Consider the following 116927-nt stretch of genomic DNA (forward strand, 5'->3'; position numbering starts at 1 on the left):
TTTGACAATATGGCTACTGCTGTATGACCTGCAAGGATGTGGAACCATTCTCCATGTTTTCCTGAGTGCCATGCTTTCTTTTTTCATTTAGATGTGTGCCCTGGCATGCTTGAGCCAACATGATGTCTTTTGTGGTGTCAGTGGGATGCTTGTTTGTTCGTGGCATCACTGCTGGTTTATTGCCCGCAAATGCTAGCACATCATACAGCAAAGTACAACTTCACCCTATTGCCGCTTCACTTAAGGCCACCTGCAACAAAATTATGCTTTGGCTAAATTGGTTGTAAATGAGTACTAGTATGTATTAGTGTAATGAAGCAATTTTTGCAAAGGTGTGGGCCTGGTGATTGTCTAATTTTCTTAACAGCCTTTAAATGGCTCCTAAGCTGATGACACCTGCATATGATAGTTAGTGGACATAATGCAAATACCAGACGGTGGTCTCCGAGAATTTCAGCATGCTGCAGGTGCTGCCTTATCTCTGAGATCATATTGAGGACCTGTGGCATTTCTATGCTTTCTGGGTTCTGCATCATTTTAGGCGAGCGGCAATGGCATCGTTTTTTAGTTTGGTGGTCAAACAAGTTGATCTTTTGCAAGTTTTTAATGACATATCCACTAGCAGTACAAATGTAAAATTTGAACTAGATCTGGTTTTCTATCCGCAGTACCTGAAACTAGGCATTACATGGTACAAAATTTTGTTGCAGTCGACCTTTAAGAAGAGATAATGATATTGCAACCATTTCATTTTTTTCTCAACATTATTGAAACTTACTTCTGTGCTAAAATTTTTTGCATTGATTTCAAATACCTAATTTGTTTTGGTGTAGGTCAACTAGCTCCCAAGGTAACCTTTCACTTGAATTTTTTAAGGCCACCATGAGAAAGAAAGGCATCATAAAAAGCTATTTGGTAAGGATGGTTAGGTAGCCTAAAGGGTAACAACTGAAATGTTGGAAATGTTCTTGTTTTCATTGCACTAATGAACTATTTTATTACATTTTCTGTCACATGGTTGCCAGATTTTGATTTTTAAATTCAGGGGCCTGTAAAATCGTTAATAATGGTGAGGAAGTTATGCCTTCTAACACTTAATTTCTTACTCTTTAGGCTATCTAACCAGGTCTTAGAAACAATTTTCAGTTTTCTTCTTTTTTTTAACATTGTAAAACAGGGGTAGCAGTGCCTTGCAATTGGGGTATGTCAGAAAAAACCCTCTCCCATGTCTAAGTTATGGAGAGGAGGACATGCTGGACGATGAAGAGCACCGACAGAGTGGAGAGGGTGTCGGAACGCCACCGTTTGGTTGGAGGAGGAAGAATGACAAGGGTGGACAGGGCGTTGAAAGCAGCGTGTGCCGATTGGTTCGAAAGCCACACCAATGCTGTCCCAAGAAAGTTTGGTCCAATAAATGCTGCAGCAGTATAGCAATCAACGTGACTTAAGTGGTAGCCTAAATGACTCGTCATAAGTTTTCGACCAATGCCGTTGTGTGCTTGCATCCGAGACTTTCCAAGCAGTGGGCGGCATGTTTGGCACACTAACATAAAATTAGCATGTAGCTCTAAATATGGTCATGTAAGTACCATCTCATGCGCGTCTGGGAGTTCTGAAGTTGTAGGAGTGGGTTGGTTGCGTGTAGCCAAGCGATACAGTGCTTCCGCATATACTCAGCTCAGTATAACACAAGGTGCCCCGTCATTTTTGTTTCTATCATGACATCAAATAATGAAGTGAAATATTACTTATTTTTAAAACTGATTGACCTACACCAAAACTAATTACATATTTGAAACCAGCGAAAGAAAAAAAAAAACATAACAGGAATGCAGTGTTTTGTTAATATTGATGAACTAAAGCAAAGAAAGTGATTTCGATACTAGTGTCCCTCTTTAATATGGGCATTGTCTTTAGACTCCACTTGTTGCACTTGGAAGCACAATGTTCATTTGCTTTGTCCGCAGTGGTACATTTACATTATTGGGCTGGGCAAGCATTAGTTGATGGTCTAGTTGGTTCGACATACTAGGACAACAGCACAGGAAGGACACGAGCGTGGCGCAAGTTCTACGTTTCTATGTCCTTTGTCTTTCCTGCGCTTTTAACACTAGGCAAACTTTATACATGCACACCTCGGAGCGATAAGAGAGTTAATCGTATGCTCTGCGCTATTTTCTACAGAATGTTCAGGGACTGCTATTCCAAATGGCTTAGCAGTTTTAGATAGCTAACTGGAACGATGAGTCAAGCTTGTTTGCACAGGCTTTAGTACCAAATCCTTCTGAAAGCACTGAGACGGTAACGCTAGCTTTCATGCTATGACACAGCGTCTGCTAAGCGATCGAAATGGGTGTCTAGGTGTGTGTGGGTATTCGAGTACGAATGAAATTGTTTTTTGTTGCTTGATTTGTTATTGAGAATTCATTGGTCAAAATCATTAGATATTCGTTTCGGGCCGCATACTATAAAGGATGATAGTTACAGCATACAGGAAAATTGAACTTTGGCAAATCAGTTCTGCGGAAGCCTGCAAGGTGGAGAAAGGTTGATGAAAGAGAAAAATTGCCATCCACTCGACTGCAGCACGAAGCTATAAAAGAAACCTATACAGGTTTCTTGGACAGAAAGCTTGACAGTTGACGAAAAACTTTGTCCTGGTTGAGGGATCGAACCGGGGACCAATCAGTCACTCTACCATCCGAGCTAACCGGGAGGCTAGCAGATCGCTTCACAAGGGCGATTTAATTGACAGCTCAACTGTGCTGCCGTCGGGTTGATGACAGTTTTTCCCTTCTGAAATATAACTTTGCAAGGCTGTCACAAACTTCTACTATTAATCTAACCTTGCCAAATATTTCCAGTAACCACTTCTTTGAAGCACTACACTTGAAACTTCATTGCTGCACAGATGTACCAGTTTCTAAGTTAATGTGTGGATCATTATATTAACTTGGCATTGTGCCTTCAGTCATCTAATCAAGCATATTTCCTCATTAGTCTTCTGGCGGATTGTTTCCCTAATTTATCTGAAATATAGTTGTTCTCGTGATGGATTTCACCATATCTGCATGGTAAATAAGTTTTTTTTTCTCCATTTATATTTAGGGAAGATATTCGATTCCTTATTAAGTGTCAGGTTTTTCTTTAATATTCATGTTTCATTCTATTAGTAAGTTATGCCATTCAGGCACCCCATGCTATTTCCCCAACTCTGTTTAATTCAGCATGCATACCTAGACTGCTGAAGCATGTTCACAACGCACCTGTGAACTTCAGTTCTTGTGCCAGCCTTTTCAAACATATTTTTGTAATGTTATACAACATTGTTACATGTATTATGTGACTATCAGCCATGGCATTTTTGGCTGCAATCTAAGAACTGCTACCTTTTCAAATGAATGTGCCAAATAATAATAAAAAAAAAAGAAAGCTCAATTGCCTTGCAAAATACTGGCAAGCTGTGTAAACAGTCCTGCAAAGGAGAGCTGGAGAGGTCTTAAAGTTTCAAAAACAGCCATGCTCTTGACTTGGTTTGAATGTAGTAATACGAAATGGGGGCTCTAGTTATTTTACCCTCAACTATGTGCTGGCATTATGATGAGCATTTAATAAACATTGCCCTGTGTGAGTAGGCAGTTTTATGCAAGATAATGATGGCCATGCCAATGTTCACACTCCCTTTGTTGCTATAAAGGCAACCTCTCCTCCCTGATTGGTTCGTCATTTCGGTGATTTCATGCGTTAAGTGGACGAAAAAGAGTCCCAATTTGAATTTCATGTGTGTTCCAGCTTTTTACTATTTTTTTCCCGCCCCCACACATTGTTCTGCTTGTTAGTGCAAAAAATGTAGTTTACCGGTAGAGTAAAAGTTCTGGTTAACAATTCTCAGCTAAATTCTACTGCAACAGATGTTATGTAACAAGGGACAAAAGCAAGTAGCTATAAAACTATGTATTTCCTGTCAGTAATGCATGTGACAGTGTCACTAGGTCATGTCTCCTTTCACTGAAATGTTGACTTTCCCTATGAACTATGCATGAAAGTGTAAATGAGTAGGTGCAAATGTGAGTTATGCAGTAAAAAAGGACGTATGCCACAACTCTTGCAAGTAAATACAGCCATGTTCAAAACATAGCGGGCATCTTCCTTATGCAAGATTCTTGAGCTATTGCTGTAGTTTTGTACTACAGCAATAGCTCACAAACTCTAGTTCTGTAATGCAGCAATAGCTGAAGAACAGCTACAGCTATTGTAGTTCTGAACTAAGGACAGGGATAGGTGAAAGAAACTACAGCTATTGATGTCGTTTTTAGGCAAATTTGTGTTGCATTGTCAAAATGCTCTCCAACTTCTCATTTGCAAGGCTGTGCCAAGAGGTTAGCTTGAACAGTTCTATTGCCGAATTATGCATGCGCGGAGCTGCTACTAGCTTACCAGTTCAATGCAGGTGCACTGGTCACAATTTGAGGTACTGCACCAATGACAGCAGTTTGTACATTTGAGGAAGCCACAATGCGATGATGCGCACAGCTGTGCGTGTGTGTATGTGTGTACACTTCTGTTTATTGCTGTTGTCCTACAAAATGTTTCTCTGCTTTGATTCAGAATGTGGCTTTCATTGTTGAAGCAGTAGGTTCACCTGAACCTGCACTTGTTGGCTTGTGTCAATAAATGTTGTACAGGAAACACTCAGCCTCATTCATTACAAGATGATATAGTATGTATTCTGAGAGACTGTAACCCTATTATGTTGTAACGCTAAGCACTGGCCGATTCATGTTCTTTTGCCTTTATGGCTGCTTCGTGCTCTTCTCGAATCTTGGCCAGGTCCTGTTCAGTAAGGTGCTCTTTGGAAGGCTTACCACGACCGAAATAAATAATCGTGCCGCTGTGGGCATCCTTGTGTGCTGTGGTAAGTAACTTCGCTGTAAAAAGCAATGAGACAAAAGTAAACAGAAAGTGTTAGCCACGAAATATGATCATCAAGACATCACTGCAGTGCAAATGCACACGTTTGTTTGTATGGCTGTCATAAGTTGAAAAGCTTTAGCCTGAGAGCTCCTAGCTAAATGCATGGGAACGGAAAAATTGTTTTGCTTGGAATCCAATGCACAAATTTTGATGAGGTTAGTTGCATTTCAAAGAAAAAGTTCAAATCTAGTGACTGTAGGGAGGAATTTTTTTTTAGATTGTAATTTTTTTACAAAAATTATTAAAAATTTCGAAAAACAAGCGCAAGTTAAACTGTTGAACTTGGCTGTTAAAAAAAATGCGATATCACAATAGCAGACGAAATTGATGTACTGTACTTCTAATATATATATACACGCCAATAATTTGTGAGTAGGACATTTGCAAAATTCTTGTAAGGCATAACAATTTCATGCAAGCTATAAATGTACATATATCACACTTGTCTACAGATGCAGTTTGTAGAACTGCGTTATCTGCTTTTAGTGCGGAGTTCTGGATTTGTAACCTTTTTGCTTCATGGGTATTTTAAGCTTGCCGATTTTCAGCAATTTTCTTAAAACATTCTCAAAGCTCTAAATCAAAATTCTGCTCCTTACAGTCCACAGAATTTAACTTTCCTTCTTATGTGCAACAAATTTAATCTAAATCAGTGAAGCAGTTGTCTGATGAGACAATTGCTGCATTTTACATGCATTTAATCGGGAAATAATCGGAGTTGACATTTAGGTAAAGCTTCCTCTTAAAGGGACACTCAAGGAAAATTAAGTTGAGCTTAGATTGAAATATTAGGTCCCTGTAATAACGAATTCATCATTGGTAGTAAGCACAAAGCTTTTGCAAGTGAAAAATCTACGAAAATGAGAAATCAAAGTGGCGCCACCTGTTGTGGACTATGGTACCTCTCATGTGACGTCAGCACAGAGGGAGGTCATGCGGGGATTACGTCAACTCATCCATCAGACGGTTCAAATTGAGCAGCAGCAGAATTATCGGTGGTAATTGTTTACGCTACAAAGTGATATATCGGGACACAAAAAACGATTATATACTTGTAGACGCATCTATCAAACTAGCTCGACTTAATATTTTGCTTTAGTGTCCCGCAGTGCACACAAATGTGTCTTGCACAAGCATAAGTTATCTAATGATAGAGCATTAGTTGAGCTCCAGAGGCAATTTATTCCACTCTCTATTTTCTAATGAAAAGAAAGACTACCTAAAACAATCAACATTACAGTGACACTCCTTGAGTGGTTAGTAATAAGTTGGGGGCAATTTCTCGTTTACTAAAGTATGCAGAATGTTATGCACTAGTTGATTTTCTGTCGGGCAAGACTAGCGCAAGTTCTCAATTACAGCAATAGCTGAACAGCAACTCCAGCTATTGCAGTAGTTCAGAACGGTGACAGTGTAACAACAGCGATAGCTGCACAGGAACTACAGCTATTGTTGTAGTCGGAACTACAGCAACAAATAGAACAGCAGCTATTGCTGTAAAGAGCTATGATGTCAGCTGGATTACAGTGATAGCTGAGTAGCAGCTATTGTGTTAGTTTTGAATAAGCACAGTGACAGCTCAAAAACTATAGCTATCGCTGAAGTTTTTCGCGAAAGTTATGTTGGGTTTTGAAACACTTGATTAACTAAGTGATAATTGTGACTGCAGAAGTTTCCTAAAATTCGGATGCAGTTTAAGGGACAGCAGCGGTGCTTACGGTAGTCGATGGCTCCTTCTTCGTCTTTTGGTGCCCTGCGCTTGTAGATTATATACAGCATCAACGCAAAGCCCTGCCATGCTGAAAAAGCGTAAATAAAACTGAGGCGTCGTTTGACTTTCTCGTGGTCTGCATGCTCCAAAGAAGGAAACACCCGCCGCACGAAACGGTAGAATCTTTTACGCAAAAGCAGCATGCTTCTTTTGTTGTACGTTCAACAGGCTGTTCGTCCCCTGCAACACAAAATTTGTACACCAGAGTATTATATTCAGCCATGCAAGCTCTGTAAAGTGCAATCACCGTCAATCAGTTGATACGTTGTAGCTATCTTCTTTGCATCCAGCAGGCACTTGGCTATCGATCAATCAGCTATAACTATGACTACAACTTTGTTTGGAACTACAGCAATAGCTGAACAGCAACTACAGGTATCACGGTAGTTCCGAACAACTACAGTGGCAATTGAAGTGCAGTTTTGGGTAAAGCTATGTTGGGTTTTGAAAGGTTACTGACTGAAACCCCATCTATCTATCACCTAGCATAATGAAAGTAGCGCCATCTATTATTGACCTCTGTCATCACCCTTCCTGCGTGCTTTATAGCTGTGATCATGTGATAGCGAGTGTCATGTTGAATGTCTACACATACTATTTACTTGCTGATCAGTGCACAAGTCAACTCTCATTACCACACACGCCTAGAGAAATTGATCAATTCGATCGGCAGTTTTTCTATGGTGACCCTTACCTAAGCATAATGTGTTATAGGGACACTGAAGAGAGACACTGAACCAGTTTAGACTGATAAGGCATTCTTTCAAAATATTATTTTAGTTAATTTCATGGTTATAGGTTAATTATTAGAAATGAAAACAAAAGTCAGTTTCATTATTTTTTTTTTTCAATGGCGAAACCACAGTGCACGCACGTCACTGGAATGTCTCAGATATAAAAAGCATTTTTCGTATTGGGCCAGTCATGGCCCAATTAAATTTTTTGAAACCAATTTCAGTCTGCATGTGCTTCCTTTAAAACACATTGTAGTCTATCTTTGCCAATAGAATGTTAATTAGGCAAGAGCAAAATGCCATCAAAATACATGTCATGACGAGCTGGTGCAAGAACTTCCAGCTGTCTTTAGCTTGTCTTTTCTGGCTTAGCAAGCCTTCTTTGATGGAAAAAGTGCCTTTTTCAGCTTTTTAGGAGGGTAATTTAGTAATACAGCTCGAACTATATTTTTCTTTAGGTTTCCTTTAACCTCCCAAGACCCGAAGGTAGCTTAAGGGCATAATCATTTTGCAAGTCGATTTTTATTAGTGACTGGTGTGTTACAAACGTGAAGAACAAAGTTTTTGTTTAAATATGCTGGTTAGATGCCAGAAGCAAGACCTTCACATACGTGGACGAAATGACCATCTCCTCACGTTTCATATGGTAAGAATAGCTTTTTCTTTGCCTAAAACACAAAAAATCATGACATGACATTGTGTGGCGAGTTGCCGTGCTTGCGCTGCATCCGGGATATTTATCTCGTTTTGCGATACTTAAAACGCACATCGTGGTTGTTTTTCATCATCCGTGACGACATAATGGCTTATGTCAAATTACGAAATAGTGTCAATTTTCTCAGAACCTAGCGGCAAGAATATCACTAAACCACTTCCACATACTTCTGCTGGCATCTCAGTTCATATTCAGTATGAATACTTCACATATTCAGTATGAATACTTCACATAATCAATTCCCAGTTAACTTTGAAAAGCATTGAATTCAATGTGCTCAACGTGAACTGTAATCACTATCGGCAACATGGTGGCAACAACGGACAACACTAGTGTTCCTCACGAATGACATCAAGTGCATACCCAATACAGGCACTTGCTGGGGCTGAATAAATTGTTAAAGGGGCCCTCACCAGGTTTGGGCATATGTGTCTGCAAAATATCAAACCGCTGCATAACACAGACTCATCATCATGTGTAAACAGAATTTCCGGTGAGGCCTTGTGAAAAACCCCTTAAGGGTCGCTTTCAACAATGCAGAAATTTTTAATGACAAGTGAGACACATACTGAAACATCAAATTACTTAAAAATTGGCAAAACAAAAATGTGGATGCATATATATCACATGATGCAAGACATCACATACTCTATGTTAACTACAACGAAGCAACAACAAAACCCGTTTTCAAGCTCAAACTGCTCATCTCAGTTAGATAGCACTTGCAGTACCTTTTCTTTAGCTTGATTTCTTGATTTTTTTGTATCGCAGAGTACAAACAGGCCTTCCATAAGGGATTACTTTTTCCGCATTACAGCCAGTGATGGGCAATTCACCAGAGATGGCTTCAAGGTAGCTAGTGGCAACAAAAAATCCATCACATCACATCGTTTTATAGGCTCTGAGTCCATTGCAGCTTTGAGTAACACACAAAATCTCACAATTGCTCTGCAACTGAGCTATTCTAAATGCTGCCACAGTTGCGATAAATGCATGGTGAACACTCCAGGTTCCGTACCTTACACTATGTCTGTTGAGGTGACTAGAAAACAGAAATTTTTGGCTTTGTCTACAAGACACCGATATGCGAAGCATGCTTGACTGTACTTAGTTGTTAATAGTCGCTATAGATAGTAGTACTTGAAAGCAACTGACAACTGTTCTTTCAACATCTGACGACCAAGAACACTGCGATTATAACCACTAGCGGTCGCTCGCCTGAGAGAGACTACATTTTGCTGAAAGTCAAACGTGCGCCAGTTGGCCAGCAATTTTTGCGAGACACTTGACTGAAAATACAAAAAATACTTTGAAGTTGGCCCACATAACCACAAGAAATGCCATCGACGTCAAGGGCTTCACCACAGTCAACATTCTCGACGACGCATTCGAGAAAGACCTTTGCCGAATCGCTAACTGTCATCAGACTTCGGCACAGTTACATTCGCCCTTCGGGCTGCTACATGCTTTGGTCAGTACCTTGTCTAGCTTTCGCACAAACACGTCCACTTCTTCCTTTTGCAGGCCCAGGGCAGAGGCCGCCGTCAGGTAAGCAGACGGGTAGCAGTTGGAGTGCGAACCCCAATTCTGGAAAGTCCAGTCGCTCACTTTTTTGGGCTCGGTTCGGTCTGTGGGCACGGCCCTAGCACCAGAAACGAGACGGGTGAACAACATCGCCCCGATGCCCGTCACAGTGTCGGCGTCGGTAGCCGGAACGGTCATAGCCATGGAAATCCGGTTGCTGGGTGTGCGGAGCACTCTCTGACCATGCTTTTCAGCCACCTGGGCGAGGCTCTCCTGCAGGTATTTGAACATGTCGCGCCGCTCATCGCGCAGCCTCATGTAACCGGACAGGCCGAGCGAAAGCAAGGTGATGAACACGTCCATAGTGGGGGCGGCCGAGGCGCGACCTGGGTACGTCTGCGCGATGCCGTCCACGAGCTTCTTGTCGAAGCCCGCGATGACGCCGCCACCGACGGGAACCAGGAAGTTCTTATCCGTGCTCTGCACGAACACGTCGAGGCGACCGACGCGCGACGCCTGCTGGATGAGGTGCATGCACTTGGTGCACTGGACGCCGTACGCGTTGTTCACCAGGTGAGGCACGTCGAACTCGGCGCACAGCTGCGCCACCTGCTCGATGCTGTCCGGCGCGCGGGGCGCGAAGCACGACGTCGTCGTGAGGACGCACGCGATCGACTCCGGTCCGAGATCCCGGATCTTGGCGCGCATGGCCCCGACGTCCGTCTGTAACTCGTCGCCGACGTGCAGAAGCTCGATGACGACCGGCTCGAAGCCGGCGGTGAGGATCGACTTGAAGCACGACTTTTGGTCGATCCTGGACCACACGACGTAGCGCGCCTGCGGACGCTGCCTCCGGAAGGCGAGCATGCAGAGGGACAGGCACATGCCGGTCGCCATGGGAACGATGAAGCACGACTTGGCGGCGGCCACCCCGGCCGCCTGAAGCATGTGAAGCAGCATGGAGTTTGTCAGCTTGTTCATAAGGCTCGAGCCGGCCGCCTTCGGCTGCGTTTCGCAGATGTCGCCGGAGCGGCCGATGCCATGGCCCATGCGGTAGTGGCGGCGGCTGACCAGGGTCGACGCGATCCGAGCTTCGCGTTCGCCGACGCCGGAATTACCGAGGAAGTTGTTGCTGTCCATCATCGAGAGCTGGTGAAGCATGAGCTCAATGGTGGCGTCGTCCCAGCCGTCGTCGGGGATGCGACCCTGCTCGAGCAACTGCGATACCTTGGACTCGTGCACGCCGATGGCTTGTCCGGCCTGCACGACGTACGACGGCTTGACGTACTTCTTAGCCAAGGCTATGTTGCCCGGATTCATGGTGTGTCGTCAGGACGGAGCCAGAGCGTTCAAAAAAGTACGCAGAGAGAGGGAACGTATGTATTTCCTGCTCACGCTGTACTCCGGCTAGTCATTCATCAAACACCGCGTTAAATGCGGATAGACAGACGGAAAGGTTGCAAGTTTCGTATTCACTGCGCGATCGCCGTAAAAGCGGCTACGTAGACGACTAGCGGTCAAACGGACAAGCATTAAAATAATACAGCGAAAACCAACGGCACTCTTGGAAGCTCGTGGTTTCAACGTGCTCTTACCGTCGGCGATGTGGGACGTGTAGTTTACTTCCGTTCGCCTTCAACAGGCTGTCGTCGTCGAAGCCATAACTTCGATAGTTCTAGAATAAACAAAAAAGTCGGAATTCAGGAAGGATTTCTTGAATGAAATGAAATAATTAGCGGTCGAAAGCTCAGCTGTAGACGCATCCACCGCGTGAGGAAAGCAGTGTTGCCAACTACGTGTGCAATATTATCCCTAGATTGACACCCAAAAATTCTCTAGATTGCGAGAAAAATCCCTAAACTTGTTATGAAAGAAGCCGCGACTGACTACAGCGTCGCTAGTTCTGCTACTTTATTCTATGCTGCTACTGCGCACCATGGTTCTTTATTCTATGGTTGAGGTGTTCGCGTTGCGTTGGTTTTGGACTACGCCTAGTGCAAGAGCGATGCACGCCGCCGCGACTGCACACCATCGGATCGTTTCCCCGGGGCGACTGCGAGGTTTCAACGGGAGTTGATCGGCAACCCGTTCGGCGCCACGTGTGCCGTCTGTGACCGTGTTTGGTTCGCCGGAGACTCGGCCGCGATCGGCGGCGTGCGGGATGCCCAACAGCGTGAAATAGCCACGGGTTCGTTGCGGCAGTGCATCTCTTCCGAAGCCGTGGAGGACGAGCCGGTATGCGGGACGTGCCGCGAGGCATTGCTTAAAGGTGCGGTGCCTCGGTTTGCCACCGTCAACGGCTACGTGTACCCACCCATACCGAAGCTGAACGTGGTGAAGGAGCGACTAGTGGCTGTGAGTGTATGGCTCTTTATTCGCTCAATAATGATAATATATAAATTCACAGTAGCAGACCCACCATAGTCGCAGCTTAAGCTCGTATTAGCTCACAAGTTTCGGTGGCGTTGTGGTCACGTAAAAAAAGTAACCAGTTGATCTGGACAGAGCGGCGGGAGCGGCTGCGGGAAAGTGACAGCTGCGCCGGCGCCGAAGTCATCGCGCAACCAATCAGCTGTTTCGATTCCGCCGGGGAGGGAAAGGGCAGGAAAGGGTGTTTCGCGCGCTCTGCGCCTGCGCAGGCTTCGTTTCTGTTCAGTCTTCTATATTCTATGGTTCAGCATAGAGAAAGGAATTCAATTTCTTTCTCTATGGTTCAGTCTCGTAAGACGGATGGGACGGCCACGCGTTGTGCGTTCCCCCGAGGAACAAGCTGCCTTCGACGAGCGGCGGCGAGCATTCGCCCGTGAAAGGGCTCGCCGTCGGCGCGCCGATCCAGCCGTTAGAGCCGCCCTAGCCCAGGCAATCCGGCAGCGACGACAAACAGAACCAGAGTTCAGAGAGCGGAATGTCGAGGCAGTCCGACGGCGACGAGCGGCAGACCCCGAGCTCAGGGAACGGGAGGCCGCGGCGAAACGCCAGAGAAGAGTTGCCGATCCGGAGTTCAGGGAACGGGATATTCAAGCGAAACGGCAGCGACGAGCTAACGACCCTGAGTATCGGGCCAGGGAATTAGAGCGTCTTCAACGGCGTCGACTCGGTCTCCCACAAGGAGCAGGCATCTGTGCCGACAACGGTGGTGATGGCCAACCCTTCCCCTACCGGAAAATGGGGGTAAGCGAAGCTCGTCCAGCTGGGTGCACCTTGCGTTCCCTTGAGCGAATGTTTCCTTCCCAGATGCATACCTTTTGTGTATTCCAACGTATCCCCCTGCGACTATCAGAATGTAATATGCTACCGTCGCAACAAACTCGCCTCGGACACGGTTTCGTCGCCGCGCCGGCCACGCATTCTGTCAATTCTGTCAGAATAAAGAACCACCTTTGCAGCCAACTCGGCAAGAGACGAACGGAGCAAACAAAGTTGGTTCTTTATTCTGTGCCCGTAGTACCTAGGCGAAAACAAATCTCAAGGACCGAAAGTCCCCACATTTCTCTCGCAACCACTGCTCCTCCCTAGAGTTTGTATGGGTGTTCCAACGCCTCCTATAAAGAGCTTGGCTTCGTCAATTAAAGCTTATTTTTTAAAAGGTGGCGCTAAAGTGATGAACGCGACTAAAGCCTACAGTAGAGTGTACTAGAATATCTCTAGTACACTCTAGTCTACAGCTACGGTGGCTAGAAGTTCTAGCCACCATACTACAGCCATGTGTTCTGTGCACATGGCTCTTGTGCCAAGCACAAAACAGTGAAGTTGGTTCTTTATTCTATGCGAGATCTTGAGTGCATGTCTGAGGGTGTGAGTAATATGTGGTGTTCTGTGACTTCACCTGCGCCGCTGCTACTAGAGAACGCGTTCCCGTGTTCACGATTTCCCTCTGAACAATGAGCGACACAACCGGTGGAAGGGCTTCGTCTGTCGCTGCTGCTAAACGAGCTGCCCGAGCAGAGGCTCAGCGTCGCCGACGCCAGAATCCGGAGGTGCGCGCTGCCGAAGCCGAAGCTTACCGTCGCCGCCGCCGAGTGGACCCTGCCGTTCGCGCCGCCGAAGCAAAATCTAAGCGCCGCCGCCGAAAGGACCCTGCCGTTCGCGCCGCCGAAGCAGAAGCTAAGCGCCGCCGCCGAAAGGACCCTGCCGTTCGCGCCGCCGAAGCAGAAGCTAAGCGCCGCCGCCGAGAGGGCCTTGCCGTTCACGTCGCCTTAGAAGCTGACCATTGCCTCCGCCAAGAGGACCCAGGAGTGAGTGCCGCCGCAGCGGAAGCACCTAAAGAGCTGCGCTCAAGTTTCACATTAGGGGGTATCGTAATCGTCGGCGAATTTTAAAATTTATTGCTAGCGGGAACTAGTGACATCTAGCATCCCAAGCTGGCCAAAATGGCCAGAAACATGCAAAGGGGGGGAGAAAAGCCAAAGAAAGCTATCGGTTTAAAAGTAGTGGTAGGCAGGCTGAGAGGAACCAATGAACATAAACATGGCATGATTAATTTGGCCTTTTTCTGTGATCTGCTATCCTCCTGGTTAGCTCAGACAATAGGGCATCTGCCTTGGAAAAGCTTTGGTTCTGGTTGCATTCAGTAGACCAGGATGAATTTTTTTCACTGCTAAGAACCTTCTTGAGGAACGTGTACAGGCTTTATTTTCAACTCTGTGCTCCCTTGAATGGATTACATTTTTCCCTTTCGTGACCTTCCACCTTGTTGATTTCCGCAGAACTGACTGCCATACTTAGTGCCCCTGTAGTTCATGTTAATTTGGCCTTGCTGTACGATATGCTAGCCACCTAATTTGCTCAGATGGTAGAGTGACCGCTTAGGAAAGGCATTGGTGCCGGCTTTGATTCCCAGACCAAAGCGAACTTTTTTTCAATTGTGAAGATTTCTTTCCGTGGAAACTCATGCGGGGGTTTCCTTTGTAATTTATTGCTACTTCCGAGTAAATGACTCTTCCTTTTCATTGCACTCATTATATATCCATTTGCGCTAGGTCCCTTTAAAAAGTATATTTGGGAATATATTCTTTGAAAGGCATATTGCACTCATTTCAACATGTTAATCAGTTTCCAGAAAAGTTGTTCCAGGGGGCCGCTTTAATGTAATGACTCTTGCGGAGAGGAACGAGTCATTAGTATAGTAGCCGATATCATAGCAGAAGATGACTGGCTCTGCCAGCCACGCTGATGCCAGCACCATACAGTGGAGCAGAGAGCAACTAAGTAGGCAAGGCCACTAGTGGCATGGAGGGTGACAGTGTGTGTGATGTTGGCCAAGGGAATGCAAAAGCAGGTCAGTGGCTGAGAGAGTGGGCAGTGAGGGCAAGGCATGTCTGGTGAAGCTAGACAGAACAGCTTGGCAATGACTATTTGCTGTAAAATGGAGCCAGTGACCGGAGTTTTGTGTCTATGCAAGCTGCGGTCATAGCTGCTGCCCACACGAGATGCCTTGTTGGAACCAATGATCTCGACAACATGGTTCATGTGCCCTCGTCTTTTAGATTTATAAAACAGTTTGCTATTAACAAACCTGCCTCAGTATCCCTCTTAAGGGACACTAAAGGGAAAAATGATTTCTTCTGTATCAGTAGATTACCCTTCCACAATACCAAAAACACCACTCTTACTGAGAGGAGCCGCTTAGTAAGCCAGAAAGAAACGAAAAACACAGAGGCGAGTGGCAACGCCACCTTGAAGTTCCCGCCCTAGATCACCGTGACGTCATGGACTTTGACAGCGTCTTCTGGGTCCCAGTTAATTCTTTAGCGGTAAAGATTGATTACATTGTGTTCTAAAGAACCCCCAAGACTGAATGTGGCAAATTTCGCGAACTTTTACTGAGCCAACATGGCCCAAATACGAAAAATTACTTTAGAAGTCGTGATGTCACACTGAAGTGCTGACGTTGGGGTTCCCACGCGAAATTAAAGAAAAAATTTTACTTTGAGCTTCATTTTCTCTTCTAATAATTGACCTATTGCAGTGTAATTAATGACAGCAGAGTTTCCAAAGCATACTTTATCAGTTTAAGTTGATTTATTTTTCTTTAGTGTCCCTTTAATATACTTTTTTTGTTTGAGGCAGGCATCTTTGTAATTTGTTAGCTTGATCGCCAACCGAGAATGCTAACATTTGTTGAAGTGAGCTGCCCTTGAGACATCAATGGCAGTTCAGATTGGTCACGTTAATAAGCTGTGTTTACCTTATGTTTAGTTTCTCATTACCCACACTTCCTTCTTACTCATTCAGGACAGAAAAAAGGAACCTGCCTCTTCCTGCACTCATGGAAAATCAGCGAAACCTGTGCAGACTGAGGCCTCATGGCTGTTCAACAGCAGTGTGGATGTTGCAGTTGAGACACCGAGAAGCATTCACGTGTGCAAATCAACCCAGGCGTCACTTGTTGCTGTCAAGGTGCACAGGTGGACAGAAACCACAGATCTTGTTGAACGCAAGGACAGTGCAACTTACGTGCAAGAGTTTCCTGGTAAGTGCTCAAGTTTGTCTCAAGAGCCCTAAGGTGAATACACTCGAACCTCGGTACTACAAAACTGAAGCACGAGCTGAAATTACTTCATTATATCCATTACATTGTTACATCCATCATTGCCCTTTACTGCAATATACTGGTTGTTTCACGCAACCTGAGCCAATGATTACAAAAGGGGGTAAACCGCCGCTAGGTGAAACCAAGGACATATTGTTTGTCATCACTTGGCGCTCAGAGTATTTTTATATTTGCCTTAGTTAAGATGAGTTAGGAAAAGCCTTTAAAGGGGCCCTGAACCACTTTTTATCGAAGTGGAGAAATACATTTGAAGTGAAAATATGCTATCTGAGAAATACTTTGGCACAAAAAGTACTTCAATGCGTTAAACAGAAGCGGAGTTATTGGCACTCAAACATGGCCTCTGCTGTGCTCCCCTTCCTTTTTCAATGCCTTGCTCTGCGAAGGCTACGGCAGAGTGGGGTGTGACCTTCGAAATGTCACCGTAGTGCGCAGTTCAAATTTCACTTTCAATGTGAATGTAGATGCCACAACTTCCGATTTTGGCGCTTACGGTGCGCTAAAACGTAAGCCAAACGCAGTTGTCCTCAGCAAGCCACAGTGCACTTAGCCAGTAGACTCGTGGTGGCCGCAGCGACCAATGGCAGCTGCGTATGGGAATCGCTTTATTAAGAAATGGGGAGCGTTGTGTCAGTGAGCGCTCGCAGTCATTGGGTGCAATTTTTATATGTTTGTCTGTACATGTGTAACACCATGCTTGTTTAGTTGATAAGCGAATGTCTACTGCAATTAATGGGGCCAGTAAAGCCATGAACCTTTCTTAGTGTAATCATCTAATAAATTGCTATCGCTATCAGTACTTCGCCTGTCGAGCGAAACTGTGGCTGAAGTTTTTTTTGACAGATTCATTGAAATATCACATGCATTAGAAACTTGTACAAAACCACAATATGTGGTGTCCAAATGCCACCATTTATTCAATCAGGATTCCCACCTCCCCATCTCAAAGGCAGTCTCTCTTACCACACTCCAGGTGCTAGCATTCCTTGTGGGCACCAGAAGTTTGTCATCATTAGGCACCACCTATAATTGGTGTCCGAATTGCACTTCCAGTGAGTTCAGAGTAATGAAAACTGATCTCTGGGGCCGTGATTTCTGTTCTACTGTGGGCACCGAACCTTTGCAATTGCTTTAAGAATCGAATCCAGATTTACTGCAGTGGTAGAAGCAGTTGATGCTGAAGCTTTGAACAGCGACAAGTGATGCCTGGTCCCTTGTCACTAGGATGAAGTAAGTTTTCTTTTTCAGAAAGAAAACCAATTGCTATGTCACTCGTACCATAAAAATGTTGTGAGATATCGACCAAATTTATTGCATTTTTCATTTCTGGCCTTGAAAAATCGGGTGCACAATACTATTGAGGGCACATTAGAATCGAGTAAATACTGTGCCTTTCCTTGATTGTTGGTATTTTATTCCTACATGTCAACAGCTGTCCTTTCTAGGCATTACATTTCCCGCTAATATACAGATTTAGTTTAACAGTGTAACACTGGGGTTAAGGGAAATACAGCGTTACCGTTTCTGCAAACGAACTTTATGGGAAATGGATTTTAGCTTAGCGTTGTTTACGTCCTAGAAATGCTATTAAGTTACTTTAAAGGGCCCCTAAACCACCCAGAGGTCGAAATTTAGTTGTGGTGTTGCAGTTGTGCACGAGTCTACAACGAACACGTAGCCGCCAGAATTTTTCGAAATGGTGCCGTAATAGCGGAGTTACACGCGTTTGATGATCGAAAAACGGCCCTCGCTCGTTTCGCTCTTTCCTTCGCTACTCTCCTCGTCGGCTGGTCTCCCCTCCTCGCCGAGTGCTGCTCGAAATGACATGTGACATACGTCATTGCCAACGCGCTTCTCAAAACACTGCCTACTTCCGGTTAAGGCACGTACACGCTAGCCATGCTAGCGCCACATATACGGACAACAATATGGCCTCCAGTCTGCCGCGCGAGAGGTGTCCAAAGTAGACGACAGTTCGGCCGGCGCCCCGCCCGCTGCACGATCAACAGGCACGACCGCGAAGCTGCGTGCCTCTGCCACCGGCAACGAAAACATCGGCTGCAGCTGATTGCACGGCTACCGACGGGAGACGACCGGCTCGGCTGTGCTCGCATCGCAGCCGACGGCGCCGCTAATATCAGCGCATTTTTCTTCTGTGTGTACAATTATTGCGAAGAGCGATAACAACGATAATAAAATACTGCGGCTTGTGAGCGTCGGTAATTCATTTCGAAGCGCCGTCCGCTTTAGCTTTGAAGGGAACCGGAAAAGGCCTAGCGACGATATCGGCGCCGTCGAGCGATCAGCGGCGCTGAGGCTGCCGCACAAATGAGTCCCGGTCTCATCCTCTCTACGTACGCAAGGAAATCTCGCCGCTCGCGAGCCAAACCGCTGTCGAACGGCGGCCCGCGAATGGCAAACGGCGTGTGGCGAGTTAGCGTGCCGGTAACGTGGACGTGAACTCGGCGCTTCTCGGCTACCCGCTGTTGCTGCGGTGCCGGCGCGTGTTATGCGAAGCGTGCCAACACTGTCGCACTCTGTTCGCGCATCTAATCAGACCGCTAAACATGACTGTGTTGGAACATGAGCGATTTGGCACTTGCGTTGCGGGCTGTAATTACCGATGCGCAAGCGCACACAAGCAAGCAACACGGCGAGGACGAGCAGGGAGCGCGCGTACCTGCTAGCAGACAAACCGGAAGTCGTAGGTTCTTGTTCGACCAATGGATACAGTTTCCGCCGTTGACATCACCAGATTCCCCCTGCTGACATCATGACGACCGCTGGGGTTACCGGAAAGGCGAGGGGAGGAGGAAAGCATTGTTTTTTTGGTTTTGTGGCACGCCCGCGGCTCGTAGCGCTGCAGCGTTTGGCATGGTTGATCGTGACGGCATTCTGAACTCGATGCGCGTGTTTACTTGAAATGTTAAAAAAATATCTGAGGTGGTTTAGGGGCCCTTTAAAATTTCGCATGCATTGCGTGTGTGTGCGAGATTCAGCACAATGTAGGCTGGAAGCAGTGTAATTGTCATGTCGCTAACCATAGCTTCCTATATACTTTCCATGCCTGCATACGCGCAAGCCAGCAACTGCGCCTAGCTCTCGACCTCGCCTAGGTGACGCTGTCGTCCCAGAAGTTTCTCTTTTTAGGCCTCGAAGCGTTCCAAATGAGAAGCTATCTAGAAAACTGCAAGGTTATCTATAATGCTTTGTTGTTGAAGTGGTCTGACACTAAGCCAAAGCCATTTTACACACTCATTTGCTACGAATGAAGTTAATTGTACAACAGAAACCCCAAATTCAGCTCGAAGCGGGCGGCTGCAACTGCTGTCATGTTCATGCTATTTACATAATCCAGGTGTAGAAGGTAACATTACATTTTTTTAAATAGCATGTGTATGGCTAAATGTTATGGGTCTTTTAGGATTTTACAGATGCACATTTTGAGCTCACTATCCCTCTAAGCCCACTATAGGCTAAAGCAATTTAATGCTGACTTCTGGCTCATGACTGTTTCAAAAAAATGGGGCCCTTTATTGTTAAGATTGTTTTCATTTCCTATTCTTTTGACCTTAGTCATTAGCTTACAGAAAGCAATACCCCTACCCACCGCGGTGGCTCAGTCAGCTAAGGCATTGCGCTGCTGAGCATGAGATCGCAGGATTGAATCCCGGCCGCATTTCGATGGAGGCGAAATGCAAAAACGCCCGTGTGCTTGCGTTGTAGTGCACATTAAAGAACCTCAGGTGGTCAAAATTAATCCGAAGCCCTCCACTACGATGTGCCTCATTATCAGAACTGGTTTTGGCACGTAAAACCCCAGAAAGATGAAGAAGCATTACCCCTACCCATAGCAGGAATACCAGTTTCCTCATGACTATATGAAGAAACTACGGTCTTTCTTCATACAGCTCCGCACGTGCGTGGGATGCCAGGGCTTACCAACATGGATCAGAGCCCCGGAGTTGCCACGCTGTACAGCCATCAAGTAGATGCGGTAAGTGCTGCCAGGCAGCTTAATGGTCATCGCACATTTTTACTATTAACCTCTTGAGTCCCAAATATTGCTGTGGGACATAATTGCTTTTCAAGCCGATTTTTGTCTGTTCGTAGTCACGAACATGAAAGCATTTTTTTTCCTTAAATAGCATGTTTAGATGCCAAGACCTGGAGCTTCATGTATGCGGAAGAAGCAACCGTCTCCATGTTTGCTTTGATAAAAACTACATTTCATTGTCTAAACGCAGAGATGAAGATGGAACTGTGTGTAGTGCATGGCCATGTCGCTGCCGCATTCAGGATTCTCACGCAATCTCAAGGAATTTGGCACGTTCAAGGTTGCTTTCCACAATCTGTGACAATACAGAAGTCTAAATCAATTGAGTGTCAAATTTCTCGAAAGTGGACGACTATAATATGAGTAAACTGCTTCCGTACAGCTCCACATGCACCAGGCTTCATATCCAATATGAATATCTTGAGTGATCACGTCCAAGTTATTTTTGAAAAACAACATTGAAAGCAATGTGCAATATAGTGTACGAGGGTTATTTTTCATTTTCCACTGTCCGCGCTTGCGAAATGAGAACCATGGTGAAAATCCGATGACGCTGTTTACAAATTTGTTGCGCAGTGTCTCTAGTATGCCCATCGACCGCGTGAGGTCGCAGTGGAACCATGGAACGACGACCATTGTGCTACTCTGACATCAACATTTGCTGTCTGTCGCACTGACCAGCAATACATCTGCGCAAAAGCAACATCACAGTCCAGGTAGCATGTGCCAATTATGCTAGAATATTATATTGCAGACTGTTTGTACAGAAAGGCGTGATTAGAAAGGGTCAGGCGACGCACTACGGAAGCAGTAACTAATCTGACTGAACTCATCATCGACCACACTCAATTCTAAGGATGCCACCAGTGCCATATGATCTGGTCAGGTCTGACCTTAGTCGCAAGGTTTAAAAGAAAAGCTTTTTACACTAGGCGCACGTTCCCTCAGCTGTACTCGGTTACTGCAGCGCTTCCATGGCAGAGGTAGTAACTTGTGCCATCCCTGATTGAGGCGCGAAGACAACTTCCTCACAATGCCCTTGGCCCCCTCGACTGTCTCCACGGGGGCCATTTTTCTTGTAAGCATTTTTCTTCCGTTGCCGAGAGGCAAGCGTAGGCAGCATTGCTGGCTTCACTCGCTGTGTACAGTGAAAGCTCGTTAATTCGCACCTCATTAATTCGAACTTTCGGGTTAATTCGAACTGATGGTCATGGTCCGGCCACAATATATAGGCATCTATGGGTTAACCAACTCGTTAGTTCACGCGCGCATCGGCTCCTCTATCGATAATTCGAACTGCGCGCCGCTGCGTGGTGGTATTTTATACTGCCGCCGCAAGCTTTCAAGGCTCAACGATAGATGGCGCGAGCGCAGCGGCGTCACTGACAGCCTATGACAGTGTAATCCAAAAGGATTTGTGGGACATACTGGGCACTCTAGAGGTGGAAGATGGAGTAAGAAATCTTTTAAAAGATATCTATAAAAGTAACAGGGTGCTTATAAAATGGGAAAACAAGGTATCTGGGCCTATAGAGATACAGCAGGGGCTGTATCTCTATAGGCCCAACACCTCTGTTGTTCATGCTGTATTTACAAGGATTAGAGAAAAAATTAGAGAGGAGCAGACTTGGCTTCAACCTTTCCTATTTCAAGCAAGGAGAATGGATTAAACAGTCATTACCAGGACTGATGTATGCTGATGACATTGTACTTATGGCTGACAGCAAGGAAGACTTGCAGAGATTAATGGACATCTGTGGTAAAGAGGGAGATAGCTTAGGTTTGAAGTTTAGTAAAGAAAAATCAGCAGTCATGACTTCTAATGATAATCAGGGCAGCGAGCATAGGATACAGGAGGTTACGCTGGAGGTGGTGGATAAGTACAAATATCTTGGAGTGTGGATAAACAATGGGGCTGAGTACCTAACGGAACATGAAAAATATGTGACGGCTAAAGGTAGCAGAAATGCAGCTGTGATGAAAAATAGGGCGCTGTGGAATTACAATAGGTACGAAGTGGTGAGAGGGATTTGGAAAGGGGTGATGGTCCCTAGTTTGACTTTCGGCAATGCGGTCCTGTGCATGAGATCAGAGGTTCGAGCAAGGTTGGAAGTTAAGCAGCGAGGGGTAGGTAGACTGGCTCTGGGAGCACACGGAAATACACCAAATCAGAGGGTACAGGGTGACATGGGATGGACGTCATTCGAGGGCAGGGAAGCCAGCAGCAAGATAGAATTTGAGGAGCGATTGAGAGAAATGGCAGAAAAGCGGTGGGCAAGGAGAGTTTTCAGTTATTTGTACATGAGGAATGTTGATACAAAATGGAGGAAGCTGACCAGAAAACTGTCAATCAAATATTTGGACTGCAGGAGGGGTGCAAACCAGGAAACAGCGGTTAAGAAAAAGGTTAAGTAAACAGAGAGGGGTCTGTGGAAAACAGGGATGCAGACGAAATCAGCACTGGGAACATACCGAACTTTCAAGCAAGAAATTGCCAAAGAAATATCTACGATAATTCTAGGGGAAGCTCTTTGTTGTTTGAAGCCAGGACGGGAGTATTGCGGACTAAGATGTACCGAGTCAAGTACCAAGGTATAGACACGTTGTGCTGTGCATGTGGAGAAGAAGAGGAAACGGCTGAACACCTCATACTTTTCTGTAAAGGGCTTAACCCTACAGTGCAAGGCAACGGGGCTGATTTTTTCAAAGCATTGGGGTTTAGGGACAGTGAAGGCAAAATAGACTTTAAGCAGGTAGAAATAACCAAACAGAGGTTATCTGATTGGTGGATAAAATCAAGGCAGGGGTGAAATTTCACCCACCACAAAGTACAAAATATGTTAATAGTCATGGCTAGGTGGCGTATGCCACCACCCGGTTTAAAGGGTTCAGCCTCATCCATCCATCCACTGTCGTCATTGCGCTCGCTCTTCGCATCGTGTGGTGGTTTGTGCCGGACGTGTCTGCATAGTCTCCGTGTCCTTTGTGTGCGGCACATTCAGTCGCTAGGCCTCGTGTACGTCAGAGCTACGAAGTCGTTCGGTGCCGTGTCGCTACGATGTGACACTGCTCACGGCCTTGCATATGTTGGTGCGGGCCTGGGATCGGGTCACAGCAACAACTGTTGCCAATTGCTTCCGCCACAGTGGCTTTTGTGTGACCAATGAGGGCACAGCTTGCGAGCCCGACGAGCGCGAGGCCGTGGTCATTCCTGCCGGATTGCGGGATGCGCTGGAGGACGTGACCTTCGACGACTACGTCGATGCAGATCGCTCTGCAGCGGTCTGCGGCACAATCACCGACGATGATATCATCGCGCAGGTGACTGGTGGAGAAGAGCCCGTCGTCGATGTAGGTGCGGATGACAAAGAGGATGATGCACCCACGCGGCCCTCAGCTTTGGAACTAATGGAGGTTATGCGTGTCGCGCGTCTATTCTTCAGCTTCGAGGAAGACGCAGAGGATGCTTTCTGCCACGTTCGCGCGTTAGAAAACAAAGCTATGGCGATCGCATTCAAAGAAGAGAAACAGACAGTGATCACGGATTATTTTCGCAAGTAAATATTTTGAGTGATTTTCCAACAACCCGGTCTCAATTCCTGCTGTTTTTTCAATGAATTTCGTTAGTTCGAATATCGGTTTAATTCGAACTCATTGGGCGTCCCCGCGAAATTCAAATTAACGAGCTTTTACTGTATTTCGTTTGATTGCCGCAAATGTTTTGCCCTTATGTGTAACTTGTGGGGAATGCTTACAAGTTGCTAAATTATTTCATTGTCGTCTTGTCGAAAGATATGTTGCGGTAGTCCCCTTGTTTTTGTGTGTTCTTTAGTGTGGCACCTTACCCAATTGAACAGAGAAGTCAGAAAGGCTTGGCACCAGGTGACACTATTCATACTGTGAAAGATTGGACCCTGCTTTTATGACCAAGTAATTAGGCTAGGACAGAAGAAGGCAAACTGTGAGAAATGACGAGAAGACCACTTCTGGTATGACTGCTGCAGGAGTCACACGAGGTTCATAGGTACAAGCATTGGATTGAATGAACGTTCGTGCAGGCGTGAATGAAGCTTTGAGTGAAATTTTCTACAACTGCTTGGGCAACGTTTCTATTCGTTTTGTCCGCGAGATTCTGCTCTCCCTCAAAGTTTACCATCCTCTATATTTACAGCAATGTGACGGCACATTTGTGGATCGCTCCACTAGCCCTGCTGCTGTTCGAATACCGTATCACAGAAGGTGTATTGTGCGCTGGTGCACCAATACGTTGAAGACGTACCGAGGAAGATTATTCCGTATTCCTAAAGACCACAGGTGAGGGTGCAGTTTTTGTCCTGGCTTTCGTTTGTGCTAATTGTGTGTGCAGCCATATGTCGTTTTGTAGTGAGCCAACAGTGAATATTAGTATAATAAGGCTGATTTGAGAAGAGCAAGATGGTGCTATAATATTGTTTTGTCAACAAGCAGTGAATATGAAGCACGTGACACCAGATATTGCTTTACCTTCGCTTCGCTCACCGTTATTGAAAAAAGTGCATTTATGAGACTCAAGGTAGAAGTATACATAGCATATAACAGGAGATTGCTCATAATCACCGAAATATCTCTTTATAACCCATTTATACAGTTGAAATGCCTCGCATAGCAGTAACACCATTGTTTAGCTAGGCCTTTTACACATTTGTCACTACGAGATTTTTACTACACAACAACATCCTTACCATTCTTGTCCGACTTTTGTATTTATATTATAAATCATTGAATGTATCCATAGACTTGGCGCTCTTTGGTCAAAGATGCCCTTGCGCCATTAAAACCCACCAATCAATCAATCAGAAGTACTACAAATTGCACTGTGCCAAGATGGCAAAACGAGCTCACTCTTGCACAGTCCCTTCACTTTATCTCATTGGTACTTGTCATTTTCACTCACTGTTCCTGCAGGATGGAAGCTTTCCTAAGGTACATTGAAAGGCCACAGCTGATAGGGTTGCCAAAGGAAATAGTAAATAATTACCGACTCTGCTCAGCGCACTTCACGGAATCGGACTACGTGAACACGGCGAAAAACAAACTTATATGGTCGGCCGTGCCATCCGTAAAGGCTCCAGATAAGTCGAAAGGTAAGCGAGACAACATGGATGCACCTTTTACGGAGAGGCTAAGTGTACCTTAACTGACAGTGCACATTACTTTACTATTTGATCTGCATTGATGCATTTCGTCTGCATTATACATCACGTTCCTAATGCTGGTTTTTAACAGTAATGAGTTCCATTAACTGGAAGGAACATCTGTGATCACAGTGACAGCTGTAGATTTTTTGTCATTCACTGTATGGTGAACACTTCGCTTTTGAAGCTTCTTTGAAAGAATAACTATATTGCAATCTATGCAAACATGAATATAGCTTTCTCTGAATATTTTAATTTGCTTTCAGGCAGTGGAGTGAGTCATGAATATCCCGATTCACCTCTCTCAAGAGCATTTTGCATCATTAATGGCTGCAGTAAACTTGTTCATCCTCTCATGGTTGTAAAAGTGCATGAAATGTTCTAGTGCAGCCAGTACGAGAAAGCAATGGCCTTTGTGGGACTTTAACAGTCGACATTGACGACATAACCAGTCATGGGCCCTATATTAAATAGTCTCTGAAACGATTTTGAAAATTGTGTGCAAAAGTCAGTGGGGTAGTTCCTTGTGATCATTAAGAGACAAATTTAAGTGCTCTGTGTGAAAGCGTGCAATTTATTACAAGGCCTAAAAATGTGCGTCGTTACTGATCGCAGCGGCCCCGCTTCACTCACTTTTCAGCCGCTCCTTCCCATGCTGCGTAGCGAATATATATATTACTTCAAACAAATGGTCCACTTCCGCCTGAGAATGTGGATTGTCTGCTACAGGCGACAGGCGAGGGACTGGCGCCGAATACAGACAGACACATACCCACACTTACATAGACTCCAGAAAATATTTCCCAACAAACACAGCGACAGATGTCCATGGTGCGACTCCACCCCGACACTAGAACACATCACTTACCAATGCACGCAGCGTCCGGCAGACGCTGTCTCGCCGCTACTTAACAATTGGTCGTGGGAGGCGCGACTCTCTGAACTGGACTTCGGAAGCCAATTGGCGACCCTCGACCAGGCCCGGCGCACCGCAATAGCCAGTGGGGCCCTGGAAGAGGGGCTCCACCCACAGTAACCAAGCACAATCTTTATTTAAATAAAGTTGTTTCTCTCTCTCTCTCTCTCTGCTACAGCTGTGATGATGGCAGCCTATGGGGTGTGGAGGGGTTCTCAATGAAAATGGGTGCAGTGATGTCTTCTTTGGTGGCAGGAGCATGAATGGTACCAGCACTGTACCAGCGGAACCTCGATACGATTCTGCGCGATACATTTTTTTTTCTTTTCTTTTCCCGATAATATGATTTAGTTAGATAATACGTTGGATGATATGATTTTCGGATGACACATTTTATTTAGCAACGAGATTCCACTGTACGCTCGTCTTGCACAGCAGGTGTGTGCAAGGAGTAAACTGCAGCGACTGCATGCTGTCGAAGACGCGAGTGCCACACATCGGTGTCAACACCAACCTCTTTGGTCAATACAGCATTCACCCGCAGTTTTGAAAAGAAAGGCACCTTTAGTGGCAACCACAGATTCCGCATTTCTCAGAGAGCCAAGTTTATGTATAATTTGCCTAGAATAGTAGCAGAAAAATATCCTAACAAGCCGAGATCCGGAAGAAAAAGAGTTGCGAAGGCAATTGAACGTGCCCTACAATGTGGCAATATGACTGCCAGAAATAGAGCACTGCACGGGCTCGGGCTTACCCGAAAGCCTGGGCCCGGCCTGGCCCACGGGCTGGGTCGAGCCGGGTAGGGCAGGTTTTTTACGGGCTAGGGCTCGGGCATGGCATGTGTTTTTTGACCCAGGCCCGGGCAGGGCTCAGGTATTTTGACACGGGCCCGGGCCAGGCTTGGACTTTCTGGTGGTGTGCATGTAACGTGCAGCGAGTTATCCTCACGCATCTCGACTCTGAAAAACCTGTTGCCCCGGTGCAGCTGGAAGCTAGCAGTACTACTCCTGTGTACTTCCCTTTTCTTCTTCCATCGTATTTTGCGCTGTTTGAACAGAATGTAAAAGTCCAGAAAGACCGAAGTCGCCTCAACCCAAAAGGTGCCATTGTATTCCTTATGTAAACCAATGTAATTAATGCTTTCAGCGCGGTGTAAGTGCGTTCGCGACTTGCTGATTCTTCAAAGGCGAATTGGTAAAACGATGACTGGTAAGATAGATAATTCGTTACGCGGCTGAAATATGGCACTGCGTCCATCCATGATTGCACGCATATTCTCAACTGGCTGCCTAGCAGCAGCACATTACGCTGCACCATGGAGGAACGAGAAGCTTTCTTTCTCCATTTACTCCATCCATGCGCTGCGCTTCGGCTAGAGTGTACTAGAATGCGGTTGAGTCGGACGAGCGGCTAGGGCGGCGCATGCTTTGCAGTGAGGCGCTCGACGTGGAAAAATACTGTGGCGGCGCTGCGATAGAAGTGGATTGGGTTGCATGAAGGTCGCGCCATTGGAAACTGCTGGCGATGCTGCTCGGCAGGGTCATTCGTACTACTTTGCACGCTGGTATTTGCTTTCAGACTGCTCAAATGGTGTTCGTAATTGCATGTGACATGTATTTATGCCTTAAGAATAAATTTATTTCATTCTCTTTATTTTAATTTTTTTAATGCCGCTCGGTGGTCTTTTTCTGTCTCCGGCCAGTTTTGAGCCGGGCCGGCCCGGCTCGGGCCTAAGGTAAAGAGGTGGTGGGCCAGGCGGGTAATGCAGATTATTTCCGGGCCGGGCCCGGGTCTCGCCATAAAACTTTGGTCAGGCTCGGGTGGGCAGCCGAACGTAAAAACGGGCCTGGGCCGGGCCCGGGCTGAAAAAATCGTCCCGTGCAGTGCTAGCCAGAAAGCCGCTATTTTGAGTTGGACTTTAGTGCACTAATACCGTCTCTGCCTCCTATTATAAAAGTTTGGTTGCGATTCCTAATGCTTGTTGCTTTTTCTTATTTTTGCTTTCTTAATACGTTTTTTTTTTTTAATTGACGAATTAGCTATGACGAAATCTAACGAGCGTGATGCAGTAGACTTCCCATTTATTCAATTTTTCGGTTAATTCGATCCCAACCGAAAATCCCAGCCGGCGCTCATGCAGATTTATGGGCCCATACTTTCGTTATTTCAATCCTAAAATTGGGCTCCACTGGATAATTCAAGCTTGAAGAATGAGCATGCACGCGCCTGACCCCTATGGTGACCCCAATAGCGACTTCCTTTAGTGCAGTGTGTGTCTCCGCAGAGCTTTAGGGGACAGTGCATGTGTTGAACACACATCAAGTTCCCGTCGAAAATGCCGATTTTCGGCCAGCCCTAGGCAGATTTTCAAGCAATAACTGTAGCTCGCAATGTCTGATTACGGTATCTACAGGATTGTGACGCTTTTTTTTTTTCCACCGAGAAAGCTGGGCCGAAAATTGCCTGCACAGTGCAGTTGGATACGAAACATTCGTATGCTTTGCCGCACAATGCAAATGTACAGCAGCGCAGGTGACATTAACAAAACCGTGCGGCGAAGCTGACTTTAAGAAACCGGCCACCATTGTCAAACACTTAAAAAGTCTTCCTAAAGGCTTCACTTCCTAAAAGTCCTTCTTCCTAAAAAGTCTGCTGCGCGTTAGGTTTCTACTTTGTTCAGAAGCTTTAATGTAATTTCTATGTTATTCTTCTATTTTAGGCAAGACCGTAGAGGCTTGGGCTAGTCAATACATACTCGAAAGGGAAAACAGCACGAAAAAACACGACAAGAAGACAAGACAAGGGCTGTGTGTCCCCCTTCTTGTCTTCTTGTTTTTCCTTTCAACTACTTTAGGCACATACAAAGTGGGTGCACGTTTGATTCGGGAGTGTGTTAGGTTCTGGCAAATATTGCCAAATGAATCTGGCGTGTTTTGACATTTTTTATGCGTCTTGTTTATTCAGTCAATTTTGCCGGTCCCGTTGGGGTTGAATTAACGGAAGTCTACTTTATAGAGAGAATCGTAAATGTTTGTGCATGTTTACATGTTATCAGGCTATTATCAAGCCGAAATAGCATCGTAAACAGCTACTTTGTAGTTTTTTCATTAGATATATGCTTGCAGCAATGCAGTGAACCCCCGGAGGTATGTAGCACAAACCAGTGAACCTTGCACATTATGCTGCCACGTATCCATCTGCCGCGTGAAGTTCGTCCTGAAGGTTGTCTCCTTGTCGCCCAGGCTTAACGAGGAAAACTGCATAGGAAAGAGACGGAAACACTCGATTCCAATCAACCGGAAGCAGACGTTTGTTTCACTGCACGATTGAGGTGGGACATGGCGATGGCCACACGGTGTAAACGTTGGTGGGGCTATGCGGCTTGAGAGGGTAATGGTTTGAGCACTTGTACCTATTTTATAGCGTGCTGACACAACTCTTGTGAGAAAGCATTCCCTGAGTGATACCCTCTGTCTAGGCATGTGATAAAGGTTGTTGTAGGGACCCTTTAATTCAATCATTCACTTATCTAAGTACTGAACAAGAAAGGGGAAACCAAGGGGCCCAATTTTTGTTAGTTGCGACCATATGAAGCCAATGAAACAGTCAAGATCATTTGTTCTTTTAGTTGTAACGTAGAAATGATTAGGTAAAGGGAAATGAAAATTAACTAAAAAGCAACTTGCCGCTGGTAGGAACCGAACCCTTGTCATCTGCATTACGTGCGCGACACTGTACCATTGAGGTAGAGCAACGGCTGTTTCCACAGTCCACATTCTTGGATATTTGTGTACGTATACAAGATTTGACCCTGGGTGTCTTAGGCGAGTGCCACTCATGGCCATGGCTGTGAATGTAACATAAAACATAGTGTGGATGCAGTTAATGCTAGTGACCTGTGCTCTTATCATGGTAACTTATATGCATATTTTGCCCTCGTTACTGCCACTTGTCCTTGTTTGCTGCTGCTTAGTGCAACATTCATTAGAGTGAAACGTGAACTGAGTAACTAAGCTTCTATATAATTTTTTCCAGGTAAAGCTGCCAACCTGGGCACCTGCGCGAGCCGCCGCCTCAGCCAGGGCCAGTCTGGGCTATGAAGAGGTGAGCCCTTTGTTATAGCACATTACAGAGCATAAGTGTAGGTTCAGGACTTGTCTGTGTGAAGTGTTTTCATCAGGAGTTCAAATTTGTTTTACAGATCCCATCAAGTCATCCTGCTGCTTTAGTGAGGCCACTTCCTAGTCAACACAGGCAGGAGCTCCCGGCTCAGGGAGATGCAGTCAGTGATGTGGTATTCAACTACACGGCCACTCAGTTCACTCAACAGCAGCTGCTGCAGCCCAGATCAGTCCACAGCAACAACAAGCAATTAAGTCAGTTACCGTGGGCAGAGGGAGGTGCGAGGTGTGTTTTCATGCAGAATTCCTTTCACTGTTCGTTATTGCTAATTGCACACCAATGGAGGGGCAGTTTTCTACGCTTTAGGACGTGACGGAGCAGGGTGTTGAACGAGAATGTTTTCATACTTTGTTATATTTCGTTTTAAAGAGTTCAACTTTGTGGCTATTTAGGGAGTTCAAGATTTGCAGTGCTTAACAATTCATACTATACATGACCATGCAAACAGGATATTTTTTTTTTCTAATAGGAATCTCGCATAGCAGAAGGAAATTAAAACTGCTTCAGGATGCATTGAAGAAAACACAGGAATATGTAGCAGTGCAGAACACCGTATGGGATATGGGAATTGCAATCTTTCTGTACAGCTGATGGAATATTCACATAGGGCATTGCTTACATCTGATGCAACTTCTCAAATGAAACAGTTGCTCTTGAGAAATTGAAGGCATTTTCCAAGCAACTGTCACATGATCAGATTGATGTCAAGTTAGACATTATTAACTGCACTGTAATTCTTGTTTAAAAATAAGTTATAGGCATTCAGGCTTTTTGCCATGAATATCATGATGTAAAGAAAGTTCACTTTTACAAGCGGCACTGCCTTCGCAAAAGCAAGTGTAATGGCAAAATGATGACACCTTTTATGGTGCCGCACCACACACAACTACGTTTGCGCACATTTGAGTATGTTCACATGAATTATTAGACGCACCACACTACTGCGTACCATTTAAGTAACCTTCTAAAAGTTGTATATGATCTTACTTCTTGAAGCAACATTGCCCACAACACATAGCCATCATGGTTGATGATATCTCACCTCATTGTAAATGCTCTTGTTGTAAGCATAGCTAAACAGATTAAGCAGAACCATTTTATTGGGTAACTATTGCCTGACATAGTCCAACCTCGTAGCAAGTCACATCCAACATTTGTCGTATCCAATATTCATTATAAGCAGATATTGTTAGCTGCTATCGGGTAGAAAATTTTTAGATTTGCTTCATTACAGTAGCCGATAATTTATTATATTCGTGTTCGTTATATTGAGGTTTAACTCTACTATACATTTTCTTTTTCTGTTAGCGTTCACAGTGCAACTTGCTAGTCACTGGGGCATGCGGTAAGATCTGAAAGTATTTTTGCTGCTACAAAGTTCATTTTGCTTGCTACATAGAAGACATAGAAGGGGACCTGAAAATTTTGGATAGGGGGGCCAGTTGGTATTGCATTGTAGTAATGAAACTTAGAGTGCAGCAAAAGGCGAAGAATGGTACACACAACACAAGTGCTCACTCACAACTGAATTTTTCTGCATGCGTGCATTTTTTTTTTACTGCACATGCATGCAGTGAAAATCAGTTGTGAGTGAGCACTTGGGTTGTGTGTCTTTTTCTTCGTCTTTTGCTACTGCTCGGTGTTTCATTACTATAAACATTTTACACAGCAAGCAAGATTAACTATAACCAAACTTGGTGCAGCTATTTATCTTCCTGAAACGAGCTTGCGTCACTTTATAAAAATTCTCAGTTGTGTCAAGTTATCTGCTGAAAATAGAATATGTTCACGCTTTACCAATAGTGAAACATATTCCTAGTAATGTGCAAAGCCTGTAGCAGGGAAACTTTAGCTACTCGGTGAACATTCATAGTTGACAAAACTGCGCCAAAATGGACGAGAACAAGGAAAGGCAACGCTCGTGTGTGTACCTACCTTTCCTTAGCCTCATCTATTTTAGTGCTGTATTGTCAAGTATGGGAAAAGACAGGTGTTCTAATTTGTAACCGGTGTTGCTGAGTGTCAAAGGTATTCATTTGACATTGCTTCGTGTGGAACCTCACGAATACTTGAAAGAGTTTATATGTTCTTGCACTTTGCACCAGTTTTTTAACTGTTAGTAGTAGTATTCATGTTCACTGGAAATATTCTTTGTCAGCACAGGGCACTAAAATTTCTACTATATTTCAGGTATGATTCTAGTCCCCGTGAGTTTGACGGGAGCCAACCTTCAAGGGGTGCCACAGTGTCTTACAGCTGATGATTCCTTCTGCCAGAGGCAACTGCCCAGCACAAGTGGGAACCAGTGCCATTTTTTTTTGAAGAGGAAATCTCTCCTGTTGCCGCAGTGAAGTGAACGAGTGTCGCATACGTCTGCACATTTTGCTTGCAAGCATTTCGGAGATAAGATCCCTCGCCGCCCATGTGGAGGAGTGCCCGTGCTCGCAGCCATATCAGTGTCACTTGTGCTCTAGTCATTGCTCAGACTGGAACAGGACGCAGATCCATCTCAGGGAATCGGGAACAAAGTGCCCTTGCGAGCACACAATTGGCACAAGGACCTGGGAGGCGATGTGACGCATAAAGCGGCATGTGGCTGTCAAGCAGTTCATGTGCAGCGTCTTCAAATTATCCTTCACGAACAGGTACATTCTTGTTGCGCACGTTCGCCGGCGCCACCTGGTGCATAATTTATACAAAATTTATACATGTGTAGCTGGTGTCCAAAGTCGTACTTTATAAGAAAAGTCTGCGAATTCATGTTTGTCCAGGCGGCTGTACTCAATCGGCACTCTACTGTTGTTGTTCCTTGTCTATGCCACGCAATGTCACTGGGGCTGTCAGCTCTTGCACACTTGACACCATCTCCCCACACATTGTAGTTGCTTTTTTAAGACTTGCACTTTCTTCCAAAATCTTGACATGGTACAGGTTTTGCATGAGTGAGGCATATGGCTTTCTGCTGACTGTGCGCTGTGCCGTGACTCCTTGGCTTGTAAGACCACTCACGACTTCATTTGGAAATATGTAATTAATATTGTGTACGAATATTGTTGTTACTGAGATTCGTTTCTTTTGATACATGCGTTGGTGCAAGTGCCCTTGTGCGACATTCTTGCTTTGCCTTGATTTTTTTTTTACTTTTTCCAGGCCAACTACTCTTCTGTTACACATTCCTCTATTTCACTTAGGATCGGTTTGCTTTGTATCTTTATACATGTTGTTTTCCTACTGCTACCAAATTCTTAGTCCTGTCCCCCACAGTGTCCTTGTGCCATTTCCTGTGATAATATGTCAAACGTGTGCCTCAGAACCAACATCACTCATCAGGAGTGACATAATTTGCATTGCACAAACCTGAACCACAGAGCCCTAACAGTCTCTGTAGTATTCTGTTTCATACTTGACAGGCCATTCAGCGCGAGCTATGAGAATAGCGCCATTATGAGAAGTCTCACTTCGTGTTTCACACTGCACTTGTTCAGGATCTGCGACACTTTCTGTGAAGTAACTACTTCACTCACGTGTTACAAGTACAACTTGTAGTCTTGAGGTTATGTCAAGTCACATATGTGTTTTCTTTTGTGCTTCCAGCAGCCAATGCACTATGTTTTGGTCGCAAGCACAGGCTGTGCACTATGGCCACTGGTCCCACAAATGTGTCACTTCACTTGTTTGGTGATAAATAGGTCCAGCCAGGAGTGCCTTTCATGTTATAATTATGTAATATTTTGCTACATGAGATAGGTGACTTAATGCTACATTGAATTACACGATGCATACCTACATTATTCTTTCATGTGTGATGCATAATTTTTCATCGCCAGTGCAAGCCCTGAGAGAAGACTTTTGTAGTGTCGCTTATATATAGTATCTACGACCAGTTCACACCAACCAATGAGGCGCAGCTATAAAGGTGCTGCTGCCTTACATGAAACGTGCTGGGTTGTACAATAAATTGTGACTGGGTGACATAGAGCACTGTGTGATGTTTTGTCTCTATTAGTGACAGTGACTGCATGTGTGACATGTGACATTGTGATACACAGTGTGTGCCCACACAGATAGTCTTTGTCATTCTTTATTTTCTGTCTTCTTTCATGCCACATTTCCCATTCCCTTGTACTGGTAGCCAGCAGAAGATTCTGTGGCTAACCTCCATGTCTTTTCTTTTTTATCTCTCTCTCTCTTTGCATATCACTTTCTGACATATGATACATCATTACAAATACAAGACGCCAACATGGAGTCTTGGAGCCGGCAGTTGTTGTTTTAAGAGTGCAATCTGGAACATACACCACCCTCGTAAACATGCAAAATTGGGTAGCTGTGCATGATGAAAGAAATTTGTGCTAACTTTTTTCTTTTTCATCTTATTTTCTTCTGTTCCTTTTCTTTTTCGCTGGAACACTGCTGTTGTTGCATGGTCAGAGTATTTGCCAAATAAAGAATGAAAAGCAAAACACACTGATCCTGATTCAATTCGGAAGCGAAAGGCTTGGATAGTTTGGAATACATTTTTAGCCTTGCTTTTAGAACAAACACCATATACACTGCCCCTGCCACTTGGACAAAGCTTAAATGAGCTCCGAAAGAGCTTTTACATGTCCTCTGAAGCTCTGGCCAAAGCTTCGTGTCGTCCACCCAGTCAGCCTCTACGATATCTCCCGAAACAGAGGTTTCCAGAGCCACGCCAGGCATCATATACATCCATTGGAAACACGGAGGCAGCTGAGGCAAGCAATGGACGCGTCACCATGTGATCAAACATGGCAGCATCCACGGGATCGCCGCAAAAAAGGTCAATAGATTCTACTTTCCACTGAACACTTATGCCCGAAGATAGAGCTTCTTGATCGCACTTTTCAGGATTGTTATGATCCGTTGCCTGTTTTACTCAAAATAGAAATAGCGGCTTGTAGAGGAGTTATTCTTTACAGCTTACTTCGATGTGTGTATCAGTCATTTAAATACAATGAATGCAGGGCATGAAAAAAAATTAATGGCGAATATACCCGTGGTATTGCAGGTGATGAGCGCTAGCTAGTCCACATTTTAAGGCGAAAGCCTTAGTTACATCTCTGTTTCAAGGTCGTGTATTGAGGTATGGAGGAAGGAAAAAGACGGGAGGGACCATACCACAACGCAATTGAAGCCGAGTGGTGGCCCAACTTGGCCAAACAGGTGGTAAAAACATCAAAGCGTGAAGGATACGTAGAGCGCGTGGTAGGTTTTAGTACTGCCGGTAGATTTTTTTTAAAATACCCAATCAAAATTATTTTAAACCCTTCAAATAAACAAAAGTAAAACCAAAGGAAAAAGGTCTGTTTCCTTCCTCTATGTGAGCAGCTGTCGGCCGAGCGCGCCCCTAATAAAAACTACCGGTGACCAAACGTCCCGGCAAATCTTGATTCTCTGATTTCGACGCAAAAGGTCACGTGTTGGGCCACCGCTGCTGGCTACATACAGCGTTCGCTTGCCAAAGCTGGCTGCGTGACGTAATGCTCCCTCCTATATTTTTCCTTCCTGGGTGTATTGAGGTACAGAAAGTCACGTGACCTAAGCAATACCAGAAGCCAATGTCCAACAGTGTATAATAGATAATGATTAGCAAAGTTAATGACTGATTAATGATTGGATTAGAGTGCATTAAGGTGGATGAAGGAGGATTAGGGTCGATTAAGGTGTAATACGGAGAATTGTGGATTAGGGTCGATTAATGTGCATGAAAGAGGATTAAGGTTGATAACAGTGTATTTCATTTTATTTCCTCAAAGACCCCGTAGTAGGGGTGGGGTCTTTGAGGAAATAAGGGGTGGGGATACAACAAACGTGTTACAATGCTTTCAATTCGTTAGATAAAAAAGTTACATCTTGAACAAATTGTGATGAACAGGTGACCACAGCGACTTGATGAGGAAGGGCATTCCAGTCTTTAGATGCTCGGTAGAAAAACGGTATTAAGGAGGATTCGGGTGGATTAAGATCGAGTATGGTGGATTAAGGTGAATTACAGTAGGCTTTACAAGGCTTTTGCATTCGCATCTCTTAGGCGATACCTAAGGACACATGGGAATTTTTTTCAGTTCTTGAATTTGCTTTGAACTGGGCTGCCATGCACGCATGAGTGGGTGACGATTATTATTTGGTTTTATCACGGATTCAGACAATGTGCTGGAGGTGTTCACATGATCGCGCACCCTTGCTGTTGATGTCGACTTCTAGGCAGAGGCCGGGAATCTTCGCTTTAATAGTGAATGTGTTAAAATCACCTTCGGTTTTGTTCAGTGGATAAACTTTTTCGATAGATGTAACACGAGCCGAAGTCATTGCATCAATGCGCTTTGATTACGAGATTACGAAATTGAAATAATGATTATGGTTATGATGTAGCAATGCAGGGAATATTATGTAGGCAATAATGTTTAGCACTGCAGCATATTAGCCACTTGTAATTGTATAAAGTACGTTTTATTCATCCTGCCTGAGTGATATTAACTCGGCGCTAAATGTTCTAGCTGCATTTCACTGAATACCATCCTATTCAATCTAGAAACCACAGCGCAAAAGCTACTTTCACATTGAGACGAAGACATGGACGGCGATGCACTCGCGACTAATTCGTTTAAGGAGGCACGCTTCTTGCCTGTGCACATGCGCGCACAGGCAAGAAAAAAATGCCAAACACAGAAGGATGTGCCACAAGCAGGGCCGTAGCCAGGGGGGCTGTTTCCAGCAGGGCTCCCGCCACCCCACTGGGCAAAGAAACTTCTCAACAGCTGCACGGCATTTGCCAGACTGAGCAGATCTTTCCGTGCCCATGTCCTGCGGCGCTGGGTACATCGGCCGAACGGGCCCGCAAGGTTTACGAAGAATTCAGGCACGGGGACTTGTGTTTTAGGCTTCCGAACTTAAGGAGCCAGTGCAGACTTTGAAGCAAATGGACGCACCGCGCTGCTGACTTGTGGCACCTGACGAGATCACTACCGACCGTTTCACGCCATACGCCTGCTGTTCTTGAGTGTGCCTCAATAAAACGAATATTTCCACTCTTCGTCTTTTTTTAATTTTTGGCTCTGCGTAACGCCGTTTTATTTTTATTAATGAAATCTATCGAGACGAATCACCCGTATAAAAATAATGTACTATTAAGAAGATTCATCTCAAAACTAAAAATATAAAACCAATACCAAAATATAATTTGAAAAGTCACAATTTACATACTGTGATTTTTACCAAAAATAATTAGTTAAAAATAGGTGCTTTCCCCAAATAGTCAAGGCCTTCAGCAAGTGCCCCCCCCCCCGAAAATATATCCTGGATACAGGCCTGGCCACAAGCAATGCTAGATCAGACGCACAAAGCATCGTGTCATGTAGCAGAAAAAATGTCTAGAGTATAGAACTCGTCTCAACGCTCCTTTTGCGTCAGTGTGCCTCATTCATACGGCTTGAAGAATATGCCAACCTCCTCATAAACGTCGGCTTCAGCATTCTCGATGCTGTTATCCCCTACTTTTTTCAAAATTTTCTACACCACTGGGCGCAACTGGCCCAAAATCATGCGCCTCCATCGAATCCTGCGGCCCGTCCGTGGGAGCCAAGGCTGAAAAGCGTGCCGTGCCCAGTGCGCGCGAGTAGAATCGAGGAGGAAAACGCGGCGAGGAGGAGAGTGTCCCTACTTTGAAATTATCAAGGGGCTTTAAGTAGCGCAGGTGATCCGAAGCCCACGCCAGCGCTCTGTGCCTGCGCTGGCTGAATGCCTGGTCGCCGCCGGCACTCCGCTTTCCGCCTCCTGGTTGCGCTACACCCTCCTCTCCTGCTTTCCTCGCATCGTTCACTCGGTTACGCCGCCGCTCGCCGCAGGAGCGGGCTGCTTAAAAGCTGCGCTCTAAAGGGATAGTGATCCTCTGGCCCACATGCAGTGGGATCCGCCCACGCCCGGCTGTGAAAAGTCGGACCACGCAAGGGACATCCAAATCCGATCACTGTCCTCCCTTTATGGACATCCCTTACATGTTCGTGAGCGACAGACTGGGTACATTCATAGATGTTATGGTCGCAGCTATTTGACACATATAATGCCTTACACTGTCTGTCATGCCATATGCCCATACAGCAAGAACACGTATGCATTTCTTGTGCTCATTGTATGCGCATGCAGGAGTGCAGTGCTTTTCATATCTTTCTTGACCGTCCATCAGGCACAATTATTTAGCATTGAATTTATAGTGTTTTTGAGATTACTCGTTATAAAATAAGCAAAATACGATGTACACTAAATCTGCAAACTTAGATTACAGTTTGGATTGCAATTTTGAACAGACGGAAAACATGTCTTGGGGGAAACTGAAGGAAGCAGCTTCTAAGAGGTGAACGTCACGTGTGGTCCGAAAACAGTCGCATCTCGATAATTCGTACTACAAGGCGCCCGAAAATTTGTTCTAATTAAAAGGAAGCTCAGAAATTCGCAGGCGCAAGTTGGAATACGCTAGCGCAAGACAGGGGTAATTGGAGATCGCAGGGAGAGGCCTTCGTCCTGCAGTGGACATAAATATAGGCTGATGATATTGATGATGAAAAGGAAGCTCATCGGATGGAGGACTTGCGTGCACTGCTGTGCTAGGCGGCGCGCGAGTACGTTTCACGGCAGCACGCGCTGCTCTGCCGTGAAACCACACTTCTAGGCAAAATTTTCACTACCGTGAAGCCGTATATCAAGGTACAATTTGCACATAACTCACACCTAGACTTTACCGTAAAAATTGTAAAATTTTCGGTGCGCCAACATACGATACTTGCAACGGAAGGTGAGAGCAGCAGCCAGCACACTGCCAGGTCGCAGGCGCCGCCGCGCGAGTACGCGCGGCCCAGAGCACGGTCGGCGGCGCATGGTACGTATGGTCGAATTAACCGTCGCAAACGCTTACGCGTTTTAATTACCAGGCGTTTTAGCACATTGAAACGCATTCTGACAGCTCCACTGCGTCAATTAGAATAAACCAGACATTCGAATTAACAACATTCCACTGTAGTTCACATCCCTAGGACGAGTTTAGGAAAGTTATTTAAAATTAGACCTTCAGTACTGACGCAAGATTTCTCTCTGAGGTGCTGCAAGAATATTGTCATGTGATAGGTCTCTACGTACAGATAGTTTTCACTGGGGCCTGCCTTCATCACTCGCTGAGCACTTATTTTCCTGATAGTAACATCCATACGTTTTCGCTTCTTTTGTATTTGTCTGGCCACCTTATTCTAAAAGTGTTATTTCCCCTTTGTCTTGTCCTCTGTAGAGTCGCATTGTGAGCAGATGTGCCATCCGAACATCAACATTTCAATAATATTCCCCTCTCTCAAGTCTGCTTACACAGAAGAAAAAAGTTGTACACCCCCTTTGGGCCAAGCTTCAAACAATAATCGTCTATCCTGTGTGCCTCCGTTCTTGAACACTCTGTGCTCACCACTTCTCCCTGTCGACAATGCTATGTTCATACATGCTGGTATGTGCATGCCACTCGTGACTTGCAAATACTCGGCGTGCAGCACTGAGAAAAGCATGCAAGATAGACGACAATTCTTTGTGCTGATTGACATGTAGTGGCATCTGTCACCACCCCGTTTCGAAGGGGAGCCCAGTCATGACCATCAACACTAAAAGCGCTAAGCAGACAACTTAGCATATCACAAGCAGTTTTCTTGTCGGGCTGGTAAAGGCATTGTTCCTTACCTTACCAGAAGCGCTAGCCTGTCGCCTACTGTTGATGCGAGACTGCGCCGCGAGACGACACTTAAAGGACCAATAAATGGGTGCTCTAGTTGAGCAGTATTGGTCTTCTGAAATGCTAAAACTGCCACTCTTACTGTGAGAGGGGGCTTTGCAAGACAGACAAGACGCAAAAAACTACAGGTGCCACCGCCTTGAAGTTCCTGTACCACTTGGCTGCGACTTTATGGGTTTATTATGTCAACTCGGACTAGTTAACCCACTACTATTATGTCTAAATTAAGGAACCAAAGACGTCACATAGCCAGTTTCAATAGCTTTTTCTGCGCCAAAGCGCCCCAAACACAAAATGAATAAATCTGCGACGTCGCAGTGACATACCAGCCCCAATGATTCGGCATGAGATCGCAAGAACGTAAGTTTGGTCAACTTTCTACAGTAATAAAGATTTTCCTGTGAAAATGAAAATATGGCTGTGAATCTATACCAGTACAAACTGACGTAGTGTTTCTCTTTGCCAATCGTGCACTAGCTAAGGTACCTATGCCTTAACTTTAAAGCTGTACCGGAGTAACTAACCCTCTACGAGACACATGTTCATTCTAACCTAAGTATGCTTCGACCATCTGGGACCCTTCTCAGACTGCTTCAATACAACTCATTGAAAGTGTTTAAAATCGTGCTTCTTGTTTTATATTGTCTAATTATTCTCGTTACACCAGTGTTAAGTCTATGAAACTTAGTCTACCTGAACCCTCATCCCGTCGTAAATGTGCACGATTGTGTCTTGTAACACATCTAATAACTTATTATAACACGTCCGTCATACTTATCTCGTCATCACAACCTTAAAGTTGGTGTACAGTCTTATCAAAGTTCTGCAAGGATTCCTTTATTCCAAGAACAAGTCTGGATTGGAACCGCCTGCCTGCTTCCATAGCCACTATTCCGTACAATGCAAGTTTCAACGTAGCCGTAAACAACACTTTGTGTTAAAACTTTCATTGCTGCACATGTATGTCTTTCCCACTTATGTATACCACTCCTCTCTGTAATGTCTTTGGGCCTATAAGCATTCCAATGAATAAATAAATGGTATCCTTTCAAGCAGTTACAACGGTGTGGTGAAGATGTCAGCGGCAACAGGTGGCTTGATGCTATGATTAGCAGGCTGGATAAACGCAGGCTCCAGCCAATCAGCTTTCCAAGCATTGTAAACACATATGAAATAACCTTTAAATAACCACATTAGTGAGTTCGAAATAGCACTCATTTCTACAACTTAATATGCAAACGATTTCAGGTACATGTCAATGGTGTCGAGTTCGATTCCCCTTAGCAGATTATTTGTGCGATTTAAATGTGTGCTCTGCCCACAAATGCTTGTGCATGCAGTTTTTTTTTTTTGTTACATTCACGAGACGGTGCTGTAGTTGAAGTGCTGCAAAACAAAAATATACATAGACGAGGTGATCATTTTTAAGCTTACTGGAATTTTTAAATATTGCCTGAGGTAGAAAGCATATATACTTCTTGTCCTTGAGCTGGATTATTCAGAGAGCCAGACATCACTAGCACAAGAAACCGAAATAAGTTCAAGTAATTTTCAAAAATTCACTAATTAACTTTAGTTTACAGCACATCTTGTAATGTAAGAATTGTAGCCAGAGAGTTTACAAGGCGTCACTTCAAACGAGCTTCCAGAATGACACCAGTTTGGAGATATGCGCCATTGAAATCGCCGTAAAAATACACTGTTCCACTTAACAAAACAGCTGTTTTATGCATTGACGCACAAAAGTAACTGGAACGTCCATGTATTTCGTCCCACATTTTTGGGAAATATTGCCAAGTGTACTTGTTTATCTTTCACCGGTGACCGCTCTTCACCGGCTCACAAATGTTAACTGTTATCGCTTGGCGCAGGACACGCCTGCATGTATCGGAAGTTTTTCGAACGTTATCGATGCTTCTTTCTGTTGTCTGTTTTTACCGACGCTTATGTTATCTGATTGTATGACTGACGCGAATTGTCTAGAACTTTCTGGAAGACACGCGGGCACCAGGGAATAATCTGGAACATTCGACGACTCATGTATAAAAGCCGACGCGTTTCACCGCTGATCAGATTTTCGACGATCGCCGACTGTGTTCGCCGCTATCGTTTACCTTCGACTGCAACTTGCTTTTGTAGGCACAGGTTCGCCCAATAAAGTTCGTTTCGTCACTCACAGTTTTGCAACTGTTTTCTTCACCGTCACTACTACGTGACAATATCTTGAAACTTGGGTCATCCTGAAGATTCATTTCAAGTGGATACATCTTGCAAACTCACCGGCTACAATTTGTGAATTGGAATACGTTCCATAAAGTGAACAATAAACAAGTTAATTAGCAAATTTTATTGCGATAGCAATTATATGGATGCTCCAATTGGATTTCTGCCCTTGCCATGAGGTTCCGTATAAAGTCCATGGGCGATAAAATTGTTGCCGCGCGCCGTATCTGCGAGTGAAAGCGCACGAGGGACATGCGCTTTCACGGAGAGCAAACGCAACCTCTTCCGTCGCGCGAAAGGCTGTGGGGGGATACGATGGGAGGGGGAGGTCGTTTGTCGGCGGTCGGCGAAGTGCTGTGGCACCAAATGCGTATCTTACGACCGGGCGCAAGGGGAACTGGTGACTCAATCTTGCATGCCAAAGGAGGAAAGCGGGAAGGCAGCGCAAGAGGGAGGGGGTGCGGCTTCTACTCTGCCAGCAACTGCGTACTTGTACTTTGCGCGGCTGCGGGCGGTCGCGCGCACCGCATCTTGAAAGCGATCTGCACATGGCTCCTACCATTGTATGCACTGTGCCTCGCCGCTCAGTTTCCGTTGAAGCGATAGACCGAACCTTCGCTCACTGCTGCTGCCGCGCTTGCTCATGCCAGCGTTTTGACAGTGCTTGTCTGCAGTCATCGAGTGTGATCTATTCATGTTTGCTTGTGCATGCTAACACCATGCTTGTTAATTCAGTTAGTAAGCGAATGTGTCCAAGTTCATACAGCCGATAAAACTACTATCCTTACTGCGTATTGCTCTCTACTAATTTGCTATCGCAATGGGTGCTTTGCCTTTCGGGTTAATTAGTCCGATACGTTTCAATTTCTCCTGCTAGTAATGTCCACCTCTTTGAATAATCCAGCTCAAGGAGAAGAATTATGCTATCTGCCACAGGCGATTTTTTAAAAATCCGGAAAACTTAAAAATGAACACCTCGTATATTAAAGACACACCCATCTTAAGGCAGATGATCTTTGGTCAGGTAAGCATGTTCTGCTGCAGCGTAATTTTGAGCACAGCTTGGGGATAGCAGCTTGTACATTGCGGCATGTTTTTTTAACACGAAGTCTTGAGGTCAGCATTCTCTGATACTTACAGTGAATGCCTGCGCCGAGAGCATCATTTACTACAGTGTGAAGTGCTTAGGAAAAAAACTTCTAATTATTGATGGGCAGTAATAGACCTGTTGCATAATGCACCGCGCAGCCCACTATCTTCCTATACATGTCTTATGCTTGCCTGCATGGTAGCGATGGCAGCAGGAACCCAATGTGAGCACAGGGTTGTCAACATTGTGCACAGGGACTATTGCCAGCTAAACGCCGTACCACACACTTCAAAACCTCTGCTAAGGTACAAGGTCCACTTGGTCTAGCACTGTCGATCATTGTACAAGTCCACATCTTCTCACATTAATCTTTCCTGGTGCACTTACTTTCCCTCAGAAGTAAACCTCAGCAGCAGACTCACTTCTCTCTGGTTAAATCACCTCTAAAGCACGTTGGCAGGCTAGTTGGTTCGGATTCACGACTAAAAATGTACAGCGAGACTAAACAAAGTGTCATCTTCTTTCTCTTTCTTCGTATATAGTCGTGCTGCACATTGTAGTCATGAATGAACCGTTTCCTCAGCACTACGTATCTTGCCATTATGTTGGGAGGATTACCTTCACACTCTGCATAAAGAAACAAGTCTTCACAATTCAGCAGGCCAATTTCTAACCATGCAACAGCAGCAGTGTTCCAGGGAAAAGGAAAACAAGACAAAATGAAAAAGTTCGCACAAATTTATTTCATCGTGCACACCAATAAATGCTACCCAATTTTGCATGTTTATGAGGGTGATGTATATTCCAGATTGCACCCTTAAAATGACAACTGCCGACTCCACGACTAGGTGTTGGTGCCTCGTATTTGTAATGATCTGGTATCATACGTCAGAAAGTTATATGCGAAGAGAGAAAAATAAAAGTGAAAAGACAGGGAGTTTAGCCACATAACATCTTGCTGGCTACCGGTTACTAGGGAAGGCGAAATGTGGCATGGAAGATGAGAGAAAATAAAAAATGACATAAGACTATCTGTGTGGGCACACACTGTCAGTGTCACGAAGAGGGACAAAACATCACATAGCGCACTACGTCACCCAGTCTCAATTTGTTGTCCAACCCGGCACGTTTCATGTAATGCAGGAGCAACTTTAGAGCCGCTGTTTCACTTTCAGTACTGCTCCTCATGAGGTGGGCTGTGAACTGGCCGTACATTCTGTTTATATCAGGTGACATTACAAAAGTCTTCTCTCACTGCTTGCACTTGCGATCAAAGACATTGTGTAATCAATGTAGCATTAAGTCATCCCGTCTACTGCAGCAAAATATCACATAATTATAACATGGAAGGCACTCCTGGCTGGACCTATTTATCACCAAACAAGTGAAGTGACACATTTTTGTGACCAGTGGCCATAGTGCATTGGCTACTGGAAGCACAAAAGTACACACATACGTGACTTGACGTAACCTCAAGACTACAAGTTGTATTTGTAACATGTGAAGTAGTTACTTCATAGAAAGTGTTGCAGATCCTAAACAAGTGCAGTGTGAAACACATAAAGTGAGACTTCTATAATGGCACCACTCTCATAGCTCGTGTAGAATGGCCTGCGAAGTATGAAACTGAGTACTACAGAGACTGTTAGGGCTCTGTGGTTCGGGTTTGTGCAATGCAATTGATGTCACTCCTGATAAATGATGTTGGTTCTGCGGCACCCATTTGATAATTATTATCACAGGAAATGGCACAAGGACACTGTGGGGGACAGGACTAAGGATTTGGTAGCAGTAGGAAAACAACATGTATAAAGATACAAAGCAAACCGATCTTAAGTGAAATAGAGGAATGTGTAACAGAATAGTAGTAGGCCTGGAAAAAGTAAAAAAAAAATCATGGCAAAGCAAGAATGTCACACAAGGGCACTTGCACCAACGCATGTATCAAAAGAAACGAACCTCAGTAACAACAATATTGGTATGCAATATTAATTACATATTTCCAAATGAAGTCGTGAGTGGTCTTACATCCAAGGAGTCACGGTACAGCGCACAGTATCAGCAGAAAGCCATGTGCCTCACTCGTGCAAGAGCTGCACTATGTCAAGATTTTGGAAGAAAGTGCAAGTCTTAAAAAAGTAACGACAGTGTGTGGGCAGATGGTGTCAAGTGCGCAAGAGCAGACAGCCCCAGTGACATTGTGTGGCATAGAAGAGGAACAATAATGGTACAGCGCCGGTTGAGTCCAGCCACCTCGGTCCTCAGAGCCGTGACTCCCCCACAAGTGATAATTAGAAAATTACTGCAATTACAATGCATGTACATCTCGCTGCACAGTGCCAACAATACGCAATTACTATACCATACCAGACGGGCACATACTACATGGTTCTTCTTTCTGGGTTTTTACGTGCCAAAACCAGTTCTGATTATGAGGCACGCCGTAGTGGAGGGCTCCGGAATAATTTTGACCACCTGGGGTTCTTTAATGTGCACTACAACGCAAGCACACGGGCGTTTTGCATTTCGCCTCCATCGAAATGCGGCCGCGGCTGCCGGGATTCGATCCCGCCACTACATGGTGCTACCTGACTGAGCAACACCCTAAAATGCCGATTTACAGTCAACTCAAGACAATACAAACTAAATTTGGGCAGCTTGCTTGCAAAGGGAGGCTGGTCAAGGATCAACCTGAACCTCTGCTCAGTAAGGGCTTTTTGAGACAATTCTGAGTTTGCACAAATGCGTGTCAAATGAAAATCTTGAATCTGAAGTTAATGAAGACCCAGTTAGATTGGCTCCACTCATTCACAAACTCATGTGAGCACACTTGTACAGTGCTGTTTCTCAACAGTCATGATATCAGGTACATATGCCGCTAGAGTTTTGACTTGGCGTCAAATCTAGCCAAGCAGCCAAGCTGCTCACCACTTTTCTTATTAAGTATGACTTTGGACACCAGGCGCACTGCATATATTTTGCACCAGGTGGAGCTGGCGAACGTGCACAACAAGGTCGTACCCGTTCGTGAAGGATAATTTGAAAACACTGCACATGAACTGCTGGACAGCCACATCATCTCCCAGGTCCTTCTGCCTATTGTATGCTTGCAAAAAGAGCACTTCACTCCCGATTCCCTGAGATGGATCTGCGTTGTGCTTCAGTATGAGCAATGGCTAGAGCACAAGTGACACTGATATGGCTGTGAGCACGGGTACTTCTCCACATGGGCGGCGAGGGATCTTATCTCCAGAAATTCTTGCAAGCAAATGTCCAGACGTATGCGACACTCGTTCACTTCGCTGCGGCAACGGCAGAGTTTGCCTCTTCAAAAAAAATGGCACTGGTTCCCACTTGCGCTGGGCAGTTGCCTCTGGCAGAAGGATTCATCAGCTGTAAGACACTATGGTACCACTTGAAGGTTGGCTCCCGTCAAACTCACGGGGACTAGAATCATCCCTGAAATATAGTAGAAATTTAAGTTCCCTGTGCTGCCAAGGAATATTGCCAGTGAACATGAATAGTAGTGCTAACAGTGAAAAAATTGGCGCAAAGTGAAAGAACATATAAACTCATTCAAGTATTAGCGAGGTGCCACACTAAGCAATGTCAAATGGATACCTTTGACACTCAGCAACACTGGTTACAAATTGCAACAACTGGCCTTTCCCATACTTGACAATACAGCACTAAAATAGATGAGGCTGAAGAAAGGTTAGTGCACGCACGAGCGTTGCCTTTCCTTGTTCTCGCCCATTTTGGCACACTTTTGTCAAGTATTAATGTTCACTGACTAGCCCATGTTTCCCCGCTACAGGCCTTGCACATTACTAGGAATGTGTATCACTATTGCTAAACCTTGAACATAGTTCTATTTTCAGCAGACAATGTGACAACTGAGAATTTTTAAAAAGTGACGTGTGCTCGTTTCAGGAAGATAAATAGCAGCACCAAGTTTGGTTATGGTTAATCTTGCTTGCTGCGTAAAATGTTTATAGTAATGAAACTTCGAGCGCAGCAAAAGATGAAGAAAAAGACAAACAACACAAGTGCTCACTCACAACTCTGATTTTCACTGCATGCATGTGCAGCAAAAAATCGCATGCGTGCATTGAAAATTGGTTGTGAGTTAGTGCTCGTGTTGTGTGCCCCCTTCTTAGTCTTTTGCTGCACTGTATTGCATTATAGTTTCATTACTATAATGCAATACAAACTGGCCCACCTATCCAAAATGTTTAGGTTCCCTTCTATGTGGCAAGCAAAATGAACTTTGTAGCAGTGAAAATATTTTCAGATCTTACTGCATGCCCCAGTGACTAGCAAGTTGCACATGTACATGCTAACAGAAAAGGAAATGATATAATACAGTTAAACCTCAATACAACAAACACAAATACACTTAAACCTTGATATAATGAACTTCAATATAACGAAATTCTCAATATAACAAAGTATTGTTTTCATAACCTCTTGTCCGAAGAACACCATGTATTTAGAACCTCGCTATAACGAAGTGTGTTTGTATGCGATATCAATATAATGAAATTTACTGCTGTCGCCAAGGAATGCCGAGACAATAAATGGAAACTTTCACGGACGTAGATGGTCAAATGATTGAATTACAAATGGCTGCTTGCAACTGCACCTCTCAAATCGCGCGACAAGAGCGACCACCGAAGTGGAGCCGCATCATGTTCGATATAAAGTCCAAGCGCGATAAGATCCTATCGTGCCCCTCACACTACATGTGCTTTAGGTACAAGTGAAAGCATGTGAGGGTGTGACAAGAAAGATGGTGGCTTCACGATTGCCGCCTTCCCGTGCGAGCAAAGGGAAAAGGGGAGAGAAGCGAGGTCGTGGTAACGCGATCAAGCGTGCGCGAGGGGGCGGAGGTGACGGAGTGGGGGGTAAGTTGGCACACGTCTCGGCCGTGCCTGCGCATGGCTGTAAACGTGGCAAAGCACATACGCAGCCGTGCACCCTGCTTTAGAGGTTATCTGCCGCTGGGTGTGCCAACACGACGTGGTATCATGTAAGCTGTCTTCTCGCTCATTTAGTATTGGAGGTTGCTTAATCTCGAGTTTTGGTGACCCACTAGAGCGAGAGACAGACGAAGCACCCCGCTGCTGGCGTTTTTCATGAGAGCGTCGTCCCAGCACGGGGCGGCGCTACGAACCGCGGGGGCGGAGTGCATGCGAAAACCTGGCTGGCTTCGCTTAATTCGTACCGCCGATGTGAAGATATCGTCGACGTGGCATGAAACCGTATCATTCGTCGCCAACTCCCAAATTCATCAAAATGAATTGTTTTCTAATTCAAATTTGATTTTTGCGATTGCCCGACAATATAGAAAGTTTTGTGGCCCCTTTCTGTGTAAGAAAAATCGATCGGCAACTGTACTTATTTGCATAAATGGCAAAATTTCAATACAATGAAATTTCAATGTAACGAAGCTAATTGCCAGCTTTACCAACTTCATTATATCAAGGTTTAACTGTATAACGAATTATCCGATACTGTAATGAAGCAAATCTAAAGATTTTCTCCCCAATATCAGCAGCTAACGATGCCTGCTTTATAATGAATATTGGATATGACAAACGTAAGTTTGTGTTGGGTGTGACTTTGCTACGAGGTTGGACTATGTGAAGCAATACTTACACAACAAAATGGTTCTGCTTAATCAGCTAACAACAAGAGCAATTAAAATGAGGTGACATATCATCAACCATGACGGCTATGTTGTTGTAGACAATGTTGCCTCAAGAAGTAAGATCAACTACCACTTTTAGAAGGTTATTGAAATAGTACACAGTAGTGTGCGCCTAATCATTAATGTGAACAGACTATAAAGTGCGCAAAAGTACTTGTGTGGTGCGGCACCATAAAAGGTTTCATCATTCCGCCATTACACTTGCTTCTGCGAAGGCGGTGCCGCATGTAAAAGTGAACTTTCTTTACATCATGATATTGATGGAAAAAAGTGTGAATACCTATAACTTATTTTTAAACAAGAAGTACAGTGCAGTTAATAATGTCTCACTTACATCATCAATCTGTGATCATGTGACAGTTCCTTGCCAAATGCCTCCAATTTCCCAAGAGCAACTGTTGCAATTCAGAAGTTACACCACATATGTAAACAATGCCCCTTGTGAATACCCCATCAATTGTACAGAAAGATTTCAATTCCCATTACTCCTTCTGTGTTCTGCACTGCTACATATTCCTGTGTTTTCTTCCAATGCATCCTCAAGCAGTTTCAATTTCTTCCTGCTATGCGAGATTCCTATTAGAAAAAATATCCGGTTTGCGTGGTCATGTATAGTATGAATTGTTGAGCACTGCAAATCTTGAACTCCCTAAACTGCCACATAATTGAACTCTTTCAAAAGAAACAAAAAAAGTATGAAAACATTCTCGTTCAACACCCTGCTTCGTCACATCCTAAAGCGTAGAAGAACTGCCCCTCCATTGGTGTGCAATTTGCAATAACAAACAATGAAAGGAATTCTGCATGAAAACACACATCGCACCTTCCTCTCGCCACGGTAACTGACTTAACTGCTTGTTGCTGCTGCTGACTGAACTGGGCTGCAGCAGCTGCTGTTGAGTGAACCGAGTGGCCGTGTAGTTTAATGCCACATCTCTGACTGCATCTCCTTGGTGACCCTCAGCCGAGGGAGCTCTGCCTGTGTTGACTAGGAAGTGACCTCACTAAAGCAGCAGGAGGACTTGATCGAATCTGTAAAACAGGAATTTGAGCTCATGATGAAAACACTTCACACAGACAGGTCCTGAACCTACACTTATGTTCTGTAATGTGCTACAACAAAGGGCTCACCTCTTCATAGCCCAGACGGTCCTGGCTGAGGCGGTGGCTCCCGCAGGTGCCCAAGGTTGGCAGCTTCACCTGGAAAAAATTATACAGAAACATAGTTATTCAGTTCACATTTCACACTAATGAATGCTGCACTAAGCAACAGAAAACAAGGACAAGTAGCAGTAACAAGGGCAAAATATGCTTCTATGTCACCAGAATAAGAGCACAGGTCATCAGCATTAACTGTATCCACACTATGTTTTGCGATACATTCACCGCCACGGCCATGAGTCGTCCAGGGTCAAATCTTGTACTATGCGTACATAAACAACCAAGAATGTGGATGTGGAAACACCCAAGAATGTGGATTGCGAGCTACGGTTATTGCTTGAAAATCTCCCTGCGGTGGGCTGAAAATCGGCATTTTCGATAAGAAATTGATGTGTGTTCCAACACATTCACTGTCCCCTAATCTATGCGGAGACAGACACTGCACTAAAGGAGTCGCTATTGGGATCACCATAGGGGTCAGGCGCGTGCGTGCCCACTTTTCAAGTTCAAATTATCTGGCAACGAATCGAATCACTGAGGGAAGCAGCGCCACTGCGATCAGTAGCGATGCACATTTTTAAAACCTTGTAATAAATTACACGCTTTCACACAGAGAGCTTAAATTGGCCTCTTAATGACCAGAAGAAACTACCCTACTGACTTTTGCACACAGTTGTCAAAATCGTTTCAGAGTCCCGTTAATGTAGGGCCCACGCTGGGTTATGTCGTAAATGTCGACTGTTAAGGTCCCACACAGGTCATTGCTTTCTCGTACTGGTTGGACTAGAACATTTGATGCATTTTTACAACCATGAGAGAATGAACAAGTTTACTGCAGCCATTAGTGATGAAAAATGCTCTATACAGAGGTGAATGGGGTATTCATGGCTCACTCCAGTGCCTGAAAGCAAACTTAAATATTTAGAGAAAACGCTATATTCATGTCTGCACAGATTGCAATATAGTTATTCTTTCTAAGAAGCTTCAAAAGCGAAGTGTTCACCACACAGCGAATGACAAAAAATCTACAGCTGTTACTGTGATCACACATTTCCTTTCCGGTTAATGGAACAACACTGCTGCACAATAGCTATGCTCATTAAAGTTAAAACCAGCATTTGGAACATGATGTATAATGCAGACGAAATGCATCAATGCAGATTAAATAGTGAAGTAATGTGCACTGCCAGCTAAGGTTCACTTAGCCTCTCCATAAAAGGTTTATCCTTGTTGCTTCACTTACCTTTTGACTCATCTGGAGCCTTTACGGATGGCACGGCTGACCATATAAGTTTGGTTTTCCCCGGGTCCATGTAGTCCGATTCCGTGAAGTGCGCCGAGCAGAGTCGGTAATTATTTACTGTTTCCTTTGGCAACCCTATCAGCTGTGGCCTTTCAGCGTACCTTAGGAAAGCTTCCATCCTGCAGGAAAAGTGAGTGAAATGATAAGTACCAATGAGATAAAGTGAAGAGACCATATTGCAAGAGTGAGCTTGTTTTGCCGTATTGGCACAGTGCAATTTGTGGTACTTCTACCATAATTCTCATAAATGCGTTTTTAATGACGGTGAGTGAAGCGAAGGTAAAGCTACATGTCTGACGTTCTTTATCATCAAATATTCCCTGTTGGCTCACCACAAGACAACTACATACAGTTGCACACACGATTAGCACAAACGAAAGCCAGGACAAAACGTGCACGCTCACCTGTTGTCTTTAGGAACGCGGAATAATCTTCCTGGGTTCATCTTCAATCTACTGGTGCACCAGCGCACAATGCACTTTCTGTGATACGGCTCTCGAACAGCAGCAGGGCTAGTGGAGCGATCCACAAATGTGCGGTCACGTTGCTGTAAATATAGAGGATGGCACACTTAGTGGGAGAGGAGAATCTCTCAGACAAAATGAATAGAAATGTTACCCAAGCAATTGTAGAAAATTTCACTCTAAGCTTCATTCATGCCTGCATGAATGTTCATTCAATCCAAGGCTTGGAGCTATAAGCCACGCGTGACTCCTGCAGCAGTCATATAGGAAGCAGTCTTCTCGTTGTTTATCACGACAAGGCAATAACCTAGCAACTTGTAAGCACTCCCCACAAGTTACACAAGAGCGCGAAACATTTGAGGCAATCAAATGAAATACACAGTCAGCGAGGCCAGCAAGGCCTCGCTGACTGCTTGCCTCTCGGCAACGGAAGAAAAATACTTAAGAGAAAAACAACCCCTGCGGAGACAGTTGTGAGGGGGCCAAGGGTGTTGTGAGGAAGTTGTCTTTGCGCGTCTTTGAGGGATGGCACAAGTTATTACCTCCGTCATGAAGCGCTGGAGCAACCGAGTAAAGATAAGGGCACGTGCGCCTAGTGTAAAAGGGTTTCATTTTAAACCTTGCGACTAAGGTCAGACCTGACCAGATCATATGGCACTGGTGGCATCCTTATAACTGAGTGTGGTGGATGATAAGTTTAGTCAGATTACTTACTGCTTCCGTCGTGCGCTCGCCTGACCCTTCCTTTCTCTAGCTTTTCTGTAAAAATAGTCTGCAATATAATATTCTAGCATAATTGGCACATGTTACCTGGACTGTGATGCTGCTTTTATGCAGAAGCATTGCTGGTCAGCACAACAGACAGCAAATGTTGACGTCAGAGTAGCACAATGGTAGTACAATACGTATCGTCAGTGACACCTTTGTTGCTTCTGTGAAGAGACTGCATGTTTGGAGTGCTCGGTGGTCAGCACTTTATCCAACAACAAAAAGCAAGATGGTGAGGTGAGCTATACCATGTTTCATACGTAGCAGGCAACGGTGCTGAAGCTATACGACTGGTGCAGCCGCAGAAGGATCTCTGTGCCCATTTCTCAGCGCAGTTGTTTCTGATCTGTGACACTTTCTACGAGATAACTACTTCACATGCTACAACTACAACTTGTGGATGCAAGTTAACATCAAATGATATACCGGGTGCGCGAGGTATTTGAGAACGCAATGTTGGCTTCAGGCAGAAAGATTATCTCCAGCAAAAATACACATATTTTCACCAAACTTTGAGAAATACTTCTCTTACGGTTTATTTCTACAATTACTCAATGAATCCACCATCTGCAGCAATAACTGATTCAATTTGGCTTCGGAAACGGCTGCATGCACGGATCAGGTGGTCCTTAGAGATGTCAGCCATTGAGTCAGCAATGGTGGCCTCCAGCAAGTCGTTTGTATTATGTGGCTGTTTCTTGGCCTCTCTCGCTGCCCCAGACACAGTAATCAAGCGGATTTAAATCTGGAGAACTAGGTGGCCACAAGTTCGGAGTGACGTGGTCGAATAAGTTGTCAGCCAGCCACTCCTGGGTGACGCGGGCAGTGTGGTCAGCCACTAATGTTGCTGAAAGACATAAGGTCTTCCTTTGGAAACAGTCTCTATCCAGGGCTTTACAATGGTGGCAAGCACCTCCATTTACACGGCAGCATTAATGTGGAGTCCTTTGGCAAAAAAATGTGGCGGCGTCACGTCACCCTCGTTGCTGATGACGGCTAACACTATAACAGACGGCAAAAATTTTGTGTGCATCACTGTAGGCACCTCATCAGCACTTGCACAAAGCCCCCTGTCATTACAGGGCTTAACTTTTTGGTCTTGGTCAAAGTTCTTGTCATCTGAAAAAACCCAGAGCATTCCAGGCTTCTCAGGTCTCTTTAGCTTGCTTATCAGGTGTTTGGACCGGAGCAGACAATTATCTCAAGTTTTATCGGACATGAATTGCCCCCTCCTCATGACATAGGAATGGTACCTCTAGTCCTCATGCACAGCAAGCCTGACAGTCGACTCTGTGACTTGGAGCTCCTTTGCAATGGCCCGCAGTGACTTCCCTGGGTCGTCACTCACGATGACTTGCAGCTGCCGGAGAAAATCAGGGGTTCTGACGACGTCCGACCGCTGACTGTGCTTTTCCCTTTTCGCCGCAGATGTCACGTCATCGCCAGAACACATCAGTTCTATCCGCACCTTGTAAACAAAAGACTTCGCTACGTTCAGAAAGGTGGCAATTGCTTCTGCGAAGTTGCATGCAGTCGCTTCTGCGAAGAAACTGCATGTTTGGAGTGCTCGGTGGTCAGTGCTTTATCCAACAACAAAAAGCAAGATGGCGAGGTGAGCTATACTATGTTTCATAAGTGGCAGGCAATGGTGTGGAAGCTACTGGTGCGGCCATAGAGGGCTCATTGCGCCCATTTCTCAGTGCAGTTGCTTCTGATTTGTGAAGCTTTCAACGGAATAACTACTCCATACGCTACAACTTGTGGACACACGTCAACGTCAAATGACATATTTGTGTACCTTTGGACGTCCAGTATGTGGCGTACTATGTTTTGGTTGCGAGAGCAAGTGATGCACTGGGGCCACTGGTGAGTTCGCTCGTTTGGTGGTAAATAAGTTCAGATCTTCAACACCTTTCATGTAATGAATACGTTATGCAGTTGAACCCACTTATAACGATACCGGTTTTAACAATATATCGGTTATAACAATGAGAAGCTGCTGCACCGTCGACTTTTATATGTTTTCTATGGTGAAATAACCCGCTTACTACAATGCCCCCATGCCGCATTATCGGTTATAACGATGAAGTCTGGCTATTGGGTGTCCGTACCGAAAGGGAATGGAATGCAAACTCCTTGAAAAGAAAAAAAGAAATTTGAGTCATTGCACGCTGCCGTGTGCTGTTTTCCACCATTCTCTGCATCGCCAGCCTCGCGCTCCTCTCTCCCGTCACCCTTCTACCCCTCCGAACACGAATTGGCTGCACCCATAGCTCTAAGCCGTGCCACCCACTGAAACACGAATGGACTGTGCCAACTACGCTGGGCTGGCGAAGTGCCACGAATGTGCGATGCAATAGATCCAAAACGGCGTTAGCGTCCACCAAAACGATACGACGGAGTTCGCATTGCCGTAGTCATCAGTGAAAATAGTGTTGGAATCCAGCAACACCAGAACGCTTCGTGTCTTTAAAGCCTTTATCCTTGCGTCTATCGCCGCGCATAGCACCGCGTCGGCCGTGTGCCTTCATAATTGAGTAGTCGCCATCCGTGATCGCGTCAATAGCGACCGCGGTTTCATCCGCAGTTACAGCAAACGGTAGTTTCGTTTTTACTCACTGTGCGCGTCGGCCACGCGCCGCAAGGTCGCCATCCACGATCGCGTAGACAGCGCCGCGGTTGCGGCAGACAGTAGTTTCGTTTTTACTCGGTGCAAGGCTGTCGAGGATTAAGAGCACCGTCTACATCGTGATGGGCGGCGACCTGGCGACGCTGGATAAAAAATAATCGGGATGTGCGCGCGGTAGTGAAAAACGCGTCACAGATGAAGACGCGCACCGCGGCTGCGCTGTAGAAGAAGTCGCAAGGCCGTCGCCGCTGCAAGCGCTAATCAGTCACGAGATGACGAGAATTGCAGCTTCCGCATTGCGTTTGTGCAAAATAGAAACAAGATTCTCCTGATTCATTCAGTAAATAAAAGTGTGTTAACGTAGAAAGCATTTGTTTATTGTTTTCTTGATACCCTCGATAATTCGACATTCGGTTAATTAGGACATTTTTCCAGTCCCATGAAATCCAAATTAAGGAGGTTTTACTATAGCAGTGCCACTCTTGAATGCCTACAGCCGCGGCTTGTTACACGCGATCAGAGTGCGCTAGAAGCGGAGTTAAACGAGGCGACACAATCAGCAGCCTGATGGAAGAAGGTTGTGGGGAGAGGCACTGGCCTCCCCACCATAATAGGTTTCTCACAACAGCTCTGCCATCCCCTTATTTTGATTTTTTTCATGCAACCCAGTTATAACAATTATCGGTTATAACAATGGAATTTTCGTGGCACTTGAATATTGTTACAAGTGAGTTCGACTGTATTTTGCAATAAAGTAGGAGACATAATTTTATATCAAGTTAGATGACACGCACCTATACTCTTCTTTTAGATGTGAAGCACTATTTCTTGGTCGCAGGTGTGAGCAACGAGACAAATCTTTTAAGCCTTCGTAGCGTTGCCTTAATGTTTTATTTAAATTATGGGGACTTATATGCCAAAGCCACGATGTGATTATGAGGCACGTCGTAGTCAGAGGCTACGCATCTCTGCATTTAGGCAATAAATGTAGTTTTTATCATAGCAAACATGGAGATGGTTGCTTCTTTCGCATACATGAAGATCCAGCTCTTTGCACCTCACTATGCTAATTAAAGAAAAGAATGCTTTTACATTTGTGACATACCAGGAGACAATAAAAATCGGCTAGAAAAGCGATTATGTCCCATGGCAATATTCGGGACTCGTGAGGTTATTAGTACGAATGTGCGATGATCGTTAAGCTCCTGGCAGCACTTACCCCATCTACTTGACTGCTGTACAACGTGGCAACTCTGGGGCTCTGATCCATGTTGGTAAGCCTTGGCATTCCACGCACGTGCGGAGCTGCAAAATAAGTTATGTGCACCATGTATGCAAAGTTTCATTGAATAGCGTTCCTGGGACGTAAGCAACGCTATCACGCTAAGCTAAAATCCATTTCCCGTAAAGTTTGTTTGCAGAAACAGTATCGCTGTATTTTCCTTAACTTTGCTATTACACCATTAAACTAAAGCTGTCTATTAGCGGGAAATGTAATGCCTAGAAAGAACAGCTGTTGGCATGTAGGAATACAATACCAACAACCAAGGAAAGGCACAGTATTTACTTGATTTTAACGTGCCCTCAATGGTAATGTGCACCCAATTTTTAAAGGCCAGAAATGAAAAATGCAATTTGGTTGATCTCACTCAACATTTTTATGATATGAGTCCTTCTAAAAAGGAAAATTTACTTCATCTTTGTCACAGGGGACCGGGTATCACTCATCGCTGTTTGAAGCTTCAGCATCACTATGAACTGCTCCTACAGCTGCAGTAAGTCTGGATTTGATTCTTAAAGCCGTGACAAAGGTTCGGTGCCCACAGTAGAACAGAAATCACGGCCTCAGAGATCAGTTTTCATTACTCTGAAGTCTCTGGAAGTGTAATTAGGACACCAACTACAGGTGGGTCCAATGATGACAAACTTCTGGTACCCACAAGGGATGCTGGCACCTGGAGTGTGGTAAAACAAGCTGCCTTTGAGATTGAGCTGTCATCCAGATTGAATGAATGGTGGAATTAGGACACCACATATTGTGGTTTTGTACATGTTTATAATGCAAGCCATGTTTCACTGAATTTTTCTCAAAAAATTTAGTCGTAGTTTCACACGAAAGGCGAAGTACTGATAGCAATTTATTAGATGACTACACTAACGGTTCGTGGTTTTATTGGCCCTATAAATTGCAGTAGACATTCGCTTACCAACTAACCAAGCATGGTGTTAAACATGCACAGACAAACATGAAAACATTTTACCCAATGACTGCGACCACTCGCCGTCACAATGTTGCCATGGTAAGGAATACTTGCAGCGAGGAGCGTGCATGTTTGTCCGAAAGCAAACAATTTGTACTGAAGCTTAATGCACAGTATCTCTGAAACTTAAGAATATGCAACCTCCAGCACTAGGCACACGGGAAGACAGAGCTCATGAAGCCACCAGCCACCTCGGTTCACCTTTATCCCTGGCACCGGCTACAGATAACCTCCAACACAAAGCACGTGCGCCGTGGATGCATTCAACCGCGTGGAAGACAGCCATGCACTCTCTTCTCCTAGTGCGCATTCAATTACGTGACTTTGATCATTAGGCAGGCATCAAGCCACCATGCTTGTCGGCTCACCCTCGCATGCTTGCCCTTGCACCCACAGCATACTGCACACAGGCCACTTGTTCTTATCACACTTGGACTTGATATAGAACATCGTGGGAACTATGAAAATTTACCTAGAGTTTGCCATCTCAATAAAAGGTGTGCATTAGAATCAAGTAAATACGGTAAATGTAGATGGGAACAGCCCAGCTGGAGCAAAGTGATCAGGATAATAAATTCATACGTATAGACCATTAACAGAGGTTAGTTTTCAGAGCGCAAGAGAGATGGTGCTACTGACTCCAAGGTCATTCGATGCCTTCCGAGTGCTGCTGAATGCCTGAATCACCGCAAGAGAGGAATGGGCTTGTCGTGCTAACTATTGACTGTATAGAATAACATATATTGTGCATTTGAAGTAATGTCTGGCTTTGTACACCACAGTGTCTGCATGTCCCGAGTACCACGAAGGGGATACAGAAATTCACACATGAGTCACATTAAGAATGAACTAGGTATGAAAACTTTTCAGCAGCAAAGTAAATCTTTGCGATTATAATTTTTTCATTACATTTTTTATCATGAAACTGGCATTAATAAAAGTTTATACATGATGAGCCCATACTACATATCGCACAGAAATGATCATGCTAAAAAGGTTCGAGAAGTAAGGTGTTGCATGGATTTATTTGCGCATTATTTTTTCCTTTTATGATTCACAAGTGGAATCAGTTGGACGCTAGTGTTGTCAACGTTCCCGCAAATATGTTTTTCTCTTCCTTGCGAGATGTGCGCTTTAGTTGAATGTTCAAGTGAGAGCTGTGCCTGTCCGCTTCCTTATTTGGATTTTGGCTTTTGTTTTGACCCCCCCTACAATAATGCCCAACTGGGCGATGTAGGTTTCTAAACAAAATAAATAAATGGATATAACGAAGCAATTTCACCTCCTGCTTCAGCTTTGTAGTACCGAGCTTTGAGTGCATTCACCTTAGGACTCTTGGGACAAATTTGAGCACTTACCAGGAATCTCTTGCACATGAGTGTCACTGTCCTTGGATTCAACGAGGTCTCTGGTTTCTGTCCACCTGTGCACCTTGACAGCAACAAGTGACGCCTGGGTTGATTTGCACATGTCAATGCTCCTTGATGTCTCAACTGCAACATCCACACTGCTGTTGAACAGCCATGAGGCCTCAGTCTGCACAGGTTTCGTTGATTTTCCATGAGTGCAGCAAGAGGCAGGCTTCTTTTTTCTATCCTGAATGAGCAAAAGGGAAGTGTAAGTAAAGAGAAACTAAACAGAAGGTAAACAAAGCTTATTAATGTGATCAATTTGAACTGCCATTGATGTCTCAAGGGTAGCTGAGACATCAATGATGAATGCGCAACGGCATGCCCACGCTAGAAAAGAGGTCACCAATGTTGCTACTACCCTTTAAGAAAGTAAAATCTTCAAAAGCACTGGAACCATTGCAACTGACAATGGAACTATTCACAGTAAGACTTGTACGGAGGCCTGCAGGCTCACCTTTCATTAAGACATCCGCGAAACATTGCTATTGTCCACTTTTCCCATTAATAGAACGATTGTTGGAGCTCTACCAGTTTGAATACTGTAGTTCAATGTTCCTTGTTACTCCGAATGCCAATGTACATGCATACGAGTTCCTCATATGTCTGCAGGCCATAATGATGCACTTCCCATGTGAGAAGTACCCATTTGTCTTTTACGGGGTGAAAATGTAAAAGTACAGTTCCGTATTACAAAAGCATAAAAGACGTGTTCAAAAAGCAAACTCGGTAAACATCGGGCAGACTGTGAGATGATGTTACAGCTCCGTCAAGCTTCACAGCAATCTACACAAGCATTGCTGTAAAGGGTGTGGCAGAAATAGGGTTTTATAAAATCGAGCGACTGCATAGAGCGCGCTCTTGTGGTGTGCTACGTGAATGAAATCATTCGTCGCCTGCCTGCACAAACATTGGCATCTCGAGTGTATTTAGAGCACAGCTCCGTTGATCTTCACTGCACTCTATGCAAGCATTGCCGTTAAGCCCCTGGCAGAAATACGATGGCATGAAATCAAATGAATGCATAGATCGCGCTCCTGTAGTGTTCTACGTAAATAAAAGCATTCGTTGCCTGCCTGCACAAAGGTTTGCATCACGAGTTAATTTTGAGCAAACCATATTATCTGCAGTTCCGTCGACCTTCACAGCACTATACACAAGCATTGCTGTATAGTGCTGGTGGCAAACGTTCAGATACAAGCAGACAGACAGACAGACAGACACGGACAGACAGACAAGACGAGACCCTGTAAAGTTAATCAAGTACCCTAGGAATGCTAATCACATTAACCTCCTAAGACCCCTCGTACATTATATTACACATTGCTTTCAATTTCATTTTTCAAAAATAACTCGAAAGCGATTACTCAAAATATTCACATTGGATATGAAGCCCGGTGCATGTGGAGCTGTACGGACGCAGTTTACTCATACTCTTGTTGTCTGCTGTCGAGAAATTTGACACTCAATTGGTCTAGACTTCTGTATTGTCACGGACAGTGAAAAGCAACCTTGAAGTGTGCAAAATTCCTTGAGATTGCGTGAGAACCCTGGATGCAGCAGCAACATGGCCACATACTACACAATGAAATGTAGTTTTTAACATAGCAAACATGGAGATGGTTGCTTCTTTCACATACATGAAGATCCAGCTCTCTGCACCTAACTGTGCTATTTAAAGAAAAGAATGCTTTCACAGTTCGTGACATACCGGCAGACGAGAAAAATTGGCTTGAAGAGTGATTATGTCCCATGGCAGTATTCAGGACTCAAGAGGTTATTAAGTACGAATGTGCGATGATCGTTAAGGCTCCTGGCAGCACTTACCCCATCTACTTGATGGCTGTACAACGTGGAAACTCCGGGGCTCTGATCCAAGTTGGTAAGCCTTGGCATTCCACGCACGTGCGGAGCTGCATGAAGAAAGACCGTAGTTTCTTGTTCTAGTCATGAGGAAATTGGGGTTCCTGCTATGGGTAGGGGTAAATGGTTTGTGCAAGCTAATATTGACTGTATAGAATAACACATATATTGTGCATTTGAAGCAATGTGCGGCTTTGTACACCACAGTGTCTGCATGTCCCAAGTACCACGAAGGGGATACACAAATTCACATATGAGTCACATTAAGAATGAACTAGGTTGGAACACTTTTCAGCAGCGAAGAAAGTTTTTGCGATTAAAATTTTTTCGTTCCATTTTTTTTATGATGAAACTGGCATTAATAAAAGTTTACACATGATGAGCCCATACTACATATCGCACAGAAATGATCATGCTAAAAAAGGTTCGAGAAATAAGGTGTCGCACAGATGTATTTGCGCATTCTTTTTTTTCCTTTTACGATTCACGAGTGGAATCAGTTGAATGCAGGTGTTGTCGATGTTCCCGCAAATATGTTTTCTCTTCCTTGCGAGATGTGCACTTTAGTTGAATGTTCAAGTGACAACTATGCCTGTCTGCTTCCTTATTTTGATTATGGCTTTTGTTTTGAACCCCCTACAATAATGCCCAACTGGGCGATGTGGGTTTCTAAATAAATAAAGTAAACTAAATAGATATAACAAAGCAATTTCAGCTCCTGCTTCAGCTTTGTAGTACCGAGCTTTGAGTGTATTCACCTTGGGGCTCTTGGGACAAATTTGAGCACTTACCAGGAAACTCTTGCACGTAAGTTTCACTGTCCTTGCGTTCAACAAGATCTGTGGTTTCTGTCCACCTGTGCACCTTGACAGCAACAAGTGACGCCTGGGTTGATTTGCACACGTGAATGCTTCTCGGTGTCTCAACTGCAACATCCACACTGCTGTTGAACAGCCATGAGGCCTCAGTCTGCACAGGTTTCGTTGATTTTCCATGAGTGCAGGAAGAGGCAGGTTCCTTTTTTCTGTCCTGAATGAGTAAGAAGGAAGTGTGGGTAATGAGAAACTAAACATAAGGTAAACACAGCTTATTAACGTGACCAATCTGAACTGCCATTGATGTCTCAAGGGCAGCTCACCTCAACAAATGTTAGCATTCTCGGTTGGCGATCAAGCTAACAAATTACAAAGATGCCTGCCCCAAACAAAAAAAGTATATTAAAGGGACACTAAAGAAAAATAAATCAACTTAAACTGATAAAGTATGCTTCGGAAACTCTGCTGTCATTAATTACACTGCAATAGGTCAATTATTAGAAGAGAAAATGAAGCTCAAAGTTAAATTTTTTCTTTAATTTCGCGTGGGAACCTCAACGTCAGCACTTCAGTGTGACATCACGACTTCTAAAGTAATTTTTCTTATTTGGGCCATGTTGGCTCAGTAAAAGTTCGCGAAATTTGCCACATTCCGTCTTGGGGGTTCTTTAGAACACAATGTAGTCAATCTTTACCGCTAAAGAATTAACTGGGACCCAGAAGACGCTGTCAAAGTCCATGACGTCACGGTGATCTAGGGCGGGAACTTCAAGGTGGCATCGCCACTCGCCTCTGTGTTTTTCGTTTCTTTCTGGCTTACTAAGCGGCTCCTCTCAGTAAGAGTGGTGTTTTTGGTATTGTGGAAGGGTAATCTACTGATACAGAAGAAATCATTTTTCCCTTTAGTGTCCCTTAAGAGGGATACTGAGGCAGGTTTGTTAATAGCAAACTGTTTTATAAATCTAAAAGACGAGGGCACATGAACCATGTTGTCGAGATCATTGGTTCCAACAAGGCATCTCGTGTGGGCAGCAGCTATGACTCCAGCTTGCATAGACACAAAACTCCGGTCATTGGCTCCATTTTACAGCAAATAGTCATTGCCAAGCTGTTCTGTCTAGCTTCACCAGACATGCCTTGCCCTCACTGCCCACTCTCTCAGCCACTGACCTGCTTTTGCATTCCCTTGGCCACCATCACACACACTGTCACCCTCCTTGTCACTAATGGCCTTGCCTACTTAGTTGTTCTCTGCTCCACTGTATGGTGCTGGCATCAGCGTGGCTACCAGAGCTAGTCACATGTTCTGCTATGACATTCGGCTACTACTAAGTGACTTGTTCCTCTCCATAAGGGTGATTATCCTTAAAGCGGCCTCCTGGAACACCTTTTCTGGAAACTGAGTAACATGTTGAAATAAGCGCAATGCCTTTCAAAGAATATATATTCCCAAATTAACTATTTAAAAGCACCTAGTGCAAATGGAGATATAATGAGTGCAATGAAAAGGAGGAGTCATTTACTCGGAAGTAGCAATAAATTACAAAGGAAACCCGTATGGGTTTCACAGAAAGAAATCTTTACAATTGAAGAAAAGCTAGCCTTGGTCTGGGAATCAAACCCGGGACCAATGCCTTTCCAAGGCAGTCACTCAACCATTTCACCAAACTAGGAGGCTAGCATATCGTACAGCAAGGCCAAATTGACATGAACTACGGAGACACTAAATATGGCAATCAGTTCTGTGGAAATCAACAAGGTGGAGGGTCACAAAAGGGAAAATTGTAATCCATTTAAGGGAGCACAGAGTTGGAAATAAAGCCTGTACAGGTTTCTCAAGAAAGGTTCTTAGCAGTGAAAAAAATTCATCCTGGTCTAGTGAATGAAACCAGAACCAAAGCTTTTCCAAGGCAGAGGCCCTATTGTCTGAGCTAACCAGAAGGTTAGCAGATCACAGAGAAAGGCCAAATTAATCGTGCCATGTTTATGTTCATTGGTTCCTCTCAGCCTGCCTATCACTACTTTTAAACCGATAGCTTTCTTTGGCATTTCTCCCCCACTTTGCGGTTTGTATGTTTCTGGCAATTTTGGCCAACTTGGGATGCTAGATGTCACCAGTTGCTACTAGAAATAAATTTAAATATTCACTGACGATTACAATACTCCCTAATGTGAAATTTGAGCGCCGCTCTTTAGGTGTTTTATATGCTTCTGCTTCGGCGGCACTCTGTCCTGGGTCCTCTTGTTGGAAGCAATGGTAAGCTTCTACTTTGGCGACGGTGAATGGCAGGGCCCTCTTGACGGCGGCGCTTAGCTTCTGCTTTGGCGGCGCACACCTCTGGATTCTGGTGTCGGCAACGCTGAGCCTCTGCTCGGGCAGCTCGTTTAGCGCCAACAGCAGCCGAAGCCCTTCCACCAGTTGCGTCGCTCATTGTTCAGAGAGAAATCGTGAAAACGGGAACGCGTGGCTTGTGTGGAGCGCATTCTCTAGCGGCGGTGACGCAGGCAATGTCACAGAACACCTATGACCTTAGAGTACCATATATTAAGCTCAGACCTCAGAGGTGCACTCAGAGATAGTTCTCGTCGCGTCGCATTCATCACTTCAGCGCTACCTTTTTAAAAAAGAGAGAAGCGACCCTAATCGTTGACATTGGTGTACCCTGGTGTATTGTTTGGGTTGACGTTGTGTTTTCCTTGTGTGAACTTTGTGTTATTAAAGTGAAGTACGACACAGACACAGAGGATGCTGGTTAATTATTTGTTAATTCTTCGTTTAAGTACACTACATACTCACACACACTATAGTTCTTCTTGGTCAGGTTTGTTGATGTATTCAGCTAAGACATCATCGTAATCATCTTCACCGTCATCATATGAGGATCCCTGGATTATTCGCTGGACAATCCTTTGAATCTCCAGTTCTCTTCGAGACACGGAGACACGGAGGAGGTGTCGAGACACGGAGGAGGTGGAAGAGATGGATTCACATCGACGGACATTACAATTGCTTTGTGGTCTGTGAAATGGCAGGATATATATTTCCTGCCATTTCAGTCTGCTTCACTGCAGACTTAAGTTGTATCCGACTATAGTATCGCTGCCTCTGATTTTAGCTTTGATGTACACATTATAATACCGTTCTGAGCAGTGTAGGCAAAGGCAGAATGAGGAATTTGTTGATGTCTAGTCCGAAAACAACAAATGCTCAAGTGAATTTTCCAGCTTGGCTGATTGGTCACATTTATTGGTATAAACGTGGCACTCCAGCCCACTGCATCAGACCTAGATACATTTTTTTCCATGCATAAAACAATACTGCAGTGGTTTTATACGGTATATGGAAACGTGTTTACATTATATTTAGCAAATTCTAATTTTTCAATTTCGAGAAATCCAGCTACTGTGTTTTATTGCTTGGCATGGCAGCTGTTTATGCATGGCTTTACTGCCTTGGCATGGCAGCATTTTGTCTACTTCCACAAGGAGAGAGCTGACTTCCTCTGCAGATTTAATTAGCAGTCGTTGCACCGCCGTTCCCTGGACAGAAACATTTGCTCGCACATATGATCACAAGCTTCCAGGAGGATGACTTTAGTGAGCTTGATGCTGTTTACGTTTTTCACCCAAACGGAAAATGTGGCAGCCGTTATACCTCCCACTGAATGCCAGGCCCAGCGGCCGTAAGGCAGAACAGACGAGCTGAGGATCTCAGCAAGCGTAGGTGTGGAAAACTGAAAGTTGTGGTCACCATTTGCGCAGGCCTTATTAACATCTCCTTGCTGGTATCTCTCCTCATTCTCAGAACAGCTTGCTGTCTTAATCATCTGTGTGATCGCAGTCCCAAAGAATTCTTTGTTTTCCTTTTTTGAGTATCATTCTAGAGAGGTGGGTGGGAGCACCTGGCAGAATTGATGGCACTGCATCGTTGGCAAGTCGTGGATGCTCCCGTAGCATCACAACAACCTCTACGTGGAGCACACGGGTGAAATCGCGCTCAATGAGATGTTCTTGAAAGTGTCACTCGCACACAACTAATGTCAGCTGCAGTTGCTTGTCCGCTGGATGAAGGGCTAGATCCCATTTCCTAAAAAGGTCAGGGTGCTTTGGCACCGAAAACAAGGCTACGTTAGGAATCTTTCTCAGAGATTTAGAACCAGACTTGCAGTTCGGAGCGAAGCAGTAAGTGACCTTGGTGGTCTTCTTTGGTGGAACAATACCGCCGTTAATCTCGTCGGTCACTTTTCCGACCAGGAACATTACACATCTCTTAGGAACTTTCAAACAGTAAGAGAGACCCGGAGCTCTTTACCTTTCAAACTGACACTAACAGACGACATACAACTATTCCAAGACGGGCTTTTTTTTTGCATGCAATCTGCCACCTACAGCAGGCGATGTGGACTGCAGAACCGTTATACTGACCACAGCGCCAATTTTGCATCATGATGCGGAGAAGTGGCGAACTACGCTCCAGACGTGCCGGTCGACACACCTACCATCCAGCCACCGTAATTGAGCCGTTAATTCCGAATTGCCCGGTGGTGTTTTGATATGCAGCTGGGTGAAGCTGTAAATGTTGAATTCTCATGAAGGGAATTCGGGGAGAAACTAGCCGTTCGGATACTAGATTCAGTCTTGGCAAACAGGCAGGTTTCAGGGGATACACGTACCCGTTAGTGACAGAGTAGTTTGGTACCTTGTTTAGGCAGTACTTTTACCACCTTTAGGTGGTACCTTTTTCAGACCGGTGTGCGCCTGATTTCCGCACTGGGCTTTACGTTGCTCCTTCTCTTTCCCCTGCGCGGCTCGCTACGTGCATGCGTGCCGTGACGTCATCGTGGGAGCCAAAGGGGGAGGGGGAGTGCCGTGACGTCATCGTGTGACGCTAAGCTCAGCGCTACTGCGCACACCACTGGTCCGTCGCGTCGTTCTTGAACCAGATTCGGTCGCACACATCACAAACACTTACCAACGGGTTGTCGAGAAACTCCTTCTGCTGGTAGAGTTGCGTCGCAGCGACATACTGGACGCGTCGCAGCTCCGCTTGTTCCTCGCATTCCCTCCGCCGTGCGACGACCTCCGCTCCACGGGCTTGGCGACGAGCAGCAATCTCATTTTGTCGTTGTCTTTGCAGTTCTCGATTCTTTGCGAGCTGTAGACTTCGTTTTGCTGTTGGTTTCTGCCTTTGGCGTTCTTTCTTCGCGAGCTGTAAGCTGTGTTCTTTTGCAGCTTCTTCAGCTTTGCGAGCCTGCGCTTCTTGTTTGAGAACTTGCTGTTTTAGACGCTCTTTCTCCGTTACCTGACGTGCACGGTATGCAGCTTTTCTTTCAGCATTTGTAGCGAATTTACGAGGTCGTCCAACCGGACGCTTTTCTCGAGGGGTTTCGTTTTGTTGTTGCTTGCGTGGTCGACCACGGGGACGAGTAGTCTTGGTCTGAACTGCCGTGGCGTTTTTCCGTGGTCGACCACGTCCACGTTTCGGTTGTTGCGGCTGCTCCTCTGTGCATGCTGGAACTTGTTCGAAGTCGTCGCCGGAGTAGTTGACATCATCCATCCGTTGTTGTTGTTCAAGGTCGTCACCAGAGCAATCGTTGTTCAACACTACACAAGGCCCGGCGTCCTTGTCGTCTACTTCCGTGGCGAACGGAACAGGCGGGAAACCGAAGCCCCTTAGGAGGGATTGAAGCACCAAATTTTGAGGCTATAAAAAGCCTGCTGTTGTTCCTAGCTTTGTATGCAAGGACACTCAACATGAAGTGTTGAACACAGCAAACGTTTAAGATATATATATTTTTTTAATTCGCTTCCAAAGAGTGCCTAAATGCTCGCTCTCGCGATCGAGACCAATCGCTAGCGCGATTCGTAGTCGATGGAGGCCGATCATGGAGCATGATGCCGATTAGCCAGAGTTTCTCACTATAACAATACTATATATAGTGAAACGCAAGCACCTCTGCAGTTTCCGGTAGACGCTGCAGATTTGACGGCGCCACCACCACCATGCCGAAATGCAGGCAGCGGCACTGCTACGCTCCTGGATGTCGTACTGGTTATGCCGGTGTCAAAACTGCAACGAAACTGTCTTTGTTTAGCGTGCCTAAAGATGAAGAACGCAGGAAAGTCTGGGATAAAAATCTTCATCGAATGGACAAGCCCCTTGACGAGAACTGTTCCGTATGTGAGCTGCACTTCGAGGAGCGGTATATTCTCCGTGACTATGTGCATATCGTGGACGGCAGAGAGGTGAGGATTCCACGAGGTGTTCCGATGCTGAAGAGTGACGCAGTACCCACAATCCTTCCCAATATTCCTAAGTACGTGAGCATGAAGGTACCATCTAGACGTGAACCTACTAAACGAGAGGCATCCGCGGAAAGCGTAGCTACCAGCAAAAAGAAGAAACGTGATGAGGATAATCAGGACCCATGCACCAGCGCGGACTTGCCCGATGTGATCGAAGATATGTCGCCGAACCTTGACTGTGAAAACGTGCACAACTTAGTCACGCCATCAGAATATTGGTCCAAACATCGATTCCCATCCTTCGAAGGCGTTGTGTATGCGCTGTCCGAACTAGAACCCTCATCTGGCACTGTCACCTCTGAGAGGTCAGTGATTTTCTCTGTCAGCGAAGCTCGAGAAGCTTCATTCAAGACATTTCTGATGGGGAAAACGGTTGCCGAAGGAACTGTAAGGACGGTTTCAGAAGCGGAGAGAGCATTACATTGCGCTTCTGAACTTCTGAAATGCCCTGGTGCAATGTCTTCCACTGCAATGAAGACAGCAGACTTGACGGACGCCCTTCGAAGCCGAATTACCCTGGTTGGCGGTGCTTTCCACAGCAAGGAATGCACAGGGATTGCAGCAACAGAGGGTAAGCTTTAAGCGATCTACAAATTTTTGTATAGTGCCATCTTTTCGTTGTGACCAATACTATTTTCCTGTGAGAAAAAGGGGGCAGATATCATCGCATCTGCTAAGCAGTGGTATTAATAATACGTTTAGTTTGACAGTTGGATGTTAACACAGAATTGCCAATATTTTAACAATAATTTACCGACAATTCTCTCAAGAGTATAACGATTGTCAGCGAGCAGGATGCAAGGACGTGCTATTTTCTAGGCATTTTTTAAGTTATTCATTCATCCTTTATGCTGCCGCATTCAACATCAGTGTACATAGGTGAATAACAAAGATATCAATGCATAAGCATGCATTCTTTGGCGAGTACCCCAGCAAAATCTGTCCGCCTCATGATGCCTTATATTGGCAAAATAAATGCATAATTGGTCAAGTTAACACATGTAATCGTTATAATAGTGTAATAGTAAATGATAGGTAGCGTTAGAAAAAAAATGAAAGAATTTATAAAAACTGGTTGCATTGCCGCGTCAAGGTCGTAACAAAAAAGGAAAATAAAAAGTTAAGACAAGCAATCGTTATAATAGTGTAATAGTAGATGATCAGTAGTGATGGGTAGGCGTGCCTGAGTTAGCTAAATAAGTAAGCAAAACCGAAGTGGCAGCCGAGCCTAAGAATAATGCTTACGCATTAGTAGACAATTATCAGAATTTCTTTGCATTTTTTTATTTCACTTTATAATGTTCTTCAAACTTATTCTTGACCACTACCACTTCCTCTCATTTAATAATAAATCGTGTTCTTTCCCAGGGACACCATGCGTCTTGTGCCTGAACTTACAAAAGGCTTTGCTGTCCAGGGCGTCCAGGCAATCTCTGTTACAGTTACAACGGCGCCTTCGCAAACCATTCAGGCCATCTGCGCCGAAGCTGAGATTGTTGCTACAAAATCACAAACTGCGAATTTCCTGAGCTTGAAGGGCCTGAGCCTGAAATGCCAGAATTAAAGAGGAATTCTTGGCAGAAAAAATCACAGTGCTACCCCTAAACAACAAGAGGCTGTGCGTCACTGCATTGCGTCAGCGAAGAGAAAAGGCACCAAAGGCATGCGTTTTACTAGCGAGTGGATGCTAGAATGCATCTTAATGAAAATCAAAAGCCCAAAGCTTTACAGGCACCTGAGAATTAACAACATTCTTGTCCTTCCCAGCAACACCACTATAAAAAAATACACAAGTGCTTACAAAGGTGGATTTGGCTTCAACAAGAAAATGCTAGAAGCGTTGAAAGAAAAGACAAGCACAATGGACAATTTCAGGTGTCACAGGGGTCTTTTGTTTGAGGATATGAAGCTGTCGAAGCACCTTTCTGTTGAAACTGGAAACTGCGAGGCTTCGTAGACTTGGGTCCCTTTACTCCGCCCCAAGATGCCAGCCTGCCCTGTGACCGTGGCATGGTTGTTACCTGTGTCTTTGTGGATTTCGTGACATGTGACGGAGCCTCGTGGAACCGTCGAATGTGGACAATAATGAGCATTCAAGGAACTGCGAATAATGTCACGTGCAAGGTGAAGCATCCTGCAGATTCAAAAAGAAGCCTTCATTTTTTGTCGGACTTCCCACATCTCCTGGAATGCCTCCGCAACTCATTGCCGAAAGGCGGCTTCAACACACCAGACCGGCGGGTAAGATTTTCTTTTCTTCTCTACGCTTTGGTGAGTTCTGATACTGCTATGTTACGTAGGCCTATCATTATAGCGTCTGTTTTATTTCGCAGGTGCCCACATATTTTGTCCGTGAAGCTTACAACTACGACAAAGACTGAAAGCAGTGCCCGGGTCGACCACCAGCCATCTTGGACCAAATTCTTTTGAGAAGATGAGAGTGTCCCTTGCGTTTCAGTTGTTAGGCGATTACATCTTGCGTGGCCTCCATCATTACAAGATCTCATCGAGACAAGTTACAGAAAGGGGTCCCTGGATGGTACAGAGTCATTCTTCAGATATCAAAGAGAAACTTCGGTAAATGCATGCTGTCAGTGCTGTGAAAGAGAACTGCACCATGCAAGGACTCCAAAAAAAAAGGCAAAGACCTAAAAAGAGCATGCGTAACGAGATGGGTAGTTAAGCTATATTCAATTGTGCCTTCGGTGCGATATCCTCTTTTTTTTTGTGCTGTCATAATTTCTGTAATTATAACTTGAGTCACCTAATCCAGGAGCTATTATGACTGTGCTGTCACGGCTTTGCTCCTGGCGCCCAGCGTGGTGCTTTGCCTCAGTGCACACGTCTCACGTGTGCGCCTTCATTACTTGTCAAGACTAGGGTGCATTAGAATAGCCTTGGGCAATTAGTCGAGACGCAGAAGCTCCTATTTGTGGCTATTATACCTTATGATACTGCGACGCCCACATTATTTGCTATTGTTAGCACTCGCATTTCGTCTTTGTATTTGATCCTAGAACAAGCAGGAAAGGTCGTGCGCCTGTCTGTGCCAGTATGTAAAAGTAAAGCCATCATTGCACTGACTTGTCATCACTGCGTGATTTCAGTCCCTATTTTCTATAGAAAAACAAATCAGCAATAAAGCGTCCATAACGTATAATAGATCCATTAACTTCCTGTTGATAATTTATTCGATTCCATTTTCTTGTTAGCGTAGAATGATCAATCAACTGATCAAAGTGATGACATCCCGCTTCAAGGCTGAAGCATTGTGGCCCAATTCTACTGGCGTCGCTCAACTGTCACATCGGCCAGTGGTAACTGGTGGCGGCGGCGGATTCCTCAGCAAATCGACGGCTGCGGGGTTCAGAGTCACAGTGTGCTATCCTTGCTCGAATATTTCACAAAGGAACTCCAGTTCCGCTACTTCATGACAGCGCATTTAAGCCTAGATCCTATTGAGAACTTATTTGGCATTGTGCGTCAATCATCTGGTTGCAATGACCGCCCAACTCCAAAGCAGTTCTTAATAACAGTCGACTGCTTATGCTTTTACAGCTTAGCAAAACCAGTGACAGGAGCTAATGTTGCACCCACTGTACTGACGGCGCTCCTAGATACTAGTGCCGCCAGTTCATCCCACTCAAAAGATTTGCAAGCAACTCTTGATGAATATATTTCACAAGGAAACCTCGACGAGCTAGAAATAGCTGTGAGCCCGAAACCCAGTGCCTTTCCCGTCGAGCATTATAGTTTAGCAAAGAAAACCAGTGATGCACGCCTTGTTCATCGCGTATGGCAGGGTATGTCGCAAGAAAGTGCGTGAAAAAGTCAGGCTGTGACACGTGGTGAGCACTGCTGCTCGTACCATCGTCAGAAGGCGAAACACATCTGTTCTCAGAGTTTTCAGCGTCATGCGATAAGGGAGGATTGCTCTATCCCTCTAAGGAACTTTTTGAATTTGTAAACTATTTGGAGGACGTCTTCACGGGCTGCTTCAGTTCAAATCAGCTTCACGCAAACAGCAATTTGGGTGTGTTGTCACTCGTCAGGGTTAAGGAAAAGACTCTTGGTTGCACTGAGCATGCAGAAACAGTCAAAGCTAACAAAGTAAAATTATATGTTGTTACGCAGTTGCACTTTTTAATTAAAGGCGTCAACAGGTCGAAAGAGGAGTGGCGCAAAATGGCACAGCTTTTAAAAGTCAGAAGATGCACGTAATTTCTATGGCTTTAAAATTTCTTGCACATTTGTGTTTCAGTTTTTTCGGGGCGTGATGCAGTACATCAATAACACTTGCATATATATATATATATATATATATATATATATATATATATATATATATATACAGCACACACACATATGAGGTGTTCTTGCTTGCTATGAATATTATTTCTGCGAATGAGTTTCATGTGCAGTATTCATAAGTGTGTTTATTACTGCAAGCACATGCGCTTATTCCGGTCGGGAATTCTCACTTTTCAATTAGTGCATTTAGAATATTTCATATTTTTTCTCATACATATACGTCGTGAATATATATGTCAATGTACCCTTTGACTTAATTACCTAGAAGTGCATTGGTAATTCTTCACGCCACACAGTTAATAAACCCGGTTTATTTCACTCTAATAATGTTGTCTTCAATCATTGTCCCTGATCAATATTCCATCAACAAAAGAAGCGCGTAAAGTGACACGATATCAATAAAATTTTATTACGTAGCTTCATGTTGCAGATATGAGGCTTATTACTTGTTACATTTAGAATACAATGTTAAAAACAGCAGTTCACATGTCTAAAACTACATTTGGTGTCGGCCGACAAGAGTCATGGGCGCACCAAAGCAACTAAAACATTAAAAAAAATGTACCGCACAGACGATCTGCGAATAATGATAATAATAATCTTTATTTGCAGTAACTTGACATACTTGCATTCACGTCGCGATTAACGACAACAATATCACGTGTGGTGCAAATCCGCATTTTTCGGACAGAAATCCCTCTGATGGTGTGGGTGTGACGATAAGAACGTGTTGAATGCCAATCTCGATCTCAACGTGTCGAACTTGCCCATATATCATGAAGAACGGAGAGCACAGGTAAAGGGTAATAACATTAATGATAATTTCTGGTGTTTTACTTCCAAAAATCACAATATTGCTATGATCGAGAGACGCCGTATTGGAGGGCTCCGGTAATTTCGACCGCCTGGGGTTCTTTAACGTGCAGCTATCTATGTACACGGGTGTTTTATGCATTTCGCCTCCATCGAAATGTAAGCCGCCGTGGCCGGGGATCGAACCAGCCTTCTCGAGCTTAGCAATCTAACCTACCAAAGCCACTAAGCTACCAGCCACGGCGTGTAGGTAAAGGGGAAGCGAGAAATATACGGCGGCAAAAAAAAAACAAGACAAACCAAAATAAATGAAGCGCTAACAGTGCAACATTGTGTACGTACGCATCATTTCATAATTACGAGCGAACGTCAGAAAACGAACGTGATGCATTATATACGGATGTGCAACTCGATCGTCTTTCGCCTTGTGTTGCAAGAGCGCTAACACTAAGCGAATTTTAAGATGAAAGTAACTTTAGGAATATTTATTGCGTATGCTCGCTGGTGCGTACACAGCAAATATACTTACTGATAAATAATTACGCACTTGTAGTTACGTAATGAAAGAGGCAACATTCACCAGAACACTTTTCATGTTTTGCTGATTGAAGGTAACTATACTTTAGGGATATGTAGAATCAATAGCGATATTTGTAGTGCATCAAAGATTGTAATTTTCAAGACGATCTTCCACTAAATATAATGCAAGCACAAACATCATCACGTGCCATGAATGCTTGTTAGTTTACGTAAAAAAAAAAGCACACGTTAAGCAATATAACTATGATATCATGAGAAGTTACACGTTGGTATAATTTCAGAGAGGATTCGCGGATTATTAATACAAGCCTATTGCTGCAATAACTTTTGCATAATAAATTAGTAAATAGCTGGCCAGTAGTAGCTATCTATTCATTTCAATGTAGAAAAATATATATTTGTTCACCTTTTTTATGTTTGTTTACCTATTGGCTGGAATGGCATTTCTTTCGAATGTCTGAATTTGAAACAAGCTTCGCTCGCGGTGAAACTTAAGGTACATCGTACGCGAAGTTTCTATTGAAGAGATATAGCGTACAGCAAGAATGGTTCGTGTACGCTTTCTCTGAAGCGAAATAGGCCAACAATATTGCAGTGTTAGGGCCGTCTCTGCTCCCTCTTGTTTCCCTTACACCTTCTCATTGCGCTCTGTTCATAATAATAAATTGTCGAGGCTAAAAAAGTCACGAATAAATACATATGCATATGGCTCTAAACCACTGCTGACCGTGAGTGAAAAGCGCGTAGTGGTGAGCGAAGCGGTCACTGCACGCGCGTACGTATTTCACTTGACTTCGCGAGTAATTTACTTTATTCGTTACTCTTATTCTTGCAAGCATGGTGCTATTGCCCGCGTACCCATGCGAATACCGTATTTTACGTTCTTTCCTTGCGCGGGCTCATTTAGCGCGTTTCTACGCACGCACAGTTACCGCATTACCGTTCAAGAACTCTTCTAGCACCGGAGCTAGTCCGCGCTGATGAGTTTGACGCGTTAGTTTTTGCATTCTCTTGCTGCCCAAGCCACAGCACAAAGACAACGCTAAAAGATGGGTAAGCTCCATGCAGCAGCACACTGTTGATGTTAAATAGACTTTAAGTGCTTTGCGTGGAAACTGAACGCAAAAAACTACAGCGCGTAGCAGACGACCCTCGCTTCCCACGCGCTTCGCGAGCGCGAAAAGCCCACGGGTCCGCAGCAGCAGCAGCGGCGCGGCAGTTCACAGAAAAAGGCCCTCGCCGGAGCCGGCGCTTTGGACACTCCTATAGAGTCACTCTAATTTTAACGCAGACGAAGGATGGCACACCAACATGGCTGCACTTTCGGCATCAAAAACATGACGTTATACGGCCCAACAATGGCCCAACCGCTAGAACGACCGCCATTTTCACGCCATCGACCGGGTCGCAACCTCCATGGTCGCAGCATTGATGATAAGTGGTTCTTGAGGGAAAAGGGTCCCGCTGGCGTCCCTTCGCTGTGGTCGCCTCCTCCCCCAGCGCTCCTCTTCTCCTCTTCACCACGGCTGCTGCTAGCAGACCTGCCCTCCTGAGCCGCGGCTCTCACCCTCTCCTGGTCACGTGACCTCTCCGGCCTTGCCCATGGGCTCTGCTCCTGCGTGACGGCGGCCGTCATCGCCGGCGCACGCTGTAGAGAGCAGGTGTTGGCGCCGCGCTCTCTCTACACGATGGACGTCGCTCGGCGCGAGCGGCAGCGACGACGTCGAGCCAACGATGCTGAGCGGCAGCGGGAGCTGGCACGAGAAAGGCAGCGACGACGTCGAGCCAACGATCCCGAGCTTCGAGAGAGGGAGGCCGAGCAGAGGCGACAGCGGCGACGTCGAGCGGATCCCGAGGTTCGAGAGCGGGAGGCCGAAGCCAGGCGCCAGCGCAGGCATGCCGACCGCGAACTTCGAGGGCGGGAGCCCGAGCAGGTGCGTCGATCGGCGCAACAGAACGAACAGAGATCCGCTGTTCCGACAGATTCGTGGAATATAGCTGCATTTTACAGCGGAGCTGTTAAAGTCGAGCATGGTCCGTGCGCAGCGATGTTCGCAGCATAGCCAGGTCGGGAGAGGGGCAAGTGTATAGCGAGAGGGAAGAGGGAGGGAGGTGAGTGGAGAGGAGGACCGGCGGCACAGGTGGCGGGGCGGAGTTAAGCGGGAGTGGAGCCAATGCACAGCAGCGCCGAGCGCACGTGACATGAAGTGGATGGATGGATGGATGGATGCTATGAGCATCCCCTTTGAAACGGAGTAGTGGGTTGCGCCACCAAGCTCTTGTTAGTAACGACGTCAGCGCCCCCTAGTAAGAGGCGTGTTCTCACATCGGCGGGCCTCTTCAAGATATCTTTCTCCAAGTAGCGCAACCCTAGCAAAAATTCTAATAGAAATATTTTATTGGTTGGTTTCTATAGCTTTCATCTTATTGCATTATGAAACAATAGACCTGATACCCTAATAAAACTGATAGCCTGTATTGGTCTATAAAGTAACATGCCCTCATCATCATCAGCCTATTCATGTCCACTGCAGGACGAAGGCCTCTCCCTGAGATCTCCACTTACCCCTGTCTTGCGCTAGATGATTCCAACTAGCGCCTGCAAATTTCCTAACTTCATCACCCCACCTAGTTTTCTGCCGTCCGCGACTGCGCTTCCCTTCCCTTGGTATCCATTCTGTGACTGTAATGGTCCACCGGTTATCCATCCTATAGCATTACATGGCCTGCCCCGCTCCATTTCTTCCGCTTAAGGTCAACTAGATAATCGCCTATCCCCATTTGTTCTCTGATCCACACCGCTCTCTTCCTGTCACATAACTTTAGGCCTGACATTTTCCGTTCCATCGCTCTTTGTGCGGTCCTTAACTTGTTCTCGGGCTTCTTTGTTAACCTCCAAGTTTCTGCCCCATATGTTAGCACCGGTAGAATGCAATGATTGTACACTTTTCTTTTCAATGACAGTGGTAAGCTCCCATTCATGATTTGGCCATGCCTGCCTTATGCACTCCAACCCAATTTTATTCTCCTGTAAATTTCTTTCTCATGATCAGGGACCCCTGTGAGTAATTCACCTAGATAAACGTACTCCTTTACAGACTCTAGAGCCTGACTGGCGATCCTGAATTCTTGTTCCCTTGCAAGGCTATTGAACATTATTTTTGTCTTCTGCATATTAATCTTCAACCCCACTCTTACACTTTCTCGGTTAAGGTCCTCACTCATTTGCTGTAATTCGTCCCCGTTATTGCTGAATAGGACAATGTCATCTGCAAATCGGAGGTTGCTGAGGTATTCGCCATTGATCCTCACTCCTAAGCCTTCCCAGTCTAAGAGCTTGAATACTTCTAAGCATGCAGTGAATAGCATTGGAGAGATCGTGTCGCCTTGCCTGACCCCTTTCTTGATAGGTATCTTTCTACTTTTCTTGTGGAGAACCAAAGTTGCTGTGCAATCCTTGTAGATATTTGCCAAGATATTCATGTATGCCTCCTGTACTCCTTGATTACGCAATGCCTCAATGACTGCTGGTATCTCTACTCAATCAAATGCTTTTTCATAATTTGAAGAATTATCATGTATTGCCTGGGATTTTATTGGCCTTGGTGAGGTTAGGAGAACTGGTGAGGCTTATACAGTGCTGACTAACAGTCACGTCCTCTGCTACAGAGGTCTTCCAGATAGGAAAGAATTCGTAGTAGGATTTCTAGTCCATAAGGACATAGCGGGCAACATTGATGAATTCTACAGCATTAATGAAAGGGTAGCAGTCGTCGTAATAAAGCTGAATAGGAGGTATAGAATGAAGGTAGGACAAGCCTACGCCCCAACCTCCAGTCACGACGATGAAGAAATAGAACAGTTTTATGAAGATGTTGAATTAGCAATGAGAAAGGTGAAAACGCAGTATACTGTAGTCATGGGAGACTTCAATGCAAAAGTAGGAAAAAAGCAGGCTGGTGAGCAAGCAATTGGCAACTACGGCATTGGTTCTAGGAACAATAGAGGAGAGATGTTGGTAGAATTCGCGGAAATGAATAGGCTCTGAATAATGAATACGTTCTTCAGGAAGTGCAACAGGAAGTGGACCTGGAAAAGCCCTAATGGAGAAACAAAGAATGAAATAGATTTCATACTTTCTGCCGATCCCAGCATAGTTCAGGATGTAGAAGTGTTAGGGAGGGTAAAGTGCAGTGACCATAGGTTAGTAAGGTCTAGGAGTTCCCTCAATTTGAAGAAAGAAAGAATAAAATTAGTCAAGGAGAAAGAGGCCAACCTAGACACGCAGTAAGGGTAAAAACAGACCAATTCAGGCTGGTTCTCGCAAACAAATATGCAGCTTTAGAACAGGAAGATGAAGACAACATAGAGGTAATGAATGAAACCGCAACTGGGCTGATCTCAGAAGCAGCAATTGAAGTGGGAGGTAAGGCACCAAGGCAACCAGTAGGTAAGCTCTCCCAAGTAACAAAGGATCTAATAAAGAAATGGCAAAACATGAAAGTGTCGAACTCGAGAGATCAGATAGAATTCGCTGAACTGTCGAAACTGATCAATAAAAAGAAAGTAAGAGATATCCGAAATTATAACGTGGAAAAGATTGAGGAAGCAGTAAAATGTGGACGCAGCATGAAATCAGTGAAATGAAAACTTGGCATAGGACAAGGCAAAATGTATGCTCTGAAAGATAAGCAGGGTAATATCATCAGCAATTTAGATGACATGGTAAAAGCAGCGGAAGAATTCTATACTGACCTATACAGTACCCAAAGTAGCCAAGCTACTTTCATTCGAAGTAGTGATGAACAGGATACAGAGGCGGCTCCTTCTATAACTAGCGATGAAGTTAGAAGGGCCTTACAAGACATGACCAGGGGAAAAACTGCTGGAGATTCAAGATGGAATAACAGTCGATTTAATAAAAGATGGAGGAGATATCATGCTTGAAAAGCTTGCGGCCCTTTATACGCAATGCCTCACGACTTCAAATGTACCAGAAAGCTGGAAGAACGCCAACATTATACTCATTCATAAGGAGGGAGACGTTAAAGAATTGAAGAATTATATATGCCCGTTAGCTTTCGGTATTAACATGCCCTATACAATGGTAAAACTAACTATTGATTGCCTGTATTGGTCTATTAGCTTACAGGTGTATTGATGTTGACAGTAGGACTGTCTACAAGTGGTTTGTTCTACAAAGGTGTTTATTCTTAAGCGAACCTTGCTACGTAAATCCTCCCGGACTTTGAGCTTTTTGGCAAGGCAGCAGCAGTAACCACGATCAGCATGCACATACAGGACAGCACTTATATAACGAAGGGTGGCCTATAAATAGCCCCATCATTTCTACCCCTACAGATGTGTTGGCGGCCAGCTATGATCTCTACGAAATTACGCAGTGAAACAACAAACAGTACCTAAATATCCTCAGTAGAACAAATAAACAGCTTGGAATGCATAAACCCTTTATTAAAGCAACGCCTTTTCTGCCTTCATTCTCCATGTTTGGCGCGTCTGTTTGGTCGACCTCTTGCCAAGCTATACTACCAATACAAGTTCTATCATAATCACTACTTCTATTGCATATATTGGGACCTATACAACATTTTATTTATCCAATACAACTTTATATCAGTACTTCTATTGCTTCAATTGGGACCCATAAGACATTTTATTTGTCTTATAGAACACTGTATTGCCCTGATACGGGACCGACAAAAATCTTTATGGGACCTGTACGTTTTCTGATTAGACCTATATATTTCGTATAAGACCAACAGAGATTTCTATTGGAATTTTTCCTAGGGAATGACGAAGCCGACCGCTAGAACGCCCGAAGAAGAAGCCGCTCGATTGGAACGCCGTAGGGAAGCGGCTCGTGAGCGTGCTAGGAAACGGAGAGCCGATCCCGAGCAACGGGCAAGGGAAGTTGAAGCCAATCGTCGCCGAAGAGAAGGTGCAGGTGTTCGAGCAAAAGAAGCGGAGGCCAAGCGTCGGCGAAGAAATGAAGATCGCGAGTTTCTCGCCAATGAACGAGCATCGGCATCGAGGTATCGCGAAGCTCATCGAGAGGTGATCCTGCTTTCCTAAACCACGCTCTTATTCGCCTAGCGTTGCACAGCTTTGCTCACGCTTCCCCTCAGCTCCGCAGGTCATTCGTGTTTGCGATTGCAAAGCCGCGCCTAATTTTTAAATGCAGAGCATTTCTTTAACTCACATGTAGCGTGCGCCGTCCGTCGGACTCCGTCCGCAACAGCTCGAGCACAGGTGCGCCCTCTCCCCCACTCCTCCTCTCCCGCGTCACGCTTGCAGCACATGTGCAGCGCGCGAAGCGTCGTAGTTGAGTCGCGCTCCGGCGCTGCAAAGACCAGTGCTGGATCATCTCCAGTGCTATGAGAAGGATTGCGCTCCAAGGGCTCTCCTTCGCTTTGTAAGGGTGCGTCCTCACAGTAAGGGAGCACCCAAGTGCCATGTGGGGGTCTTCGCCCCCACCATCAATGGCAATAAAAGTTTCTACCACCACCACCGGCGCTGCAAGCACCGTAGCAACAGCAGGTGCTGGCGTGATAGCGCGCCCTCTCTCCACCCCCTCTCCCTCTAAAGCGCGCGCTAGGAATATAAAGCGGGTTGGCGCGGGCTCCACTCGTCAACTCCTGCGCTCTCTTCTCTCGCGTTCGTCGGCGGTCGCAGTTGATAAGCGATGGAAGCAAGACCTTCAACTAGTAAGTACCTCGACGCAATCCAACATCAGCGCCGAAGCACCAGTTCAAGACATCGTACCATCGTCTTCGTCGACGGCGGCAGAAGACGAGGCGGCGCGCTGCCGACTCCGAACTTCATGAACGAGAAACCGCGGCCAGGCGTCAACGTCGACAAGCGGATCCCGAGCAGCGGACCCTTCGAGTCGAGAACGACACGCGGCTGCGACACGTCAGCGTCGGGCCGCGGACCCCGGCGTACGGGAACGAGAGGCGGCGGCGAGAAAGCGTCGTCGTCTGGAGGGCGCTGGCGCGGAAGCCGTCGAGCAACGTCAACGGGACTTTGGGGGTGCCGACGCGCGCTTCAAACGCCAACACCACGGAACCCTACTATGCTCTGCATTTGCACGTGTCCCTCGCGCGGGGGCATGCGACGGAGCTTTTTTAAATGCGAATGCATTTCTTAGTCGGGGCATGTCAGGCGTCTGTCGGTGTCCGCGCGCCGGCACGTGTTATCTCTCCGCTCTCACTCCCTCTCCCATAGCAACAGCTGCGGGCGCGAGCGCTTATCCTCGCCCCTAGCAACCGGAGCAGGTGCTGCGGGCGGAGTAGCGGAGAGTGAGTGGAGAGGAGGAGCGCGCTCTGGCGTGTGAGGGCGCTCGCATCGCGGGAACTCGGTGGAGCTCCCGCGTGTGTGGAGAGAGTGTAGAAGAGGGTAGGTGCAGTGCTTCGCCGCTCCTTCTCTCGCAGTTCGCTCTCTCTCCTCCCTGCGCCCCACTCTCCCGTTCGCTCGCTCGCACGTATATATAAATGGAGTGAAGCGCGCGCCTCACTCTCGACCGTTCGCTGGCTGGGCGCCTCTCATGGCAGAAGTCGGTGAAGGCGAATGTCTGACGGCAACGGTAATACAATCCAACCCGAGCATTACACCTCTCGCTGGAGGTGACGTCACTGCAGTAGCTTCAACGTCATCATCAACCGGAGGAGAGGAAGCGGAAGACAAGGCTGCGAAGCGAAGAGCGCGTGATGCCGAACGCAAGCGAGCGAAGCGAGCTGCCGATACCGAACTCCGTGCTCGGGAAGCCGCTGCGAAACGCCAACGCCGAGCCGAAGACCCGGAAATGTGTTCTCGATACGCCGCTGTGAGACGTCAACGGCGAGCCGAGAACGCTGAAGTTCGTGTTCGAGACGCGGCGAAGAAACGTCAACGGCGAGCCGCCGATCCTCGAGTGAAGCGGCGCGAGGCCGAGTCCAAGCGGAAACGACGACAGGCTGATCCCGCTGCCGTACGCGCTCTCGATCGCGCCACTCAAGCGGCGGCGCGCGCTCGGCAGTTTACGCAGCCGGACGCCCGTTTCAAGTTTGTGAGTCATTTCAATGTAATGTTGATTTCATTTTAACACCGAATAACAGATGTGTGTTGCTACTAATGACGCATGGATATGCAACTTCGCTCAAAATCTTGGTGAACCCATGGGCAAAGTTCTGACTGACTGTGTGTACGTGTTGCCAGTCTTAGGGGTCAACGTTGCCAGACTGCCTGCCAAATTTGACGGGGGAAAACACCGCCAAATATAGCGTCCGCCAACCCATGTTTCTGAATTCATGCAAAACTCTCAAGGCCCACCAGTGTAAATCACGTTTAGATTGCGACGCTTTGTTGTGACGAATGATGTGATGCGAGCTGGCGCAACAAGCATCGAACTAGGAACGGTTAAATGATGATTTTTTCCGCCGAGCAGTTAGTAAGTAAGTGAGTGAGTGGTCCTGATCCCTTTTGACGCAGGGCAGGCGTTTGTCAACGCCACAGGAGACGTAAAGAACAAGAAAGGCGTATAAAGCAAAAAGGAAAAAAACAAAACACAGTTTGTCACAGTTGGCCCCGCGAAATGTAGATGGCGTTGCTGTGCCTCCACAGTATAGATTGTTTTTCCTTTTTTTTTTTTTTTTCTTTTGGCTAGGACACTAATGTAGTGAGTCCACCCGTTACAAAGGGTTCATTAGCCACAAATCATCATCATCAAGCCGCCATTGCGGGACATATGAGTACAAGCCTCGCTTCTGCGTAGCCCCGCTCTAGACAAGCAAATCCTGGCTGTCCGGTGTGCCCGCGACCGGGCTGGTGGGCTAGACCTGCCGGTCCCGACGTGGGACTAGCCGGGTGCGCGACGAGTTCGCGTCCTCGCTGGACCTGTAATAAAAGTTATTTCACTCACTCACTCGCTGCCATGCGTGTATATATATATATATATATATATATATATATATATATATATATATATATATATATACACACTTTGTTAGTGGTTTCGCACGTTCCATCCCAGCTACAACAATGCCTCCTTTGGCTACAATATGGGAAGACCACGGGTAGTGCGTACTCCTGAGGAAGAAGCTGCCTACCGCGAGCGTCAGCGAGAGTTGGCTCGTGAACGGGCTCGTCGTCGTAGGGCCGACCCCGAGCTGCGCGCCAGAGATGCCGAGTTTAAACGGCAGCGCCGGGAAGGCCGATCCCGAAGTGCGCGCCCGAGACGCGCAAACACATCGGCAGCGCCGGGAGGCCGACCCCGAGCTGCGCGCCCGAGAAGCCGAAGCTCAACGGCAGCGCCGAGTGGCCGACCCTGAGCTGCGCGCCCGAGACGCGGAAACACATCGGCGGCGTCGGAATGAGGAACCCGGGCTCCGCGAACGAGAAGCTCTAGAACGGCGTCAACGTAGAGAAGCAACCATCCTGCACGGTGGGGCCACTGCTCGCTTCAAGCGGGAGTTCCTGCATGATCGAGACTTTGGTCACAATTGCAAGGTCTGCTATGGTTTTTATTTCGCGCCAAACCTTGCCCTCATTACTGGCGCGCAAACAAGGGGCGGTGCAGCTTGCACGCGAAAAAAGAGCACGGCAAACACAGAGAAACATCTCGCGAAAAAAAAAAAAAAAAAACCCGCAGAAAACCGCAAAAAAGCACTCCTAAAGCACGGTCACCACGCGAAGCACGCTAAAACGAAAGTTAGGTGAAATAATGGTGAAACAAAAGGTTTACAATATAGACAGCTCGCGAAGTTTGACTTGCATGGTGTAACACTCGGTGTAACTAGCACAGCTTCACTGTTTGACCATCTTCACGGAGTGGAAGGGGCGGTAATGTTCTACTGCATTGTTTTATTTAATTAAGGCTGAACGTTTTTTTCTCAACAAATATGGTGACGGAAAAGCTGCTAATTGGCAGAAGTACACTAATTAACCTTTTATAAGCAAGCATATTAAACCACATGTTACAAGGGAGTTCATCCTTGTTGGTGCATGTAGAGCTGATGTTGTGCAAAAAATACTACAACGAAGGTGGAGACAGGCAGGCACAAATAAACGCTGTATAGAAGGCCAAAATGTGGGCCTTGTTTTGCGTGATTATAAATTTCCTACTGTAGTTAAACACCTATACCTTTCTATCATCACGTTTGAAAATTGCAAGAACATAACGGACCCCATTTCGAGTTTTCATTTCGTCGCACAAAAGTTTGTTTTTTTCTATGCAGTACAAAGTGAAGCAAGTTCTTAGCCTTGAAGTCTTAGCTGAAAACAAAGTGCAGACGCTTTCAATATCATTTTGCTCGGGGAGGGGGGGAGGAGAAAGCTAAGCACAATAGACACAGAGCAACCATATACATTAAGCAACAAAATTAAAATATAACAACTAAGAACAAAAAGTATATATGTGCACCATGTCCGCTACAACCCGGCAGATACAATATCCATAGAAACTGCGAGGCCAACCGTGACTATTTTATTCACCGGGGGGGGGGGGGGGGAAAATAAAACTGGGACTACACAAACTATACAGTTGCACCATGTCACCTCGCACCGACGTGGTTTCTTGGCCCACGTCATGTAGTCTTGGTCCACAAACTGCATATATTCCTCTTTTTCTTCGTCTGTTGTGTTCTAATATTGGGGATACTTGGAGCTTCGATAGAAATTGGTAAAAGGGGGCCGGGGCGAGAGGGTGGTTGGTCTGGAATAATTTTCTTTTGGGGGGGGTGTCGGGATCCTCCTGGGGTGGTGTGTGTATACATTCCTTCATGGGGGGGCTTCTGTACCCATCAGTCTGTCTGTACAACCTTATTCAGACCTTCGAGGACAGACTCACTCGTGCATATAGCACTGCACGCAAAAGTGGTCAAGGATTTCTTGCTTCTAGCAGCCAATGTGCCACAGATTGGCAGCAGAGAGCATTCCACTGCTCTAACAGGATCGGTGGCTAGGTTTTACTGCGTCACACATGTTCGCTTTTTGCTCAAAAGGTTGAACCAATGTGCTACTCACAACAAACAGGGTTAAGCCCTGGGCTTTGTAAAAATGTGGTCTACTGCAATGACTGTGCTATTTGCAATAAACTTGTATTAAGTCAGGAGCGCTTTGTACAATTTAAGAATTTTTTTCCACATTGTTGATATATGGCATTAACTTCCTCCCTTCAAAGTATTATTACAATCACAAATATGTCACTAATGTGTGAGTGACACATTCAAGGTTGTTTCAACATGCTGGCCTTCCACGGTGAACTACTTTCGGCAAGGCATAAGTGCGTTAACCTTGGCAAGAGGTGGCCACAAAAACCTTCACTGTATCGACTGCATGATTGGTGCTCGCTGTTTCTACGTGGAATGAGGACTTCGTCATGTGCCGTACCTGCGCAGGGTCCCTCTGCCTAAACAAGGTACCACACTACTCTGTCACTAACGGCCATGTGTATCCCCCGAAACCCGCCCATTTGCTGAGACTGAATCTAGTATCCGAATGGCTAGTCTCTCCCCGAATTCCTTTCATGAGAATTCAGCGTTTACAGCTTCACCCAGCTGCGTATCAAAACACCAATGGGCTATTCGGATTTAAAGGCTCAATTACAGTGGCTAGATGGGTAGGGGTGCCGACTGGCGCGTCTGGAGCATAGTTCACCACTTCTCTCCATCATGACGCAAAATTAGCGCTTCGGTCAGTATAGCGGTTCTGCAGCGCGCGTCGTCTGCTATAGGTAGCAGACGGCGTGCAAAAAATAAAGCCCGTATTGGAATTGTTGTAGGTTGTCTGTTTGGTGTCAGTTTGAAAGGTGAAGAGCTTGGGGTCTCTCTTACTGTTTGAAATTCCTAAGAGATGTGTAATGTTTCTTTTAGAAAAAATGACCGACGGGATTAGTGGCAGTATTGCTCCACCAAAAAAGGCCACCAAGGACACTTACTGCTTCGCTCCGAACTGCAACTCTTGCTCTAAATCTCTGAGAAATACACCTAACATATCCTTATTTGTGGTGCCAAAGGACCCTGACCTTTTTAGGAAATGGGAACTAGCCCTTCATCCAGTGGAAAAGCAGCTGCAGCTGACATCAGTTGTGTGCGAGCGACACTTTCAAGAACATTTCATCCAGCGCGATTTTACCAATGTGGTCAACGGAGAGGTTGTTGCGATTCCAAGGGAGCATCCACGACTTACCAACGATGCAGTGCCACGAATTCTGCCAGGTACTCCCGCCCACCTCTCTAAAATGATGCTCAAAAAAGGAAAACAAAGAATTCTTTATGACTGCGATCACACAGATGATTATGACAGCAAGCTGTTCTGAGAATGCGTAGAGGTACCAGGAACGAGATGTTAATAAGGCCTGCGCAAATGGCGACGACAACTTGCAGTTTTCTACACCTACGCTTGCTGAGATCGTCAGCTTGTCTGTTCTGCCTTACGGCTGCGGGGCCTGGCGCTCAGTGGAAAGTATAACGGCTGCCACGTTTTCCGTTCGCGTGAAAAACGTAAACAGCATCACGCTCACTAAATTCATCCTCCTGGAAGTGTGTGATCATATGTGCGAGCAAATGTTTCTGTCCAGGGAACGGCGGTGCAACCACTGCTAATTAAATCTGCAGAGGAAGTCAGCTCCCTCCTTGTGGAAGTAGACAAAATTCTGCCATGCCAAGGCAGTAAAGCCATGCATAAATGCTGCCATGCCAACAATAAAACACAGTAGCTGGATTTCTCGAAATTGAAAAATAAGAATTTGCTAAATATCGCGTAAAAACGTTTCCGTATACCGTATACAACCACTGCAGTATTGTTTTATGTATGGAAAAAATGTATCTAGGGGTCTGATGCAATGGGCTGCAGTGCCACGTTTATACCAATAAATGTGACCAATTGCCAAGCTAAAAAATTCACTTCAGCATTTTTTGTTTTTTGACTAGATATTAGCAAATTCCTCATTCTGGCTTTGCCTACACTGCACAGAACATTATTATAACGTGCACATCAAAGCTAAAATCGGAGGCAGCGATACTATCGAACACGCTACTCATCCACACAGTGCAGCCAATGTTGCGCACAACATACACGATTTCTACTTCACCAACAAAGATGGAGACTTCACCTTCTACCACAGTAGACCAAACCCAGACCGTTCTTTCGTTGACGAGTTCCAACGGATGCGAGAACACCCTCTCAAAACAATTACTGCAGAGTGTCATGAGATGACTAGCCAAGCCGACTTTGTCGTTGCATGTGTAAACGTCCGATCGCTGAAGAAACGACACCTCGATGTTGCTCACGACCCCATTCTCAACAAGGCGCATGTCCTTTGCCTCACCGAGGCTTGGACCGACGGCCAGGCCTTCTACGGTATCCCCAGCTACATGTACGTTACCGGAGGACGGTGCCTTGACCCATCTGTTGCAGCGGGTGTCACTATTTGTGCAAGAACAGACTTAAGCTATACTTTAGAACCAGTCCGAGATTTGGCCGATGGCTTGTTTCCTATGGCAGACCTGTGTGGCATCAGGATCAAGGAAACCAACTGCCACATCTTCTGCGCCTACGTAGCTCCGAAAACGCCAGCAGATAAACTTGCTCAGTTCATCAACCTAGCTATTCAATTGTTGCACATGAGGGATAAGCCTATGATCCTTGTGGGCGATTTCAGTTATGACATTCGGCGAAGAAAGTACCGATCGCCGAACTGTGAGCACAGATAGGGGAACCTGCATCAATTTGGTCTTCGAAAACAGAGACACCATCAAGGACCTGAAATATATATCCTGCCATTTCACAGACCACAAGGTTATGGTAATGTCTGCCGACGTGAATTCGTCTCTTCCACCTCCTCCGTGTCTTGACGACTTTTTCCCTTCTGACGACGAGTTTCCAGACGTTTCCAAGGAAGAAAGAGAACTGGTGATTCAAAGGACCATCTAGCCAATAATCCAGGGATCCTCGTACGGTGACGGTGAAGACAATTACGATGATGTCTTAGCCGAATACGTCGACAAACCTGACCAAGGACTATAGTGTGTGTGTGTGTGTGTGTATGTAGTGTACATAGTTTACATTGTTTACAGCAATAATTAACCAGCATCCTCTGTGTCTGTGTCGTACTTGAGTTTGCGATTAACAAACCTGCCTCAGTATACCTCTTAATGTGCTTTTTCCATTTGGGGCAGGCATTATTGAAATTTGTTAGCTTGATTGCCAACTGAGAATTCTAACATTTGTTGAGGTGAGCTACCCTTGAGACATCAATGGCAATTCAAATTGATCACATTGATAAGCTTTGTTTACCTTATGTTTCGTTTCTCTTTACCTACACTTCCCTTTTGCTCATTCAGGACAGAAAAAAGAAGCCTGCCTCTTGCTGCGCTCATGGAAAATCAACGAAACCTGTGCAGACTGAGGCCTCATGGCTGTTCAACAGCAGCGTGGATGTTGCAGTTGAGACATCGAGAAGCATTGACGTGTGCAAATCAACCCAGGCATCACTTGTTGCTGTCAAGGTGCACAGGTGGACAGAAACCACAGATCTCGTTGAATCCAAGGACAGTGACACTTATGTGCAAGAGTTTCCCGGTAAGTGCTCAAGTTTGTCTCAAGAGCCCTAAGGTGAATACACACAAACCTCAGTACTACAAAGCTGAAGCAGGTGCTGAAATTACTTCTTATATCCATTACATTGGTACATCAATTATTGCCTTTTGCTGCAATATACTGGTTGTTTCACGCAACTTGAGCCAATGATTACAAAAGGGGGGTAAATCGCCGCTCGGTGAAACCATTGACAGATTGTTTGTCATCACTTGGTGCTAAGAGTATCTTTATAATTAGCCTTAGTTAAGAGAAGTGGATAAGTGAAAATAGGCCATTTCAGAAATACTTTGCCACAAAAAGTACTTCAATGCTTTCAACAGAAGTGGAGTTATTGACAATCAACACAGCCTCTGCTGTGCTCCCGTTCCTTCTTCAATGCCTTGCACTGCGAAGGATATGGCAGAGTGGGGCGTGGCCACAATGCTCCACCTTCGTAATGTCATCGTGGTGCGCAGTTAAAATTTTATTTTCGTTGTTAATGCAGACGCAACGACTTCAGATTTTGGTGCCTATGACACGCTAAACATAAGCCAAACATGGTCGAGCCACAGTGCTCTTAGCTAGTGGACTAGTGTCGGCGGCGGTGGTGTAGCCAACTGCAGCGACCAACAGCAGCTACGTATGGGAATCTGCTTTATTACAAAAAAATCACATCATCTCACCCTACGGGCAACCATGGTGGGATGCAAAAGCATCGCGGGGGGTGTGCATCGAGTTTCCGTTTCGTTTCACTTGGCAACACAATGCAATGAAAGTTAGAGTGAGAGAATGTATTGAGAAGAGAGGGAGATGTTTGTACGGGGTTGTTTTGATTTGATGTGTACTTAGATCGCCGCGTCGTCGGGAACGTTCCTGGGTAGGCATTGCATGGGTTCCTGCACTTGATTGGAACGTTCACGACTTGCCCCGACGCTGACGTTCGTTCTGGACGCTCCCGACCTTGTTCAGGTTATTGTCGAACCAAAGCCGGTCGCACAAGTTGCAGCTGTGCCCGAAGCTCCGAACGCAACAACCCCGGCTTCCCGAGCCTTCCTCTGCTCCGCGGCGGTGGCGCTGCTGCTGCAACTAGCGCCGACGTTGACGTTGTTCATGGCGTTTCGCACATCGTTGCACAGAGAGAGAATGACGAAAGCACAGCGAACGCGCGCTTTATACTGCGCCGCGACACTTGTGGCGCCTACCGGCGTACCCTTAGAAAGAGAGTGGAGAGTAATATGCAATGATTTGCTGCGCCGCACCTGTGGCGGAGAGAGGAGGAGGAAAGCACACACCTGCGTAGGAGAGGAGAATGAGGGAGAGTTGTGCATGCGCAGTATGGGTGCGGACGCCGCAGAATGGACACTGCCCCGAGCATAAGATGCTCTCGCATCTAAAAGTCGCAGTTTCGTCCCAAAGGCGAAGCATCAATTGCGATGGCAAATTTACTAGTAGAGTATACAGAGTAAGGATAGTAGTTTTATCGGCTGCATAAATTTTGACACATTCGCTTACTAACTGAATTAACAAGCATAGTGTCAGTGTGCACAAGCAAACATGAATAGATCACACTCGATGATCGGAGACAAGCACTGTCAAAACGCTGGCGTGAGCAAGCACAGCAGGAGCAGCGACCGAAGGTTCGTGCGGTCTATCGCTTCTACGGAAACTGAGCGGTGAAAGCACAGCTTACACAAAGGTCAGAACCGTGTGGAGATCGCTTTCAAGATACGGTGCGCGCGACAGCCCGCAGCGGCGCAAAGTGCAAATACGCAGTTGCTCGCAGAGTAGAAACCACACCCCGTCCCTCTTGCACTGCCTTCCCGCTTTCCTCCTTTCGCGTGGGAGATTGAGTCGCCAGTTCCCCTTGCGCCCGGTCGTAAGATACACATTTGGTGTCGCAGCGTTGCTCCTACCTCCCCCCCCCCCCTTCCCTCCCATCCCGCCACGGCGTGTCGCGCGACGGAAGTCGCATTTGCTTCCTGCCGTGTGTTCGCTCTCCGTGAAAGTGCGCGTCTCTCGCGCAGCATTCACTCGCACATACTGGTGCACGACGACGATTTTATCGCTGTTGGACTTTATACGGAACCTCACGGCGATGACGGTGGCGACGGCAGGAATTCTCTTGGAGTGTTCATATAATTGCTATCGCAATACTAAAGCATCCAGGAAAGAGTGAGGATCATGGCTTCTATTGAAAAGAGGGCGTTTGAGAGAAACGTGACTTCGCGCTCTGCTTGCGAGCTCCATGCACCACATACAGCAGCAAAATTTGGCTGAGGTGTTCACAGCAGCGTATGCTGCCCTCGGAGTATGTTATTTTACCAAGCCCGAGGGGTGGTTCAGGGCCCCTTTAATATTTACTTTAGGTCCAAGTGGATTTCGTGACTCCGCATCACTTGTTGACTTCCGCTGTGTAAGCTTTTTCAATATTCAGTATAATAACAGTGGTATAGCTGCCTGGAATGAAGAAGTGCATGGTAAATTTGAGCCACTGACAAGCAGGCAATGTCTGCATATTTGGAGATTTTGTTTGTAAACAGTCGAAAGATTATCCCAGAGGTCAAAAGGTCTTGAGGTCTAAACTGCTACAGTCAAACCTCGATATAATGAAATTCCCGATATAACAAAGTTTTTCGCTGCAAGTACAACTTCATTATACGGAGGTTTGGCTGCACTATATTGGCTCCAAATGGGATGCATGCATAAGCGAAACCTTTATTTCTTAGTTTAATAGCAAAGAAAGGTCAGTGCGCTCCATCTTGCAGTGATGCAATCATTTTTGCTCATATTTCCCTGGTGTGTTTTTTTTTTTTAAATAAATATGTGCTGCTTCATTGATTGTGCATGCGGGGTAATATCCTTATCTGACAACTCTGATGAAAATAAAATTTAGCTTAAAGTTTGCACTTGTCCATGTCGATACCATCTCGTGCTTGTCTGCGTTTTGCACAGTATCCTTTTCTGAAGCATTATGAAAGAAATCACCAACAAGTTTTATTGGGCTGTTAGCTGTAGCTTGACTGAAACATGACCACTCGCCCTTAGTATAACGCGCATTTTGTCTTCTGCCTTTCACCAACTGGCTGCTCTTTGAGACAATGAAATGGCTCTTCCAGTTTGTTTAAGTAGCGTTCGGTCATTAAATAGGTTGAGAATAAATATATTAATAGTTAATATATTAAAGAACCAATCTACAAAACCTTTCCACAACTGGGATAGTCTTTCAGCAGCTTCGAACAACCGCACACACGGATCTCCAAGCAGACACCTTCATTAGACACTTCCTGCTTGCTGGTGGCTCTTATTTAATATGCACTCCGCATTTTTTTTTATTCCTGGTAGCTACACCAACTGTTAAAACTTGACATATCAAGAAAGTTTACACTACGGTCGTGAACGCGTGATGCAGAGAGACATGGCCGACCGCAGCAGTGAGCAAATACAACAGCCCACAGTGCCTTGTCATGTGCACAGAACAATTACTAAATGTTCCCGCAGAAAGCATCTCAGGTCTACTGTCAATGTTAATGTGATTAGCAGTGAATCAACGTGGCGACACGCTGTATTGCCACCGGCAGACGACATCATGTCTAAGGCATGTGCTGCACTTGTGCTACTCTCTCTTGCTTCCTTCTGGACACACCGCCAGGTGTCGCTGCAAACTCCACTTGTTGCATGTGTCTGAATATATATATGATGGGTTCGATTCCTCCCAGTGCCAGAGAATATTGAGATTTTTTTAAAAAGCTACACATACCTAGTAGTAGACACCCGGGTTCCTCAAAGAGGTTCATTGAACAGTAAAGGATGCCCAGTGGCCCATACCCGGAAGCCCAGGTTGGCATCAAAGAGATTTGTTAAAGAGCAACAGATACCCAATGGCAGAACCCAGTGACCCAAGTTGTTCCACTGATTGGTTTCGAACCTAGTTCCCTCAGTACAGCAGCCTGATGACCTATTAGACAATGGATTACCCAGTGGCCTAAGCTGGTATGAAAAAAGTTAGCCGAAGGAACTTAGACATGCCGGTAATTGGGTGAAGTTTCGAAGAAGGCTAATCGCATTAAAATGGCAGCCAGCTGCTGTGCCATGGTGCGCCAGAGAACCATTGAATATCCCTATATGATGAAACTTTAATGAATCAGCAAAAAGAACCTTTGGCTTTCTCAGTGTGCGCAGTTCCTCTCGCTGTGGGCTGTGGTGAGAAAGAGCAGTGTTGCTGAGTGGAAGATTGTTTTCATTTCCTATTTTTTTCTTCCTTGGGTCATTAGCTTACACAAAGCTTTACCCCTACCCATAGCAGGAACCCCAATTTCCTTATGACTAGATCAAGAAACTAAGGTCTTTCTTCATACAGCTCCGCACGTGTGTGGAACGCCAAGGCTCACCAACATGGATCAGAGCCCCGGAGTTGCCACGTTGAACAGCCATCAAGTAGATGAGGTAAGTTCTGCCAGGAGCCTTAACTGATCTTCGCACATTCGTACTAATAACCTCTTGAGTCCCGAATACTGCTATGGGACATAATACTTTTCTATAGGTTCATATGCCTTGCCACAGATGCACATGACCTTGTTCACACTTTTCCATGTGAAGCTGTTCCTGCAGGTATGTTTCCAAAAAGTTGTTGTGTCAAGGTTCAGGGGGTCCTTATAGCAAAGAGATTTTTTTGACAACTTTGCGTCAGGTAACCAAAACTTCTCCAATGTGCAATTGCCATTTCGTTGTAGCTGCACTAATGGAGGCTCCCACTTGGTTGCTCTGTTCTACACGAGAGAGAAAAATGAAAATCAAGAACTCATTAAGGACAAAAGAAACAGATAACATAAGCCCTATAATCTGTTCCTCATATCATGTCAGTGTGTTCCATAGCCTCGGGTTCGGACAAACTAGCCTGACTGCAATGTTGTGTTGAGGACCTGTGTTGCTGCACATGGAGAAAATTCTGAACACAACACCAAACATATACAAAACAGATATGAAATAATATGTTCAGCTTGTGACATCTGAGCTATTGTATCTCTCTCCAACTCGAGCACCATACAGGACACATAGTACACAACATCTTGTGGGTGAGTGCTTACAAGAAAAGTAGAGCTCGCTTGAAGCTTAAGGAACATGCTGGTTGGACACAAAAGCGTAACAGATTTTTTTAACTTGCTAAAGCGCTTTACTGATGGGACTAAGACAAAGAAACATGTAAGAGAAACACTGTGCTACTTCCAACTGGAATTTATTGAAGGGTCACAAAACATATCAAAACGAAACCAAGATAAAGACAGGTAATGTTGCTCTCAATGTGATCAAGGCGCATGTGCAAGATACCATAGTTATCTGTTCGATGAGGACAGTAACATGCTTTAGCAAGTTAGAAATGGATTGCCAACTTTGCCCAAGTTCACATCTTCTTAAGAGACGTGACAATGTTTGCACTACGTGGAGAACCTTGATCTACAGCTGATTTTATCTTCCTGAAGAAGGTTGTTCCTATTATAACATGTTCTTGCTCCTTATTGAAATTGTGAAACTCACTCTGAGGGATCGACCATGAATTGGTCAATGAAAAATTAAGTAAGTATCTTGTAAATCAGAATTAAATTGTCTGCTGTTACAGATATGAACGAAAAAAATAATTAAGTATCACAGTAAAAATTATGCAAGCATAATAAGTATAAAGAAGAATTGTACTTAAAAGCTTCATCTCTCAGAACTTCATCTTCTTTTACTTCACCTGAGCTTATGATTATGAGGCTTACAGATTACGTGCTCGTATTTCAACGTGAACATCCACTTCCTTTTCAGTGATTTTCATTTCTGTAATAGCAAAGTAAATTTCTGCAGATAACAAGGGCCAATGCATTTTTTATTCTTTATCACTTGGGGCTTGCTAGCCTGCTGTTATTGTGTAGTAAAGCTTCAAGAGGACAGCTGCCTGCACCCTTCTTTTTTTTTTTTTCTTCTGCATGCAGTATTACACTTGAATGCAAGCCTCTTTAAATTGAAGTTGAATAATGAAAAAAAAAAGAAAACACTTTTTTTCCATGGATTTGTTTCATTGGGGTATCAATAGAAAACGATAAAACTTCATTGTTGTGGGGTCTCACACGTACTCTTGGGACAAAGGAACGACAACACAGTAGTGCAATAATCAAAAGGGCATTTATTGCACCTTTCATACACTAATGCATGCTAACCGAATTACTACCCATAGAACATTCACATGGGCGTGCAACAAATCAAGGAAGTCCAACTCACCGCTGACCGGATAGCGAGCGAATATGTTCGCCCCATGCTATGACACCATCGCCTAGTCGTTCACGTGTACGGTTCACGCGAACGGTGGCGAGTTCGAATGATCCCTGTTCGTCCATACCGGTGTCCTGCTCCTAAGCCTTCTCGGGACAGTCCCGCGAAGCGGGCCGGCGCACACGCAATCAGTCCGTGCGTGCTGCTCGCCGACCCCCAAGCCAACAGGACTACCTTCTCCCTTTTGCGCCCAAGTAACCCAGCCGTTAGGTGGCGTCAGCCGCGCAACACTAGCGCCATCCCTCGCAATATGCCGCCGCCGTAAAGCCACGCAGTGAAGCCGGATTACATGAGACAGGAGCCATGCGGGGAAAACTACATCAGGCGACGCGTGAGATTCATGCATCCCCACATCGTACTTTATAAAAAGCTTTGTTCTATACTCTGTTTAATATATATAATAGTGAGTTTCTCACTGTGATTGTTCTATAAGTGATCGACAGCAGCTAAATAAAGGGTAGCCTGGCTGCAGCCAGTGTTTCAACAAGAGGACCAGTTGACAAAGACGAGTTTGATCACAATTTTGGCTCTAGCCCAAATATCCCTTCTTCGACATCACTATTTCCATCTTCCTGTGAACCTGTGTGTTGCTTCAACTCTAATAACACAAAGATGGGTTGAATGAATAAGCTTAGTTGTAGAGCTATATATAGTCAATGAAATGCTGCACAAGTTACCTCTGTAACAAAAACACACAAGACATTTTTAATAAACTAAAGAAAAACAACAAAATATCATAATTCTAGTAAAACAATGAAGTTGCACAAAGGAAATCAGTTTATGCGGTACATATATCCACCCATGCTACAGGACGAGTTGTTTTATATATTTCACAGGTCATGGATAAACACTAAAGGAAGTTAAGCAAATCAACTACGCAAGAACAGTGTGTCTTTTTACAAACCATAACAATTACATAGGCCGGTGCATTTCTCTCAGTGAGCATGTCAATCAGACAATCACATAGGCAGCCACAGCAAACAGGGTATTTATGCATAACGCAAGTTGTCAAATACACAAGCTTGCTTCATGTTCTGCATGCGAGATTTCCACTTTGGTGAACAACAATTCTGACTTTGGACACGATGAACCGCGAGGCCTTATGATTACCTATGGGAAAAGACAGACAAAATTACAGGAGCACGGTTTAGAATCTTAATAAAGTTTGCACCGAAGCTTAACGTTTTCTTCTCTGAATATGTAATTATCCTATGTTTTACATGTAAACTAACGATTCATAGGGACATCAGAACGTGTTTCGGGAGTAAAATTTACTCCAGGCTAAGATTTCGCAGCAAAATTGTAAAATGACCACAGGTGACGAGCAAATGAATGCAAGGTATCTTTGTATAAATAGAAAGGGGCAAATCTATATGTCAGAACACCAAATATTTAGGTGAGTTTGTAAACAAAACAGGCGGACCAAGCAGAGAACAGAAACAACACGGCGCTGCTTTCAACACTCCTCATTTGTCAGAGTTGGCACAAGCGTGCAATGGCATGCATCCTTAGATCACACAGGCACCCAGCGAGCATTGGCCAACAGCCCGGGAGATTCACGCCGCTTACACGACCACCGAGGGACGTTATAATGCTTGTTCCTGCCCTGGCTGTTTAGAAGGACGCTGCGACAGCACAAGTACTACTACCACAGAGTGTAAAACTGGGCAAGTTGGTTGATCTTGATGGTAAAAGCAGCGCCCTAATAACAGCAACACAAGACAGTGAAATACACAGGACAGGAGCCTGTCCTGTGTTGTAATTTTTGCGCTGTTTTTACCATCACTACTAGTTTCTACTACTTGCAAAAGCAGCGAAGGCATTCACGCAAACCACATCACCATCAAATGAGTCATCCAAACACGCGAACTGCACATTCTACAACTCTAGCACATTACAGTGGAATCTCGTTGATTCTGCATAATATGTTTTTCGGGATGATACGTTTTTTGTTCTTTTTCCCGGCCAATGTCTTATAGGAGCAATGTATATCGGATGATATGATTTTTGGTTGGATACCGTTTTATTTTATGGTTCCCTTGAAGATTGTATAAACGAGATATTTCACTGTAGAATCACAGGCGAAGACCATTTCGAGATAAACTAAATTGCTAAACCGGCCACACCGGCTATCTACGGCAGCGACCGAGACCACAGAAAAGGATCACACGGACATAAACACACCTTGAAAATATTTACCATCCTCACGCCGCGCTCCTCATTGAAGCGCCACCTTTTAGAAATCCAAAGGGAGCCAAGCCAAATCTGCCTTTTCTGGCTATTTGGGTGAATGCAGTGAGGGTGTTACAGCAACCCAGTGAACGTAACACAACCACTCAAACGGCCAGATGCGCGCAAGCTAAAGTGATGAACGTGTCAAGAGCACAGACAAGTTGGCTCAGACAAGAGCTGATTTGAGCTATGCCATGAGTAAGAATACTGATATATAGTTTGAGGGTATTGTAGATGTTCTGTGACTTCGTCTGCACCACTGCCGCCACTAGAGAATGCGTACCACGCGAGTCACGCGTTCCCGTGTTCACGATTTCGTTCTGAACAATGAGCGACGCAATCGGTGGAAGGGCTTAATCTGTCACTGCTGCTAAACGAGCTGCCCTGTCAGAGGCTCAGAGTTGCCGATGCCAGATTCCAGAGGTGCGCGCCGCCGAGAGGACCCTGCCGTTTGCACCGCCGAAGCAGAAGCACCTGAAACGCCTAAAGAGCTGCGCTCTAGTTTCACATTAGGGAGCATCGTAATCGTCGGTGAATTTTAAAATTTATTTCTAGTGGCAACTAGTGACATCTAGCATCCCAAGTTGGCCAATATGGCCAGAAATATACAAAGCACGAAGTGGGGGAGAAAAGCCAAAGGACGTTAACGCTTTAAAAGTAGTGATAGGCAGGTTGAGAGGAACCAATGAACATAATCATGGCATGAATAATTTGCCCTTTCTCTGTGATCTGCTAGCCTCCTGGTTAGGGCTGTAAAGGCATTGGTTCTGGTTGCCATCACTGGACCAGTATGAATTTTTTTTACTGCTAAGCAGCTTTCTTGAGAAACTTGTGCTTTCTTGGGTGGATTAGAATTTTCCCTTTTGTGACCCTTCACGTTGTGGATTTCCGCAGAACTGATTGCCATATTTAGTGTCCCTGTATTTCGTGGTAATTTGGTCTTGCTGCACGATATGCTAGCCTCCTAGTTTCGTCAAATGGCAGAGTGACCGCCTTGGAAAGGCATTGGTCCCGACTTTGATTCCCAGGCCGAGGCTAACTTTTCTTCAGTTGTAAACATTTCTTTCTCTGAAACCCATGTGGGTTTCCTTTGTAATTTTTTGCTACTTTCGAGTAAATGGCCCTTCTGTTTCATTGCTGTCATTATTTGCATATCTGCAGTTTATTTGGAAATATATTCTTTGAAAGGCTTTGCACTCATTTCAATATGTACTTAATTTCCACAAAAGTGTTCCAGTAGGCTGCTTTAAGGTAATGACTCTTATGGAGAGGAACGAGTCATTAGTAGTAGCCGATGTGATAGCAGAAGATGTGACTGGCCCTGGCAGCCATGCTGATGCCAGCACATACTTTGGAGCAGAGAACAACTAAGTAGGCAAGGGCATTAGTGGCAAGGAGGGTGACAGTGTGTGTGATGGTGGCTGAGGAAATGCAAAAGCAGGTCAGTCGCTAAGAGAGGGGCAGTAAGGGCAAGGGAGTTCTGGTAAAGCTGGACAGAACAGCTTGGCGATGACTATTTGCTGTAAAATGGAGCCAATGACCAGAGTTTTGTGTGTATGTGCGCTGTCATAGCTCCTGTCCACACGAAATGCCTTGTTCGAACCAATGATCTGGACAGCATGCTTCATGTGTTCTTGTCTTCTAGATTTATAAAAGAGTTTGCAATTAACAAGCCTGCCTCAGTATCCCTCTTAATATGCTTTCTTTCGTTTGGGGCAGGCCAACTGAGAATGCTAACATTTGTTAAGATGAGCTGCCCTTGAGACATCAATGGCAGTTCAAATTGATCTCGTTTATAAGCTGCGTTTACCTTGTGTTTAGTTTCTCTTTACCCACACTTCCCTTTTGTTTATTCAGGACAGAAAAAAGGAACCTGCCTCTTGCTGCAATCATGGGAAATCAACGAAACCTGTGCAGACTGAGGCCTCATGGCTGTTCAGCAGCAGCGTGGATGTTGCAGTTGAAACATCGAGAAGCATTGACGTGTGCAAATCAACCCAGGCGTCACTTGTTGCTGTCAAGGTGCACAGGTGGACAGAAACCACAGATCTTGTTGAATCCAAGGACAGTGACACTCACGTGCAAGAGATTCCTGGTAAGTGCTGAAATTTGTCCCAAGAGCTCTAGGGTGAATACACTCAAACCTCGGTACTACAAAGCTGAAGCAGGAGCTGAAATTGCTTTGTTATATCAATTTATTTATTTTATTTATTTAGAAACCTACATCGCCCAGTTGGGCATTATTGTAGGGGGGGTCAAAACAAAAGCCAAAATCAAAATAAGGAAGCAGACAAGCACAGCTGTCAGTTGAACATTCAACTAAAGCGCACATCTCGCAAGGAAGAGAAAACATATTTGCGGGAACATCGACAACATTAGCATCCAGCTGATTCCACTAGTGAATTGTAAAAGGAAAAAAAAAAAGAATGCCAAATACATCTGTGTGACACCTTATTTCTCGAACCTTTTTAGCATGATCATTTCTGTGGGATAATTAGTATGGGCTCATCATGTATAAACTTTTATTAATACCACTTTCATCATAAAAAATGGAATGAAAAAATTTTAATCGCAAAAATTTTCTTCGGTGCTGAAGAGGTTTTCAACCTATTTCATTCTTAATGTGACTCATATGTGAATTTGTGTATCCCCTTCGTGGTACTCGGGACATGCAGACACTGTGGTGTACAAAGCCGCACATTGCTTCAATTGCAAAATATATGTGTTATTCTATACAGTCAATAGTTAGCACGACAAGCCCATTCCTCTCTTGCGGTGATTCAGGCATTCAGCGGCACTCGGAAGGCATCGAATGACCTTGGAGTCAGTAGCGCCATCTCTTTTGCACTCTGAAAACTAACCTCTGTTAATGGTCTATACGTATGAATTTATTATCCTGATCACTTTGCTCCAGCTGGGCTGTTCCCATCTACAGTTACCGTATGTACTTGATTCTAATTTATTGAGTTGGCAAACTCCAGGTAAATTCTCATAGTTGCCACGATGTTCTGTATCAAGTCCAAGTATGATAAGAACAAGTGGCCTCTGTGCAGTATGCTGTAGGTGCGAGGGCAAGCATGCGAGGGTGAGCCGACAAGCATGGTGGCTTGATGCGCCCCTAATGATCGAGGTCACATAATTGAATGCGCACTAGTAGAAGAGAGTGCATGGCTGCCTGTCACGCGGCTGAATGCATACACGACGCACGTGCTTTGTGTTGGAGATTATCTTGGGCCGGTGCCAGGGATAAAGGTGAACCGAGGTGGCTGGTGACTTCATGAGCTCTGTCTTCCCGCGTGCCCAGTGCTGGAGGTTGCGGATTCGTAAGTTTCGGAGATACTGTGCATTAAGCTTCAGTACAAATCGTTTGCTTTCGTACAAACAGGCACGCTCCTCGCTGCGAGCATTCCTTATCATGGCAACGTTGTGACAGCGAGTGCTTGCAGTCATTTGGTGAAATTTTTCCATGTTTGTTTGTGCATGTGTAACACCATGCTTGTTTAGTTGGTAAGCGAATGTCTGCTGCAATTTATAGGGCCAATAAAGGCATGAGTCGTTCTTAGTGTAATCATCTAATCAATTGCTATTGTAATGAAGTAGAACGCCGGGACATTGGCAGCAGGATTGCCAACGGCATCGCGCACCGCGGACGCTCGAGATTTTGAGACTGTGCTCGGGGAAGCGTGCTACCCATCATCGGCCTTTCGTTGCATAAACCTCCTTTACAATTGGTGGAAGTGCTGGGTACTCTTCAACTCTACCATCTTGGAACTCCGCACTCGGACGCTACCTTCCACCATGCCAGACACCGACCAACAGTCGCTCCCGTCACCACCCGTTCTCTGCGCTGGCACTATCAGCCAGCGGAATCCTACCATCTTCAGTGGGACGGACGACAACGACGTTGAAGATTGGCTTGTGTCCTACGAGCGGGTAAGCGCTCATAACAAATGGGACACCTCGACCAAGCTAACCAACATCGTTTGCGGGTGTGGCCAATCTCTGGTTCAAGAACCATGAGGCAGATGTCCGAACGTGGTCTACGTTCAAGACAGAGTTTACCGAAGTAGTTAATCGCCCCGCCGTCCGCAAACTCCGAGCCAAGCAGCGTTTGCGCACATGCGCACAGGACACGGGTGAAACGTTCACCAATTACATACAGGACGCTGTCGATCTGTATAAACGTGTCAACGCCACCATGTTGGAAGCGAACTGAATTAAGCACATCATGAAAGGCATTGATGATGGTGCCTTCGAAATGCTACTGGCTAAGAACCTGAACACTGTTGCCGACATTATTACCCTCTGTCAGAGTTACGACGAGCTACGCAAGCAGCGAGCTTTGACGAGGCCTTCTCCTACAACTGATGTGTTGATCTCTAGCCTGACCATTGGTTCCGATCTTGCGTCGCTGATCACGCAGATTAAGGCCTTTGTCTGCGAAGAAGTCGCTCGACAGCTGTCCCTGGTACCCTTCACCCAGGTGCCTGCCAGTACTTCGTCTTTCGTGTGGAACTACGACTGAATTTTTTAGAAAGATTCACTGAAGTATGGTGTGCATTAGAAACTTCTACAAAAGCACAATATGTGGTGTCCAAATTCTACCATTCATTCAATCCAGATTCCCACCTCCCAATCTCAAAGGCAGTCTCTTTTACCACACTCCAGGTGCTATCATCCCTTGCGAGCACTGTCATCATTTTACACCACCTGTAGTTGATGTCTGAATTGCACTTCCAGTGACTACAGAGTAATGAAAACTGATGTCCGAGGCCGTGACTTTTTTTCTACTGTGGGCACCGGACCTTCGCCATGGCTTCAAGAATCAAATCCAGACTTACTGTAGCTGTAGGAGCAGTTGATAGTGATGCTGAAGCTTCGAACAGCGACAAGTGATGCTCGGTCCCCTGTGACTAGGATGAAGTAAATTTTCTGTTTCAAAAGGAGAACAAATTGCTGTTTCTCTCATAACATAAAAATGGGTTGTGAGAAACCTACAAAATTTATTGCATTTTTAATTTCTGGCTTGAAAAATTGGGTGCACATTACTATTGAGGGTACGTTAGAATCGAGTAAATACTGTGCCTTTCCTTGGTTGTCGGTATTTTATTCCTAGATGACAACAGCTGTCCTTTCTAGGCGTTACATTTCCCGCTAATAGACAGTTTCTGTTTAACCGTGTAATAGTGGGATTAAGAGAAATGCAGCGTTGCCATTTCTGCAAGCAAACTTTGCGGGAAATAGATTTTAACTTAGCGTGATATCGTTGTTTACGTCCCAGGAACGCTATTCAATTACACTTCAGAATTTCGCATACATTGTGCACATAACTTATTTTATCTAATAGTCAAGCATTGCGTGTGTGTGCGAGATCCAGCACAATGAAGGCTGGGAGCGCAGTGTATTTGTCACGTCGCTAACCATAGCTTCCCATATACTTTTCATGCCTGCATCAGTACAAACCAGCCACCGCGCCTAGCTCTCAACCTCGCCCAGGTGACGCTGTCATCCCAGAAGGTTCTCTTTTTAGGCCTCGAAGCGTTCCAAATGAGAAGCTATCTAGAAAACTGCAAGGTTATCTATAATGCTTTGTTGTTGAAGAGGCCTGACACCTAGCAAAAGCCATTTTACACACTCATTTGCTACGAAAGAAGTGAATTGGACAACAGAAACCCCCAATTCAGCTCTAAGCGGGTGGCTGCAACTGCTGCCATGTTGCCATGCTATTTACGTAATCCATGTAAAGCAGGTAACATGAAATTTTTTGAAAATAGCTTGTGTATCGCAAACGTTATGGGTCATTTAGGATTTTACAGATTCACATTTTGTGCTCATTGTTCCCCTAAGCCTTCTATTAGGCTAAACTAAAGTAATCTAATGTTGACTTCTTGCTCATGACTGTTTCAAAAATGGGGCCCTTTATAGTAAAGATTGTTCTCATTTCCTATTCTTTCTGCCTTGGTCATTAGCTTGCACAAAGCGTTACCCCTACCCATAGCAGGAATCCCACCAATTTCCTCATGACTATATCAAGAAACTACGGCCTTTCTTCATGCAGCTCCGCACGTGCGTGGAATGCCAAGGCTTACCAACATGGATCAGAGCCCCGGAGTTTCCACGTTGTACACCACTCAAGTAGATGAGGTAAGTGCTGCCAGGAGCCTTAACGATCATCGCACATTCGTACTAATAACCTCACGAGTCCCGAATACTGCCATGGGACATAATCGCTTTTCAAGCCGATTTTTATTGTCTCCTGTTATGTCACAAATGCGAAAGCATTCTTTTATTTAAATAGCACAGTTAGATGCGAAGAGCTGGATCTTCATGTATGTGGAAGAAGCAACCATTTCCATGTTTGCTATGATAAAAACTACATTTCATTGTGTAGTATGTGGCCATGTTGCTGCTGCATCCAGGGTTCTCACGTAATCTCAAGGAATTTGGCACACTTCAAGGTTGCTTTCCACAGTCTGTGACAATACGGAAGTCTAGACCAATTGAGTGTCAAATTTCTCGAAAGTGTACGACAAGAATATGAGTAAACTGCTTCCGTACAGTTCCAAATGCACCGGGCTTCATATCCAATATGAATATCTTGAGTGATCACGTCTGAGTTATTTTTGAAAAACAAAATGGAAAGCAACGTGCAATATAATGTACGAGGGGGGGGGGGGTTCAAGGTCTGATTGGTCGCGAAATGGAAACCACAGTGAAAATCTGATGACACTGTATGCAGATGTGTTGTGCACTGTCTCTAGTATGCCCATTGATTGCATGATTTCTGCATGCTGAGAGGTGCAATGCAGCCAAAATTCATCGACAAGTGAGTAATGTGCACGGTACAGGTTTCACGAGTGACAGCAAAGTGCGGCATTGGTGCAGGAACGTTGAAGCAGGACGCACAGACGTTCATGATGCAGGCGGGCAGGGAAAGAAGCGAGTGTCAACCGATGATGTTGTTCAGTGATTGGATCAGGTGATTCGAGAAAATCGTCGGTTCACTGTTTCTGTGTTGAGTGATATGTTTCCCGAAATTTCACGGTCAGCTCTCTATACCATCGTGAGTGAGAGACTCCAGTACCGCTAGCTCTGTGCAAGGTGGGTTCCTAAGATGCTGACCGACCATCACAAAACACAGTGAATGGGCGCAGCCTTAACGGTTCTCCAGCGCTACCACAATGAAGGAGAAGATTTTTGGAAGAAAATCGTAACAGGGGACGAGACATAGGTCCATTTCGAAACTGAAGAAACAGAAGAGCAATCCAAACAGTGGATGCATTCTGATTCCCCGAAAGCAAAGAAGTTCAAGCGAACCTTCTCCAGCAGAAAGTGTATGGCTACTGTACTCCGAGACAGTAATGGTGTTCTCTTAGTGGAATTCATGGAACCTGACACGACCATCACTGCAGCCTCGTACAGCGTAACCCTTGAACGTCTATGAAAGGCAATCCAGGACAAGCGAAGAGGAACGTTGTCATCAGGCGTTGTCCTTCTTCATGACAATGCGCGGTCGCACAGTGCAGCTGCAACGAAGAAGCTCCTGCAGCGTTTTCGATGGGAAGTGTTTGATCACCTACCGTACAGCCCGCAATTCGCTCCCTCGGATTACCGTCTTTTTGTTCACATGAAACGCTGGCTAAGAGGACAGGAGTTTGACTTGGACAGCGAGCTGCAGACCAGCGTACAGAGTTGGCTGAGAGCACAGCCGGCTGCCTTCTATGGACGAGGGTGTAGGAAAGTTGGTACCACACTACAACAAATGTCTCAATCGTAGTGGCAACTATGTAGACAAGTTGCTGGAAAGCGTATCTAAATGTTCCAAATGAAACAGTTTAGATTTTCACTGTGGTTCTAATTTCGCGACCCATTGTACCTCGAAAAAAAAAAAAAAGCGCTCGTACAAGGAGTCTTAGGAGGTTAATGTGATTAGCCTTCCTAGGGTACTTAATGCACTTTACAGGGTGTCTGTCAGTCTGTCTTTCGGTCCAACAATTCCATCTTCCCCGCCATCTGACTGACCCTAGATGGGTATTCGATGGTCTAATGGGTTAGCACATCACACTGCTTTGTTGAGGGAACATGATTCGAAACAAGCCGTTGGACCAACTTAAGTCACTCGGTATGGGCCGCTCTGACGCTGACTTGGGTGACTGTTCAATTGTCGCTGTTCAGTTAAACCCTTTGACACCAATTTGGGTCACACTAGGTATGTGCCACTCTTCAGTGAAGCTCTCTGATGGCAAGTGGGGTAACTGGGTGCAGTGGAATCTCGTTGATACGATTCTGCAAAGTACTTTTTCGGGATAATGCGTCTTTTGGTCGTTTCCCGGCCAGTGTCTTATTCCTAGGAGCAATGTATTTCGGATAATACAATTTTTCGAATAATATGTTTTATTTTCCGGTTACCGTGAAGATCGTATCAACGAGTTCCACTGTATATGCCACTGCGTATGTGCCGCTCTTCAATGACAAAAAAAAAGATCCTTTAAAATTGCTTCAAATCCCAGTGGAATCAAACAGACCTCGCAGCAGCACCACTAGATTGCGCAGCATGTGCAGTGGAAAGTATGAGGGAGGAGGCCCGTTGCATACAAGTTCCAGCGTTGGCAATACACTACATTGCTTCAGTGCTAATCGCATTAGTGTTGACATTTATGTTGAGATGGCTCCTGCCATAATTTTTTCTTGGAAGTTCTCTCTGACATCAGCTTTACCAGAAACACAGTGTGCATCTAAGGGTTAACCAGAAATTTCCATGGTGTCGACCCGAAAAAAAAAATATTTTGTTAGGATTTGGGTAGAGCATGATCCAATTTTGTTCCTGCTTGGAGAAATAAATTGTAAGAGTTGGCGGACTGACTAACTGCTTTATGAGCCAGTTCACCAGTTCCGGAAGCCGGTCAAGTGGAATAGCAAAAAATGTCATCTCTTGTATGCTGAAGGCCAGTTCACACAATCTTTCCTGAAAGGGGCCCTAAAACAATATTATAAATATAGAGTGGCCTCACTATTAGAAGACGTCGCTTTTTGAATCTCCTGCCTCAACGTTTTTAATCCTTCAAATATAAGCAGAGTTAGAGGTAGTTACTGCACCGATGTGCAGCTTTCTCTTTCCTTTGGTCGCTGCTAGAGTGCAGGAAGCTACACAGGGGGAGGGGGGGTGGAAAGGGGGAAAGGCCCCACCCGAATACGCAAAGAATGCTATTAAAACATCAGCACCAGTCCTTCGTGTTCCATCCACCTCTGCCTCCTCTTCAGGAAACTAGCATATTTGAAGAATTTGTTAACCGTATGTGCAATGTTTCGCCAGACAACAACATTGGAAGCAGGAGGATTAAGTGCACTGTATCAAACCAGTTTGCAAACTCTTAAACTCGTACAGGAACTGGTTAACTTGTTAAGGTCCAGAGAACAATTAATGAGTGTTCCGCATGATCACCTGATGCAGATCTGAAAGTGCTAAATGAAGAATAAAAAATTTAACTGGAAAAGTGTTGTGAAAAAGAACTCTGTGTGATTATTGTTGTTCTTTGCCTGCTAAGAAGAAAAGCCATTCTTTGCTGATGCTATGCATAATACGTGCTAAGACTGCCCGAGAGAAACAGGGTACCGCGCAAATTCTGTTTTTCTGCAACATTCTGTGCACAATAGCCTCAAATAAGATGAGCCCCTTTCCAACTAGAATTCACTGCAGAATGTCTGTACTGTTTCATACATGGCAGGCAACGTTACGCTCATGTACCTAAATTTAGGTGCAAGTTTGGTGCAATTTTAATTAGTATAGGTGCAATTTTGACCACCCCAGATGGTCAAAATTAATCCAGTCTCTCCCACTACGGCGTGCTGCCTAATCACATCATGGCTTTGGCACTTAAGTCTCCAGAATATAAATAAAAAATTAAGACAACGCCGCGAAGGCTTAAAAGGCTTCTCATTGCTCACACCTGTGACCAAGAAATAGTGCTTCACATGTAAAAGAAGAGTATAGGTATGCATCATCTAATTTGATGTCAGTTATTATGTCTCCTACTTTATTGCAAAATGTCACGTATTTATTACATGAAAGGTGTCGGAGATCTAAACTTATTTACCACCAAACGAGCAGACTGACCAGAGGCCACGGTGCATCACTTGCTCTCGCAACCAAAACATAGTATGCCGCATACTAGACACCCAAAGGTACAAAAATATGTCATTTGACATTAACTTGCATCCACAAGTTGTAGTTGTAGCATATGGAGTAGTTATTCCGTTGAAAGCGTCACAGATCAGAAACAACTGCACTGAGAAACGGCCCAGTGAGCATTCTGTGGCCGCACCAGTAGCTTCCACACCGTTGCCAAAAGCAGCATCACAGTCCAGGTAGCGTGTGCCATTTATGCTAGAATGTTACCGTATTTACTCGCATAATGAACGCACTTTTTTTCCTGGAAACCATGCGCATAGTTGGGGGGTGCGTTCATTACGCGGAGTAAAATTTTGGGCGATTTTTTTCGGCGGCCACCTCTAAAAACATTGCAGTTTCGCCCGAAAGGCGAACCATCGATTGCGATAGCAAATACATAGACAGCTATACGAAGTAAGGGTAGTAGTTTTATCGGCCGTGTAAACTTGCAAATAATTTAACCAGCATGGTGTCAGCGCGCACAGGCAAACATGAACCAATCATACTCGATGACCGCGGACACTCACTGTCGAAACGCTGGTGTGAGGTAGCGTGGCAGCAACAAAGTGAAGTGACCTTCGTGCCGTGTATCGTTTCAACGCAAACTGAGCAGCGATAGCGGAGCACGCACAAAGGTATAAGCCGCTGTCGCACTTAGACTCAGCCCCCGACGCAGATCGCTTTCAAGATAGGGTGCACGCGGCTGCGCAATTTGCAGTTGCTGCGCCGCCTCCTTCCCTCCCCTCCCACCGGCGCCATGCGCGCGACGAAATACGGCGCGTTTCCTCCCCGCTTTCCTCCCTCGAACGCGGGAGATACAGAGCCGCGAGCGTCAGCGCCGACGGCAAAAATGCGCCTGGAGTGTCCATATGATTGCTATCGCAATAACAGTAGGAGACACACGGTACAATGCGGTGTCCGATACGGCGTCCGATACAATCGTGCCCGCCGGACGCCGTATCGGATGCCGAATCGTACTGTCTCTCCTACTTCACGGCAGCAAGTTCAGGGTGCATTTATTACGTGGGAGAACAAAAAAAAATCCACAATTTGACGACTAAAGTTGGGGGTGCGTTCATTATGCGAGTGCGTTCATTACGCCAGTAAACACGGTATATTGCAGACTCTTTTTACAGAAAAGCTAGAGAAGGGAAGGGTCAGGCGAGCACACGACAGAAGCAGTAACTAAACTCGCTAAACTCATCATCGACATCACTCGATTCCAGTGATGCCACCAGTGCCATATGATCTGGTGAGGTCTGACCTTAGTCGCAAAGTTTAAAAGAAAAGCTTTCTAAACTAGGCGCACGTGCCCTCAGCTGTACTCGGTTACTCCAGCGCTTCCATGGCAGAGGTAATAACTTGTGCCATCCCTAATTGAGGCGTGAAGACAACTTCCTCACAACGCCCTTGGCCCCCTCGACTGTCTCTGCGGGGGCCATTTTTCTCTTAAGCTTTTTTCTTGCGTTGCCAAGAGGCAAGCGTAGGCAGCATTGCTGGCCTCACTCGCTGTGTATTTCATTTGATTGGCTCAAATGTGTTGCGCTTATCTGTAACTTGTGGGGAGTGCTTACAAGTTGTTGAAGTATATCATTTTCATCTTGATGGCAGATCTGTATCTGTAGTCTCCTTGTTTTTGTGTGTGTTCTTTAGTGTGGCACCTTACCGAACTGAACAGAGAAGGCAAAAAGGCTTGGCACCAGGTGACACTATTCATACTGTGAAAGATACGACCCTGCTTTTATGACCAAGTAATTGCGCTAGGACAGAAGAAGGCAAACTGTGAGAAATGATGAGAAGACTGCTTTCAATATGATTGTGGCAGTAGTTCCGCGAGGTTCGTAGCTTCAAGCATTGGATTGAATGAACATTCATGCAGGTGCAAGGCTTTGAGTGAAATTTTCTACAACTGCTTGGGCAACTGTTCTATTCATTTTGTCTGCAAGATTCTCCTCTCCTTCTAAGTGTGCCATCCTCTATATTTACAGCAACGTGACCGCACATTTGTGGATCGCTCCACTAGCCCTGCTGCTGTTCGAATACCATATCACAGAAAGTGCATTGTCCGCTGGTGCACCAACAGGTTGAAGTCATACCGAGGATTATTCCGTATTCCTAAAGACCACAGGTGAGCTTGGCAGTTTTTGTCTTGGCTTTCGTTTGTGGTAACCATGGGTGCAGCAATATGTCGCTGCTTTGCAGTGAGCCAACAGTGAATATTAGTATAATAAAGCTGATTTGAGAAGAGCAAGATGATGCTATAATATTGTTTTGTCAACCAGCAACAAATATAGAGCACGTGAGCCATGTAGCTTTACCTTCGCTCCGCTCAGCGTTATTTAAAAATGCATTTATGAGCCTCAAGGCAGAAGTACCACAAATTGCACTGTGCCAAGACGGCAAAACGAGCTCACTCTTGCACAGTCTCTTCACTTTATCTTATTGGTACGTATCATTTTCACTCACTCCTCTTGCAGGATGGAAGCTTTCCTAAGATACGCTGAAAGGCCAGAGCTGATAGGGTTGCCAAAGGAAATAGTAAATAATTACAGACTCTGCTCGGCGCACTTCACGGAATCGGACTACATGAACTCCGGCAAAAAACAAACTTACATGGACGGCCGTGCCATCTGTAAAGGCTCCAGATGAGTCGAAAGGTAAGCGAGACGACGAGGATAAACCTTTTATGGAGAGGCTAAGTGAACTTTAGCTGACAGTTCACATTACTTCACTATTTGATCTGCATTGATGCATTTCGTCTGCATTATACATCATATTCCAAATGCTGGTTTTAACTTTAATGAGCACAGCTATCTTGTAACAGTGTTCTTCGATTAACTGGAAAGGAAATGTGTGATCACAGTGACAGCTGTAGGTTTTTTGTCATTCACTGTGTGGTGAACACTTCACTTTTGAAGCTTCTTAGAAAAAATAACTGTATTGCAATCTGTGCAGACATGAATTGTGGGGATGCGAGACTCTCACATGTCCCCTGATGTTCGTTTTCCCTGCATGGCTCCCATCTCCTGTAAGCTGTTTTCGCCGCGTGGCTTTGCGGCGGCGAAGATCGGTGTGGTTGCGGAGTATTACGGTATATGGCGCTAGTGTTGCGCTGCTAATGCAGGGCCATCTAACGGTGGGGTTATTTAGGTGCAAAAGGACGAAGGTGCTTGCTCTTGGACGTGGGGTCGGTGAGCGATGCAGACATTCCACGCGTGCTCCGATCCACGCTTCGCGAGACCGTCTCGCGAGGCTAGGGGCAGGTCACCGGTATGGACGAACATGGATTGTTCGAACACGCCACCGTTCGCCTGACCGTACACGTGAACGACTAGGCGTTGGTGTCTAGCATGCGGGTGAACATATTCACTCGCTATCCCGTCGCGGCGAGTCGGACCTCCTTGATTTGTCGCGTGCCCATGTGAATGTTCTATGGGTAGTAATTCAGCTAGCATGCATTAGTGTATGAAAGGTGCAATAAATGCCCTTTTCATTGTTTACACTACTGCGTTGTCGTTCCTTTGTCCCGAGAGCATGTGTGAGAACCCACAGAATATAGCTTTCTGTGAATATGTATTTCAGTTTGATTTCAGACAGTGGAGTGAGCCATGAATAACCCCATTCACTTCTCTCAAGAGCACTTTTGCATCATTAATACACTAGGCTGTAGTAAACTTGTTCATCCTTTCATGGTTGTAAAAGTTCGTGAAATGTTCTAGTGCAACCAGTACGAGTAAGCAATGACCTGTGTGGGACCTTAACAGTCGACATTTATGACATAACCCAGCGTGGGCCCTACATTAACGGGACTCTGAAACGATTTTGACAATTGTGTGCAAAAGTCAGTAGGGTAGTTTCTTCTGGTCATTAAGAGGCCAATTTAAGCGCTCTGTGTGAAAGCGTGTAATTTATTACAAGGTTTTAAAAATGTGCATCGCTACTGATCGCAGTGGCGCTGCTTCCCTCAGTGATTCGATTCGTTGCCAGATATTTGAACGTGAAAAGTGGGCATGCACGCGCCTGACCCCTATGGTGATCCCAATAGCGACTCCTTTAGTGCAGTGTCTGTCTCCGCAGAGATTATGGGACAGTGAATGTTTTGGAACACACATCAATTTCCCATCGAAAATGCTGATTTTCGGCCCACCCCAGGAAGATTTTCAAGCAATAACCGTAGCTCGCAATCCACATTCTTGGGTGTTTCCACATCCACATTCTTGGTTGTTTATGTACGCATAGTAAAAGATTTGACCCTGGACGACTCATGGCCGTGGCGGTGAATGTATCGCAAAACATAGTGTGGATACAGTTAATGCTGATGACCTGTGCTCTTATTCTGGTGACATAGAAGCATATTTTGCCCTTGTTACTGCTACTTGTCCTTGTTTTCTGCTGCTTAGTGCAGCATTCATTAGTGTGAAACGTGAACTGAATAACTATGTTTCTGGTATAATTTTTTCCAGGTGACGCTGCCAGCCCTGGGCACCTGCGGGAGCCACCGCCTCAGCCAGGACCGTCTGGGCTATGAAGAGGTGAGCCCTTTGTTGTAGCACATTACAGAGCATAAGTGTAGGTTCAGAACCTGTCTGTGTGAAGTGTTTTCATCATGAGCTGAAATTTCTGTTTTACAGATCCCATCAAGTCATCCTGCTGCTTTAGTGAGGCCACTTCCTAGTCAACACAAGCGAAGCTCCCTTGCCAGAGGGTCCCCAGGGAGATGCAGTCAGAGATGTGGCATTCAACTACACGGCCAATTAGTTCACGCAACAGCAGCTGTTGCAGCCCAGTTCAGTCAAGAGCAGCAACAAGCAGTTCAATCAGTTACCGTGGCCAGAGGAAGGTTCGATGTGTTGTGTGTTTTTATGCAGTATTCCTTTCCCTCTTCGTTATTGCAAATTGCACGCCACTGGAGAGGCAGTTCTGCTACACTTTAGGATGTGACGAAGCAGGGTGTTGAACGAGAATGTTTTCATACCTTTTTTGTTTCTTTTAAAAGAGTTCAATTATGTGGCAGTTTAGGGAGTTCAAGATTTGCAGTGCTCAACAATTCATACTATACATGACCACGCAAACCGGATAGAGGATGCATTGAAGAAAGCAGAGGATTATGTAGCAGTGCAGAACACAGTATGGGATATGGGAATTGCAATCCTTCTGTACAGCTGATGGAATATTCACCTAGGGCATTGCTTACATCTGATGCAACTTCTCAAATGAAACAGTTGCTCTTGGGAAATTGAAGGCATTTGCCAAGGAACTGTCACATGATCACAGATTGATGTTAAGTTAGACATTATTAACTGCACTGTAATTCTTGTTTAAAAATAAGTTATAGGCATTCAGGCTTTTTGCCATGAATATGATGATGTAAAGAAAGTTCACTTTTACAAGCGGCACTGCCTTCGCAAAAGCAAGTGTAGTGGCAAAATGATGGCACCTTTTATGGTGCCGCACCAGACACAACTACGTTTGCGCAGTTTCAAGTATGTTGATATTAATGATTAGACGCACACTACTGTGTACTATTTAAATAACCTTCTAAAAGTGGTAGTTGATCTTACTTCTTGAAGCAACATTGCCTACAACAACATAGCCATCATGGTTAATATCTTACCTCATTGTAAATGCTCTTGTTAGCATAGCTAAACAGATTAGGCAGAACCATTTTAATTTGTAACTATTGCTTGATACAGTCCAACCTCGTAGCAAAGTCACACCCAACACAATCTTACGTTTTTCATATCCAATATTCATTATAAGCAGTCATTGTTAGCTGCTGATATTGGGGAGAAAATGTTTCGATTTTCTACATTGCAGTATTCAATAATTCGTTATAGTTATACCGTTAAACCTCGATATAACGAAGTCAGTAAAACTGGCAATTAGCTTCGTTATATTGAAATTTCGTTGTATTGAAATTTAGCCTTTTATGCAAATAAGTACAGTCGCCGATCGATTTTTCTGACACAAAAAGGGGCCGCAGAACTTTACGCATTGTCGGGCAATCGCAGAAAGCAAATTTGAATGAGAAAACAATTCATTTTGATGAATTTGGCAGTCAGGCACGAATGATATGGTGTCATGCCACGTTTACGATATTTTCACATTGGCGGTAGTAGTTGAGCGAAGCCAGCCAGGCTTTTGCATGCGCTCCGTCCCCGCAGTTCATAGCGTCACCCACACTGGGACGACGCTATCATGAAAAACGTCGGCAGCGGGCTGCTTCGTCTGCCTCTCGCTCCAATGGGTCACTGAAACTCGCGATTAAGCAACCTCCAATACTAAATGCGCGAGAAGAGAGCTTACATGATGCCACGCTGTCCTGGCATGCCCACACGCGGCAGATAACCTCTAAAGTGGGGTGCACGGCTGCGTTTGCGCTCAGCCGCGCTTACAGCCATGCGCAGCCACATGCACAAACTTACCGCACTCTCCGCCTCCTCTGCCCCCATGCATGCACTTGATCGCGTTACAGCGAGCTCACTTCTGTCCCCCTCTTTCCCTTTGCTCGCGCGGGAAGGCGGCACTCGTGCAGCCACCATCTTTCTTGTCACAACCTCACACGCTTTCACTTGCACCTAAAGCACATAGTGTGAGGGGCGCGATAGGATCTTATCGCACTTGGACTTTATATGGAACATGATGTGGCTCCACTTCGGCTGTCACTCTTGCCCCGCGATTTGAGAGGTGCGTTTGCAAGCAGCTGCTTGTAATTTAATCATTTCATCATCTGCGTCAGACAAGAACAACGAAAGAATGGACAAGAACAAAAAAAGGCAGCGCTCGTGTGTGTACCTACCTTTCTTCAGCCTCATCTCTTTTATTGCTGTATTGTCAAGTACGGGAAAGGACAGTTCCAATTTTTCTCCAATGTTGCTGAGCATCAAAGGTATCAATTTGGCATTGGTTTGTGTGGCGCCTCACTAATACTTAAAAGAGTTTATATGTTGTTGCACTTTGCGCCAATTTTTTCACTGTTAGCACTAGTATTCATGTTCACTGGCAATATTCCTTGGCTGCACAGGCCACTAAAATTTCTACTATATTTCAGGGATGATTCTAGTCCCCGTGAGTTTGATGGGACCCAACCTTCAAGTGGTGCCACAGTGTCTTGCAACTGATGATTCCTTCTGCCAGAGGCAACTGCCCAGCGCAACTGGGAACCAGCGCCATTCTTTGTGAAGATGCAAGCTCTCCCGTTGCCACAGCGAAGTGAACAAGTGTCGCATATGTCTGGACATTTTGCTTGCAAGAATTTCGGGAGATACGATCCCTCACCGCCCATGTGGAGAAGTGCCGTGCTCGCAGCCATATCAGTTTCACTTGTGCTCTAGCCATTGCTCAGACTGGGACACGGCGCAGATCCATCTCAGGGAATCAGCAATGACGTGCCCTTTTTGCAAGCATACAATAGGCAGAAGGACCTGGGAGATGATGTGGCTGTCCAGCAGTTCATGTGCAGTGTTTTCAATTATCCTTCACGAACGGGTACGATCTTGTTGTGCACGTTTGCCAGCTCCACCTGGTGGAAAATTTATACAAGTGTGGCTGGTGTCCAAAGTCATACTTTATAAGAAAAGTCTGCGAATTCACTGTTTTTCGACTCACTGGCGAGCAGCCTTGGCCGCTTGGATAGGTTTGACGCCAAGTCGAAATTCTAGCGGCACATGTACCTGATATCATGACTGTTCAGAAACAGCACCGTACAAGTGTGCTCACATGAGTTTGTGAATCAGTAGAGTCAATCTGAGTCTTCATCAACTTCAGATTCAAGATTTTAATTTGACACGCACTTTTGCAAATTTGGAATTGTCTCAAAAATGTCAGGTTGATCCCTGACCAGCCTCCCTTTGCAAGCAAGCTGCCCAAATTTAGTTTGTATTTTCTTGAGTTGACTGTAAATCGGCATTTTAGGATGTTGCTCAGTGAAGTAGCACCATGTATGTGCCTGTCTGGTATAGCAACCACGTATTGTTGGCACTGTGCAGCGAGATGTGCATGCATTGTAATTGCAGTAATTTTCTAATTATCACTTGTGGGGAAGTCGCGCCGCTGAGGACCCAGGCGGCTGTACTCAACCGGCGCTGTACTGTTGTTGTTCCTTGTCTATGCCACACACTGTCACTGGGGCTGTCCACTCTTGCGCACTTGACACCATCTCCCCACACACTGTAGTTGCCTATTTAAGACCTGCACTTTCTTCCAACATCTTGACATAGTGCAGCTCTTGCACGAGTGAGGCATATGGCTTTCTGCTGACACTGTGCACTGTGCCATGTCTTCTTGGGTTGTAAATCCACTGACGACTTCATTTGGAAATATGTAATTAATATTGCGTACGAATATTGTTGTTACTGAGATTCGTTTCTTTGGATACATGCGTTGGTACAAGTGCGTTGTGTGACATTCTTGCTTTGCCTTGACTTTTTTTTTAAACTTTTTCCAGGCCAACTGCTATTCTGTTACACATTCCTCTACTTCACTTATGATCGGTTTGCTTTGTATCTTTATGCATGTTGTTTTCCTACTGCTACCAAATTCTTAGTCCTGTCCTCCACGGGGTCCTTGTGCCATTTCCTCTGATAATAATTATCAAATGCGTGCCTCAGAACCAATATCATTCATCAGGAATGACATCATTTGCATTGCACAAACCCGAACCACAGAGCCTTAACAGTCTCTCTAGGGTTCTGTTTCATACTTTGCAGGCCATTCAGCACGAGCTATGAGAGTAGTGCCATTATAGAAGTCTCACTTCAGTGCATTTCACACTTCACTTGTTTAGGATTTGCAACGCTTTCTATGAAGTGACTACTTCACTTGTTGCAAATACAACTTGTAGTCTTGAGGTTACATCAAGTCGCGTATTTGTGTACTTCTGTGCTTCCAGTAGCCAATGCACTATGCTTTGGTCGCAACCACCGGCTGTGCACTATGGCCACTGGTCACAGAAACGTGTCACTTCACTTGTTTGGTGATAAATAGATCTAGCCATGTGATGCCTTCCATGTTATAATCATGTGATATTGTACTACATTGAATTACATGATGCATACCTACATTATTCTTTCATGTGTGATGCACAATTTTTTGATCGCCAGTGCAAGCAGTGAGAGAAGACTTTTGTAGTGTCATTTGATATTGTAGGAGCTAGGAGTCGTGGCCTCAGAGTCCGACGTCAAACTGGGGGTCGCTCTCTAGCCTACGCCGCCGGTGCGTCTCAAAACTGGTAGCTGGCCTACGCTACCGGGACGTCACATGGAGGCTAAGCGGGCCCTCGCCGTCGTCCGAGCAGAGTTGATGAGGAGGGTTGCTTCTCTCGTGAAGAGTAATAGGTCGAAAGGTAGGGTAAACAGAACAGGGGGTTTATTTATATCGGAAATGGCACACTTATTTACAGGACATGGGGATACACATACTCGCCGGAGTACGGAGCAGAGTACATTGTTCTTGTAGCATGAGCTACATGATGGAGCTGATGGGAAAGTCCTGGAAAGAGCACCTACTACATCTCGGGGCAGATGGGAGAGCTCTGGCTGAACCGCAAACGTCCACTCAAAAGCCCTCTGGCCAAGCTGCGGTCCCACCTTCCTCCAG

General features: G+C 45.3%; 5 protein-coding genes across 8 annotated transcripts; 3 read left to right on the forward strand and 2 right to left on the reverse strand.

Annotated features, from left to right (window-relative positions):
* Positions 1-4701: 4701 nt before the first annotated feature.
* Positions 4702-11307, reverse strand: LOC119457897 (O-phosphoseryl-tRNA(Sec) selenium transferase-like). Its single transcript, XM_037719662.2, is given in 3 exon segments — positions 4702-4928; positions 6693-6914; positions 9658-11307. Coding segments are annotated over 3 exon segments (1770 nt in total). The 5' UTR covers positions 11039-11307; the 3' UTR covers positions 4702-4761.
* Positions 11308-11720: 413 nt separating this feature from the next.
* LOC119457894 (uncharacterized) lies at positions 11721-114801 on the forward strand. The gene is made up of 8 exons (XM_049670513.1): positions 11721-12073; positions 88390-88627; positions 92982-93067; positions 99020-99257; positions 103221-103306; positions 111794-111862; positions 111962-112170; positions 114382-114801. The coding sequence occupies exons 3-8, from the start codon at positions 93017-93019 to the stop codon at positions 114449-114451; spliced, it is 723 nt and encodes a 240-aa protein (XP_049526470.1). The 5' UTR covers positions 11721-12073; positions 88390-88627; positions 92982-93016; the 3' UTR covers positions 114452-114801.
* LOC119457893 (uncharacterized) lies at positions 12120-35806 on the forward strand. 3 transcript variants are annotated; one of them, XM_037719657.2, is made up of 8 exons: positions 12120-12889; positions 15953-16190; positions 20183-20268; positions 24500-24642; positions 25273-25451; positions 30454-30522; positions 30620-30825; positions 32791-35806. In XM_037719657.2, exons 1-6 carry the CDS (start codon positions 12449-12451, stop codon positions 30516-30518), a joined length of 1152 nt encoding a protein of 383 aa, XP_037575585.1. In that variant the 5' UTR covers positions 12120-12448; the 3' UTR covers positions 30519-30522; positions 30620-30825; positions 32791-35806. The 3 variants fall into 3 exon arrangements, with proteins under 3 accessions (XP_037575585.1, XP_049526468.1, XP_049526469.1); XM_049670511.1 differs by having other exon boundaries at positions 30620-30818; XM_049670512.1 differs by lacking the exons at positions 30454-30522; positions 30620-30825; positions 32791-35806 and adding an exon at positions 29661-30436 and having other exon boundaries at positions 12121-12889.
* Positions 46630-67809, reverse strand: LOC119457896 (uncharacterized). Of its 2 annotated transcripts, none has more exons than XM_049670510.1 (10): positions 67053-67809; positions 62057-62294; positions 61230-61315; positions 59352-59589; positions 56952-57037; positions 52276-52418; positions 51812-51990; positions 50539-50607; positions 50260-50439; positions 46630-47153 (listed from the first exon to the last, which is right to left on the reverse strand). In XM_049670510.1, exons 1-8 carry the CDS (start codon positions 67635-67637, stop codon positions 50543-50545), a joined length of 1620 nt encoding a protein of 539 aa, XP_049526467.1. In that variant the 5' UTR covers positions 67638-67809; the 3' UTR covers positions 46630-47153; positions 50260-50439; positions 50539-50542. The 2 variants fall into 2 exon arrangements, with proteins under 2 accessions (XP_049526467.1, XP_049526466.1); XM_049670509.1 differs by having other exon boundaries at positions 50231-50439.
* On the forward strand, positions 67942-71606 carry LOC119457895 (uncharacterized). The gene is made up of 3 exons (XM_037719659.2): positions 67942-68957; positions 69755-70627; positions 70720-71606. The coding sequence occupies exons 1-2, from the start codon at positions 68084-68086 to the stop codon at positions 69913-69915; spliced, it is 1035 nt and encodes a 344-aa protein (XP_037575587.1). The 5' UTR covers positions 67942-68083; the 3' UTR covers positions 69916-70627; positions 70720-71606.
* Positions 114802-116927: the final 2126 nt, after the last annotated feature.

The sequence above is a fragment of the Dermacentor silvarum genome, chromosome 7, assembly GCF_013339745.2.
Source record: "Dermacentor silvarum isolate Dsil-2018 chromosome 7, BIME_Dsil_1.4, whole genome shotgun sequence".
NCBI classification, from domain to species: Eukaryota; Metazoa; Arthropoda; class Arachnida; order Ixodida; family Ixodidae; genus Dermacentor; species Dermacentor silvarum.

Coding starts and splice junctions, on each gene's coding strand:
- LOC119457893 (XM_037719657.2), top strand. CDS start 12,449: ATGGGACGGCCACGCGTTGTGCGTTCCCCCGAGGAACAAGCTGCCTTC. Junction 12,890..15,952: donor TCCCCTACCGGAAAATGGGG/GTAAGCGAAGCT, acceptor TTACTCATTCAG/GACAGAAAAAAGGAACCTGC. Junction 25,452..30,453: donor GGCTCCAGATAAGTCGAAAG/GTAAGCGAGACA, acceptor AATTTTTTCCAG/GTAAAGCTGCCAACCTGGGC.
- LOC119457896 (XM_049670510.1), bottom strand. CDS start 67,637: ATGGATGATGTCAACTACTCCGGCGACGACTTCGAACAAGTTCCAGCA. Junction 59,590..61,229: donor ACAGCCATCAAGTAGATGGG/GTAAGTGCTGCC, acceptor TTGCTCATTCAG/GATAGAAAAAAGAAGCCTGC. Junction 57,038..59,351: donor TCATGTGCAAGAGATTCCTG/GTAAGTGCTCAA, acceptor CTTATTTTGCAG/CTCCGCACGTGCGTGGAATG.
- LOC119457895 (XM_037719659.2), top strand. CDS start 68,084: ATGCCGAAATGCAGGCAGCGGCACTGCTACGCTCCTGGATGTCGTACT. Junction 68,958..69,754: donor AGGGATTGCAGCAACAGAGG/GTAAGCTTTAAG, acceptor GTTCTTTCCCAG/GGACACCATGCGTCTTGTGC.
- LOC119457894 (XM_049670513.1), top strand. CDS start 93,017: ATGGATCAGAGCCCCGGAGTTGCCACGTTGAACAGCCATCAAGTAGAT. Junction 93,068..99,019: donor ACAGCCATCAAGTAGATGAG/GTAAGTTCTGCC, acceptor TTGTTTATTCAG/GACAGAAAAAAGGAACCTGC. Junction 103,307..111,793: donor ACACCACTCAAGTAGATGAG/GTAAGTGCTGCC, acceptor AATTTTTTCCAG/GTGACGCTGCCAGCCCTGGG.